This window comes from Pyxicephalus adspersus, chromosome 3 (assembly GCF_032062135.1).
Source record: "Pyxicephalus adspersus chromosome 3, UCB_Pads_2.0, whole genome shotgun sequence".
In the NCBI taxonomy this organism is placed as follows: domain Eukaryota; kingdom Metazoa; phylum Chordata; class Amphibia; order Anura; family Pyxicephalidae; genus Pyxicephalus; species Pyxicephalus adspersus.
The window spans coordinates 73430484-73574662 of NC_092860.1; the positions used below are offsets into that span (position 1 = coordinate 73430484).

Sequence of the window (144179 nt, forward strand, 5' to 3'; positions counted from 1 at the left end):
ACCACCTGACATGTGCAGAATATCAGACTGCATGAGCTTTCACGGAAACTGTGAAAATGACACAGGGCATGCTACATAAGACTACAGGAATGCTATAGGTGTAGTTGTAGGCTCAAACAGGAGACCACAGTAGAGACATGATACATTGTACTGCACCACTGAATCTTCTTTATAAACCAGTGTTTTTCCAAGACCCCTTTAGATTGGTGTACGGAGTAAAGCCCATGCAGAAAAATCACTAAGTACTGTCTGCTTAGAACCAGGGGCATTGCAATTGCTACCAATCCTATTGTTTTCTACTTTGCCCACCTTATTGATTGTAAGCTCCATTGTCTCCTCCTTCTGTGTCATTGGTATATCTGTCATTTGCAACCCCTATTTAATGTACAGTGCTTTAAAAATACTGATATTATTAGTTATAATAATACAAAAAAAAAACATGTAAACGTAAAACTTTATTTTGGCACCAAGAGATTACAACTTTTTTTTTATTAAAGGTGGTAATGGTAAATGAGAATTGAAAAGTTGCATTTAACATTTGTTAGGAGCACTTAGTCATACAACAGTTCAATTCAAAGTTTTGTGATTGAAGGTTTACAGGATCTACTTTACATCAGTGTCAATATTTGTTATGCTGATCCTGATCACGCCCTGATCTTCTGTCTCAATTTCCTTCAACAACTATGAGACAGCTATGCGTGATGTGATAAATCTGGTAAAGAGCCTATTTTTTTTTTAATCACTCCTTCTTAGCTACATCAATGGTCTATAAATGGCCCCTTATCCACAAGAGTTGAAATAGTGATTTTTGAAATCTGTCACCTATTACAACAGTTGATCAAAATTTACTTGTCACCTCTCACCGCTTGTCCCCTTTTCAGAAATGTTCTATTTGTTAATTGAAAATCTCTTACCACATTTTGGGTTTTGAGAAATTAAAAAAATGCTTTTATCATTTTTTCTCATCCAAATGCCAAGCTCCTCCAGTTTGTCTTCTTGTCATATTTCAATCATCTGGCTCCTACTTTAAACAGTTTCACCTGAATTATGTTTCCTTGTCTTTGCTGGTTTCAGACTTTGCTCTTATGAATGGTCACTGGTGTGGTAGGCACAGAGTGGCAGCCAGGCACTTTAAAATGCCTACTGTTATAGCATAAAACCCACAAAAAAATGCTACATTTTTATTGTCTTTTGTGTTAGTAAGTAACTGATATTTGGTAAATTGTCAACTTTAAACATTTAGTTTTGCTGAATGAAACCATTTGCACAAATGTCCTGGAGGATATGATTATTGTTACACAATGTGCCCTTGTGTTTACAATTTCCTGTGATCACTTTTTTTTATTACATTCCTAGATAGACTTTGTTTTATAACAGTAGCAATTATGTGTTCTAAGAGAGGTCTTCAGTTTCACTAACTCTGAAAATTACTGTCTAGAATGATCAGTAATTTAATGTATTACATATAGATGGTGAATAGATCCTCTTTTTTTACTTTCTATGTTACGTAGGAAAAGAGAACATACAGTCAAGAATCAAAAATAGAATTGAATGTGCACATAGATTTATAATAAAACAATCAAGGTGTTTGTTGTCCAGTACGTTGAGAAAAGGGGCTATAAAGTTGGGCACAGTAGAATAAATACGAATAAAACAAAGTAGTAGGAATATTAAAAAGGAAAATGTTCATTTTGATTATCCCTGGTTAATGAGCGTAGCCTTTCTTGCCAATCTGGCCCCAGTAGCCCTGATGTTGGACATCAGGTTGGGTGCAGGATGCCAGGAGGGCACAAGCGTGGGTAAACGAGGTAAATAGGTGCTATGAAGAGCCAGGTCAAGTAACAGGGAATTGCAACATCCTGGCAGGGGTAGGACAGAAGGATAGGCAAAGCAGATGCATGAATAAGCCACAGTCATCAAGAATTATATGATTACCTCTGCTACAAAATTTAACTTTTTTAACAGGTTTAAAAAAAAGATGATCTGCTTGGAAATTTGCTACCAATATATTGTCTAGGTAAACAAGCTATTTAATCTACAATGTGTACACCCTGCTACACTGATGACCCTGCAAATGTATTGGAAATACCAAAAATGGTAGTCTTCCACTGATAAATGTTCTAATTAAAAAAAAAATAGCAGAGTGTTTTATGTGGTGGTTAAACAGGAACAGAATGAAATGTAAGCATTAGGAATTTGTGAATAATTATATAAACATGTTATTCATTCATACTTATTATCATATTATTTTGTTATTTATTTGGTCTCTATATGAAAATTTCTTCTCTTAGTATATACCGCAGTCCACCCTTTTCTAACCCTACAAACCCATAAAATTCTGAATTCTAAGATTTAGATGAGGCTAAATTCTCTTTTCCCTTGATTGTATACCTCACAACATAGCAGTGGGGGGCACTAGAAACCATCTCTAAAGGTTAAAAAAGTACTTTTCACTACAAAAGATGTTTTACTACAGTGATTATATCAGTAAATTAATAAAAATAATCCCTTTTTGTTAAAATATTTATTTACATTTATTAATTAGTTACAATTCTTTTTAATGCCCAAACTGCTGACAAAAATAGTGAAACTAAATAGAAATGATAACTAAGCTATCTAAAAATGAACTTTACTGTACCAAGTTCTGGTATGGTCTATTTATAGGAATTATGAGAATCAATTAAAACACATAGACCTGGGAGATTCCCACCAGGGAATGTTTAAAAGAATGGCAGATTACTTGTTCTATAAATAGAGCCCTTAAAACAACAATACCAAAATGCAAGCAAATAGATGCAACACAAAAAAATAAGAAGAAAAAATTTGCTTATACATAGGTTCATTGGTCATTGCTAGATGGATAGACGAAAGTATGCCCTGCATACTTTGCAGTGGCATTCTGTCAATGAGGGTTAGAAAAGAAATACGGGAAATGTAAGTTTGTAGGACAGTGGAGGTATTAGCTGTAATACGTCAATGTTGACAACATTGTTTTTATTTAAGTAATGTGTGCTAAGGTATAAGCCAGCTACATACTCAACTGGCTTTTCAACAATTTCATCAAATGGTTTGCAGAACCTGTCCTATTGGTTTCTTTTCATGGTATGCCAAGACAGTATTTGCAGGATCAATCCAATAAAAACATCTTACTCTAAGGATAACATGTTTATTTAATTTAGTTATTAAGTACTTTTTGGGCTTCATTTAGACTGGGGGCGGCTATACACTTGTATTATATCTACTCTGTTTAACCTTAATATATTACATTCAATTATAATTTTTACCTTTTAACTGCTAAACTTTTTTTTACTGCATGTTTATTATTTTAGGTCACAAATCTGTTCATTTCACTTAAATAAATATGGTTAAATTAGTAAAATAAGATTTAAACAAAAAAATTCTGTGGATTTAAACTATTGTGACTAAAAAAATAAAATGCATCCAGTTTTTACACATGCAGACTTCTGAATAAAAATTAGACAGACAATAATATACTACATCCTTCAGTATGCAGAAGATATTTAAACTCACTTTCAAACTTTATTTAATTTTACTCTAAGTCTTTGCAACACATTTAGTGGCTGATTTGAACTTGTCTGTATTGCATAATTACAGATACCGAGTTTGTCTATAAAAGGTGACATGATCTTAGGGTGTGAGTATGCTTTTGTTATGGGTCCAATCATGGTAGATCAGTCTTTCTCAACCTTTTTTTTTACAGAAATGGAAGCCTTGCAATAATATTAATGTCTTGGGGAATCCTTGATAAAACCAAATCATTGGAAATTAATTGGGAGAATGCTCCGTGCATTGGTAATCAGTGGGATGAATGCACCTCTTTACAATGGTCATCAAAATGTCACCCTTACAGATAGCTAAAGCAGTCATTGGTGTCCTGCAGCTGGCATTGGCCCTGGAACATGGCAAACACCATTAAACGGGAGGTTTATCAACCACAGCACAATGGAACCTCTTGCAACTACTGAAGAAACCATAGGGTTCAGCATAACATAGGTCGCGAATGGCTGCTTTAGATAGAACTAAACTAGACTCTATAAAATCCAGGACTGGGCACAACCTACAATACAGCCCAGCTGGTATTAAGGACTGGTATCTTATTCTGTCTGACTTACAGTGCTGCTCCCCACAGGCTTTTAATAATGTAATTCAGTTTTAACTTAAATTAGAGGTTACTTGTAGTTTGTTGGCTAGTTTTACTCCCAGACTTATCCCTCTGTAAACTGGGCTAACCTGTAGAGGCCCTGGAAGCTAAGAGATGGAGTAGACTGTTACTGCCGGCATCAGAGAGTTTACAAGAGTTGCATTGAGAATCTAAGATGGGGACCTTTACAGGACAGTTACTACTCCTATTAAATTCATAAAGGTACCTAGTAAACAGATCACGTAATCCAACAATTTTTTATTTGGTTAGGGTCAGGTTCTTTTTAAAGTTTTCCTATATGTATCAGGGAACTTGATCAGTAAATCAAAGATTGTAATGGGTCCTGGGATTGTAATGGGTATTATTTAGTACTATTGGAGACCATTTGTGCTTAGGTTATGTGGAAAGGCAATAGAAATATCTCTATCTACTAAAACCAAGACAAAAACTTTAAACTAAGACACTGACAGGATATAATTTAGATAATCCACTTATAAACACTGTATCCTTTTTTGTATCTGATCTCAAACCATTTCACACCTATTGTTTTGATTCTTTGATACATCATTGATCACTTCAGTTACTGTATTTTTAAACTAAACTAATTAAAGTTAGATCTTCCAATACACAACACTACAAAAGGTGTAGTTACAAGGAAAACATTCAATATGAAGTTGTGAGCTTTCTGATCTTTGTGTTGACTAGTTACATATAAACAGTCTGGGAGGAAGGTGTGATTTTTCCTGATCTAATAAAAGTTAGCAGGGTGTGAAAATGTGTAAACATTACAAGCTCAAATACACAACAGGACAATCACAGATAAAAAGATTTTTAGGCATTGAACCAATATTAAAAGAGAGATGTCTGCTGTATCTAATATACACATTTGATGTGAGCACAATCTAAACTCAGATTTGTAAATATTTTAGTACTATTGGAGACCATTTGTGCTTAGGAAAAGCTATAGAGACACAGTACAGGTCTCTTGGTTGGCAATTATTTGGGGGTAAAAGTGTATTAATTGAAAAAGTTCTTTATACCATCTTACCATGTTAGGTTTCTCAGGGACAGATGATCATCACCTGATCACCCAACTTTGGATATATTAAGGGATTACCCTTCTATGTGCTGCAGCATAGACAGACAGATACCATTATCTAACTAAACACAAGTAAAGTAACAATTGGGCTTTTTAGACATTATTGCTATTGTCTGACTTGCCTATGTTTTGGTTCCCTTCAATGTTTTTGCAAAGTTTTGAGATAGCAATAAACAAGTTAAAGTTTTATCAAGGGTCACAAGTTAAACACATCTGTTCACACTATATCACAGGAGAAATACTGGGCCTCACTCTAATAGGTGGATGTGAAGTAAGTATGATTACCACTTTGTCTTCTTTCACTTTCAATCACAATTGCATTGCTTTAGTTGCCATATGTGTGTTTAGCACATTTTGTACCAATGGGGGGCAGATTCTTTTTTTGTGGACCCTAGACCTTTCTCTCCAATGGGGCCCTCTATGATCCTCTGTGCAGCCAGATGCCATTATGTAATGGTACATTGGTGGTCATGCTATTGGCAAAGTATCATTTACAGGAAATTTGTAACTCTTGCTTACTTGTTACTTTGCAAGATCCAAGGCGCCTATTTGAATCTTTCCACCAGCTCCTGGCCCTAAACAAACATAAGCATATTAGGCATTACAACACTAAATGGTCAGTGCATTAGAATGGCAGCTCACCTTCAATAAAAGTATAATTTACAGGAAATTTGTAACTCTTGCTTACTTGTTACTTTGCAAGATCCAAGGCGCCTATTTGAATCTTTCCACCAGCTCCTGGCCCTAAACAAACATAAGCATATTAGGCATTACAACACTAAATGGTCAGTGCATTAGAATGGCAGCTCACCTTCAATAAAAGTATAATTTACAGGAAATTTGTAACTCTTGCTTACTTGTTACTTTGCAAGATCCAAGGCGCCTATTTGAATCTTTCCACCAGCTCCTGGCCCTAAACAAACATAAGCATATTAGGCATTACAACACTAAATGGTCAGTGCATTAGAATGGCAGCTCACCTTCAATAAAAGGTCAGCAATCGAGACTTTGATATCTGTTTTGGGGATTAGGGACAAAAAGTTCAAAAAGAGAATGGAAAGGTTGGGGAAGCTATAACTGAAAAAAAAGTTTATTCTCACTCTCCTATTGTTGGCCCTAAAACCTTTAAGGGCCCCAACCTGATTTACATATTACATAATAGACATGTATGACTGAGGCACTGAATATTTAGACCTAATGAATAGTTAATTGCATTGTGTTTCTTGTTTTACATACCTAAACAGTCATGGACCATTTGCAAATTGCATATGTAACTAATTACCACAAGAAAAGGGAAACACAAAACATAAAAGAGATCTACCTAATATGGTAATTAAACTGATAGCAAAAGGTTTGTTCAACTGAGGTTTTCAGTTTAGGCCAATTATGCTCTTTAGATGTTGGCATCATCTTTTCTTGTTCACATATTACTTACACAGTATGATGTACTACAATATTTTTATAATTATAGCCTAATAGTGACTTTATTAATATTAAAAAGTCCAAGAAGCACTGCATTACTGTATGCTGTGGGGCGAGAAGCATTGCTTTAGTGCAAAGTGCATTATAGTGTTTTGCATTACAGCAGTGATTCTCAACATTTTTTACACTGGGAGCCCTTTGTAATAAAGGTCTTTAGGGAACCCCAGCTATAATTACTTATATGGTGTTGGAATATTTGTACAATGGGATTGATTTATTAAAGCTTTACAAGAATGGATAAGATAGGCCATCATAGGTGAAACCTGGAAATGATCTGGTCTAGAATCGAAAACATTTGCCAAATAATAGGAATAAGAAATCCAATTCAGTTTTCCTGGATCACCCAGGTTCTCCCATAATAGTCTATATTCTCTGTCCTGAAGAAATGATCAGGCCCATTGTTGGAAAGGGAATATATCCCTTATACTTTTGGACTTCCCTCACTCTCTGTCACGGTGGACAAACAAAGCAAGCAGATCTCCTGAGCAAGTGATCCCCTCAACCATCTCATATTTTAAATCAAACAACTTGCTGTGAAGAATGAAGTGAATATTCATCTCTTTGCTGAAATTACAGATTGGTTTCTTCTACAAGTGGCCAGGCCTTTTCCTCATCCAGTGGTCTCGTGTCCTCCCAATGCTCACCTGGTGACCTCCATATTTTATTGTGTGAGGTTTTACTCTTTTATCTGCATGCTGTGGGTCTGTGATTTCTTGCAAGTGGCCAAAAATACCTTTTCCATGCTTCTCTCAGGACAGCTTTATTTTACAATGCATATTTTTGTGCAATAGAAGTGAACACGATTCTGTAGACATCTCTCTGGATTTGCATAGGACAATATTTCCTGTTGTCTGTGCTCCGATCACTCAGCATAACTGCTGTAATGTCTGAGCACTCAGAAGCCCCTCCCCTAACCCGGAGGCCCCGCCCATTCTCAGCGCACAGTTTCTGTCGAGCCTGTTGGAGTGGTTTCGCTGCTTTTAAAGGAACATTCACACTCACGGTAACCGAGGCTCCAACGGCAGCGGTGCAAAACGAAAGGAACGAATCTTCGAGAGATTCTTTCAAGATTAAAGCTGGCACCGGCTGCATTCTAATACTCATCTCTGACAGCTGTGTGCCAGGCTCATCAGCAGCGAATCTTGGTTTAACTTTCGCAGTTGTGTATTATCTGCTATTGCCGGATTCCAGAAAAGTGCGATATTTCCCGGATTGATGTGAAGCAGCAGAATGAGGACCCCTGCAGCAATGATAGTTGGCATGGTGCTGGCACCCTGTGGCTTGGTGCTGATCCTCACCGCTACTGTGGCCCCCAATTGGCGCACCCTGGCCGGCCTGCCCTTTAAACCCACCAACGTGGAGTCCAGCCAGGGCATCTGGGACATCTGCGAACAGACGACCACTAACCAGAACAAACAGTGTGGGCAGACCAACGATGCCTACTTCAATCTACAGGTGGTGCAGGTGGCCAGGGCATTGATGATCACCTCCCTGGTTGTCAATGGGCTTGGCATTGCCTTGGCATCCTGGGGAGTGCGCTGTTGGGAAGATGTACCAAACTTCATTATAGCAGCTTGTGGGGGTATTTTCATTTTCATAGCAGGGGTGCTCTGCCTGATCCCCATTTCTTGGTACAACAATAAAATGTACAACTTGCTGAGCTCAGATACAGATCCAACAATTGCACCAAACATCTATGTAGGCTACTGCTTGGTGCTGGGCTATCTGGGCAGCATCATGGAGATCATAGCTGGATTTTCACTTATGCTTTGCTTTGTGCCACCTTGCAAGAAATGCTTCCAAAGCAAGAAAAAAAGCACAGCTTCCCTGTACTATAGCAAAAAACAAATGCCTAGCAAAAATGAGAAGCCCAGCCAGGTCTACAGCATCCAGAGCAGATACAGCCATGAGGACCATTACCCCAACAAAATTGGGTACAGCATACATAATGACAATTACCAACCTGCACCTGGAAGTAGGAAAGTGAACTCTGTCATTTCCAGCCCTAGATCCTACACTAACCCTATGGATGTGACTTCTGGGGAGTATCCTAGGAATTCCAGCAGACCTGTCAGCCAGCTGAGTTCTTTACCATGTGACTCAGATCTTCTGTAGACTACTTGCACCCCATCTGTTTGGGGGGCCTCTGTACACTTGCACTATGGATTTATTTTACCAGTTGCCATAATCCTGGAAAAGGGATAAAAATGAAGGAAAAAAAAGATTCTCAATGCGCACTGTTATTTTTTATTAACATTGTTTAAGACTCCGCATATGAAGGTTTACAGAGTTATGTTCTATATATAATCATTTGTAAAATTAACCAATTTAATGAAATCAAAATAAATATTTTGTATTAATGCTTAATTATATTTTGTGGGCTACATTATGATTTTAACTATTGGTCTACATAGAGTGCCATATACTAAATGGAATTGATGCTACAGATATGTGTAGTCATGCAGGAGGGCGGACTAAAGAAGTCAAAAAATTGTTTGCAAAGTAAATCAAATTATTTCTCATTTTCTCCTGATTAATGTACAGTATATGCTATTATTATGTCAATGTGTCAAAAGTGATGACTCTTGTACTAAAGACTTAATAGGCAGTCATATTATGATAGGGAGTTATGTATTTAACTCCACATATTGTATTGTGCCTGGTGTTGATTTTTTGCTTTGGCGGTACATGGTAGTCTGTAAAGTTGGTTGGCATGTGCCCCATCTACAGAACTAAAAGTAAAACCTTCCTTTTCGAAATAAAGAGGTACCTTTTCTGAAACTCCTAAAAATAGTAATATTCCAGGCTGTTGTGCCCATTTACTAGTTGTAAAACGGTCCCAGAACAATCATACAGGTCATTGATTTAGGGAAACAGAACAAAGTTATTAGCAATACAGCCAGGAAGCTAAAGCTCAGCAATTGCAGCTAATTGTGGCAGGTTCACTTGTGCGAAGAACTCTTCATAAATGTTCCTGCAGCTTTTAATGGTCATTTAGATATTTACATCATTATTGTGAATGCGAAAGGGCTTTCTGTATGCAAATGTAATCCTATATTTTTCATGTGATGTTTTGGAAAAACTTTATATCAGGCATGCTATGTCTGCTCACATCAATGACATATTTATGCTTACAGTATCAAGGGGGGTTGATATACTGAAGGAATTTAGACTATTCACTTAAAGTGAATTATCACATTTTGATGAATAATACACTAGGTAAATGTAATAAACATTACCCAATTATGTGCTAATAAATGTAATAGAACACAGTCATTTGCTGGATGAATGGATTGCCTTTAACAAATTCACTAAGCTAAGAGAATTATCCGTTGTAGATCGATCATTTACATTGCTAAGTGAACAACCTGTATTCTGCTTTAGTAAAATACCAATCTATGTTCCTGCTAAAAAAAAATTTTTCTCCACCAATCAGATTCAATTGCAGTATACTTTGAATCTGATTTGTGGCCAGGAGCAAAAAATCCAGTTCTTGTGAAAACACTGTGGCACTTTTAATTTTTTTTAACTCAAGAGTTGTTATGCAGGCAGATTAAATGCAAGTTGTGCTTAATAGAGTTCTTCATGGAAGGGCTCCTAAATATCAGATGCTGATCAGCTTCAATATCATTAGACATGCAGACACTTCTTTGTAAAAGTCTATTGGTTGATTAAGAATATTTCAATTAGGAAGCTATTGTTTTCCCATCTCCAAGACTGGCACTGGAGGTGTCTGTATATTGACTTGACTGTATGCCTGCATAGTTCTTTGGGATAAGAAAGATTTTATATGTGTATAGTTCTTGGAGTAGATAAAGATTTTGTGGTGCTAATATTATTTCCATGTTCAATCACTAATATATATCTATTTATTGTATATATGGTAATGCAATCTTTTTAAAGCAGGTCTAAGGTACCCTTGCTATAATTACTATATTCACAGCCCACAGTACATTAGTGCCATGGTCAGTGGGAAGAATGACTTTTAAATTGCTGTAGTGTAGAAGATGAAAAATAGCCTTTTTCTAGTATCAGGTATAACAATCACAGCATTTTCACTGTTTTCACAGCATTTTCAATTCACTCACATTTTCCTGGGTGTGTGGTTGTACAGTTTATAAACAATGTCAATGCAATATCACTTCTGTTTGCAGTATGAGTATATATTGTCATTTTGATTTATTTTTACTTTACATACAATGAAAAACATATATTTTTTTCTAATAAAAACTATATTTATTTAGACTTCAACTCTTGCTGTTTCTTTATTGTAAAATGTATGAATAGTTTTCTGATGCACCCATTATAAAAGCGTAGTACAGTTTCAGAGATTAATTCATACATTTTTTACAGATATTTATTTGTTACATTGTAAAACTAAAAGTTAAATTTAATTCCACACAGGCCAGTTCTGTTTTTACCTTCCAGATTGTAATTATGTAACTAAAGAGAACTAAAGGGTTCTCTAACATGAAGAGAAAGCATACATACTTTACATGCCAGATAGCAACATATAAGCCATTTTATATTCTTCAAAGATAAGGAAGACCATGATGCTACAGTGTTATAATTAGATGGAAAGTAACCAAGGCTCTCAGAAATTATCTGCTCATCTATGTTGCTTTTTTATTACTTTAAAAAGTAAAAAATATCTTAAATCATGACATACTTTTCTGCTAACATCAGTTTTGGAAAGTCACTTGCACAAACATTTGTATAGGCTGATATTCTTATCGGAAGATAAGATTGTGCTCATTATAGTGCACATAGCTTTATTTGACTCACCAACCTTTGTTGAGTTTAGTTTTTAAAGGCCAACATCAGACAAAATTAGTGCATATACATGCTTTGTACATGTTGGAAAGACATATTGGCTTTTCATTACTGTAGGAAATCCTATGGTTTATATGCCACCTGACACCGGGATTTTAATTTGTTTTGGGGTTGGATTCGTAAAACAGTCTTTTTTTTTTTTTTACCTAAAACATTCTAGTAATGCATGCACAGTGCAATCTTTACTTCTAAGTGTCACCCTTGAAAATGCAAACATTGTGCATAAGCAAATAGGAGTGAAAAAAGGATAAGAATAACTTTGTGTGGCAACTTTATTTTTTTTTTTGTTTACTGAAGAAACAGTTTTAGCAGCCTAAGCTATACAAAACTCTAACAATCAGCATATGAATGAGTAAAGAATGAATCACAAATTAGTGCGGTACAATTAGATCCCAGAATACATAGTTCAAAACGTTAGGTCGGCCTAACCAGATGCGTTTCACCGAGTTGCTTCCTCAGGGGCAGGTAGAGACTGAATTGAAAAAGTTCTGAGTGATGTGGGTTTACTTAGAGATCTTAACAGGTTGAAATCATAGAGTCATAGGGTATCCCAGTTGTTGGCTCAGGGGAGCAACCTTAATTAAAGGGTCCTGATAATGGAGTTATTCTAGTAAAAATAATTTAGATAAGAAGCAGAAATGCTGAAGATGTAGAGAATGGCACATCTATTGGAGCTGTGCATACACAATTTGCAAGTTCACAACCACAGGCACAAGTAATACTCAAAGCCAACGAACAAGTCATTCATGTCCCCAAATCTTTGGAAAATCAAATGAAGGTGTGCAAAGCTTTATATATTTTTTTTTGTTTAGGTCATTTGTTTTAACAATCCAATCATTAGCATATATGCACCTTTACAATATTCACCTCCCTTGTGTAAATATTTAAAAACCCTGAAACAGTTTTAGGCACCACCACCTTGGATAGCCTAGGAGACTCTGAGCCTTTCTCAACCTTATTACCCTTGAAATAAATTCCAGGTCCCAGGCAACCTTTTATTAAAATTAATTGCAGTCAAGGTAAGCGGAAACAATTCCGCAATTAGCAAGATAATCAGGGAAGGATACCCTTTTTACAGTTTTATTCAAAGTGTCACCTTCCAGACAACTAAGTATGTCACTAGTGCCAACTTACTGGCTTTGCTAAATGTTAAACTCAGAACTAAGAAGGCCTTATCAGATGGGAGGGCAAAACTCAAGGAACCTTGGGCTTCCACAGGACCTTGGTTGAGAACAGAACCTTGAAACAGTTCGGATTTGCTAATATATGGCGACATGAGGTGAGGAATGGAGAAACTTGGCCAATAAAGGCAATTAGACACACTAATAGGAGAAAATGGCTACTTAGAGCCAAGAGGAAGGGTGCTGTGCCAAGATTTTAGACATTTCTATAGTCAAGTCAATAAAAACCAAACACTTGAATAAAATTTAGTCCCCATGCGTTTACAAGCATTTTACTAAAGGTAATGTTTGAGCAGCCTAAATTTTGCCTCCATCAGTTCCACCCTGCCTCCCTTCATCTCTTTCACATCAAAAGACTTAATTAAAATAAAACCTTTTCATTTTACATTACATACTTTTTTGTACCCAGTGGATTCATCAATAGATCTTTGTGCATCTCCTTACAAGGCAAGCAGATCATAGCTCATTGAAAGGGCACAGAAGGGAGAGCATAAAAAAATAGCTTCAAAAACTTGTCACAGCGCCAAACCAGAGTAATATTCTCAAGATCTTTTGGCCTCAAGGTAAGCATTGGGCTGCTGCTTAAGAAAAGTTAGTCAGGAAGCTAATGCTTAGTTACCACCCACACAGTCGCCCTCTGACCCTGTATCATTAGAATAGGTTTGAACCTTATGCATGACAGTATCTGCATTCATTTGTGTTCTTCCCATATTAGAGTGGATTTACTCCGACGTCACAAAACCATATAGTTAGGTTAGTTGGCTCCTGCTAAATTACATTAGATCACAAACTTGATTCGACTCTGTAAATTGCTGGAGGTGTCAGTGCTATACAAATTTTGAAAAAGCCAAGCTGATAATGAACAAATATTTTACTCACACACATATGTAGAATAGTGGTTAGCAAGAAGTGGTGGATGTTATATCTCCATCCACAACCACAGCTTTATTTGCCCTTCTCTGTGTTTGGTGGTATTTAATCTCTAATAGTCATAGTTACTTTTTTATTGTCCATTATAAAGTAAATCAATATAAAAGGTCAATGCACAGAGATTACAGCACAGGTTATCACTTTCCTAATACCAGCATCAGACTGGTGATAACTAGAAGTTTCAGCCCATTGAAAACAGGAAAAGGAGCTGTCTGAGGAGGTGATAAAAACCACACGAGATATTTTGTGAAAATAAGACTAGCTAATAAAATGTTGAAAAGGATTTCCCTGAATTGATATTTGAAAGCTGAACATTTTTAGAAAAAAAACTTGTGTTATTTTAACTCTTAAATTGTAGTTAATCAAGCCTATTGTAAACACATGTTGGATGTTAAAAGACCCCATATTCTTGAAGGATTACCATTAACAAAATGATTAAATTCATATGTAGCAGGTAAATGGCACAGTAGAAGGAGCAAGAACAGAGTAGCACAACTGAAACCATGTTTTGGTGAAAATTGTGTGGAATATGATTTGCACCCATTGATTTCTGATGTATGTACATCTTTTCAGTGGTTATAATACATTGGTCCACATATAGTGGATTTTTAAAGAATTATGCTAATAGAATCGAAACAGTACTATTATAGGCAGAACCAAGACCTAATAGAGAGTTAGATGCCATGTCTGGTCACTTTCGGGTAATTTTAACAACTAAGCAACCTATAGCAACCTTTTTGTGGCCCCTGAAAATTACCACTAAAATAACATTTCAGAAGTTTTTTTTTTGGTTTTGTTTTTTACTTTTTGGGTTGTTAGCCTTGCTGACCCCCTGAAGCATTTTTTCACCAACCTTAGGTCTATATCTAGTTGATACATTTGTGCTGCATGTTATAGGCATGCTTCCCAATAGTAATAACTATTTGGGATAATATATTAGTGATAACTATTTGCAGAGCGTACATAGGAAAATGCATTCACTCAGTAGGTCCTGGCAGTAGTAGAAGTAATAGTTGATCCTGCTACAACAGCAACACCCACATTTCACGTGAAAAAGACCTCTTTATATACATGTACTAGTTATATGTAACAATAGATTTAATTACTTAACTTACAAAATGATTTCAATATATGGTGTTTTATATCAGAAAGTTTTCGTTACATATAAACCAATCAATACTAAAATGTTTTTATCCTTTTATACTATACAATAGTAATTTTTTTTAGTTTATTCAATTTAACACAAAACACAAGGACAAGGTTTGCAAGAGCACAAATAACTTCCTTTTATTACTTCCTACCCAAATGCCTTTTTTGAACTTTGAGCTGAAAAGTGAAGGAATGAAAAGCTAGAAATTATTAACTTGGTAATTTGTAGCATAACTATTTTGATTATATTTATTTTCAATTCAAATACAGTATTAAAGGCTTATGCGTGGAAGGGTTGAAGGTCAAGTAGTCCAAGAAATCAGCTTAGCCATAAATTCAGACTCTTAATGCCCTGAAAGGGAGAAGGAAAAAAAAAAATGAAAAAAGCTCATACTATTTTGCATTTGTCATGTGCTGCTTTCAAATTATTTGGGGTGATTCTTCTTCTGATGAAATGTTATGAATTTTCAAAAAATTCACTAACCAATTCAATTTGTTGTATTGTCTTGTTACAAAGCAGCAATAATAATATTCCATGGCACTACCAGACCAGTACACTTCTTACTCTACAAGAGTTTGTACATCCTGCAACACTGCTGAGAAACTCTATTCTAAACATTAACAAAACCTTACATATCAGAAGTTTTATTTAGGCTACATGCCAGGAGTTACTTAGCAATATTAAGCAGTGCTCTACTTTTACAGTAGACAGGGGGACCAAGCCAAGCTACTGGGAAGCTCAGGGATCAGGCCAATATTGTTACGGTTATATCATTCTCAATATACATGCAGGAAATACCCTAAAATTTAAAAAGAAAGCTGTCTATTGTGTACACCACACATTACTAAATGCATTCCCTAGAAAGTTTATTAAAGCTTTCAATATAAAAAAACATTCATAAAAAAAAAACATTACATAAATCTCAGTAGCTCCACAATTTTATATATATATATATATATATATATATATATATATATATATATATATATATATATATATATATATATATATTATATATATATATATATATATATATATATATATACACACACACACATACATATACACACATATACACACACATATACACACACATATATATATATTTTTGTTCGACACGTTTCACGGAGCAAGTCCGCTTCATCTAGAACATAACAGTCTAAAACATAAGCTACAGTTTTATACTCCTTTCAGTTCATAAAGTTCAACAGATACAGGAAATGTAAATATATACTTACATATAACATTTAATATTTTGATTCTTATCGCTTGGATCAGATGGAATAATCCTTACAGGAATGATACAGTCAGCACATTGCCATCACAGGGAGAACTTAAATCGCATATAGTTATAATTAATATTTTACATGGGTTATACAATCATAATTGTAATAAACCCAAAACTCAAATGTGACCTTTACCTTTCACACCAACAAACATCATGCTCAATGTATTGCCATTTAGTTAGTAGTTTTCTCCTTATCCCGACAGGATTAAAATAACCATTTACATAGTGGACCAAGTATTTCAGCCTCCATTTGCCCTATTAGAAGGTAAACCAGACTACCCAGTGCCATAGTTGTTTATCGCCATCTAATTAGATATTGCTTGAAAGCTTTTGTGCCTTATACCTAGGCTCTAATCTAACTATCCGCAAATCCAATCATCATTTCACCAGGACCACATAGGTAATACTCACATAAGTAGTCAACCTGTCAATGAATAATTAGTTACTTGAGCTATATAAGAAACAAGTTTAGATATCCCCAAAACATGTTGTCTTTTCCCTCCCTTTTCTTTATTTCACTTCTCATTCTAAATGGGAACAAAAACTTTATAGATATATGCTTTAATGTTACTAGGTCACCATTTGTATTTTGGGGATTATCACAATTATGATTGTATAACTATGAAATATTCATATTATCCCTATATACTGTTTAGGTTCTCCTCCCTATCCATGCTGACACAGCAATGTGCTGACTATCACTACTGTAAAAAGGATTATTCCATCTAATTAATGAAATACCAGGGAGTCAAAATATAAAATGTTAAAGTACATATTGACATTGTGTATGAAACTGTAAATTACGTAGTTTTAGGCAGTTATGTTTCTGATTAAGTGGACTTGCTTCGTGAAATAGATCTATCTAGTTTTATATTGAAAGCTTTAAAAACTTTGAATTTTAATATACATTGGATTCAAAAAGTCCTATTAAAACACTTGCCTAATTGTATATGCATTATGATACCATGCTTTACATGCATCCTCTGAATATGCTACCACACATTGCTAAACAACTTTTTGGTTCTTTAGGTAGCCCATATAAATGAATGAAATGCCTTAATACATGCCATCATGAACAGCAATACTTACACATTCTGCAAACAGCATTCCAGCAATAGTGTGAACTCAGCCTAGTGTTCCTAAAATTAAACTATATTACCAGGTATATTAAATATGCTGAGAAATTAAAATGTCTTCATAAAAACCGCTGTACAGAACTTTTTCAAATCAGTTACCCACTTATATAAACCATAAAGAACGGGCCCTCTTGTTGCAGAGGTATTCAAATACAGCCACTATGACCCCATTACATATTGATGTTGCCACTTGAATCCCTCTTCCCATGCAGAGGGGTACAGTGAGCAGTCAAATGTAAATGAGCTCTACTAGTTTAAGGTTCCCTTCTGTACATACATCTACCCACTTTCACTTCTCATTCCATCTCCTCAAAATTCCTGTATGCAATGTATTACACAACATGCAAAGACTCAACACAACAATTGAGGCAAGCGACAGCAGGCAGCTATATGGAAAATGAGAACCTGACAGGGGTTAATGTATATTTATTACACTGCTGCACATTTAATACACTGCAGGAGAGGACTAGAGGAACAGCACCTACCAGAGCAATCTTCATTTGGATGAAAAGACAGCTACCCATGCAGGGCTGCTTCCATATTAGTTTGGCCTGTGAGGTTGTATATACAAACATGCAAATTTCATGTGTAATCTTAAGCCTATTTCCACATATTTACTTGAAAATTAGCACATCATATTTCCTGTGTATTAGTCTGACATCACCTTGCCAAAAATTAGCAAAGCACATTACCAGAAATAAAGTTCTTTGTAGAGGAACAAACTTACATCCTGTAAATTTGCTGATTCAATGTATTCTTTACAAACTCAACAGCATTTCTTCAACAGCATTTCTTCAGCAGCATAAAGTAACAAACCATAAAACTCCACAGTGATAATACAGATCTGAAGTGTCCTTTTAATTCAATTATCCGGGTTTTAACAAAATATGTATATTACCTTGATCAGACTTTGTACTGCCCAGTGAACTAAAGAACAGTCAACACAAATTCTGTAAAGCCAAACTAGACATTGCTCTGAATCTAAGGCTACATACATACGATAGTTTTCAATGATGAACAGTCTAACATGAAAGATTTTTGGTACTTGAAATGAATGAGCATGTACATACTATAGAGTATGAAAAAGCAGAACCCAGCTGTGCGCTTCTCCCTGGACTTGCACAGCAGTTCAAAGGTTCACCATGGTTATGACCACTGTACACATGCCAGATTCTCTGCCGAGACTAGCATCACTGTTGTGGGCAATGATTATCCGATGTGTGAACATAGCCTAACAAAATGACCCAATTGGAGGACACAGTACACAAATGTCTATGCTCACCTGTGTGCATGAATTGCATTTGCATGGTATAATAGCTTAAAAAAACAAGCAGAAATTTGACCACATTGTGTTGACATTGCTTTTTAAAATTAGACAATGATCACTGATCAACTAAAAAAAAAAAAAAAAAAAAATATTTGAACATTTGTAATAAATGCAGCAGGTGAACTTTATACAAAAGAATCTGTTGGACTGCCACACAACATATTTAAAGGGCAACTTGAATGTTTGATGTCGATTGTAAAAACACTGAATCATTTAACACGGATTAGTCATCAATAAAGTGCTTGTTTTATGGGAACATATTTCTAAACTCTGAACTTCATTGAGTTATTGTTCATACCCCTTAGTCTTTAATATATTTACACATAAAGAAGTTAGTTTATCTAGGTCAATGTAAACATTAAATTTGACTTGTTCTGTTTATACTCCCAAGTAGCCAGAATAACTTGAAAAAAACAGTCAAAGGCTCTAATAGAGAGAAAAAAAAATCTCTTTAGTAGTTCTATCTGGTGGCAGCATAAGGGGACCAAACAGCAGCTTTAGCTTTCATTTTGAACAGGTCAAGATAGTATGCAGGGACATTGGACTAATGATTTTAAGCAATGAAGAAAGCTACTTCAGTCACTTCACCCAACTAGCATTAGAAGTTGCAGCATATCTTGAGTCAACCCATTTCCTGTCTGGCAGACCAAAGATCATCCAGCCAGCTCCTCCTCACCAATTTTGGAGTGGTGCTCAGGACCCAAGGAGTGCCAAGTTTTCGAAAATGCTGTAATTTTGAAAGTTATACTTACCTCCACACACAGACAAGCCTTGCTCTCACAGCACCTGGGGACATCTGGTTACTTTCAGAGAACAGGCAGCAGGGACGTCTCAACGTGTATTCAGTGTAGTGAGCAAGACCTAACAGCTGTTTCTGCAGAACAGCGCCATCACCAGTGGCCAAACAGTGTACTACAGTCCCTGTATTGAAAATGCAATCTGTAATTCATGCCTGAATACTGAAGGAAACATATTATCAATGGTCAGATTTTCGATTGTCAAATGTACTTCCTTTGTTAGTCATTTAGTCTGACCTTCATGAGTGGGCATTTTCTTGTGTTCTGCATGCCTAAAAAGGTTTTTGTGCCCAATGTTTTTGTATAGTTTGGAGGGCAGAGCTTGATGTATGATAACTAGATACGACTACCTTCTAGCTATTTTCATTACTTTTCAGCACATTCACTTTTGGCTCTATCCCCCCCCCCCCTCCCCATTACCTGAAGCACTCTTGGAAGAGTTGCAAACTACCTGTAAATGCATGGCTAGATACTTCTCACCTCACATTGAGGCTGCATGGGAACAAAAAGCACAATTTTCACAAGTCTTTCTAAATAAAGACTAGGAAGTGAGTCAGCTTCCTCATGTGTCTATGTATTGTGCAGATAGAAAACTTGTAGTTTATCATATACAAGTATAGCACCATTCCATCTTCCTTTCATTTGGTTTTCCACAATTAAGTTTGGTTCTACAACAGCACAAACCCACAAACTAGAAATTGCATAATATATACAAAAAAAAATATATATACACACACAGTACTTACATTATATACTATGGGCATATTGCCAAAACTTTTAAGTTTAGATAAAGAAAAAAAACTTTACAATTTTTCACTTTTCAAAATTACAATATTGAATTTGCTGATCTTAACAGCTAAGAAGTATTTACAACTGTTACATCACATACTCCTTCTAGGAATCTTGCAAGTACAGGGAAAAAAAAAATGTTCATCATAAAATCCCATTACTGCCAAGGTTTCTCAAGGCTTTTGAAAACCCATTGTCTCCCTTCACACCATGTACACATCTTTACCCATGTACTTCATTGGGAGAGACATACAACACAAACAAAGTCTAGCTGAACAGAATGGAGCATTTTTTTTTTTTTATTTATTTTTTTTTTTTTTTTTTTTTTTTTTAATATCACTTTAGCCATCAAGTAAGGCACCCAAGTACACATGTAATAGACCGTTCCTGCTGTTACATGTATAAGAAATTCATTCGATTCAGAATCAATTACTGTAATATATTCTTCATGGAACATTTCCAGTGTCCTCGACATCCAACCGTCAAGTGTTTTAAGATGTGGCTAAAACATGTTCAAGCTTATTAATAAGTTTACCGTTATTACATAGAAATACTACCTCTGTATACAAAGCGAGAACAATCAGCTCCTGTAAAAGAAAAAGTTTAGAATGTTAGAAGTCCAATTTGTTTCAAGTACAAAATCAAAAACTTAAAGAATTCAGCTGTGAAACATCTGGTACCTATAATTCTTTATGATACTGTAGTGCTGTCTGGATATGTATTTTGAAAATACAGAATGCCTAGCAATTCTGATGTATAGCTGCTGTACTTTAAGTCACTATGCAGCATGGTGGTTGAGGTTAGGGCTCTGGTCTTTGCAGCACTGGGTCCCAGGTTTGAATGTCAGCCAGGGATCTATCTGCATAAGGTTTGCATGTTTTTGGAATGTGGGAGGAAACCGGAGTACCCATACAAACAGAGGGAGAACCTGCAGTTAGGTTATTTGTCTTTGCCCCAAAATTGACCTTAGACTTAGCTAGTGACACGACTATGGGCTTTGTAAAGCACTGCGTAATATGTTGGCGCTATATAATTGTGTAATATAAAATTAAGTCAAACCATCTGAATCAAGTCTTATTTCTACTTTCTGCTTGTTATTGGACATTTGCAATAGTCTAGAAGCGGTTTAAAAGAAAGAAGCTTCAAATTTGTATATTGCAATAGTCTAGATGCTGTTAAATAGAATAAAAACTTCAAATTGGTATATTTAAAATTATTAAAATAATAACTACTATCCCAGCATAAAACCAGTACAACAGATTTTGGTGGAATGTGTAGTTACACTCGTGGTGAGGGTCAGTAGAGACATTTACAGAGGTGTGGTGGTAGTAAGAACATGTTAGTATAAATGGCCAGTGTTAAATGTACCTGCCGATACCCTAACACTGGGTTCACTGGAATGACAAACTTTAAAAGCCAGTGTGTCAGAACAATTTGTGCTGCAAAGCATTGATATCTCCCAGTTTTCAACTGTCAACTATTCAAGCCAACTCCTTGAGAAAAAACAAAAAACAAAAACTTAAACCTCATCAGATTCAAATACCGTGCATAAATTCTATTAGCCTACATCCTACCTGTAGCAACACTTACTGCTAGTCAGCAACAGGAAGCCATTGCCATGCAAGCTCCAGTTGCTCATTGGGCTGCCCAATACCCATAAAAAATACTAAGGGAGCCATCTCATACCTACTGCATCACCCATACTCAATACATTGAGTTTTACAATTTACTATCGGTTATATTTAATGAATGACCGTGAGAAATGACAAGAAGAGATGCTACATACCTAAAAACATTTCATTGCTTAAGCACATTCCTAGAGAAAAAAAAAAATCAAATTAGTGCCTATTTACTGCAAGTTGTACCACATTAAATAGTTCTCATGGCAGATTCTAGTGATTCTAGGGAACGCATTCACTACAGGTAAATAAATTTACGAGACTTGTTGTGGTTTCCCAATGTTTAATGAAAGTCACATTCCGGGTTTTATAAACCTACTCCCTGGGCATAGGTCCCAAGCTTTAAATCTGTGGCATCAAGTTTTTATTTCATGAGAATTTGCTGAAAAAGTGCACATTCACTAGCTAAATAACTTTTTAACTAGCTAAAAAAGGTAGGCTCTTATGGGCTGCAAATTGTTTCAATATAAACTTGTAAAAGTAGCTAAAACACATTTGGTAGAAACAGTTTAAAGCATTAGGTACTCCCCATGGAAATTGTAATCTTTGAATGAACATGCAAATATTCATTCAAACAGTGCCTTTAGATAAAAAGGAGATGTACATAAAAAAATGGCAAATAATATATTTACATTGTGGAAAAACTATACTGTTTTTAAGTTACTTGTGAAAGTTTTGCATAACTACACACTAATTGGAGATGCACAAGTTTCTTGACCACTCCATGCAAAAATTTATTTTCTTTCCTTGGTGTATTATAACCTTGTGTGCTTTTTCAAACTGCCTTTTCTGTTTCAGCTTTTAGAGCACATCTTTCCATGATTGCAGGGATTTGTGCCAGCTATGATTTCCCAAACTGCTCAGGTCCTGAAGCAACAAAGCAACCCTGACCACAACTTTCCCATCACCATGCTTCACATTTCATATATTTTTTTCCCTGAAATGTTTATGCCAAACATGTGTATCGTAACAGTGGCTAAACTTTTTATATTGATCAGTCCATTGCATATTTACGGGTGTAATAAACTGTAGTCCTGTGCCTTTTTTTTAAGCATTTTCCTGGTACATGCTCATGCAATTTTAGCACAAACTGGTGAGCTCTTGGGCAAAATATTAAAGCCTATAAGTCTTATAGACATTTTCCTTGTAGTGGAAAGACTGACTTCAAATAATTGTACAATCTTTTAAAAACCCTTTCCAAGCATACCTGCTGCATTTTCTGAGGGCCTTTTAGAGCTCTGTGGTATTGAAAATGTGTGATATTGACAGAAGGAAGGAGCTAGATTCTAAAAGACTGGGTTTTTTTTTTAATGCATATCCTTTCTTGTCTTTTGTACCTTGCACATGATTGGATATTGTTTGCAATGATGAATTCCCACCACATTTGTCAAGTGAAAATTCCCTTGCAGAAGTTCACTTTGCTGAACAAACTGCCTAAACTTCTTTGGGCGATTCATGTCCAATATGTTATCAAAACAAAAACAATGAGAAAGTGATTGCAATGCTTGTGAGTCTCCAGTGTGTAAAGATGCACTTTTGGAAGAAAGGAGGAATTTTCTATGGCACGACAATTTTTTTTATTTAAAGTAACCCCTCAAATGAAACAGTAGGCATTTTAATATGGTCATGTAAAATAGGGGTTTAAATTTGGTATGTGTAAAGTGGGGGTTTAGTATATTTTTCCTCCACAATTTGTAGAGGCCAGTGTTGCCTCTACAGTGGTAACTATTCATGTGAACTTTTACAGTATATTGAATTTTGCTTTCTAAAAACTCGACATTGAAAATATTGTACAAAGGTATAAAAATTAAAACGATATCGATGTCAAAATTGTCTTAGTTCTCTGCATTAGTAAAGCACTGGTTTACCTAGGAATCAGCATATACCAAGGTATAGGAAAAGATTTTGAAATTGTTTTACGCAGTTGTTAGTGTTTCCTGAATTATCCTTCATGCAGTTTAAACTCTGCTTACTAGTATTTCAGATCTAAACTATATTGAGCTTCTACCTATTTTTTGTAATAGGCCTATAGTTGACAAGGAAAAACATTGGAAAGCATCCAATTTGCTGAAGATTCCAGGAACCATTGGGAAGGTTACCCAGGTTTTTCTCAGAATGCTTACAACCCCAGTATTTACACAAGCATGGGTAGCCTGTCCGCATTCCCTGTGAGGCAAGATGATGTTCTTTTAAAGCTCACATTTCTTGTCTAGGTCACAAGAGCAGCACACATTATTCACAGAGCTCTTTGTTTTATCAAAATATCCAAAACTCGTTTCTGATTGCACATCACTTAAGAGAAACCAGCGTATACATTGAGCAACACAAAATACTATCCACAGGATCCACCCTTAATAGTCCCCCATAGTGTATACAGAAAAACATGGCATGTTTAGATTGTCATAAATGACTGGGACTCTTGGACATATCACCTTTTTCAAAAGAAATGTAGTAATAGACAAGTTACCTGTTCATTTGCATTTCCTTCAGCATCAAAAGCATCATTAAGGAATGTTTCAGTGGATTCCATCGTTTTAGTGTTCAATGGATCCAATTCTTTAGAAAGCCGAGTCAGAGTTCTTGAGGAGGCTGAACTAGAGGTTCTGTTCGGTGGAGGACATTAAGAGGAGGTGATAAAATATGTATTACAACAGCAGATTTACTAGAAAAGCACCAGTTCACATTTAACCAACTTTAGCCTTCTACATGAAAATACATTTTAGATAGTAGTTTGTAAGAAGCCCAAAGCAGATACTAAATTCCTATACCCCATGTGAGCATCATGCAGGCTCTGTCTCTGGCATCTCTTTTGCAGTTTAAGTCTCCGCTTTAATTAGGATTCAGTTTTGGTATTACTGAGGTATTAAAATAAGTGGAGTATAATGCAACTGTATATACCTAGGTATTTACATACAAAACAGGAAGTCTTGTACAGCGTGACTATAGAAAGGATATAAAAATAGATGCAAAAGTAGATCTACTTTTAAAAGCAACAAAATATAGGGTTAATTGGTATGTCACAAAACCATCTACCATACTTTTATATGCCATTTGTAGTCATGATTATAGGAACCTTCACACCTACAAAGCCATTTAATCCAGAGTCTTAATAAAACAGCATGTAGAAAGGAAAGTGCCAAAAGTAGAGTATAAATTACAGATTGTCTTTTTGTGAAAAAAAAAAAAAAAAAAACAATCTGTTACAGACATTTCTGTAGGTAAAAGGCCAACTCTTTACCAAAAAGAAGCTTATGTCCAAAAAGCACCAATCTGCCCATTTAGTACAAAACCAGCTTAATCCTGAACATGGCTGAGCTTGCTTTCTTTTCCTTGACCGGAGGAGGGAGTGCCAAGGTGCAGAATGAAGCTCTGATTAGCAACATTACAAGAGTCTTCCTAATCAGTCTTGTTTACAATAAGTAGAACAAAGGGTACCATAGGAAGCAGAAGTACAGGGAAGACAGGATATTTGTTGTACTAGCTCAAATTGTGCAGTACAATTGAACTAGGTAAACAGCAAGCTACCATGTACATGTTCCAATATTTTGTAGGCAATTTTTTTTTTAATAGAGAAGTAAATTTACTAACCTTTGCAAAGCTTTTCTTTTGGACACATAAACAAAGATTCCAGCGGCTATGGCAAACACAAGAAAGACAGCAATAGTTCCAACAGTCAAGGGAACAGCAAACTGAAATCCAACCTCACAAAAATTCCCACTATATCCAGGGTCACATTGACATTTAACAATGTCATTCTCAAGGATACATTCTCCTTTCATGGTGCAGATCTCCCTGGAGCAAGGCACAGACTTTGCCAAGTTTTTGCCAAATTCTTCTGGTGTCAGGTCATTGTCAGATTCATACTCTGTGGTTGTGGAAATTCCAGTTGTGGTTTTGATTTTCTGTCTGGTTGTGGGTGGATCAGAAACCAGATGTGAAGCAATGTGTTTAATATTCTTCTCGAAAATATATGCACCTGAAATCACAAAGTGTCATTCGTAAACACTCTTCACCATTTAATGGCTGTCAAGCAAGTTTTACTAGATATAGTGGAGACAAAACTTTAGTATTTAAAAATTGTATCAAAAATATTTGCCTCTGGCTAACAAAAAGCAATTTAAAGGCATCTTTTGTGAACCTAAAACCTAAGTTGTTTAGTAACAATTTGTAGTTTTACAATGGCAATGTAGCACCAACTGCTGATGATCTGCAAAAGGTATAACATTTTTAATGCATAACTGCCTCCATCCCATTTGGTGCTGGGATACAAATTCAATCTAGTACCAACCCAAAAACTTGACTGCTCAGTGAATTATTTATTGCCCAGAACAAACATGCACACGTGCCCGAGACTCTGCCTACCCAATTGTTTTCATTCAAGTAGAAAATATGGGAATTACAATCAGATTTGCTTGATTACCCATATTCATGAGATTTGAACTATATCATGCAAGCACCCAGATTGATTTATACGGTCACTGAAATGTGTTTGTGGGCATTTACACTAAAAAGTAGGTAGTCCCCAAAGGTCCACTGATTAAAGTGGTTGATGTGTACCGACATCCCATGGATTACTTTAAACTCACACGTGCAATATTGTCGTTAGGAAATGAATGACCGAAGTCAGATCAAGGAATAATCATTATTTTGAAAGATTGTATAGTATAGTGCAGTGGTTATCAACCATTTTGGTCCCGTGGACCACCAAAAATCACCGGCTCCCGACTGCAGATACATGGGGATCCGGGTGTCACTCAAAGGGGGAGAAAGCTCCTCCGGAGTGACGCCATTATGACAAATCCCCAACCACTCCCCCATCACGGATCTGAGCCCTACAATGGGAGAGTGGGCAGGTTGTGTCCAGGGACACAGGCCACCCACTTCCCCCAAGCCTGTGAACTGTACTGGGGGCGTGCTCCGTGGCTCCGGCCGCTGCATCACCCCAGCTCACCAGACCCCACTCGGGAATACACCGGCCAGAGCCTCAGACCACTGGTTGGTGACCCCTGGTATAGTGCATGATTCTGTACACCAACAATACGATTGTATCTAGTGTGTACACTATTGGTGGATTACATTTGAACAATTCAGGAAGTGACATATACCAGAGAAAAGTGTACCACAGAACAATTCACATTCACTGAATGACCATACAAATGATAGCGAACAATTGTCCCCCAAACTGATCCGCCAGGACAGTCATCTGCTTCCAGCGACATTCCTCATTCATGAGCGTCATTGTGCACTTTTTTGTTAACGATTGTTGAAAGGTCAGTCATTAATTGTTTGTTTCCAATGACAATTATTGCATGTGTGTACATAGTCCAAGTAAACTCATGGCACTTTAAAGGATGTGAGAAATTAGTTGGTAAACACTTTATTTAGTAATTGCTGATTAATTTAATGCATAGATGGTTTTTAAATGCCTTCATCAAGTAATAAAAAGCACTTTGGTTACAATTTAATATTCAAAAACGGTTGCCTGCACTGCAGGTTGGGTACAAAAAGTACCAAAAAATGCAAAGGGCTAGTATTTGCCAAACACTTTAAAACCAGCAAATGTTAGTAGTAGTTTTTCCCTAGTCAGGTCCATACAGCAAGGAAGCCCTAGTCAATTTTGACAGATAAACCCCAAACCCCATGCTAAGCATCCACACACTTCTAGAGAAACTGCTTCAAAATTGGTGCTTGATGTGAATTCCCAAACTGCACAGCACAAAAAAAGGATTTAAAGTCCAGTTATGTGATGTTGATACACAATTCTCAGCTAGGAATGCAGAAAATCGACTATGTAGCAGTCTGCAATTAGGTACAGGCATAAAATAGTATGGTTTGCCAAGCAAACCCACTTTTTTTTTTTTTTTTTTTTTTTTTTAATACTCATTAGCAAAGTGTTTATACAAAAAAATTACTAAACACATTCCTTAATTTCCTAATTTTAAAAAGCCAAAAAAAGGTTCAGTTTTTAGAGGGAACGGATAAAGATATTCTATGTGTAGGTGGGGAAATAAAAATAGGTCAGAAAAAAGTTTGCCAGCATGCAAGTGAAAAATCAACAAAACCATGCATAGTCATATGATAAACTTTTTGTGGTCCTCACAAACACAAATTTACATGAAACAAGTTACTTACAGTTCTCTTCATCAGAAGCATCCAAGCAATCTGGCTTGCGGTCACATATTTTGTTGTTCAAGACACACCTAAAACCATCTTTGCAAGGCCGAGAACCTTGGGGGCACTTCAGCTCTTCAACGCAATTTGTATCATTCACTAGGTAATGAGTGAATGAACAGTGACAGGTATGGCCTGTGAGGTTTGGCAAACAAATCTGGCTACACCCACCATTATTTTCAGAACAGCCATTACTTCCTGTAATGCAATTAAATTAAAAAATTAAATGAAAAGTTTAGACTAAACAGTACTCCAAATGTATAATTACAAGTATCTGCATACACTGTCCATGTGTACAGAAAGTGCCACAGTTACCAATATTTCATAGCCAATTAAGGCAAAGTACTAGCCTTAAGGCCATATAATCCAGAGCTCGTAGTGGCAATATTCTGATAACCAAGTAATCCTCCGGTTTTTGAGACAACCTTTCACACTTGTCTTAACCCAGCAGAGAATATAATGACATGTAAATAAATTTACATTTTAGCACCTTTTCTATTGAAGGAAAATAATTTGGTCCTCGATTCCTCATCTTTTGCCTAAAAAGTCAGGGCATGCCTAGTTAGGCTCAGTAAACACATTTGGAAAATCATGAATATTTTACCACCTAAGGTTGTCTCCAGACTAGTACTCTGTGCCACTCTCACAACATATATGCAGGAGAACTATCCTCTAGGTGAAGCCCCAGGGACTTTTCCAGGAAAGAATATAAATACTATGCTCTTTAGACATTAGTTTCAAGCACCGGGCAGAAAAGCAAATTCTGAGGATAATTGTTATACAAACTCACCTTGTTGAAACAGTCTGCTATAAACTTTTAAGTCGACCACTTTTTGCTCCACTTGAATATATTTTATTTCCTTTGCTTCTACATTAGTTAATGAAATTTTTGTTGTACCTAAAAGTAAAAAAATAAGTATGGGTATTTTTCATAGCAAACAGATCCAAGCTTTCAATTTTAGGTCTGCCATGGATGAGTTTAAAAATCCCAAGGGATAGTTTTGCACAATAGAAGTGTGTTGAATATGTTGAAGTGATAAAAAGTTAAATACAATAAAGCTAAAGATAGCTATGCAATTGATCACATCAGTTTGACAAGAGTGCAATTTTGGAAGAAGGCAGTGTGAGAAGTGGCAAGCCCATTTTGAATTTACCATTGCATTGAATTCTGGACTACTTTGTTTCCATCATTTCCAATATAGAGACCATAACAAAATTGCTTCATGTCTTACAAACTAAGCTACGTACACACTTCCAATTATTATCGTTGGAAAACGAACGACCCTGCACGATATCTACGAACGATCGTATAGCACCGTTCCTGCACATAGAGATAACGACACGATCGTTCGTAGATATTGTACACACAATAGATACGATCGTTTGAGCGATAGAGGAACTATGTGCACGACAGGAAAGTGAACAAACGTTCGTTCATTACGCATGCTCAGACCATGGACGATCAACGAACGATCGTACACACGAACGATGTTCAACGATCGTCGTCCAATCCGATCCGCCGGTCCGGTCGTTCGTTTCCAACGACTTTCCTCGTTCGTCGGCGTCGGTTACTTTTTTTACGAACGATTTTTGCCCAAATCGATCGTTCATTCGTCGTTAGTTTTGAACGATAAAAATTGGAAGTGTGTACGCACCTTAAGCAAGGCACTATATGAAAACTTAAGTGCCCATTAAAAAGAGATTTTAAGTAGATTTAAGTGTATATTAGCCCCTATCTTCCAACTTGGCTCACCATCTGAAAATTTATCAACTTAAACCAATCTTATGCTTATCAGGTGTTGAGAGTAAAGCTGCGTACACACTTGCAATAATTATCGTTGGAAACAAACGACTAACCAACGACACAGACGACTGTCCCAGTAGATCTGATTGAGCAACGAGCGTTCACTATCTATTGTGTGTACGGTCGTTCAGTGATGGTGGAAGTTTCTGGAGTACACTTTTTACATGGCACTTCCTGCATCATTTAAACGATTGTTTCTAGCATGTGTACACTATTGGTGGATTATATTTGAACAATTGTATTGTTACAACATGTTGTGTACAATACGATCGTTCAAAATAATGATGCATAATCATTAGTCATTCGTTTTCTAATGATAATTATTACAAGTGTGTACCTAGCCTTACAATATAAGCATTCATGTTTAAAGTTATTCAGAAGCCATGTACACAACCTAGATATTCATTAGAGACTGTCAATAGAGAATGTCTTGAGTGGAAAGGTGAAAATCCAATGTGTGAGGTATGAAAGTGTGCCAAGGCCACGACCAGTCATTTCCAGGGGGTGAGGATAATTTTTACTTGTCATCCCTCATTCACAGAACTTACTGTGTGTACCAAGCCCATTAATTTTATCACTAGGAACAAAACCATTGTTTTCAGCAACAGAAACATGGACTTAAACTGCATATGGATGTTACAACAAAATGTTTGACATTATGCCTAAAGTAATTTTAGAGCTACAGTCCCTAATTGATGGCAATCGATTGTGTATTCTATATACTAAATATGGTACTTACCATTGGCAATTACAGACCAGAACAAAAAGCCCTGTCCAGCAGCAAATAGATATAGGCCATGTAAACCACTTTTTAGCACCTTGTAGTTTGATCCATCCACATCAATTGATTCAATGGTGTCATAGACTGGAAAAACATTAAACACTTTATATAAGGAATGGATCAAAATTGAATGTTTGCCACATCCACTAGTGGTTTGATTGCAACAAATTTTGCCACACATACATAACATTTCCGGCACACTCAAGCTACCATTCATATGCTCACAAGTATGTAGAAAGAAACCATAAAAACCAAGAACTAGGGAACTTGTAAACAGTTACTAGTTTCATTCGTGCTAGTATGCCTTGATTATATTTAAAAGGCTGGAATAAAATTTCAGTGGAGCACTGCTTTTATGTAACAAGAAAGTCTTTGTGCCATTTTATACTTAAGCCTACATTTAAAAAAAATTATTGGATATTTTCTCTTTGGTATGTAACTTTGTCTTTGTATGTTCTTTTATATAATAAAGGTTATAAAAAAAAAAAATTACTGGAGCACAATAACTATGCTGGACCTGGGCTCCACTTCATAGGTGCAGAAGACCTTGACCGTGGATTTAGCAAATACCCATTGGTTGTTCTGGGTCTAGCTGGTAAAGTGCCGATTCTTGATACAGGGAAGATAAACTAGGGACGTGTGGACAGAAGGATTTAAACCCTATATTTGGACCTAGACAGCTGAGGACAGAATTGTAGCAAGGAAAAAAAAAAAAAAAAAAAAAGCCAATCATAAAAATAAGCAAAACTTTACCTCTATCAGCCCAATAAAGTTTAGTCCCCGAGTCCATGAAGGTTAGTCCTACTACTAGTTTACTTTTCCTCCACAAAACCCTTCTGTGTGTTCCATCCATGTCAGCACATTCAATCTTTGAACTTTTGCTTTGTATTTCTGATCCAGCATCAAAATAGCACATGATACCAAGGGTCGGGTAGATGGCAATACAGAACGGCTGATACAGATCATCTTTTACCACCACCGTTTTATGCAAACCGTTGGACGTGGCAACATGAATGTATGGCTTAAAAGTGCTAATCCAGAAAATGTTCCCAGTTATCCAGTCCACAGCAACAGAAGTCACAATGTCTTCAACTTGTAATACTTTTTTCCAATCTTTAGATTCATGATCTCTAATTTTTGTTGATGCTATGTAGCCCCCATTTTTTACAGCAAATACAAGTGTCCGATCTTGTAAAATGTAATCAATGGATGAGAGCGGATTAGCATTGGACAAAGACACAATTTCATTTAATGTTACACTTTTTCCTTCTTGGTAAAATGTCTGCAAATAGACCTAATAAAATATATAAAGGAAGAAAAGTAAGATTTTTTTTTTTTTTTTTTTTAAATGCACATTTTCATTTGTCAAACAATTTTCTATTAAACATGTACAAAAATGTTTTAATATCAAGACTCGCCCTTACCCCCAAATGCAGACCATTTGAAAACTAACTCCTACTTGTGGCAGTCTTGAGGAGTATGGCTTCCCCTCAGGAATGCATAAGTATGGCTTCCCCAAAGAAAAGAATGGAGCTGTACAGGACAAAACACTTTAAAAAAAAGGTACAGATGCCCTTTAAAGCAGCATTCACCAACTAGTGGTCCACAAGAACCAAAAAAGGGGGGGAGGCACACCAGCCAGAGCCATGGACCATGTCCCCCACACGAATCGCAGGCTCATGGTGGACACAACCCGCCCACTCTCCTATTGCAGGCTCAGACCTGTGATGGGAGAGTGGGTGGGTTCTGGCATCATGACGTCACTCAGGGGAAGTTTTCTCCCATTTGAGTATGCACGGTCTGGAGCCCAAAGGTTTAGTAGTCTGTAGGTCTGAAAAGGTTGGCGACTACTGCTTTAAATTAGAGCAATACAAATATGCCTTTCATTGAGGTTTCCTGAAATATATCTTTTAGAGTCATTACTTTTTTCTTAAAGTTTGTAGCTGACAGATTAGTTCAGAAAAAAAAAAAAAAAAAAAAAAAAAAAAAAAAAAAAAAAGCAAACCACCAAGTCACGTTTGGCAGTTAGCATTTTAATAAGGTCAACTATATCTTGAGAGAGTAATCTTTTGCACATGGAATCGAAAATCGAATTTATCACTAAATAAAAAAAAAAAAAAAAAAAAAATTGAATTTATGTATTTAAAGTGGTATAGAAGACATTTCTGTATTCACATCCATTGATTTAAAATTTATTTTGGATTTTCAATCTCAAGTAGGTTGCTAAATCTGTATGAGCACAGAGGTTGAATCTAATGTTTTCTAGATTAACACATACCCAAAACGATATATGCACACATACCAGCTTCCCACCATTTATGGTGAATACATCTAAAGAAACCATTTTTTCTTGATGTTACCTTTTAAATGTCGTGTATAGAGGTGTAACTTTAACAAATCAAACAATTCTGCAGTAGCATATCTGTTTAAAAAGGCTTATAAATGCACCTGGGAAACAGATCCTGGCATGGCCATTACCAAAAATGGCAAATCTTTTAAAGGAACACAATCTTGCATATTGCCTGAAAGCAGAAGTCCTGTGGGACACCAACAACTTCCTTTTAATGAAGGTCCAATAAGGCACACATGTGAGCACTTTAGCTTTTGGCAGGGATTTTCCATTCTTGGCTGCATCACCTCATGTATAACCTATATCCATGAAATAAAGACATTAAAAATACTATTTTCCTGGTATGTTTCAGCAGCCTGAATATCAATTTACATTTGGCATGTTCTCCCATACTACCTTTCATTTCTGTATTAGGCCAGCCCCTAGTTTGTCACACCAAGCTGCTCTGTTGTCAGTTAAAATCTAAGCTAACTTAATCATACAGGTGTAGTTCTGAGTCAAGAAGCTTTGTAAAAGAAATCCTCTAATAATGGCCGAGTCAGAACGTGCTATACTATGCACGTTAGAGCTTAGAAGGTATGTTTTTTGCATGGAAGTAACATCTTGGTAAGGGTAGTAATTAGCTTAAACCTTCTTGTTCTACTATAGCGATTTCACAAAGTACCTACTGATTGTAAGTGCACCTTTCATGTGTTAGATCTGAAAAGATTAGATTTGCATTATAAGTATTTTACCAGCACTTCTCATACCTTAAGTCCATATGGCTGACCATGTCCTTTTATTAAAACAGTTCTGTTCTTGCCAGTTTTCTTATTTATCTTTTGCACTGTTCTTGACTTAATTTCAGACCAGTAAACCTCATCCTCAAACACCATCAAAGCAAAAGGACTGTGAATGATTTTCATTTGTATCACCTATGAGAAAAAATTCTACAAGTAAATGCTTTATCCCCCCCACTTTTGACGCAAATACCAAAACATATTTAAAATTAAATACTTGTATATCTGTGCCATCCAGACTGGCTGAACCGATGGAATGAAATTTATCATCAGACCAGTAAATTCTCCAGCTCAGAAGGTCGAGAGCTAATCCCGTTGGCCAACCAAGTTTTTCAGCAATAAGAATTTTTCTTTGGCTGCCATCCATACCAGCTTGTGCAATTTGGGGCTCAACACCAATTTCAGACCAATACATTAATCTGCAGATAAAGAAACCAGTAGAACCTGTAAGTAATTGGAAGATTTATTCTAGCTAAAAAGTTTAATTGCATAAAGCAATCTAAACTACCAATGACAACCCAAGCAAGCATCTGAAGGTTTTAGGTTTTAAATCTCTGAGCACCTTTAGTTTAGCAATATGACGCCAAAAGCAAACATGCTTTGCCTGTGCATGGTCATTTTTGAAATGTCCCCTACTCCCGAGGGGCCTTTAGGGGATTGCAAAGAACAAATCTATTACTTATAGTATGATCATGTGATGCAACAGTGCTGGTCTGTGGAGGTTGATCTAGACACTGTCCAACCAGGGTAAGTTCTCAGACCCTCCAAGGCTTTCTTTGGGAAACGGAGCTTGTACGGAGTGGTCTTTCAGAAGTTTGTTACTGAACAGTTGCAGGGGAAGACATTTGCTGGTGGGGAAGGGACAATTAGGTAAACAAAATAAAGTTTCATATTTCAAATAGTGATTTTACTAATGAAATCTGTTTCATCCCACAAAAGTTCTTGTCAATAAGGTGCATTATTTGGAAACCATTTCTCCCCACTCACCCATTAAGTGGCTGCAACACTAAAGAATGTGGTTGATCTAAATTATCAACAATCGTTACATATTCTGGTAATCCTTTCCAAGTTCCATTCAGTGCAGTAGCAAAAATTTGCCCTGCTATGCCATCTGTCCAGTACATATTCCGTCCAACCCAGTCAACAGCTAAACAATCTGATTTAATGCCTGTAGCATAAAAAAAAAAAAAAAAAAAAAAAAAAAAAAAACACACCACACAGATTAAAAAGGACTGCTCATCTCTAATAAAAAGTAAGACTACACAGGATATTCAAACCTTTAACAAGAGTCCCTTTGGTTTTGGTCCTCATGTTTATCCATTTGAGACTTTCTGCATTGAGGTCCATCCAGAAGACCCTCTGCTCTAATACATCATAGTCCAGTGAAAAAATTGTGGAACTCTTATCTGTAGAAGTCAAAATGTCTTCTTCTAACGTTCGCAGCTTGTATAACATTAGATTAAATCGAACTGATACAAGCAAGATAGGTTCTGGCCCTAGAAAACAGGCAAATAAACAAAGTATGTAGTTTAGATACCTTATAATACAGCCATATTTACCATAGGTATGCTGCCTCAGTTCAATGTTTGCCCATTTCAAAACACATTGAACTTTGAAATTGAAAGGCTTCCAGTTTGTTTTGAGTTGGAAAAGAAAGCATCTCTGCTAGACTATGCCAACAAGCCATGGATTAACACACACAATCCTAAAATAATTTAGTTATAGATTGAAGTGCGGTGATCCAAGTCAAAACTGTATCTATTACTGGACTGGGGATACAAATAAATCCGGCCGTGTATTAGGAACTTTGAGCACCTGGAATATACATTTTTTGGTGCGTGTACATTCTCTTGTTGATTCAGGAGGGGTAAATTTATAGAGCCATTTGTTAATTTGTTTCTTCACAAGTGCATCGGACTACAACTGGGGTTTGTTATTTTTCTGGGTGTCAACCAAGCTAGTGAAATCTGAAGCTTGTGGCTGGGATGATCGTCATATTCATACAGACAGAACTGTATAAATATACATAAAATTCATGTAATTGCAAAAAAACCTATTATGTTTTACAGTTTTCATTCGGATTTTCATGCTGCTCATATATGTAGAGGAGTCAATCACACTGATTAGGACAAATTTACCATTAGATAATATTTAGCGTGTATGAATGGCACAAAGAAAACATGAAGTCACATCAAGGAGTTTGCCCAATAACAAAAAATTACAAGCATCAAGAAATGTTTACCATAAACAGTCTTCATATTAAGCTTACAACACAAATTTTTTCACTTAAAAAGGTATTTTACCTGCTGCTTTACACTTGTGGCCATCATTCTGTAGAAAATAGCCAGCATGACAAGCACAATTATATGTCCCATTTTGGTTAGTACAAGACTGGCTGCATGGTGGGGGATTAAGTTCTTTGCATTCATTTATATCCACGCAGAGACTGTCATCATTACTTAGTCTGAAGCCTCTACCACACATGCATTTCTGCAAAGAAATTTAGATTACCTTTGTTTTCAACAAGTCAATAAATGTTACACTACACATTTATCAGGGTACATGAACATTAGGAAACATTTGAATAAAGGAAATGTTTTCCCAAAAAAATAAATAAAAAAAATAAATAAAAACTCTGTCAGTTAGCCTTAGGAAAAGTTGCTAGCTAGCAGGAGAATTGTGACTTTATGACACCACCTAAATGGTGTAAACCAAATGAGAAAGTAGAATCTCTCATCTAGCTTTGGACAATGCATGGAAGGGTTAGAACACCTGCCAGGTTATTTTTTTGACAGTCTGCTAGAAAGCCATTATTTAGAATTGTCCTAGCGACCACTTTCACTGAAAGTGAAATGCAAGAAAAGCAATTGATTGAGTTAGCAGTACAAATATTTAATGGGAAATCTTTCAAAGATGACACTTGTAAAAAAGTATCTAAACGAAGGGATATTTAAAAATAAATAAATAAATACCCACACACCACACACACAATTCATTGTAAATTAAGTAACTGGATATGGTGGCTGATTTATCTCCCTCCACCCCCTTATTTATATTTTGCAAATGAGGAGAGTCATTACACAACATTGTTCCAAATCTAAGGAATGCACGAGACCAGTTTATTATGAAAACATCTCAATATTTTTTCCAAATATACTACTAAATATGCTTTGGAATACTTTACTTACTGGACCAGATGGAGACTTGTAACAACCAAATTTACATTTTCCTTCGCATGGCATATCACATTTGCCACCTTCATCAGAGCCATCCAGACAGTTCGCTTGACCATTACAAACAACATCAATTGCAACACAGTCTAAGTTTTTACATTGATACTGCTCGCTTTTGCATTTTTGAGGTGCACCTTAAAATACAAAAACACAAGGATTTAAACATCACAGTTTAGAATTAGTGAAGAGTAAAGTTGGCAAAAAAGCAAAAAGATGTTTGCCTATGTATATTTATACACCATTTGTCCAATCTAAAAATCAAATTGAAAGGGCAACTAAACAAAATTAGGAGGCAAATTCTTGAATCAGTTGTGGTAATTAGCATAGATTGTGTTACCTTTGAATGGAACTCTACAAATTCAAAAACCCATTGTGTTGATGTACAATCTATATACACATCCTTGACCTATTATAACTTTTTAGTTAACAAATTGAGGTCCAACAATTGCTTACGACCTACTTCCTGTGACTACAAATCCTGCCCTAACTCATGTTGACCTTGTTTCCACTGTATTCAAGAAAACTGAGAAATTACATTTGGCATATTTTTCCTTGTTTGGATGTCACATGATCACATCTGAAAAACTCTTCCCATTGGCTTGAGGCGAGGAAAGGAGATGTGCCTGTATACCGCACTATATTTGGCTTGAAAATGAAATGAAACTGATAATCTCCTTCCATTTACCCATTACAATTGCCTTAATTTTGGCCTTAAGTGGTGTTTTAACACAATCTCTTTAAAAGAATATAAAAATCCTTACAGCCAACTTCATCACTGCCATCTTGACAGTCCTTTTCCCCATCACACTGCCAAAAGGATGGAATACACTGATCTTCACTAGCACAAGCCCACTGCCTCTTTTCACACATGATCTTCTCCAATTTACAGTCCTAAAGTTAAGGGGAAAAAAAAATAAGCTGGTGTGATGACAGAATTGGATGTTCTATTGTTTTGGCAAAGCAGAAGACCTTTGCAGATGATAGTTCCAATCAATTAAAAAATTTAAAAAGCCACAACATATTGAGTGACATTACCTACAATCTTCAGTCTGGATACTGCCAAACGTAACTAGTCAAGACTGAAGTGTCAACTACAACGGGTTCTGAAAATTCTAGTTTCTTGACTAAGACCATAGATAACCAAGCCGCATTTGTTTTTGCTTTGCGTTAGATGGCTACTACAAGGACAACATTTGGACCATCTTATAGCTCTGGTTACAGTAGTATGCTCCAAGCAAATGTTATGGTCCAACTCCTCCAGACTGAAGGCTAGACTTGTGTACTACTGCACAAGGTTAGCACCTGAAAAACTATGCTCAGGTGCTGCATAGTACACCCAGAAAATGAGACTGCTGAATCCGACACCTCAGCCTCCTTCCCTTCTACTTGGAGCCATCATCCTCCAATAGCCATCACAGTTAGAATAAGACAGGAATGTTTGAGTCCTAAATATTTCAATACAAAAGACAACATGCTTTCTGTAAAAAGGAGCAGCATTGTGGAGACCACTATATTCCTAGTTGTTATACAGTGTTATAGGTCTTGCAGAAAATGTTTTAGTAATTAGTGTGGAATGACTTTTCCTTGTCCATTGACATGTAGATTCCTGGGTCCAGTTTAGTTTGAGATTAGAAACCATCCACTCATTAACCACATGTTTAACTATACCTTTTCATCACTTCCATCTTTACAGTCTTTGTCCCCATCACATTTCCATTCTTTTAACATGCATTCACCACTTTGGCATTTGAATTCTCCACTTGGACAATGGGCACGTTTAGCGATTGTACAGTTTTGTTCATCTGAGTGATCACCACAATCATTGTCCCCATCACAGTGCATGGTAAAGGGAATACACTGTCCATTAGTACACTGGAACTTGTTACTGCTGCATTGCTTAGGTTCTGTAAGTGCAAAACATCCATAGTATTTGGTAAATAGAGTGTCAAGTCAAACAACCCCATGTTTATATAAACAAAAAAGATCCTGGTAATAAAACCTTTCAAAGTATACGTAAAAGGGTACTGCCAGCTAATATTGTATACATCTTTAAAGTGCGAACACAGGAAAATTTTGTTTTTGTCGTTTTGGAGTAGAGAAAGGTTAGAAGCCACCAGTGTAACACTTGCTGTGTGCCATTGGTGAAATTTCCCTCAGCCTAAATTTGACCTGAAAGTCTGTCAGTCAATTAGCTTGAAACTAATAAGGCATGCATCGCCAATGTTTAACGCTCAGATTCATTACAGAGGTCTACGCTATATTCAATGACTGCGATAGCATACAGCACCAAGGGCTGTACGCTATACATAAAGGACGGATATAGTACAGCTCTGTCACGCGAGCTGGACGATGACTTATCTTTTTTCACAAGTCTGATTGGCAGAGCAGTGGAGAGCTGAAAAGGTCCTAAACATAATACAAACCCTGTCGCTTGTCCTTTAAAAGACTGTCTAAAACTTCAATTAGAATATACTGATGTTGCAGTGACACTGCATCACTGCTTCATCGGGCCAGGGCTGCTGCGAACTCAGGCAAATTCTTCCAACTGTATCAAAAATTGATGTCAGAACCAGACTGTTCTACAATATTTCCCATCCAACAGCTGCTGCCCATTAAAGCTTGTTAAGTGACCAACATGGTTTTATGTACTTCCTCAAATTGTATTGTAGCCTCATAGCTTCATAAAGATTCTGCAGTATTTTGCAAGAGTAAGCTTATTTTTAAGGATATACATTTACATGAAATCTACATAAACCGTTATAAAAACTCCATATACACAAATTTCTCTATAAAAAGGTACCCAGAATCAAGAATAAATTGATATCTATCTATCTATCTAATAAATAAACACACTAAACCACCTCCCAATATTAAAAATCTGCTAAACTACAAGCAAGAAAAAAAAAAAAAAAGAAAAAAAAAAAAAAAAAAAAAAAAAAAAAAAAAAAAAAAAAAGTTACCACATCTTAGTTCATCCTCTTCATCAAAACAATCTGGTTTACCATCACAGATCCAACTCTGAGGAATGCAGCAATCTTTTGTAACACACTGAACAGAAGCATCTGTTGGTGCCCAGCAGTTTTTTTCATCGGATCCATCAGGACACTGTTGAACACCATCACAGCGGAATTTCTTCTCAATACATTTTGTGGCATTTACACACTGAAAAAAATCTTACAGATAGTTTTGTTGTAAGAATGTAATAGTGAAAAACATAGTTTAAAAAAAGAAGAAAAAAAAAATTCCCTTCTACCCAAGATTTTTGTGGGAGTTTACATTGTACCAAGTGAAAGGATTTATACAAGATGTATTCCTGCAGAAGTATGCAACCCTAAAAACTAGCATGCACAAATAAATCAGTCTTCTCCGTCTTTATACTATACAAACCGTGGTAAATACATTACCTTCATTACTACAATAAGACGTGCAGTCTTCCTCGTCGGAGCCATCAAAACAGTCCTTTTCGCCATCACACACATACTCCAAAGATACACATTCTTTTCCATCTCGGCATAGAATAAATGCCCGCCGACAGGTCAATGTTTCTGGTATAACTGGGCTCTCAGATGGTACAGCCTCATCTATCATGAATTTTAAAATAGACCATATCATTTTAGCAGACCGCAATTACCTCAAAATCATTTCCTTAACACAGCCCAAGTCCCCCCCCACCACCACCATTATTTACAGAAACACTGTTGTGAACAACTCCTATTTAAATACAGCTCAACAGAATGTGCAGTCCACACATAGAAGTTTGTTATGTGCCTTGCATTGGACTGGAATACAGTAAATTCAAGCTATCATTTCAAATTACTTAAACAGTGTTTAGCACCAATTTTAAAGTAGTGGTATCACAAATTTCTTGGGCAGAGGTTTGTTCTGCCCCTGACTGTCAACTCTATTTTACTTTGACATTTTTTAGATTTTTGTGGGATTTCCCCCTTCCCCACAATCTGTATAGGGCTGGAGGGGCAGGAGGAAGCTTAAGATGAGCTACTTTGATACACAAACCAGCATAGTATAGCTACAAGGTAAACTTGCCATCAGAGCAGCCATCCTGATCATCTGGGCAGAGGCAGCTAGTTATGGTCATAGGACCAGATATACAAATTTCCTCAGCCTTGCATCCACCATTGTTCAGCTCACATGCCGAATTCATTCCTTAAAAGACACAAAGAATTATGTGGAATTGTTAACAGAACCAGTGAAAATTAAAATTAAATATTTGCTTACCTTTGACATGATTGGATGTTACAATTAAAAGGTGGGTCAAATTTGCTTCAGTAATTAATGAAGTCAACATCATTTTTCTTCTATTCCATATTTCAATTGTTGGATTATTATAAGATAAAATGTAGGGTTCAAAAGCATCCATTAGCGAGTTTGTGAAATGATCCTTTAATTTTGACAGCTTTCCTAAAAGGCTAAATGAGTAAAAACCTAAAACAGAACAAAGAAACTTTAAAAAATCATGTCCAACCAAACTTTTCCCTTCATTCCCAATTAGGTGTGGGGGAAGTCTAGAATAGTTGCGTTTCTCTTCAACAGGTTTCACTATATAGATTCCCTCAAAATCCTGAGCTTGAATGGTTTTACCAGACAGAAGGGAAGGCAAATCTGCATCTAAAGAGGTTTTTTTTTTTATTAGAGCAGAGGGAAGACTTATCATGGTCATTGTTTTTATTTTGTGTTCCCCTCCTGCTCAATACTGCCACAGATAAAAAAAAAATTTAACCTAGTTAAAGTTTTTTTTTCTAAATTTCATGGACATCAAGAATTCATTTTATTTTTTTCTTAACCATAAACCAGCTTTTATTCCCGCTTTGGCTTACAAAGCAACCACAACAGTGGCTGTAATACAATCAAGTACAAAGTTTAAATACAAGATTAAATATAGAATAGAGACCTAATGGCATAATGTGCCTCTAACACGTTAAAATGAACAAACACCAAGTAAACACAGTATAATAAAAAGATGCTGAAAACAGATATCATGCAACCCTTATGCCAACATGACTACACACTAAAATACTAAGATGCAAGTTGCAGGGTAAATTATACGATTTCTTTTCTAGTTGTAAACTAGTACTTACCAAAATCTTGTGATTGCCACACAATGCTGTTTGATTTTAGATCCAGGTTTATGTGCATGATGTCACTTGCATTTAACACAGTCAGCACATCATCACCATCTAGATTCATCTGCCGTATCATTTTACCATCTTCCACAATATATAGCAACGTGGTCTCCCAATTTATAATTAAATGTTGTATGGAAAAGGTGGACTCATAGATGGCCCTTGTTCCCAAACCAGTATGTTTTGTAACACAAATCTTGTTTCTTTCACAGGGAAGCCAGTAAATGTTTCCAGTAGCAATGTCAACCTTTGCCGAGCAAACTAAGATAGAAAATTATGGTTAGCATTCTGAAGGTCAAATAAAATAGGATTTTAAAATATTTTGTATAATAAAAGGCTTAACTCAAAGCGTAAAACCCATCAGGATTTGCAGAGGTAGATTCTAGTTCAGATTTACTGTGTGCAGGTAAAAGTGACAGTTTCCATCTTTTACAGAGGACTGCAGCCTTGCTTAATTGGCAAAGTCATATGTCCTGACGGATGCCCAACCTTTATTCAAAGCCAGTACTGAAAAGAAGTACTTAGGCCTTTTTTCATAATATACTAGGCTTTTTAACTGGCTGTGCTGATTTTAATATCCTCTGTATTTATTTACCAACGTGAACATTGCAGTTTATTTGCAAATGCAGAACTGGCCCCAGTCAATTTATCAGTTAATTGTGGGTGGTTTGCCTTAGCACCCACTTCTAACAATTGTCATGTTATACACAACTCAAACATTTAATTTACAATACAGAATATTAGTCAAAATACTTTGAACATTGAAGAATATTGCAATATTCTTCAATCATAAATTTTATTTTTTTTGCAGAGGCAAAGTTGAAGCAGCAGAAGAGATCACCCAAGAACCCAAAATGGCCTGTAATTGTCACCACCATATACAATTTTTTTTTTTTTTTTTTAGAGATGAAAACAATAAGATTTACCTGCACCACCTGTCTGAATAACTTTAACATTTCCCAAATTTTCATTAGAACGCATGAGAAGACCATGTTCATCTGTCCAATACACAAGGTTTCTCTTCCAGTCAAAATCCATCAAAATAATGTTTGTTGCTTGCCTGACAAGGTTCCTTTTCACAAAGGCACCTTGAACACCAAGTTCTGCCATATAGATTCCATTAGAATCACTATACATGATCTTTAGATCTAGGAACAAAGAGTTAAGATCGTTTATCATTAGACTGCAAAAGGTGTATAAACACATTAATTAGAAAATTATTCAGTTCTCTTAGTGAACAAAAGCCATAAGGACAGTCTGCGGTCCTAGGTGCCATATAGAAGGCACAGAGATTTTGGGTATGCAAACAAGGGGACATCTGTACACAAGAGGCATATTAATGTGAGGTTACAGAGAAGGTCACTACACGTGCTGTGGGTTTGATGCCTAAAGCCAAAAAAGTATTCTTGGCACACCCAGTGGTAAAAAAGCCAAATTGCCCTTTACCGAAAAAAAAAGAGTATGAGATTTAAAATGAATAATTAACTAAAAACTTTATTGATCGTCTTTGGTCTACACAGAGAAAGGGCATCATATGAAAAAGTAAGAAAGTAGTAAAATAGGAACCATACAAGATATAGTGGATGTCATCACACCAAAGGGGAATATACTCACTTTCACATTTTCCAGAAGGCAGGAGAAAGAGCCCTGCAGGGCAGGCACATTTGTAAGATCTCTCCAACACTGGGGATAACAAACAAATATGACTACAGGTACCTGGAGAACATGGAGCAATTTCATCTAAAAAAAAAAAAAAAAAAAAAAAAAGTTAAAAACCATGTATAGCTCTATTGTATATTGCCTTTTCCACTTCCATTATGAACACTTACCGGTGGGTTGCTGAAGTTCATGAAGAACTGTAAATGCAGAAATGCTTGAAGTATTTAGCAAAACCTGCTGTTCTGTTGGCTGCTCTCTTGACATGGAGAATATTTGTTTATCATCCGCCAAAAAGAACCATCCTTCAAACACCGCAAGGCCCAAAGGATTTGGCACTTTTAAGACATCAGGGAATGTGTATCTACCACTTCCATCAACTCGAACCGTTTCTATAGACTATAGAAAAATTCCATAAATGAAAATAAAAAAAGCTTGATTATATGATGGGCACATTTCAGAAATTCAGAACAGACTTGTTAGCACACACCTTTTTGTAGTTGCTGATCCAATAGAGACGGGAAGTAATATGGTCAAGAGTAAGACCTACTGGCTGTTCCATTGGTACAACAGTAACCACATGACGATCGGATCCATCCATCCCAGCAGTCTCAAGAGTAGCATTATCTTTTTTACCATAGTTTATCCAGTACATGTATCTGAAAGCAAAAAGCTATTATGACTAATTTATTTATTTATTTAAAGTATTTTCAAAATTATGCATATTAAGAAAACAAGAAAGTGCAGTAAGCATGTGACAATTCTGGAACATCCACAAACAAATTACAAACACAATTATTTTTTTATATTGAGATCTGACTTGTTAAAGCTGAATTCCAGCCATACCTTTAGTTTTGCACAGTAGTTAAAGTGTCTCTCTTGTGCTAAAATTGCTAGGAGATAAATAGTCCACCTAATTTTCTGGCTGAAGGACATCCAGCATCATCTATCCCTTTCCTCCCCAGCCTGTGACTATCCCCTTTTCAGTTATTTGATTTAGAAACGTTACAGCATCTTATTGTCCCTTCCCAACAGACCTGAAGTGTCTGCATAGCACAGGGAATCAAAGTTAGGACACCATTTGTCCAAAAAGGTAATAACAAAAAGTTTTACCTGATAAGTAAAGTTTTACCTGATAAGTAAAGTTTTACCTGATTGTATTACCATGTTACAGAACAGGAAATAACCCTGTTGTGAATTTACAAGCCTCCTCTTCTAGAAGGCCTGTTCTATAGCCACCCTTCATATCCAAATCCTTTGATCATCAAACTCTCCTTTCCTATTGGCCCAATAACCCCTTTTGGTAACAGTTCTCCCTTTGGGTTTTCATCTTCCATAGGAGGTTATGAAATAGGAAACTGGCCTCAAACATGGCTCTTTGTTGACCCAGTGCCAGGCATTTTTGGCCCAACCTTCACCCCCTCCAGAGGCTAAAAGCACATTTTTTTCCAATTCCAACATGTAGTATTTTGGACTATCTATACAAGTGATTTTAATATGACATTTTAAAAGACAAATCAGGAGCAGCCCAAGAAAATAAATAAAAATTGTTTGAATTGGGCTGAAAAAGGTTTAAAGACCAAGTGAAATCTGCTAATATATTTATCAATAAAAACAGGTTTATAATCTGTTCAATTTATCAGACTGATCTCCACCTAGAAGGTTGGCTAGATAACACTTGATAGTGGTGAACACCTTGTTTGCTTGTGCTTTAAACTAAAGTACCTCTAAACCAGCAACCACCAACTGGTGGTCTATGGCTCTGGCTGGTGCGCCCCCCAGTGGAGTCAGCAAAAGGACCCCACGGGGGCACACCAGCCAAAGCTGGAGACCATGTTCCCCATATGGACGCACCCCCACTCTCCCATCACAGGCTCAGACCTGTGATGGGAGAGTGGATGGGTTCTGGTATCATGACACTACTATGGAGGAAGTTTCTTCCCCTTTGAGTGACACACGGCTCCCCACATGCACTATCCAGCTTCGGTGGTTCGTGAGGTACAAAAGGTTGGTGACCATTGCAAAAAACTATTCTTAACTGTCACTGTCTCATTTACTTGTATAGTTGAGACAAACGTTATACATTTTTCATGTACAAGTCAAAAGTCATGTTAAGCTTACCTTTTACTAGGAAATACCACAAGCTGGTCTGGTACAAGATTCTTTTCAAGAATGTTGATGTAACCCCGGTTGTCTATTAGGCCAACTGATATAGACTTTTGCTCTTTACTTGCCCAGTATAGCTGTCCTGTAAGCCAATCCACAGATATGCTACTAACATATCCAACTTCTGTAAAATAAAATGGAAAAATTATATGTTGTAAAGCAATAAAATGAAATGACAGTTTACTATCCCAAGACTCAAGTTCTGCTTATACAAACTGAGGACTATACTAATGAAAGATTAATGGAGGAGATTAGTACTTCACATGTAAGAATTGGCATAACAGTGGTAAAAATATGGTCTTACATCTAAAAATAGCAACTTTCCTGTGCTAAATATTAGGATGCAGTCACAACCAGACACTGGACATTTGCCAAATAAAGTGCTACAGTTTACAGGACAAACTCATTTTAAAAAGGCAACGTTAAAGAGTTTAGTAAAAAAATAAAAAAAAGTCTAAATGTTACAATAATTCCAAGATATATGGAACCCAATATTTTCCAACAAGCAAGTTTTTCTTTACCTGGGTAAAGAGAAGTGATGTTTTTTCCTCCAATTACAAACATTTTTAAAGTGTTGTCATCTATCCAGAAATATGCTTCTTTGGACAAGTAATAGGAGACCGCAGATGGTTGGTGAGGAGTGGAAAAAAGCCTCTGGTAGTCTCCAGCTCTGACATCTACTATTCCAATTTCACCCATTTTTGCATATAAAATTGCTGTAGCATTGTCTGAAATAAGAAAACACTGTACTGTAAAAAAAATAGTATACTTTTTTAGTATGTTAAAAACCTTTATATTTATGTTTTCACATAAACATATGCATGGAATTTTATCTGGAAAAATAACTGAAGCTTAGGCCATGGCAAACCTAGCAGGCTTTGAGAAATCGATTTATTCTTGATATCCAAAGGGCGAAGTGCAAATTGATCACCTATTGTGAGAACTTATGGGTTCATTGCTAACTACTTGCTGAAAACACTAGTGAAAAGTTTTTGTTTTAGGTTATTGAAACAAATTGAAATTAAAACATTTGACAACCTATAAGTAGCATTTTCATTGTATCTGTTATAAACCTGTGTTTCAGGATATACAGCTGCCACAAGTCTTATTACAAAATTGCATCAACAAAATAAAAGCTGGAGCCATTTCACTTCAAGGGCCCCATTGTATTTAGACACTGTTCTCTTCATTTATATGGTAACATTTCACAGCATTGTCCAGAGTACAGATTATACCACCACTTGTTTTTATAAGTAATCATTTCACAGCCATTAACTACAGCTTTTAATGTGATTTTAAAATTTTTCTTCTTTATCAATAAATGAAGTGAAACTAGATTAGCAAGATCAGAACTCTGTACACTGCCTGCTGAGATAAGTCACTATAGGTCAGCAGTGATATGGTTTTGAACCATTTGGAAATACATGAGTGTTAATAACTACAAGGCATCCCCTTGTTGCCCTGGGCCTATAACTGCTTTACTGGAAACAGATCTAATAAAAACTGCCTTTTACAAAAAGACATACACAACCAGCAACAATAAAGAAGGGATTTTCTTCGTTGGACATACCAAAAACCTCACATACGTTTTTCCCCTCAAGTTCAAAACCTTTAACACAGTCACATATGAACGATCCATCGGTGTTATTGCACAGCTGAAGGCATGGACTGAAGTCCAAAGAACATTCATCAATGTCTGGCAAAAAGAGAAAAAAAAACGATTTAATACTGACTTTGCAGCATACTTGGCAATACTTATATTATAAAGCAAATGCATAGGAATAAATATTTCTGTAAGCATGCATTTTGCTGCATCAGAACAAACAGTGTTTAGTTGGTCCTCAGTCTTACCAACACAACTCTGACCATCTGAATGAAGTTTCCAACCTTCATTGCAAGAACAGTTGACTCCCCATGCTACATCACTACATTTCTGCATACACCCTCCATTCTCATCCGAACAGCGTTGACCTGCAAATAATATTCTATTAGCCATATTTATTCATAGGCAGAGCTTAATAGGCTTATTATGGAACTAGAATATGATTAGCCTTCCAAAAAACACCAAGGGAAAAATAAACACTTTATTAGTAAAGGAAATTTCTAAATTTTTATTGTTTATTAATTTGTTTATAAATTTATTGTTTATTTCCAAACAGGTCAGCATATCAAAGGGTTTCTCTGCGGTGGGCAGCAAAATGTTTACCCATGAAGGACAAGGTCTTCTTCCTCCAAGTGATGTATGTCTGTACCATTCTCCCCGTGTCCAGGAAAGTATTGAAAAATAAACACCCGGGGAAAAAAAGAAAAATTAAACAGCCGATCTTGCGGCAAATCGGGCCGTTCCAGCTTCCTGAACATGTAAGCAAGAACGGCCAGTGTAAGTTTGGCCGTCGAGATCAAATTTTTTGGAACCGGCAGGAGCAATCAGGAGAGTGGACCTGACAGCTCCACTTCCCCGATTGCCCTTGCAGCCCTGTGGTATGTGTTCTTGGATAGAGATTCTCTATCCAAGAACACATACTACAGATGGATGAATTTAGATTCATGAATGCAGCCGTGAGAATCCTCCTGTGCATGATGTTGGGCACTAGAGGTTAAATGAGGGCTTGCCACGGTACTCCCCCCATAATGATTTCCTCAATTTTCTGATGGGTCTGAAAAAAGGTTCGCCGAAATTTTATGGACCCATTGGAAGTTCGAGGAAATTTTCTTGGTAAAAAAAAAAAAAAAAAAAAAAAAAAAAGAAAAAAAATGAACAACTCTATAAACTTTTCCAGGCAACATATTTAGCTCAACTAATTCACATAACCCAAAAAATAATGTATATTTGTGTCAATCATATATACATATAAGTGTCAATCATGGTTTAAAGAACATTTGTCTGGAAGCTTTATGAAAGGAAATCTATTGATTTCACAGCTGTCTTAGTGTACTGACCAGTTTAAAAAGATGTAGCTTCAATTGACAATATTGCCCACCCTGGCTGGGAAGCACTTCTGTTTTTACCTTTTAGTTAATTTTTAAACCTCAAATGAAGTGTATATTTGATAACCTGCATTTTAAGTAAATTCAATATAATTTTTTCCCCAAAGTTAAGATATTGAGCCAAATTTAAGATGAAATCCCTTTCTAAACAGAGTCTTTCTTTTTAAGGGGCGCACATCAAGGGCTAGGCATCTTGCCTACCAGGTGTATGATGCAAATTTAGATATGAGTGTGCTCCCCCCCCCCCCAATGCCATGCTCCGCAAAGTATAAAGAGATGAAAGTCTTACTTGTTGGCACTCACCCTTGCAAAGCACATATTCCCAGTATTTCAGTACACATACCACAAAAATGCATCTCATCAGAGCCATCCAAGCAGTCTAGCTCCTTGTTGCAGACTAGAGTATTATTTATACATTCGCCATCTATACATCTGAAGGAATCTTCATTGCAATAATCTAAAAAAAAGGTTTTCATTAATAAAGTTGAACAGATACAAGATCTATTGGGGCTTAAGTAACAACTAAAATTATGAGACCTCAAGGAATTGCCAACCATTAGACTTAAAATCAGGAACAAAGTTTTCTATATACCGGGGTATTTGTATAGTGTCTTCAAAACCAGACAGACAATCTTGCTAACACACAACAGTCTTAAAAGATTTTGCTTTAAAGCAGTTGTGCTTATGGTAAAGCACTGAGGTCCATGTAATAAATGTTGAAGAATCTAGTTGTCAACCAAGTACAAAAAGTGACTATGGATGCCTGCATTTGCCTGTTGTCTATAGAGTTCCAGGATGATGATGTGTAGGGACCATAAATCCTAAAATAGAAGACGTTTCAGCTAGTTTCAAGTGGTAACCCTAGTCAACATTTTTATTTTAAATAAATGTTTGATTTGAAGTACCGTAAATGCTGAACTTATGATAAGCTGTTAAAAACTAGGGTATGCTATTGTATTTTGATCTCACTTTAGAATTCTGTATCATTATGATTATTCACCACCAGAAACTCCCTAAACACAAGCCAATAAAGCACTCCCTGCTGGTTTTAAAACAGTAATTGTTAGAAAGATTTGACTCACCAAATTTGAAAACAAATTTCACATTAAAGCAGGGTTTCATATTAATCTTTTGCCTGGCTTTCATACAACAAAAGATTAGTTTGAAACATGTAAACAATTCTTTTCTCTTATTACAAACATGCATTTTTACTCTGTAACCTAGTTCCGATCAGCTGTATATAGATTCATAGACTGTCACCTGCTTGCTAGAAACCTAAAAAAATGTATAGAAGGTCTTATTGGTTATCGTTGAAAAATATCTTCAGTGTAAGTCAAGAACATAATTACAAAACAGTATTTTGTATTTTTATATTTTAAAAAAAATTACGTTGCAAGATAAGCAAACCATTACATAAAAGGTGAACTTCTCAGATATGACAGATTGACACATACAGCCTCAAGTACCTGAATTTAAGTTGCATCAGCCTATTGCAAATTCAACTAATTTAGCACTCATAATGGTACAGAATAACACGTTTTAGAGCAGGCATAAAAGCTGTCTGCAAATGTGGGAGCAAGAACATGCTGGTAGAATGAGAAGAAAGCTCTGCAGCCATTTCTTCAATGTCCAATAAACAGGCTTCCTCATGCCATCAGCAAAACATTTTCTGTTAACAGTACTAGAAGCAGCAACTTGGTTACATTGGCCAAATTACAGAGCACCTTGTATTTTGTGATTGATTGATAGAACAGAGGTATAAAGGACATGGCTGTTTTAGTCAATGAAAACTTCTGTGTTGCAGAGATGTAAGCAGGGCTGCTATTTATTAGTGGGGGGGACAAGAGGTACTTAACCCAATCATATGAGCTTTTGCAAAGCTAGATTTTTAGACAATTAGACATGGGAAGGGGGTCCCAGATTGGTCCCTATTCTAGGTAAACTAAGTTTACCTATTATAGGCACCAAACATTTCTGATAGCAGCCCTGGATTGAAGTGTAGCTAAACTGTACCGTCACTGGGGAACAAACTATGCATAACAGGGGAGCTGAGGGATACAAGGAAAATTTTTGTCTGCACCAACAAATACTTTGCTGGTAGCTGCATTTTACTTTAAGTGTAACATCCACCTGGCTGCAGTCAGACTCTAGACATGATGAACAGAAATACAAACTGGAAGGTAGAACAGTTGCCTTATATATTTCAACCTTGTATTTAGCCATTTCAAACTTAGCTTTAATCCAACAAGATAATAATACAAACCACAGTCCTCTTCATCAGATCCATCTCCGCAGTCGTTAACACCATTACATTGCCAGGATCTCATGATGCACACTTTGTTCTTGCACTGCATCTGATGTGGCTTACAGCCGCTTGTCTGACAATTCAGCTCATCTGAGCCATCTTGACAGTCTTTGTGGCCATCACAAACGTTCCACTGATCAATGCAGTTGTCATTGTTAGGGCACTTGATTTTATTACCTGAACAAGCTAAAAATGAAAATAATGATCAAAACGATAGAACACCTTTACCCATGTCACTAGCATGATAGCAGCTATGGCAATATGGGTTATTTTTTAATGTAGCTAGACAAGCCTAAGATATACCTTACCTAAGATACCAATACCAAATGACATTTAGGTAGAAGCTTTCTTATATTAGAGCATTTTTTGAAGTTTTATTTTAGAGATGTTTAAATAAAGTTTTTTAAATAAGATTGTAAAATTCTTTATTATTGTCATGTACTGCAAAAAGCAAGTATTTTTCCTATTGGTAAGAAAAGCATTATTTCCAGCTTTGGTCGAAATGGCAGCAAAAGGCCACTCAGTACAGGTAAAATGATAGATACTAACAAACCATAGATAATTATTGGCAGAGTTCAAGCTGTTAGGCCACAAAATATACTTTCTTCTCACCAAGAAAGGAAGTTTTCTATTTCTACTTTGTACAGTAATTATCTGTAGCATAACAGTTACTGGTGCCATCTAATATGACTGGTCATGGTTTAGGCTATACGTTTTTAGTTTGGATAACTTTAGCTTTGATTAAAGCTATTTAGAATTTTGTAGCATTTATGCGCAAAATTTTGAAAATCTTTTTAAGCCAATTATTTTTTTGTTCTTCATATAAGCCCTGTCTTACCTACTAAAACCACCATATGACCAGGGTAAGAATATTCAGGACAGAGGAAGTGTTTATTTACCATCAGTTCGTACAATTATGCAAATGTCTGAAAACCAGGACCACCTGAAAAGTAGCACTAACCCTAACATTAGATTAACTGAAATTTACCCAAAAAAATTCTCATGCCCATTACACCATATATGAACACTATGAATAAAAATAATTATATACATTACATAAAATGTAATTTGTGTTATGGATTACCTTACTGTGCACAGACTCTTAACATAAATTCTGCCTCTTAATGATGGGAAGGAGAGGATTGCAGCTTTCCAATTTCAGGGATAGTGACAGGAGAACAATACACTACCACCCCCTTCCTCACAGGTACCTCTTCGGTCTCAAGACAAAAACTAATAGTTTGGAATACTATTAGAGGTATTAGACTGCTTGGTGTAGGTAAAGACAGGGTGAAAGACCATTATCCTACATTTCCACTTAAAATGTGCAGTTATACCAAATAAATTACATCTATTATAAAAAATTTTTTAGCAGATATCTACCAGAGTTTGTCAATGATAAGTTTGAAAATGCTTGAATGTCCCTGAAGCAGAAGCATGATTACCATTTTTTTCCCTTTCAGTGATAGGAAGATATCACACATGTGAGTCAAACTTGTGACAGTTTAGGGATAAGCACAACTATTTAACATAGATTTTAATACCCGCATTAAAGCAAGATACCAATTATACTGCCCTCATCATCCGGTCATCTTTTCCACCATTAACTCAAAGATAAAAAAAAGCACAATCAACAGATTTAATATTCTGATATCTGTTAGCATTAACGTCTGCATTGGATAATTGATTAAACAAGCAGTAATATTTTGGTGAAATATAAAAATGTGGAAATTCTCTTGCAAACTTTTAGCCAATAAGGAGTTTTGGCTTCAGAAACTTTCTACCCAACCCCCAAGAGATGCTCTCAAGAAAATAAGGCTTACCACAATCTACTTCATCAGAGCCATCTAGACAGTCAGGAGCGCCATCACATTTCCAGCTTTTAGGAATACACCTTCCATTGTCACATTGCCATGCATTTTTATCACCACGACATGCTACATCTGTAAGTGAGTAAAAAAAGCACACATTTAGAATTTATCATTGTTAATGTTATCTGTCCAGTGTAGTTGGGAACACACACCCTTCCCCACAGAGAAATGTCACCAATAGTATCACACAGGAAGAGGATTATCAGCATATCCTCTAATTTAGACCCTAATGTGCTTCTAACCTGCAGTGCAACTGGATTTTTAACTATCTATGACCAGTTAGATGCCTAACCTGACTACCCTATACAAACCGTTTAATGATCCATGAATCAAAACCAACTAGGTGCTCAGTGCAAAATGGGACTACAGTTTACAGTTAGGAGTTGTATACAAACAAATGGGTTCACCTATTGAAGATACACGGTATGCCACAAGTCTAATTGATTTTCACAAATTTACAGAGTTCTTCAAACATCAATCAGATTAATTCACAAGTTAGCTTAGTCTTTTGGCTCATATAGGCAGGTCACTGGTTTCCATTCTGTCTAATTTCCCGAACACTTTCACAATAGAACTATTCAGTATGGAGTTGTGAATCAGTTTACAGGATTAGAAATGACTTGCCTGTAGCTGATTATAATCAGGCATTAGCCATTTCCATAAAGTACATGACAGGAGCGACTGACTACAGTGTGCCATCTAGTGGTATTTTCCTAGATTGCACTGGGTTACAACATACCAACCCATTTCAGAATTTTTGGTTAATTGCTGCATTATACCACATTCAACTGCAATGCACTCAGAAGAAGCAAACCGCACTACAGTAACACATGGCCATAACCTTTATGACACTTCAGGAACTGCGCTGCAATCAAAATGTGCACAGAACCATATGTGCCAAGTGGCCCTAAATCGCTGGGAGAAGTTGGTTTAGTGGCACTGCAACCAGGAATGAACTACCAAATTCAGAATACCAGTTTGCCTTTAAAGCTCAAATGCACCAAATTTTTGTCAGGATATCATGAAAAATTGCTTTGTGTCCAATTGGATAGATTTACACATTTTAATGTGCCAGTGGATAACAGACAAAAAAATGTTTTCATTTGGGGCAGAGATAGCATATTTTCATGGCAAATGTTTAAACCCCTAAAATGCAATTTATCACATGCCTTGGTGAAATATTTCCCTCATTTACATGTTCTGGGACATAAACAGGTGGCAATATATATATTAAAAAAACACCTAAACCTTTAAATAGGGCAGATTTTTATTATGATGTTAAAGCTGGCCTAGTATCAGAGGTATTTTTATATAATTCACAAGCATACTAAGTATTTGTGTCATGCTTAGGACATTTAACACATAGGTATTTATCACAGAATTTGCCATCCATCTGCTTCTCTCCAGGACAGTGACATCTTTGTTAGGACATCAAAACCCATCTACAGCTTGGACTGAGATGCCATGTCAATTTACAATCATGCAGTTACTGGCACCCATTACTCAGTCACTAAATATGCAAAAAACTCTGAAAATATATTTTGGTGGACACAAAGTGTTAAACATGTACCATATATACTGAGCAGGCTTAAACCCCACCAAAAAGGCCAAATACAGTAGCACTCCCCTTTCTGCACCATCACATTCCAGGCAAAGTAGTGAGACAACATTTACAGACTTCTTAGGTCACTACTACCCATAGTCGTGTTCTTGTCTCCTCTACCAAGACACCCAATGGTCAGGGATGCCAGGATGAGCCATGACCCATAATCATATATTAGAAGCAACCACACATGGAAAAGTGTCAGCAGGATTTTGGTGATAAGTAAGAAGGCAAGACAGGAGCAGAAGCATAGTTTGTTTTGGACCTTGAAAAGGCCTGATGAGTATGCTGCAAGCTGTGCACATTGGTGCATTCATAGCCTATAGGTATCCTTACCTAGTAGTTCTTTTAACATATCATAAGGAAAACACGTAAGCATTACGACCTACATGTGACTAAACACTCCCTCATCCATTCTAGAACCCTATTCTCTAAACACCTGGCAATCATACTTGTTTAAGATCAAAAAGGGGATGCAGAATCCAATAGCATGGCAAATGTGAAGTTATCCCACCCCCACCACATCTATTTTTGATAAACTAGGGAAGCATAAACCCACTTTTTTGACACGTTTTATGTTAAGGACACTGTGCAGTGTCCCTCAGCTGTGAAAAGAACCAATCAGTCCGGAGTTCACACAGCAAGAAACATTGGTCAAAAATGCTTTGCCAAAAAGTATAGGAAAAAAAAAACCAATGTCTACAAACAAATTTGACAACACTAGCACCAAAAGAAAAACACAAATAGTTTTGTATAGCACACATAGCTTAGCACTATATTTTATTACATATAACGAAATCATACCACACTTTTCATCTGTTTTATCAGGGCAGTCGTTTTCTTCATTGCACAGCCAGGTAATAGGAATGCATTTATCCTTACATGTAGACTGAAGTGTCAAACCACAAATTGAATGATCTAAAAGGAAACAATTTTACGTAATTTAATATTCTATAAAATCAGTGATTAGAAAGCAATTAACTACAGTAAGCCAAAGAATTACAGTGCTTCCTCTTTTCTAAATCATACACATGATATATTAGGGTCTAACGAATTCCAAACATGTATTTTACACACACACACACACAGATTTATGAACCAAACAAATGTCAACTGTTTGCTTTCCTGGGGTAAAGGGGGAGCTACAAAATTCACCAATATAAACAATACACTTGTTTTGAGCAAGACTTCTAATCAATATAACAGATTTTCTATTTTCAGACAGAAAAACGGGAAATGACATTAGTGGGGGAGTTATACTAAGTGCTTGTTAACAGACTCTTAAGGAGGTCAGAGCACTATGCCTGTTCCATATTTATTTAATCACATGATACCATGGTTGCATGCATTATGTTTTTCTTAGGCTGGTATATTAGGACACAATCCTATTCATGTTTTTGTACTGCATTTAGCAAAAATGCTAATGTTCCATTACTTGCAGGACATAAAAAAAAACAAAAAACACACACACACACACACACACACACACACACACAACAAGCAGCAGGTGAGTGGCTTTTTAAAATGATAACAATGGTTCAGGTTATCTTTCAAACTTTATTTCTGTTTATGTAATAAAATGGTGCATTTTTATATGCATCTGTATGAGATTGAAATTTTTAGGCCCTGGGTTTACAGGGTTTTAACTTGCAATATTCCATAATAAAGCACAGTAGACTATGCTGTACATGTTGTTTCTATAACGCAATTATAAGAGTCAAATTAAATCACACTGCCAATATGGGGATTTCAATACATAATTCACATGTACTCTTCATGACTCTGGAAAAGCATAGCACAGTATGCAGTCATCAATACACTGTGGATACAATATGTTCAGTCATAACTATGGTTGAATAGCACTTTTGAAAAGCATCTGTTTCCAGTACCATACCAATCATTGTTATTGGAAAAAGACCAAACAGCAACCAAAAGTCTGGGATGGTTGTATTATACACGTGACTAAAAGGGCAAAAAACACACAAACAACACAACACCAATTTATGTAAACACTTATTTCTAAATCTCAAAACTATTACAACAGGAACATGTGACAAGCAGCTTAGTACTAATCAGTTCCACAAACTACCATATAAATGTACTAATAATAAAAAAAAAAAAAAAAACTTCATTGATCCTTACCTGCCAACAAAGTTCCCAGGAGACTAGAGAACAACAAGACAAACAGCAACCTCCCACCATTCCACCTCATTGTTACACAGGCAGTGTTCTGAAGAACACTGCAGGAAGATGAGTAGGACATTGATGGAAAAGGTGCATTAAACCAAGGCACATTTTACTCTTATTTATCTAATTGTCTGGTGCTAAAGGTTCCCCCATTACATCATGTTATTCATCACCTGGTGCAAACTAATCAAAGCTAATGCTCTACATACTGCAACAATGCAGCCACATACAAATAGGCATGCAGATAACATATACACCTAATTTAGTGACTACCTGAACTTTAATCACCAAAATGTATTTATTAGATGTAAATGTTAATATGCTTGTCATTTTTTTCTTTTCTTTGATGCAGAACAATCGTTTTTTTAAACTTTAAAGGGACTGAATATGACTAAGTAGTCTGGAAATGTAAATAAACTTCTTGTATAGCATTTATAACTGTGTGAAATTCATGATTAGTCCTGTGTGCTTTCCCTAGAAGAAATAAAAATAAAACCTTGTAGGCTTATGCACATGGGTATAAATAAATGTTTATGCATAATTGATATAGATTTTTCTCTTACTTCGTGGTACATGAAGTCATATGCATGCTTTGCATTATATGTGTAACACCGTTGGCTCAGTGTTCTTCCCTGTTTGTGTAGGGTTGATTCATGAAAAAATGGGCAACGCACCGGCAAGAGCCGCAGACCACCAACATTTTCTCACGGACCACCTGTTGGTGAGTGCTGCCCTAGAGCTCCCAGGATTGGATGTACTCTTGCATGCGTAAACAAGGGTTCTGTCATCCTGACCTGTTCAATAAAGTTGGCTGAAGATATGACACCCAGAAGAGAAGAAGATAAGGATGGCAGTGCCTGCAACAAAGTAGGGACAAATGAATGTAAATAAAAAACTGTAATTAAGTACAGGTAATGACACCACTTTCATTTACTGCCTCTGTACTTTGCTGTTGGCTTTTGCTGGAAGGTGTTCCTATCTGTGGCTTCTTTTCCTGCTGATCTGCCATCAGGGTTTGTACCTGCCCTGTGGTTCTGACCACGCTACACCTTTTAATACATGTGCCCCTCTGGTGTCCACATGTCAACTATCACCACTTTCACATTCACCTGGACTAGAGAAGCAAGAGAGACTATAAACACTACTAGTGACCAAGTCAAATTCAGGTATACATACTGTTTGCATTTAAAAATACATTTTAGGATTTAGCATTATTTATACAGCTGTGTTGTTGTGTCTTTTAAGTCATATGTCAAATGCAATAAACAAAACATATTTAATAAATATTTGGAATAGGCCCACATTTGCCCATACTTTATCACCTAAAACAATCTGTAAGCACAGGAAGATGAATAAAACTATGCTAGAAATGTAGTCTGCTCCCCCACCTTTCTTTCTTGACATGATAACACAGTCACTGCTTGAAAAAAAATCACCTGCAGCTGCTAAGCTACCTAAAAAACAAAGCTTTAAAAATGATTAAATTGGATTGATGCTATATGTAAGCCAAGCCAATTTTAAAAGAAAAAAATATGTAAGTTTCATAGTCAAATATGTGCTTTTGGAGAAAGCTGAGGCTATCCAGGAAAACTGTACTATTAAATACCACCATATTTAGTATTAAACTTGTCATTAAAACTACTATACATTATCCCTGAAGCAGCATTTCAAGGTGTCTCTAGCTGTTGTATAGCATTTCTTATTCATTTTTATTATCTTGGTTTATGTTACCTAAAAAAGTGACCAGTTTCTATTTTTTGACACTAGGGCTAAAAAACCCTAAAAATCACCAGGATTTACCGACTAGATTACCTATCCACCACCTTCTATAGACTTTAGTGTGATTTCTTACATTCCTAGTAGTATTTGGTGAAGCCTGACGGACTAGCTTATCATTAGTTATCAAGTATGAAGTGAAGACACTTAGAACTGTCTGTACTCAACTTAACAGCCTGTGGATTCTCAATACGAAACCTAGGCCTGCAATGCTGCTACAATTCTAGGTAGTGTCAAAGCTTGCTCATTTGCACATATTGGATCAATCCCGTGATGGTCTACTTACATGCCAAGAGAAATATGTAGGAGGCATGATGAAGGAAGCAAGCTCGGGTAGAATTTATATTAATACAGATTAGGATTTGGAAGTACCAGTAGAGTAGAAGGTACATTGTTTTTGTACTTCCTTAAAAATACATTTTTTAAGATACACCCAATAGTTGACATTTGCCGAACTGCGGTCCAATCAATGAATAATGGGCACCTAGAATAAACCAGTCTTACTTACCTTTGAGCCTTTCTAATATAAATTGTGCTAGCAATGTCTGTCATTATGTATACTTCTATCATATGTTAATATGTTAATTAGCAATACAGATAATCTACATCATACAAGTAAAAAAAAATAAAAAACAATACAAAATGCATATTTTTTTTATATTCCTGAATGTTATAACCAATCAAGTAATAAATTTATCTGATTATATAACACTGAATTTATGTTTCTGAGAATGTTTGAACAAACATTTGATCACATAGCAACAAACTAAACATACTGCCGTGGGCTACATCCAGCAGAAATTATTAGTGAGAAATGATTTTGTTTCATTTTAACAAGTGGCATTTTAATGTTCCAAATAATTGTACTGAAGCTGAAGGGTAAGAATTACGGAAGAGCTGAGGTATGTTCCATCATGCAGTGTCATAGGAAAAGAACCCTGTTGGTGCCTGTAATGAAAAATCTCAAGCCAAACAAATTCCACACAAAGGTATTCCTTACATGGAAATTTGGCAACACACAAAGACCTTTTTTTTTCTTTCTGCAGAATGGACTGGCAGGGTGATGTAATCAGTCTAGGAAAATTGTGAGACTTTATTATGGAAAGGCACCAGTGTAGAATAAAGTTAGCAGTCTTAATGACTTAGTGCATTATATATAAATATATATAGAGAGAGAGAGCGGGAGAGAAGAAAAGAAAAAGAGAGGAAGAGAGAAAGAGTTGTTTTTGAAAGTTTATTTTTAATATTGAACAGTTCAAACTTTTTTAAACATTTTGGATAGAGTAGGAAATGCCTAAAATGTCTCTTCTGTAGGTGTTTCTTTCACTTCCTGTTCTCTTGCCACAATGGAAAATGGGAGGAAATTCCTCTTGGCTGAGGGAAATAGTAAATTTTCATTCAATTTAAATCTCATTTATAATAGTCACCAGACAAAAAAGACACACCAACAACAAAAATTCCCTGACATGGTTTCTTTTATTTTCCTATACTATCTAAAGCAAAAATAATTTTAGCTTTTTTATTTTTGTATGTAAAATCCATGTTTTCATTTCATTGGATAGTAGACATCAATATTATATACTTCCTTTTAAAAGCGGAACAAAACCCTGCTATACTCACCTTTTGCCATTCCATTAAAGGGCAACACAATCTTCTTCCTTCTTCACTCCCCCTTTGCGAATTTCAGCCATCTTGATTGGCTAGGCTGAGTTCATTCAGTCCTGGCAAGCGCTGGGGAAGTTGGGATCGCTGAACAGCTTGGCTTTTTTGATAGTTCCACTAAGGATCAGGCAGGTAGGATGGATTATTGCATTACCTGTCCCTTTTGCAAAAATGACCTGCCTGATTGAGCATTTTTAAATTTTAGCTCTATTCTAATTAGAATGATAATTAGGTGTCTGCAATTTTGAGAGGCTTCCACTAAACTGGGAGGTCCACATACAGTGGCAGTGTTTGCTCCAAAGATGGTGTCTGTTAAAAAAATATATGAAAATCTTAAAGCAGCTTTATTCAGCTAAACTAAGGTGATTCTGTAACTAAAAATGAATAAACATAGTCAGTCTGTACAGGAACAGTAGGAACACCTACTAGCCAGTGACTCCAAAATGTACTCCCTTGCAGAGCTACACCAGCAACTGAAATCTTCAGCATCTGACATTTCAGGTGTGATTTGGACTTGTATCTTCCAACTGTGCCCAAGGCAAACACTGAAAATCTGATATGTGTACAGCGGTTCCCAATGTCATTAATAAATGTCTGATCAGGGACAGCCGCTGTTCACGTCTATGAAGGAGAGCACAGTGAAGTGGTGCTCAAGCTAAGTACACACCTAATAAGCATTGATAACAATAATTGTCATTGGAAACGAATGATTAACGACCGATAGTTTGATAATTGTTAACAAAAAAAGTGCAGAACGGCAGGCCAGCGACGCCGATGAAGGACCAATATCGTTGGAAACTAACAACCATCCTGGCGGATCCGTTTGGGCAACCATCGTTCGTTATCTTTTGTGTGCGTGAAGTGATCGTGGATGATTCTGCAGTACACTTTCTCAGGTACACGTCATTTCCTGCATCGATCAAATGATTGTATCTAGTGTGTGTACATTATTGGTGGATTATATTTGAGCGATCAAACCATTACAGCATGTACAGAATCATGCAGAATCATGATTGTTCAAAAGAATTGTTAATATTCGTTGATCTGTCGTTAGTCGTTGGTTTTCTAATGACAATTATTGCACGTGTGTACCTAGCCTTACTCCTAAACCCTCTCTTCATACAACTGAATTGTGATCTAAAAGCTGCATACCCGAGAAAGCTTTTAAAGGCTGATCCAGTCAAAGATATTTAGATCAGATTCATGTTATCTTTGGTCTGTAGACACCTTAAAGAGGAACTAAACTCACAAACTAGTCTTCCAATTATAAATCTATTCTTACTTGCACTAAAATGTCAGTCTTCCCTGGTGGCACTGGCTGGGTCAGCTTGTATCCATTAAAAATATATTGATTTATGTGTGGTTAGAAGTGGCCAGTTTGTGACTGGCAAGTTTACGTTTTCTTCCTCCTCTGACCTTCTTCTCCACCCACTCACCCTCCCTCACTAGCTGGAGCCCAATAAATATCTGCACAGAGAGCTCACAAGCTGTAAAGAAGCTGGAATCAGCTGCAGACTGAGCAGTCACACTTAAGTGACATGAGAGTTCCAGGCGGGGAAAGAGAAAACAATCTGCATAATTAGGGCAGCAGGAGTGGATTAGAAACACTCCCACCACGGATGGCATTTCCCTGAATGACCTTCACCGCCTAGGCGATGGAGAGACCTAGGGGTGTGGCTAGAACTCATTTTTTCATGTTTAAAGGTCAAAGCATGCTGAAAAAAACTATTCAGATGAATATAACTTGGGCTTATGTTATCCATAAGCCAAAGTTGATTTTGTGAGTTTAGGTACGCTTTAAGGTCACTCAACAGGGAACAATGATGGTAAATTTGATTGTTAAGCCTTTGGTGCTAGGTCAGTGCTTTTGGGGTTAAAATATCAAATCTCTATTATCACTTCATTAATCAGGTTACATTTAAAAATATGCCCTCTTATTTAGCAGTACAATTTACTTATAGCAGTAGCCTACTTGATGTGTTTATCCAACTGGACATCAAATGGTTGTTCTCTTCATAATCATCTATCTGGACTGAGGACCATCATTGAGTACAGAAGCAGCTCTTTACACTTCTTATACTGTCCTTATATGTCAGAAATTTACAACTAACCTAATCAACAAATACTTAAAATACAATATATGTGATACTGTCGACCACACTGTGCATTTAGATAGAGGCACCAACTCTGTTATGTTTGTGTAATGCAGATTAAATAAATAAAGGGATAAGCTTAAATCTCACAGAAACCCAATGTGCAATTCTATCATAAATCTATGTGATTTGTTAATTCTAGGGATAAAAACATGGAATACAAATGTGGGGGAACTAACTTTAGACAAAGTTATTTATTAGTAGGAGTGGATAGGCATGGTTTGAAAAATATCAAATCATTGGGGAAAGGGGGTAGCTTTTAATTAATGAAACGTTATTTTGTTTAATGTGTTTTCCTAATTAATTTAAACAGGTACATTATCACCCTTGTGTGAGGTCAATATAGAAGCACTAATTCCTCAACTCTGGCACCTTCTCAGAACCTTCTCAGAATAGTGCTCATGATCCATAGGCTGGTGCTTGAAGAAGAGTCCCCTTTGAAATGCAAATGTTTGCTAGAAAATGAGTCTGGTATCATTTTGGGGATGAAGTTCAAATGTATTATTCCTAGGGCAGCATGGCTGACTCAGTGGCTAGCACTCTTGCCTTTGCAGCCCTAGGTCACAAACTGCATGAAGTAAGTTCTTCCCATGTTTGGTTGGGTTTTGTAAAGCACTGCGTAATACAGTTAGGTCCATAAATATTTGGACAGAGACAATTTTTTTTCTAATTTTGGTTCTTTACATTACAATTAATTTTAAATGAAACAACTGAGATGCAGTTGAATTGCAGACTTTTAGCTTTAATTCAGTGTGTTGAACAAAAAGATTGCATAAAAATGTGAGGAACTAAAGCCTTGTTTTAACAATCACTTAATTTCAGGGACCCAAAAGTAATTGGACAAGTTAAAAAGCTGAAAAGACAATGTTAATTTCTAATACTTAGTTAAAAACCCTTTGCTGACAATGACAGCCTGTAGTGTTGAACTCATGGACATCACCAGATGCTGGGTTTCCTCCTTTTTAATGCTCTGTCAGGCCTTTACTGCAGAGGCTTTCAGTTGCTGTTTGTGGGCCTTTCTGTCCAAAGTTTGGCCTTCAACAAGTAAAATGCATGCTCAATTGAATCAGATCAGGTGACTGACTTGGCCATTCAAGAAAACTCCACTTCTTTGCTTTAATAAACTTCTGGGTTGCTTTGGCTGTATGTTTTGGATCATTGTCCATCTGTATTATGAAATGCCTCCCAATCAATGTGACTGCATTTAGCTGGATTTGAGCCAACAGTATGTCTCTGAACACCTCAGAATTCATTCGGCTGCTTCTGTCCTGTGTCACATCATGGATAAACACTAGTGTCCCAGTGCCACTGGCAGCCATGCACGCCCAAGCCATCACACTGCCTCTGCCATGTTTTACAGATGATGTGCTATGCTTTGCATCATGAGCTGTTCCACGCCTTCTCCATACTTTTTTCTTGCCATCATTCTGGAAATGATTCTGCAATCATCCACCACTGTTGTCCATGGACATCCAGGTCTTTTAGCATTGCTGAGTTCACCAGTGCTTTGTTTGTTTCTTTCTTTCTCATGATGTACCAAACTGTAGATTTTGCTGCTCCTAATATTGTAGCAATTTCTAGGATGGGTTTTTCCTGTTTTTGCAGCTTAAAGCTGCGTACACGTGCAATTTTTGTCGTTGGAAAGGATCTTTTACGATCCTGTTGTTTTACCTGCATGGAGAGCTCCTTTGACGCCCCTCAAATCAACTCCAGGCCTTTTATCTGCCTAATTGATAATGACATAAAAAAAGAATTACCCACACCAGCCCATGAAATAGCCTTTGAGGTGATTGTCCAATTACTTTTGAGCCCCTGAAATGAAGTGATTGTGTAAATAAAGGCTTTAGTTCCTCACATTTTTATGCAATCATTTTGTTTAACCCATTGAATTAAAGCTGAAAATCTGCAGTTCAACTGCATCTGAGTTGTTTCATCTAAATTAAATTGTTGTAATGTACAGATCCAAAATTAGAAAAAAAAAGCTGTCTGTCCAAATATTTATGGACCTAACTGTATGTCGGCACCATAAAATATAAGTAAATAATAAAAAGTGAAGTATTGGCAGCAATTATTTAGAATCACTGACTTTTTTGTCGAACCTTTGGAAAACACATCCAAGGTGTGAATACCCTGTAATGAAAGCTAAAAATGCTGGTTTAGCTATGCGGGTAAATATTTAGTAAATCTGATATTTAGCAAATATGTATGGTGGTGAATCGGTCACTGCTGTTTCAAACACGGACAACAGGCATCACTGATCGTTGAATGTCAGATTGACTACTTTTAGAAAAGTTCACCCAAGTGCCTTTATACAGAAGTCTTAAAGAGCCTCAAGTTGATTTTGTTGTGCATGCTGGGGCACTGGGGGGGATTTTTTGCTGTGCATGTTCAGCGTCAGGCTGCAGGAGAAAAGTCAGGATCGATATCACCCAAAACAATAAATACATTATACTAGCAAGTTATAATATATACACATTATTAACATCTTACTAGCAGTATAAAATGAATACACACTAGTGCTAGTATAAAATGCAGCCGAGTGACAGTGCAGTAGTGATATGAGATCTGTATAAGGTATACGCCTATCAGACAGATTATCCATACACAGTATTATTGAGATGGTACTCTTCACCAGGAAAGTTGCTCTTCCAATAATCCAGCAATCGGAGTGTCTGCAACAAAGCAGTACAAATGCCGCCTCTAGTGTCCATGGTGCCCCAGGCAATGACTTAGGTGGTCTTGTGGGAAGTCAGGCCCTGCAATAACACTGTAAATTGTTGATATTTATATTTACATTTGTTTTAGCTGGTTGAACATGATGGAACTTTACTGCCAAATGCAGGAATACTGAGGTTTGAACAAGCTCAATGCCAAATGTGGGCAGCACTTCTATGGCTTTTGGAAAATTCTTCAAAGTTACTTCACAGGTGCAATTGACTTTCTTCTGACTGATATTTGACCGCCTTCTAAGTTGCACCACCCTGCTTCAATTTGCTTCAAAAGTGTGTTTCAAAGTCACTTTTATAGATAGAGAAGCATTTCTGATCCAACTGAATGCCAATGAACACGGCTAAGCCTTGGTTAGCAGGATACCCAGCATTGCCAGGTATGAATGAACCCCTGTGTTATGTCATCGCAGCCAATCACAGTGTCTGAAGATTGTATCAGGAAGAAGATGGCGATGCCCTGCCAAGGAACAGGTGAATGTTAAAAGCTTCATTTCTTGTACCCTAGCATAATGTTGGCTCACATTTTAACCCTTTATTTCTTATTTAGGATGGAGGCCTCATGAAAGGTTCTCTTTAAGCGAAATCTGTTCTGAGAGAAAACCTAGACTGCCAATAATGACTTCTCTGCCTCCTCTAGTAATAATATCAGAAAGAGACTTCTGAACTGCTGTTTCTTGTTCTGGGTCAGAATAAAGCCACCGAAGTGATATGGCGGTCAGGTAATCAGTATTTTGAGCAGCAGAAGTATTGGCGCTTCTGTCAGCACAGGTTTCTGTCACACTGTCTGGCCTGTCCCAGACGCGGCCACTAGGGGGCGGCTATTCCTAATAACAATAAGAGCCATTGCTTTGACTAGCGGGCTACTTCCCAGTCCCCACCCTGTGATGTGAGAAGGAGGGGAGGGAAAGCAGGTTAGGAGTCATGGTGAGAGGCACATCTGACAACATACACGTTAACAGGCTCGCAGACAACGCCACTCCTCCTTTACAAGGACATCAACTCATTCATTAGGAAAACAGACATATCCACAGACAATAGCTGGATCCCCTCCCTGTGTACCGAGGCTGCTGGGAAAGATTTGCCGAGGAAGTGCCATTGCTTTATTATTATATCTGCGGGCTCATCATCCGGCTGGTGACAGCCTCCTCCTCCTGCTCCTATGGAGGGGGGCAGACGAGCATGGAAGCTGGCTGGTGCAGCGATCGGAGCTGTGCTGTGCGCTCCATCCTCCTGCCTGCCGCAGCTATAAGGCGGTGTCACCGCTGTGCGAACATTGGCAGCTCCCAGGAAGCGTTGTCATCATGCGGACACCCTGACTCGCAGGCACTGATCTAGGCGGTGATGATAGCCCTTCCTATAAGCAGGATGTCTCAGCACTGACATCTCCTCGCTGTGATAATGATGATGGCAGCAGTAGGGGCTGGGAAGGATGGCTACAACAACAGCTGTGACCTGAAGACTGCCCGGCTATGGAGGGATGCCGCCCTGAGATCTAGGAAGCTGAGGAGCAGCCTTCGCCAGCTTACCCTGAGCTGCGGGGAGAAGGACAAGCTGACCCTTCCCGAGGACCTGGGAGATGTGGAGGTGCTTAACCTTGGCAACAACTCCTTGGAGGAGGTACCCGATGGCCTGCGGAGCCTGTCCGCGGGGAACCTGCATGTGCTTATCTTACGCAGGAACAAGTTCCTCAATGTGCCCTCAGCTGTGTATGAACTGGGTAGGCTGACTGAGCTGGACATGAGTCACAACCGACTGGGCTGTCTGACCGAAGCTGTGGGCTTGTTGAGCCAGCTGAAGAAGCTGTGTCTAAGCCACAACAAGTTGCAGACCCTGCCCAGGCAGATAGGTGTCTTGTTGCACCTGGAGGAGCTAGATGTGAGCTTTAACCGCATCAATCAGTTACCTGACACTATGCAGGGGCTTCCCCGCCTGAGAGTCCTGGATCTGGACCACAATGAGCTGTGTAGTTTCCCTCAGCAGATCCTGCATCTCCGTGCCCTGGAGGAGCTGGACTTCTCTGGTAATAAAATGCTTGGCAGTGACTGTGGGGGTTCCTTGCCTGATGGCATTAAGGCCATGAAGCTATTGAAGGTCTTGTGGTTGAGCAGCACAGGTCTCAGCTTCTTACCAGACTCCTTCTGTTGTTTGGGCAGCTTGGAAAGCCTCATGCTAGACAACAATAACCTCTGCTCCTTGCCCGAGGGCTTTGGGGATCTGCAAAGGCTGAGGATGATCAACCTGTCTTCAAACGCCTTTCAGGAATTACCTAAGGCCCTGCTACAACTGCAGGATATGGAGGAACTGTACATGAGTCGCAACAAGCTGATGGTGGTACCAGAGGGCATCTCTAGCTTGTACAGGCTTGTTACCTTGTGGTTGGATAACAATAGAATCAGGTACCTGCCTGACACCATAGTGGAACTGGGCTTGCTGGAGGAGCTTGTGTTGCAAGGTAACCAAATAGCAATTCTTCCAGACAACTTTGGGAAACTTTCCAAAGTCAACATCTGGAAGATCAAAGACAACCCTTTGATTCAGCCGCCTTATGAGGTTTGTATGAAAGGGATCCCTTACATTGCTGCATATCAGAAAGAACTAGCCAACTCCCAGCCCGCTGTAAAGCCAAGGTTAAAATTAGTGCTCTCCGGCCAAAAGGAAGCTGGCAAAACTCTGCTTAGACATTGCCTCACTGATGGTGAGCAAAGCAGCTGTATACTGGGAAATACAGGGATTGAGGTCACTAACTGGACAGCTGATGTAGAACGAGGGCTGACTTTTATTGTGTATGAATTAGCAGGGGACCAGAGCTATGACATAATCAACCCTTTCTTCCTCTCCCCCGGTGCTCTGTATATCCTCGTTGTTAACTTAAAGTCCTATGTTTCTAAGAATTTTTATACATCAGTAGGTTATTTTCTACATTTTATCGGTGCCAAGGTACCACATGCAGTTGTATGCATAGTAGGGACTCATGCGGACCTATGCGAGGAAATGGAGATTGAGGAAAAATGCCTTGATATTCATCACCAGATTTCCCTACAGGAAAAGAAGGACATGGAGTCCCTACAAAATATGGCACAGACTGTTGACGAAGCCCTTAGCCAAAACTATGACATGCGTGTGTCGAACCCCCACGCAGCTTTTTATGGCGTTAGTGATAAGAATCTGAGGAGGAAGAAAGCCCAGTTGCAATATATAATGAACAATCGTCTTCAGATTCTGTCACCTGTCCTCTGTGTCAGTTGCCACAATTACTCAAACATTATGCGCTTACGAGATAAACTGCTTTCTGTGGCTGAGCACAGAGAGATTTTCCCCAACCTGCATAGAGTTCTTCCCAAATCCTGGCAAATGCTGGAAGAGTTGCACTTTAAACCTCAGGAGCTCTGGTTGACTTGGTGGGACTCGGCAAGGCTAGGTCTACAAGCGGGGCTGACCGAGGACCGGCTGCAGAGCGCCCTATCTTACTTACACGAAAGTGGCAAATTGCTCTATTTTGAAGACAATGTTACTCTTAAAGAGTACGTTTTTCATAATTTAACAAAACTGATTGACATTTTGAATGTCTTTTTCCAGAGAGATGCATCTGTCTTACTACAAAAGTTAATGTGTGACACTAAGGTGGACGAGTTGAGGGCCACGCAGCTACATCACTATGTGGAAGGTTTTCTTCTTCATGGACTGTTGCCAACTCATATCATTAAACTGCTACTTAAACCACATATCAAAACACAACAAGACTTACAACTAATTCTTGAACTTTTGGAAAAGATGGGCTTGTGTTACTGTATCAATAAATCCAAATCCAAACCATTAAATGGAGCCATGGCTTGGTACAAATTCCCTTGCTATGTGAAGAATGAAGTACCCCATGCAGAGGCCTGGATCAATGGTACCAACATATCGGGACAATCCCTTGCAGTAGAACAACTACAGATAGAGTACAGTTTCCCATTTATTTTTCCTCCTGGCTTGTTTTCCCGCTTTAGTGTTCACATAAATAATCATGTTGTGCATCGCTCAGACGGTAAATTTCAGATCTTTGCCTATAGGGGTAAAGTGCCAGTTGTAGTGAGCTTTCGACCTTCCAGAGGAGCCTTACAGTCAGACGTTTTATCTATCGCCAGCCATGCTTCGTTGCCTAACATATGGACTGCATGGCAAGCTATCACACCCTTGGTTGAAGAACTGAATGCACTATTACAAGAATGGTCTGGCCTTTACTACACAGTACATGTTCTATGTTCAAAGTGCCTTAAAAGAGGGTCACCCAATCCACACACCTTCCCAGGTAAGATTAAGGACCGGTATAAGCCTTTGTTTAATTACTGTCTTTGCATTTTTGGATATATCTGTTTTTTATGACATTTTATTATTTTCAGGGTTTTTAATGAAGCTGCATGTTTGTACAAGCATTTAAAAAATGTGGGTGTTCATTTTTATTGATAAGTAATATGAATGTCAGAGAATATGCAGTGCTCCAATGTGAAACACCTGTGCAGTTACCAAAGATGAATGCAGCCCTTTGTTTAGGGACATTTGAACTGTGTTACACTTCATTGAATGGCTGCCGATTCCAATTGATCTCTTACATTGTACTACCACATATCTAGAGAGGCAAAGCAAGGCCAAAATTCTGGTCTATTGGATAAGGCAGATCATAACATTGGCTTTCATCATACAATAGGAATTCATTTTCACTTATCTGGCCATGCTGCATGGACATCATTACTCATCCTAGTATAGCTTAATGAGCGCTATGTTAAATGTACAGCCCTGCGTATATGTTGGCGCTATATAAATCCTATTTATTATTATTAATAATAATAATAATAATAATAATAATGTGGTGAGTTTTTGTTGTGTTTTAAAAGCTGCATAGGTTTGTTCATACATGGTAAAAATAAATTCAATGTTTAGAAATTTCTGATTTCAAAGCATCAAATCATTGCTGTTTTTTTTTTAATGGTAGTTGCTTGGCTGTCATGCTGATCCATTGGCTTCTGTACTTGGTCAACTAACATTTGCTTTGTGCCTATTGTGGCAAAATGCTAGAAACAGATCAGGGGAGTTCCTATGTTTGTTGAGTAGTTGAATCGCTGTGAGCACAGCCTTGAGCTAAGCTATCTCTAATAGCTAGCACTTACCCAACCCTAACTTACCTCTGAATAAATCATTCTTTTGTTTATTAAGAGGGTAATAGCTTACCCTTAGAGAAAGCTAGAGTTATTGAGTGCTTGCTGCTATGTCAAGGCAAGTCCTTTATAGAGGTTCAACCACTTACCCAGCTCCCTGTGTGATCTCCACATTAGGACTCTAGGAAATAGCAGCCACCATATTGTTGCATAATAGCTGATGGTACTTTTTTTTTTTTTTTTCAACTAAAAGCGGTCTTTTTCTAAAGCAGTAATTCTGCCATTTCCTGGAGGAGATATAAATATTGCAATTAAAACACATGGACCTGGAAGGTTCTCTACCAGGGATTGTTCCAGTGAATGTCAGATACGCTCCTTTTTTTCTCTAGACCCCAAAAGGAATCTATTTCTAAAGCCCCATTTAGAATTGTGGCACATCACACGTCATAACATGTGGTAATGCACACAACATGCATTTCAATGCCACGCCATTCATTTGAAATTCCACCCCCAACACATGAAAACAAAGCACCTGCCTTGCAGTGTGCAGCACAGTAGTGCATTGCGTTGTGTTTTGTTAGGGGAAAAAGGGTTAAAAAGGGTACATAGCCATTCAATTTATTTTCTGTAGGCTGTCTTATTGCAAATGACATTAATGCACAATATTTTTAAAGGCTTTTTTTTGCAAGGTAGGATTTTTTTTTATTTTCAACCACATACCTGTCTTTTTCAAAATAAGGAACCTTTAGCTTTGTCCTAGCTTTTGTGTTCTTAGCTTTGTGAATTGAACCTAATTTTATATTTCTGTTTAAAATAAAGAAACCAGAGTATAATATTTCAATAAACTAATTTAGTGGTTAACAATAATCACAGTAATTCTAAAACAAAGGCCAAATGCAACATGTATGTTGCATTTGTAGCATAAAAGGCACAATCAGTGGTAATGTACGGTATGTTTAACCCTTTTTAGAGAGGCTTTAATAGTAAACACACATGTATTCCTTTTTTGGGTAATGCACTCCACATAGGAACAGCTGCATGTCTTCTTAATAGCATCTCTTCAATGTGTTCCTTCTCTTTAGGTCAGTGACACAAGTGACATTTTTCTCTGACACATAGTAGTTTCTTTTGTATATGTTACAGACAATACATTGTTGCATTTCCACAAATAATATTTTTGTTTGCTATAAAATAACCAGTAATTCTAATACAATATAATACCAAAAAAAACCTATAGGTATCTTTTGAATCAGAAGCAAACTGTAGCTAGGAATATAAAACTCCTGACAAATATAGAAATCCACGTGATTTTGTTGTACTAGACATCATGTCGCTAAGCATAATAAACTCTGAATCACAACAGATTAGTGTATGTAAGTTATGTATAAATATTTAAGCAGTCCACATTTCGCCATGTGGTTGGTGGGAAGTTAAGTGTATAGTACTGCTGATAATATTTTGTGATAATATTGTGTTTATGGCTTCGGCTGCCCTGTGTGTTCTTCCTCCCTGATCTCCGCATCCTGTATTAACGCAACTGTCTAATCAGTTTAATGGTATTTATTAGGTGTTCAGAAAATCAAAGCAACAAAGTTAACCTTTTGTTTGTTCATTACATTACGTAAACAAATAGGTATTTCCATCGTTTACCCATTGGGAATGTTTTGGCTTTTGCATGCTAGAATATGTTGTGATGGCAGAGTCGGGGCTTAGCCAGGGTCCTGTGGAACTCTAGGGTTCTTCCAGAGGTTGCTAAAAAAAAAAGGAGCAATCTGTGGCTCTCTGGTCAGTTTGACTAACGCCTATGGTCATTTTTTATCTATAAAGGTGATATTCTTGACAGAGGCATTCTTCCTACTGACCACCACTCTATTGTACTCTATGGATATAGTAATCATAGCGGGAGTTACTTTTAACCTAAAAAGTTATGTGAAGGGTTCCCCCATTTTTATAAGTTTGGAAAAAGCTGTATGCTTGTATCCGTCTCGTATGATATATTTTTTTTAATAATCCTATTTAAGTTATGTCCCAGTTCATCATCAGCTGAAGGAGGTCTGTGTGTAGAAATGAAGTCTGAAGAAACCAGAAAAAATGTAATGTCATTGGATTGAGTTCAACAAGATGAAATTAAAATGATCCCGCTATATCCTTGTATCCCTGATTGTCATGGTGACATATTGTTTTGCTCTTGTTCTCAGTAAACCTTTATCAAACTGAGCAAATAACTGAAAACACATAAGGTTACTTTTAGTGACCTGACTACCACTCTGCCATCACTGTGCTGCTTTTAAAAGCATCTGTTGACAGATTTATGTTTATGCGTTAGAATTGATTCTACCCTCAAACAAGTCTATGGGAGGGCAAAAATAGCTTAAAGTATACAGGTATGAAGTAGGTCAAATGTAGGTCATATACAGCTTCAATGAACTCTTCAATGATGATCATTGAAAAGTATCAGACCCATATCAAAAGCATGCCACAGTGCAGCTCAAAGTAAGTTGACATTTCCAAAAATTGTTTTTATTCAAATCCTTGAGCTCAGACAAGTTTTTTTTCTGAATCCAGCATTTGTTAAGGTCTTGCTTGCAAGTTGATATCCTGTTAGTCTTAAAATGGTGTACGTAGTCTTGGAAGGATGATACTGACCCCGGACCATGAGCTAAGACATTTTCAGGTGATTTCTATGCACCTTTTATTACATTCAGAGCCAAACCACACTGATGTGTGCCAGTGCATGTTAACATAAATGTTAACATGTTACAATAGATGGTATCATAGGGGGAATGGTGAAAGTTTTCTCCCATCATTCAAGAACAAACCCTCACCCCTGGATTAACTGGGGTTGGAGTTGTGCTTGCAGGAAGTGCCACATAGCCAATCCTTAAAATGTAAATATATGGTAGCTGTGCCGGTTTACTTCGGTTTTTATTCCGATGCTGGTGCCCTGCTTTAAACCTTTTCTGAACATTTTCAATTCCAAATTAAAATATTTTTAAGGCCTGGGTTGCACAATTTCACATCCTGTTTAGAATCCCCCTTGACTAGAGATTGTGTAGTCTATAGATATGTGATTCTGTATAGCTGTATTACTGAGTTAGTCATGAACCTCATTTTTAGCATGGATGATTTACTGCATAGCTTAAGACTAAACATTTTCTCGCTCTGGCAGCAGGCCTTGGAGATTCTTCGAATAACTTAGTGCTGGATTAAAGTCAGCTCCAGTATAATTGCCATAGATCAACTTAAGATGTATAAGTTGTTGCTTCCTCAATTACCAGTACATCTTATCAGGGATTTGGTTCAAAAACTGTGGTGTGCCAAAACAGACACTTAGGTTACTTATAAATATGTATATTCTTTATTTTTCTATAGGACAGACTGTTGGTATGCGTAATGAGCCTGGTCTGCCACTTGTGACCTTGGCCAGTTACTTTAGCTCATGAGACTTGTGCACATGCAAAACTCACATTCCAGTCTCTTCAGGCGGCTCTGCTTTGTCCTGTGTATTACAAAGAAGCATACAGAGCATGCAATAAATAAATTACTTTTATTGAAATTGTCTTTAGAATAAGGTCTTTAGGCATGTGCAAACATCACGGGATGTTTCTGTAGCACTGTTGATCTTCTGATGATACTGAAAAGCTCTCTTATGAATAGGGTTTTTAGTTTGACAAGTAGAGCACAAAGGAATTACCGCTGTTGATTCTCTTGAACCTTTGAAAATGCTTTCAGGAGAAAGTAAAAAGTGGACCCGTCACTCTGAATTAATGTCAGCTCATCATGCTATAGGGCACTGTTTTATCTGTGGCTGGTACTTGTATATATGTGACCAATGGGTTTGTTTACTAAAGGAGTTTAGGATGGTCACTCTGCATAGGATAATTCAATTAACTTGAATGACCTGAAGCTATGCTGACTTCCAACTATTCAACCATGTGCAAATAAAAAATCATATAAATGGGTATTTTTTCCAGGTGAATTTTCATCAGGGTATTTTTCCAGGTAAATTTTCCTCAGGGTATCGGTATTCCTCCAATTAAGGCATCTTTGGTAATTATTTTGTGTTAGTTTGTTTCTTATATGCTTGTTCCTAACACTATAAATAAAACATTCTACTTTCCCAATGATATGAATTAGAAATTCCACCCAATAGGCTGTCATGGTTGCTGTAGTATATGAGAGGGGCTTCCATCTGGTAACACAAATATGATTTACATCAAGCTTCTCACAGGTGCCCACTAGCCAATAAACATTTAAATGTTTATCCATTGTGAATATGACTCATAAAATAGAGCTTTAGACCTATCCAGTTGCAGGGGCAAACAGAGGCAGTTATATATTAGAGAATTGGAGGGTCAGTGGACAAAAGCAGTGTTACGTTATGATATTGATATTTTCTGCAGAAGAGCAGAACGGGTTCCAGTTTAACCAGGATCATCCAAGGTATTCAGGTTTGACATATATCTAATGATTTTTAGTCTGGTGTAGAGTTGGGGGGTATGCAGGTTGCTTCCACACTGCTGCAATACAGGCTTTGGCAGCATTTAAGGGATGTGGTATAAGTGAGTGTCTAACTCTTTTTGGATATACCTGAAATATGTAAAAGAACAATTTCTGGTTTGTCCTGGATAGAAATGTCTGTGAGTTTAAGTGAATGTCAGAAACTTCTGTCCAGAAGGTGCTACCGGTAGTAGGGGTAGTTGGCAATTCCAGAAAAATGAAGAAGGGGCACATAATCCAATTTGAGTTTTGATCTTTTGTTTCTTTAGGTGGGTGAGAAGTCCAGTAAATAGAAAGCTCACAGATTAAGCTCACCTCCTAAACTATGTTTCTTGTACACTATATTTCTAGGACTGGACATTGCTCCATGTGTACAGTTGTAATGTGGTTAACACAACAAGGACTGTACTTTTGCCATTTCTTATCAGGTACAGAAAACACAATTTATCTATAAAGGATAGTGGAGTTTAGAATTAGTTTCTTCTGGGGAAAATGGAAACCATTTCAAGAGTTACAAGGACACACATAAAACATTTACCTGTCTCTGGAAAACATAGAACGGACTGGTGCAGAGTAATAGAAACATAGAGTATATAAAGGTTCTTTTTCAGGTTTAGGTTGGGGATTTTGGTGCTGAAGGTATAGAACCTGTCAAGATTTTATTGTTGTCTGTGTCACCTATAGAGATATTCTCCATCTTTATTGTCTTGGTGGCCATTGTTATCAAGACAAATTTGTAGGTGATCCAACATTTCACTAGTTCATTTAATATTCCCAAGTACATCCAGTCTGTAGAAAGCAGTTAGTGGGTGAAACCTTGCAAATCATTCCTTTATTTCCCTAAACTAGCTACACTTGAAGAACTAATAATATTAGGCTGTATCTGTGCCTTGCACTACTCGATATATTAAAACTTCCACTGCTAGCTTGATGTAGTACAAAGCTATGCAGATGTTCTATCCTTTTTTGTCAGTTTTAAATATATTTTCATTTGGTTTAATGTATTCATTGAAATGAACATCCAATATCTAAAACGTTTCATAGTGTATGCCTAGCATAAGTGAGATTTAGACTTCTGATATAACGAGATCATCCAATTTTTTTACATCTTTGCACATTATTGAAACAATGGAAAAAAAAGAGAAGTGAGGGCAAACACAATAACTGTATTGTAGTACTTAATGTATAAAGGATACATAAACAAAAACTAAATTATATATACGTTTTGTCCCACATTGCTTCATGGGGATGAGTAACAGGTAAAATTCAGCTGAATATCATCATTAGTAAGTAACGGTGAAGAAAGTATACATATTCATTGGGTCCTAAATTTGCATTATCATGGGATTTAAGAGACTGAATACTAAATAGAGTTTTACTAACAGTAGATAATAGTGAATGAAGGTCTTTAGAACCAAAATTCATCTTTGCACAGCGTTATAAACCTTGTCTTTGTATTATGCATATGTATTTGCTGTACTCTTACTGCATTAATAAAATGCTGCAGTATATAAAATGTATGGCAAATTCAAATTGTGCATTGATTTAGATAATAATGGCATGGGAAAAGGGCAGCTATTCAAGGCTATTCAGATAAAAGGCAGAAACCTTTTTAAAATTACCAATAAAATATTTTCAGATTCTTGGTTAATATCTTGTCTGCATTATTCATTCAAGTCTGGTCTTTTCTAGACCACCTCTAAAGATCAGATTAATAACATACCCTTCTATTTCTGACCTCACTTGGTGTCATGTTAGACAATCAGTCTGAGCATTTAGCTGAACACAAAATGAACAAATGCATTAGGAGGGCTTTTACTGTGTGCAGTATGAACTCCCCTTGATTACAGTAATAGAGGCTGGAATAAAATGACTCATGCTGATGTGCACCACCCTGGATTTTCCCTGTCTCAGTTCCTCTACAGACTCTTTTATTCTTGTACTCATTCAGTTCCTTTTGACAAACTAAGGTTACATCATGACTAAAATAAATTATTGGGCTTATGTAGACGTCTATAGTGCCACACGTTTAGCTTAGAAACCATAGCTTTATCTTCGTACAAAACAGAACTTAGCTACTCCATACTAATATTTGCTGCAATCAAATGATTAGCTCTCCTAATAATTGCTGCTGTTAGACTATCATTTTAAAGGCAGACTTTTGGGATTTTTAAATGTATATAAATTTATGCTTAACACTACTAAATTCTAACATTCACTTGTGGACAAATGGGTCCCTCATGATAATTATAATTATCATGATAAGTGTAATTATCCCTGAAGCATTCTTTGTTTCACTACCTTGTCAACTACTGACAAGCAAGCAGGAAAGGAGCTAAGACTTCATCTTTGTTCTGAACCATTGACCCATTAGGTAGTGAAGGCTTCTTTACATTTTAACTATGTACAGACACTAGATATGTCAATACAAACAATCATTAATGATTCCAGTGACAGAAGGAACAAATGTGTACTGTATAGATTGTGCTGTTTGTGCTATGTAGAAGGTAGACCGGAGGCGTCCCGCTGCGTCCTTCCCATAGGAAGCAGTATTGGCCGTTCAGTGATCCAGCAGGACAGAACACAACAGATTGATAGGTGACAGCTGCACAGACACTAGATCTGCTCACAAAGCAAACATGAATGGTATACTCAGATGATAAAAATCTAGCATGTGTACATGGCCTAACTCTATGGTCACCAAGACAAGTGTCACTAGTCTGCAGGGTGGGATGGTGGACCCTCTGTGTCACCAGTCCATTTGGCAGAGACCTGTGCAAGGTGCAGAGTCTTAGCAGCTTCCTTGTCTTCACCAGAGCCTCTAGAGGTAAGGATGTTACGCTGCAGGCAACTGCCAGGTTGTGGCCCCGAGGCACGCAAAGGCAGGTGATTGCTGACAGACAGGAATCAGGTTGGGTACTGGAATGTGAGACAGAAGCATGGTCAAACAAGCCAGAGGTCAGGGCAGGCAGCAAGCAGAAGTAGTCGAAGCCAGAGTCAGTATATAGGAAATCAGCAACTGGAGACGTAGGCAGGATTAGCTGGAAACAGAGCCTAAGGGAATCCTTGTTCAGGCAACTTCCTTTTGCCAGTCATTTCCTTTTAAGGGGAAGGTCATGTGATGGATGGGGTCATGTGACCTGCAGACAACCTATCCCACAACCAGAGGGAGTGCTGGAGAAGAGGCAGTTCAGGTGTTGTTCACATGATTTCCAGCAAGTGGAATGTGTCTGCAGAACACTCTAGTCCTCTGAGGCAAAGGGGCAGCTGACAGAGAATCACATGACCTGGACCAGGAAGTGAGCAGGGACTGGGATCCCTGAGCAAAGCTGGTGCTGGCAGCAGAGCAATGTAAGGTGTCTGACACAGACAGCAGCACCGATCCTCTCGTCCTCTGGTGATCTGTAAAAACAAGAAAGGGAAGTGACGGTGATTTCCTACACAGAAGCCCTCTCACCTCACTATTAATATTGGCAAATGTTGGGATTTAGAGTAAAAGAATTGTATTTAGGAGTGTCACCTATTGCCCATAGGCATATTAAATTCTGATGTACTCTTGTATCTGTTTTGGAGTTTCATGCTTGTGTTTGTGGAAGTATATTACACTGAAATGTCACTTATATTTGGTAAATCATTTACCAAACTTCTAGTGAATTTTAGAAAAGGTCACACTGCTCTTAAGTGGTCAGAGAACTCACATTGGTTTTTCCCTATTTGCTTAGTCAATAACGACATTAATATTTACTGTATTTCTTCTGTACAATATTTTGTTCTGGGAAAGTCCATGGTTTGCTGCCAAATGGTAACTAATGTTTAATGTTCTATTTTTACAAATTCTACGTATATGAAAATTTGCTGGTTAATTTTTGGACCTTTTAGTGTATCCTTATTTTTTTATTGAAAACATCTGTGAAGTACAGGGAAAAGAATAAAGTATTGTATTTAGGTTTTTAATTTGATTAAAGCAGCAATTGAGTTGCTTGCTATATAGACAACTATTCCTGACTCCCATTTGCTGTAGGATTTATCATGATTTTGTAGCTTTCACAAATAAAAGCCATTGCATTAAAAAAAAAAAAAATGAGAAAGTTTTAGACTCAAACACAAGCTTATAGCTCCCAGGGATTCTTTGATCCATTGACTGTTCTTGAAACACCTATTTATCATCACCCTAAAGCTTGTGTTATTTTAAGGATTAATAACTTGTACGATTATCTTTTGTGATACTTTTTTTACTTTATATAATAACTTTTTACAGGCCTATTAGATACCACTAACAAAAAACCACTAGCGGTAGTAAAATAACACTACTTAAAGAGATGACTTGGTGTGCTGCATGGATGGTGGGTAGTTTATATGTACTTTTCCAAAATGAGTAAAAGTGGGAAGAATGTTACCTTTACAGCTAGCCTTAAAGATCATTGGCATTAGTGATACCTGACCTGAGAGACACAAAATGCTTATTGCTCATGGAACCCCTGGCAACCTTTGTAGTAAATCTGGGGTTACACAGAGCCCTGGTATATGACACATGTATATGTATGTAAACATTTCAGTAGTGCACCTAAGCCAGATTTTTTCAGGCATTGTGATACTTAAGTATCATGATTCTGGGTCAAGTTTAGAAGCCTGCCGTTCTGCAAAGTAATCCTAGATGCATGTTTGGCTCTAGTTTAAAATATAAAATAGTAACATTTGTACAAAACAAACAGTTTATTAGCTTATTACTCATACCCATCAGGTTCAATTAACTCAGTTAGAGAGAGTTGAGAGAGTCATTGTTTATTATATTTTGTTTTTGTTTAAAAATAGTTTGAACTTCTCAGCAGTAAATTTAGTAAGTAGCCGAGACTTTTCATTGACACGGCAAATTACATTTTTTGTATTAGCCTAAAAGAAGCCATACCAAAATTCTTAAGTCATTTACTATTATCTGTTGATTGATCACATGCTGGAGGCTATTTCACCTATTTAAAAAATGTGAGCCTTCAAGTAAAGCTTTTCCAATTTTTATTAAAAAAAAACTACCTATAGACAGGCAATGTGTTGGTCTGTCAGTTTAGTTTAGTTTGCAAGTATGCTAACAGTTAGCCTGTCTGTGAAGGAGCAAATATTTTACTACTTGGTTCCATTAGAGCAACAACAAATTTTTCTGTAGGCTATGTTGTTTAAACAAAACCTAGTTGTTTACCCTATCACTTCCAACACAATCTACTATCTGGCTTTCCATACAACCCCCCAATGTCCAAACCCCCCCCCCCCTTTTAAATACCGTGTTTCCCCGAAAATAAGACACCCCCTCGAAAGTAAGCCCTAGCAGGATTGTATCTGTTTTCGAGCAAGCTTGAAATATAAGCCCTCCCCCGAAAGTAAGCCCTATTGGCTTCTTCGGAGGGTGTGGTCACGTGGTACACGGAGGGATACCAAGAGGAAGGAGGGAGCAGAGAGAGAGAGAGAGCAGGAGATTTCAAAAGCACTGGAGCAAGGGGTGAATAAATCGCAGGGTTAATTAACCTACAGTACTCTGGTGTGACACTAGCACTAAGAGGTTGGTGGATTCTCTTTTCAAAAGGTCCTTGCTGGTATTTTATTCATTAGCAGCAATACATATTTATTAATTGATTTTTTTTTTTTTTTGCTTTTACTCAGATTTAACATGAGTCACATGTTAACTCTGAGTCACATGTTAATTGTCAGCACATTTTCTTGTTATGTTGCACTTGTTTGCTTATGAAGCTGTGTTTTTTTTTTTTTTTTCATTACTCATTTATGTCAATTCTTATTCATGACTTCTTGTATATAACAGAAGAAATCTGTGATTTTGACAGGTCACAGGTAACAGAGGTATCTTTCTATAGTAATATTGGTTGCAGGTTTTGGTAAATACAGATTTTTGTACATGAATAAATATAGATTTTTTTGTGAGAAAAATAAGACATCCCCTGAAAATAAGCCCTAATGAGATTTTCAGAGGTAAAATAAATATAAGACACTGTCTTATTTTCGGGGAAACACGGTAAATAACCAGATAAAAGCACGCATTCCTTGTCCCCCTGCAGTCATTGGGACTTGCGGGGAACGGTATGCCGCCCCTCTGGGCACACACGGGGCATAGTTTTACATTCATGTGGACATTCTAAACCAGTCCCCCGTTCGATCCACTTAATGGATCAAGGTGACTGTGGGAGGATGGAACAATCTGAGCTGGAGCCCCAATGATGTCATGGGGACTCCCTCACCTCGTGTGTGAGGTGTGCGCATATCTCCTTGGCTGCGCATGCCCTGCACACAGAATGCCTTTATTAGACGAGACTGGATGAGCAGGAACTCCTTTTGCTTTCCAGCATACCCACAGCAGAAATTCCTTTTGCTTCTCAGCTGAACTACAGCACTCTCTTTACAAGCTCTCCAATTGGCTTGGTAAGAAGATTTACTTCTGCATGGTTATTTGCCATGCACTATGTATTTACTTATATATTCTTATGCACATCTGCAACAATTTACATGTAGACCCCTTCTTAATCACCCTTAATCACCCCTATATATAGGAAACTCCTCATTTGGAGCACCTCTTTTTTTGACAGCATTGAATTATGAAGAACTATTTTAAAGAGTAAGAACTTATCTACACCAACACACTTTGCCATTTCATCTCCTTATCTGCGCTTGGCTACATAAAAGTAAGTAACTTTAATTTTTAGCACCATAAATATACTATTTATATTTTAACCATTCTATTTGGTTCCCTACAAACAATTACTCTCTCTCTAAAAAATAAACTTCTACTTCTCTCTATAGTCAACTTACCAGTATAACCTGCTCCTATCTAAATACTCCATTGCTAGACACACTCGATTTGCTTACTTGGGCATTCAGTACAAGTAAAAAGTTCTAAAAAGTGGTGAAACGCGTCGAGTTAAAAAGAAAGACTTAACGGTTCAACAAAAAATCAAAAAAAATCAAAAAATCGCTAGCTGACTGTATGTATAGTGTGTAAAACCCCATCCCATGATGTAATGGGCTGGGGGTTATGTTTGATGGTTGTTTAATTATGTATGAATCTGAGTATGAATACATAATTATTGACTTCTAGAACTATGGCCTTAAACACCGTCTCTTTTTCTTTCTTATTTATTTTCTTGTTAACTTAAACCACAAGGGTGGCCACCCTTTATGTTTCTATAAGCAATAGATGATAGGGATAACCTGCTTAGGTAGCTTTCCTACCCTAAAAACAAGTCCCTGTTTGCATATTGGAAGGCTTCAGTATTTAGGGTTACTAGAACATCCTGCAGGAAAAAAACTTGGTGTTCAAAAGCCTGGAGTTTCCTGCTGTTAGGAGCGCGATTTATTAATGTTGTGTGTTCTTAATTTCCAGATATGCCATATTAAGTGCTAATTTTACAATTATGATGATGTATGCATTTACAATACCATTACTGAACATTAAATATCAACAAAGTTAAAACCAAAGCTTAAAAGTATGAAAGTTGCAGCTTTTACACATGGAAGACCCCACCCTGTCTTACATGAAATCTCAGCCTTATTTTTTTCCTATAAGGGCACACCCATATCAGACATTCTGGGAGGATTGTTTCTTGTATACTTATGTTTGTAGTTTATTCTTCCCACTAATAATTACTGTACATTTACCAAATCCTATCCCATTATTATAAACCCATAATGCCCTGTTTTTGAAGTGACATATGTCTAAGCCCAAGGCCAAACTGAGGATCTTAATGCTGCTTTGACCCTATCCCCTTACAAAACAAATAAATTCTGTATTACGTTGTTGTTTTAAACTGATAATGGAAAATATAGAAAAAAAAGAAATATGTTACTTAGTTCAATTATTATCCATTCGCTAAAACTTCAGACATTCTTTTATTTTGTACTAAATTTCAGTTCAATAAAGTGACGTTTTCATTATTATTATTATTACTAATAAAACAATTAAGACAGATAGATAATACAATTAAGACAGTTAAGACAGATGCCCCATCAGAGGGCATTTTCCATCTGTTGCAAATAGGATATAAAGAATTGACATTTTGGAGACACAAACAGAAGTGGGGAGGGGGTTGGATTACAGTAGAGAGTAAAACAGCCAGCGAAATTAGCTTGGTGGAGCAGGGCTAGGGACAACATCACTTTAATGAATTCACAGGATGAGCATAGGAAGCATGGATCTAGCAACATCTAAAAGACAGCAATGGTAACCTTTATATTTTTACAATAGCATGTTAAATTTATAACTGTGATGACTTAAAATGGTGATGGTTCCTAAAATGTTAAAATAAGTTTAAGGTATTGGAAGAACTAAAAATCTGGGTTTGTTAACATTTAAACACAGAATTGATGATGGCTGAAATGGAACATACTTGCTAGCGTGTTACCAGAGAAAGTGGAACACTTTCTTTGTCTTGATTTTGAACGTAATGAGAGTCTCACCAACGGATGTAAAATCAATAGTTTCCTTTTTAAGAACACTGTACTCATAAATATTCTATTTTCTCCTAAGGAAATGTCTCCTGATGAGTAGTCTGCAGGCTTCTATAGAATGGTATTGGTTTAACTCCATCTGTCTTCATCTTCCATGTTATGGGTTATATGTCCTGTACTAGATTTTTGTTAAAGATGGTTAACCAGAACAGACATTCTTTGGGCCATGTATAAATATAAATTGTCGATAGAATGTAAAACTCCAGTGTGCTGAGAACTCAGCAGTAGGGTCATAGCTGGTAATGGGGCCAAATAGTCATTCCTTCACCCTAGGTAGTTGTAGTTTTACAAATAAGGATGCTTGAGAGGGCTGGATTACTCTTTAAAGTACAGATAGACCCTGGGTTACATACAAGATAGGGACTGTAGGTTTGTTCTTAAGTTGAATTTGTATGTAAGTCGGAACAGGTACATTATTTTAATAAATGCAATTAAGACAGATGTCTGTGTCAACATAATATTTATTTTACCTTTCTGTGCATGCACAGTAAATGAGAGAGATGGGGTGACACCAAGAGGAGTAGTATAGGGATACTATTGTTTCTAAAGAGAGTTAACGTGCAAAAGCCCAGCCTGTGAATACACTTGGAAACAATTTGAGGAAGAGAAAGTGCCTCTTCATTCCCTGAATACTGACTTAATCTGAGCAACTTTTTCCTTCCCAACACCAGCTATCTTTAAGTTCCTTCGATTGCACCCGGTATCCTAGCTGATCCAGAGAAAATACTGTTTTTATTCTTTTGATCTACTTGAGGAATGACAGGCACGATGTGGTCTACTCCCAAGTCCAAAGTTTCAGCAAATAAATTATGATCTAACCCCCTGAGGAAGCCCCACAGGGCGAAACGCGTCGGGCAGGGATATCACACCCTGGCATTCATTGAAACTGCTGAACTTGTTTACCCAATATTGTTTTTATACTAGAAAAGTATCCCTATGTTGAGCTAGGACTAGCATAGAAGGTCTTTGTTTAGCATTTAGGTTACTCGAATAATAATAAAGTTGACATTTTATTATATAGCTTACCCTCTCCCACAAAAGCCTGTCTTTTCTCTCTCTTCTCAATTTTTTTCCCATGCACAGTAAATACTTAAACATTTTCAAATACAGTACAGCCTTAAACAATGTTGGTAGAACTTGATGAAGAGGGTGAAGATAAGCTCTTCTGAACAGCATGGTACAGTACACACTATCACAGCAGGATTCACCACTCGTCAACACATCTGGTGTACTGTACTGACGAGACAACTGTACATACAGTACAAGCAGGTTTGCTATTAAGATAGAATGAGGGCGGTTTAGCACCTGCCCACCCCACAGTCACCTCCACTGCAAAGCTATATGGTGGGCAGACAGGGAAACGCCTCCATCTGCCCCATCCAGCCTCCATTCATTCAGGAGCAGTAGCTGCGGTTGGCAGGCAGCGAACCACCCTATCAAGCCTCCGTCCTGCACACAAGCGAGCAGCAAGGCCCTGTTCATATCCAGGAGGAGACTGTATGTCAGATGTTGTTAACTTGGGGACTACCTGTATAACAAAATGGTTAGGAAATATATATGTATATTTATCTTGTGTTCTAATTAAAAGCCTACTTAAGCCAAAATTTGACAGTGCACATTCCTAAACATTCCTACACCATGTTTATTGGTGTATTTTGCAAATGTTACCTTTTGGAAGTGGACTTTTCGAAGTTAAGTATTTATAGCTGCACAGCTTCAGAACCTCTCATGCCTTTTAGTTTAATTGATAACAGATTGATGTCTTACTATTGCTCATCACTAAATTCCTGTGAGTACAAGTATTCCTTCAGCTTCATGCAGATACTCGTTTCTACTTTAATGTACAGCGCTGCGTAATATGTTGGCGCTATATAAATCCTGTTTATTAATAATAATAATAATACTGTAAAGCAGGGGTACTGGGAGATGTAGTCATGTATTGTTCTCCTTTCTTAAATGGCTGATCTGAGGTAGTGCAGAGTGCAAGCACATTTGGCTTGTAAAACATGACCACTGACTAGTGATAGGTTCTCCTTTTCATACAGGATGGATTCAACCATTAGGTTCTTTACAAGCATACTCTGACAGGAACAAGAATTCTGAGGGCAATCTGATATTGCTCCATGTCCATCTTCCCTCTTTTGTCTATGGAAAATCTATACTATTCTTCCCATATATCTATTACACCTTATAATTGCATTCAACAGGAAAAAAGGAGGCCTAAGAACTCTACTGAGGTAAAATAGAATTTCTTTTAAAGTCAATTTTTCAATGTCTATTTTTATTGATTTAATACATAAAGATATTTTAGCTCTCCAAAGAGAGAAACACAGCTCTACAGAATATACAGGAAATTCAGTGCTAATAGAATGTGGGGTCTCTGTTTTTAATCAAGTATTCCTATATACACTTACTGTGCATCATCGTGGTGTTAATTGCCAAAATTGCATAGTGTAGAGGATAATGTGAAATTTATCCTAAGCTCAACATCTAAGAGAATCCTGTGTTTCCTTAAAAATCTCTATCGACTAATTGGCTTAAAAAGCATGCAGTGCTTTCACTGTCAGGAGAGGTTGGTGAAGGTTAATGCTGCCTAATGACTGCTTTGCCAGTGAGATGTGCTTGTTTTCTGTAGGCCTTGAAGAATAAGTTCCATTTTAATACTGGGTTTATTAGAGAAAGTAGAAGCAGATGATTGCATTGCTTATGAAAACTTTGCAATTTACCCGTAAGCAAAAGACCGGAAAAAAAAAACGTTTCCAAACATGGGATAACATTCAAAAATGTATTAACTCGTCAAACTCTGAAGTTTTTCTCTACAGAAAACTGGTAAACAGTGGAAACTTACTCTATATAGCTTATAAAGAAGTGCCCACTATGTAATTATTAAATACTTTTTATAGTCCCATATTGGATGCACACAACACCTGCTAAATCAAAGATCAAGTTAAGCCTGAAATAGCATTGGGCCATATTTTGTTTTAGATGGTATTGATAATTAGTTTATTGTAAATCTTTTTATCAAAATATGTTTTCTTGTTTCTAATTGTGTATAGTGAGCTAAATAAATATGTAGTCTTCTAACTGTCTAGCTGTGCTGCATTATAGAGGTTATTTGCCGATCTTATTTCACTGCAAGTCTACAAGACAGGATTTGCCACGTTGCAAACTTAGTAGACTTTGTGCTTGAAACGCCTACAATGTTCATGGTTTTCTTGTTCTCCTTCCAATCCAGGGATCTTCCTTGCTACATTGTAAGACTTCTTATATTGTAAAAGGCACAAGGAGGTTCCTATATTTTATATGGGTATGGTGTACTCCATCAGGGTGGTGGAAGCTACGTCATACGCAAAGGAGTGAATTGGGCTCCAGTGTGCATGAGATTGCTGGATCAGGAATGAAATAAAAGTGTTATCCCAGGTTAAGTGCACTCCGGGATAACAGCTGTTAGAGAGAGGTTGTGTAAAGGTAATATTTGCAAACTTTCTTTATTTGTCTGGATACATTAAAAGAGACATTTTGTTGACCGCACTTTGTTAGTCAGATATTCTTAATTTTATATGGAGATGTACAGAGCCCTCATATGTCCCTATACCAACCTATTCTTAGAAATAAAATAAGAATGGCTAAAAATATTCAAACAGCTAGCAATTGTTTGTGGTCCATTGGAGCACAAAGTTGAAATCCAGTTCTGCCAATGATCAATTGGCTTAAAAAGAATTTGCATCTACACAGACCTGTCTGTAAAAAGAGTCTGCACACTGAATTGGGTGTGCATGTCTCAATAAACTGTCTGGAAAAACAAATTTACAATATTATGTGATCTTTTACATATTGCACTAAAAAGTAATATAACACCGGAACTAGTTTGAAATCACACAATTACTATTCATCTATGTAGCAGTATGTTTGCACAAAATCATTACTGTTTGTACTTTAACCTTTGTTAGCACTGTAAAGGAACAAGTAAACATGTTCTTGTATTGTTCTGCATTGGCAAAGGGAGAATAGGTAGATCTCATAGAATAGGTAGATTTTACATGGCATGTAAGATACTCTTTAAAAAAAACACTTTGGTGTGGTATTAGTGGAATGATAAATAACTAGAAAATTACTGTACAGTTACATCATGCATTTCATTATCTTTCACCACCACCAATCATTCCAATTGAACTTTACCTTACCTGTGGATGTGTACTTCTGCACGTTTTAGATTGTACAAACATGAACTGCGACCTAAATGTAATCTACATGTCTGGTCATACCATGTAACAGTCAGTCAATGACCTACATTGATATGAAATATTTTAAACTAAATAGCTTTAGTTTAATGGCTTTCAAGTAGACAGAGTAAAAGGGCAGAATGAATTGAAGGGATTGTGAGGGTTTAAGTTCACGTATGAGAATCATAGTGAGAGAGTCAATGAGATCTATATAAATAAATAAATATATATGTGTGTGTGTTTTTTTTTATATACCAGATTTCACCTGTAGATGGCATTGCAAGTGAAATATTATAATTATCATTAGTATTATATTATTAATATTAATGATTCGTATTCTTATAGGGCCAAGGGTTCGATCACAAACCTTCCCTCAAAGGGTCTTACAATCAAATGTCCCAGTCTAAGGCCAATTTTGGGGGAAGCCATTTAACCTAATGTAGTCTAGGTGCAACTTGGAAATTTGGTAGTTGCACATCTAATGCAAAAATAGTAGATTAAAATATTTAGTATACATAATACATGGATAAACATGTTATTTTCAAGCCCCTGAAAACACCACCATATTTACCTTTCATACATGTATTTCATATTTTATTTGTTATATACTGGTGTATGTGTATATATATATATATATATATATATATATATATATATAACAAGCACGTGTGTGTGTCTGGGAGGGGATATGGCTCTGTTACATTTATTTATTAAATTATTACCTGTATTTGTGTTTATGTAATATGTGCACACATAATAAATTACTACTACCTTTATTTGGCCTCACCAACAGAAACACATTGTGAATTTTGAAGCCATGGGACTTCACATACTACAAACCCAGAGGAAATTAGAAACCCCTCGAACAAAAATAAACTGAGAGCTGGCGACCCCTTCACCTTCCCTTTAACCTTTGCATGTTCCAGATCTACAAACATAGAGGTGCTAAAATTGCTGATTGGGCTCCACAAACTAGGCAACTAATCCTGTTGCAAATTAAATGCCACTTAAATTTGGCACATGCTAAAGCTTTCACTCTACTGTATGAGACTTCTGATCCTCTTTGCTGAGTTACAAGGTTTCAGAATAGTGTACAGATTTACTTTACACTTTGTGTGTCCCTGATAACTGCAATAGTTATGCTTTTTCAGCTCGTATCTAACAATATTCTTATCTAAAAAGCAGGTGGTTGCATCTCTGCTATTATATTGTAAAAATAACTGTAAATCTGCTGTATTCATTGTTGTTTTTATATAAATCTAAAAGCCTTATAATTTTCTGTTCTGTTTCTAACTATCCATATGTAAAGTAAAAGCAAGCTTATTCTGACAGTTAATCAAAGATGGCATGGGTAGATACTGGCAAAAAAGGGTTAAGAGCCCTATGTTAAGTAATTAAGTATCTCTGCACCACTCACCCAGAAAGTCCCAAGCAGATTATTTTTACAGATAGACCAGCACATGCATGTACCTAATGCCTCCTTTTTGTTATAGGTGGACATGGAGTGTTGCATAAAAAAAAGTGAATAGGCTTTCATTTAGAATACTTAACAAAAAAATGCATGTTGATGAGCATATGAAACAATCTAGGCAGATTATTTAACCTTGGTGCCACCTCCAACCTCCCATTCTTCCTTATTGATCATTTTAATGATGTACACAACCTCAACCTTGGCTATAAAATAGTGACGCCTGGAAAGTAAGTGGTGGCAAGGCCATTATGGGGTTTTCTAGAAATGCAAACTTCTGGATTCAAAATTCTGGATCTGCTGATCATTTCGACCTAATACAATACTACCATTGTCCTTAAGACGTTTTTCACAGAAGGTGACCCCTACTTACAAACTAATTATTTTATCATATGTTTAGATGAATTGTTAAGATTCATAACTAGTTCAGCACCTTTAGATTTTTAGGCAAGCTGTGAAATACAGTGACAACTCCTGATTTAGCAGGCATACTAAGTCAAAGTAATACTGTAATAGGAGATTGGTGCCTAAGTATCCGTATACAGATCACTGCACTAGCACGGTTTGCAGAAGCTCGCCATAAGCTCCCTGTCATGAACTACAGAAAGCAAAGCTTCAGTGTGATGACTTAGCTGCTTGAGGAAATGTTTCTTGGCAACTGCTGCTCCACAACTGATTAAACAAAACACACAATAACCCATGCCTATAAATGTGTTGTAGAAGAAAACTTTGAGATATGCATGACTTCCATATATTGTGCATATGATCTATAAACGGCATAAACAGTTCACGGTTACAAAACAGTTTTTTTTCCTTACAAAGTAAAATCCGCATTGCTTTGCTAAAAATGGGCATGGCATTTATACCATGGTCTAAAACAGAATACAACTTCTAGGTGTTAATACAGGGCGGTTGGTATACATGCACTGAGGGCCTCCTATAGGTGTCTGAAATCTGAATTTCCTATATAAACGTCTGTATAACACCAAGCAACGTCAAACATTTTCAAGTCAAAATATTGTTTAGCTTAGTAAAATTATTTCTGTCAACCACAAATCTGACTCGTTTTACTCAATGGATTCCTTTCTGCCTTTTCCAAAGACTGGAGACCTATTTGGTTTTGGCCACAGTACCTTATCTGGGTCAAGCTAAAGTATAGTCATGGGGCAGGGCCAGATAGAATTGGGATTCCCAATAAATTGGTAATTACAACTATACAGCATGTCTTATGCAGTTTTCGTTACATTTTATCTACTCATGACCTCTTAAAAACATAAACGAATGCAGCTTACCAATTTTTAGATCTGGTTTAAAAAAACAAAACAAGCATTCAACGACTTTTTTTTTGTTTTCAACATTTTTACCTGGGAATTCTGTCAGTAACCCACTTCCCTTCCAGGAGTACATAAAGACAATAGGATTGGGGAACACTGACCCTTTCCTATTCCTTGAAACATGAAGCACAATTGTTTCTGTAGTCCTCAGGTATATTTAAAAGCCCAAAGAGGACCAAATAAGAGTAGCCCATTGTTTGGTTAAATATACTTTAATATGAACCTTGTACTTTAAAAAAGTTTAAAAAGTTATATATTCTATGTTAGCTGTTCCTTGGCTTATGTGGTGTAGGAGAAAAAGGGGAACTTTGGCTGCAATGTCTGCTTTAAGTAGTCCATAAATCATACTGGTAATCAAAATGACATGCAAGCTTTAGTACATATGGTTTTGTTGTGTAACTAAAACCATATAAAGGTGCAGACATTTCATCACTATCCATCAAGTCCAGCTAAGTAGTAAGCATTTGTCCTAGCCATAAATAGCCTAATGCGACCTTTCAGGGTACCCTCTACTTGCATAGATACATAGCCAATGTCATAGCCAAAGGCCTGCATCTTGCTTTTATGCTTAGATGCTATATACAACACAGAAGTGTTTTCTTGGTGATTGGAAAGTTCAGAACTAAAAAGTAGAAGTAGGGCTATATGCATTTAATTTAAACACATTGTTAAAAGATTTCAGCATGACATTATGTGTGTGAAATTCTGGACATTTAGATGAATATTCATGAGGCTTAAACTGCTTATAAATTAGCATAAACAGAAAATATGATGCAATTTAGATATGTTTTTATATTTAATTATTAATACAATAATTATCATTAGGCGTGTAGAATTTGAGTAGGAATATGCAGTGGTACCTCAGTATAAGTCCGCTTTGGAATAAGTCCAACTTGGTATAAGTCCTGTTTGGACACGAAAAATTGTGCTTGGTATACAACCTTTTTGCTAGAACTTGTACGGTTCAAAATGAGTCATAACACCGCGTTCTACCCTTATTTACCTCTCGAGAGACAAAGCCACGACTGCCCATGAGCGTCCGTACAACAGTTGCTACCATTCAGTGAACAACCTGCACGGGTATAACTCTGTGAATTACATAACATCTCCTCCTCCTCCCTTCTCAGCACCATTCTAATAGGCACTCGACTCTCTGCAAAGTTAAGTGAGATTAAATGTTCATTTATTTCATCTAATTGCTTTGGTATTTATGTATTTTAGTATTAAGCAGCGTTTAAATTGTTTCATACAGCCCCATCAATGTATAACATGCCAAAAAAATTTTTTTCATGGGAACGGATTAATCATTTTCCTTTTATTTCTTAAGGGAAAAATTTGTTTGATATAAGTCCTGTTTGGACTGGAACGGATTAAGGACTTATACTAAGGTACCACTGTATATCAAAATTGTTTTATATTAAATACGGATATGTTACCTGTTTATTCACATTAGGGAGGGTAAACCTATACTTTACTGCATTTTCCTGGCTTAAAACCTAATTACAAGATGAATTTAGAAAAAATACCCTTGCAGAGGGGCTACCCCACACACTGTAGGGATATATGCTATTTTAGATCTAACAGGTATAGGAGTTCCTCCTCCTTGTGACTGGTCTTCCACAGCCTCTTCCATAGGCTATTCATTCTCTCCAGTTCCAGTAAGATTGACATCATACCCTACTAATTCCAAGAGCCTGTCCTCAACCCTTAACCCCTAACATCAGAGGGAATTTAACCCTTGTATTGCAAAGATAGCCCTACTGCAGGGGAATTTTGTTTTCTTGATCTTGTCACTCAGCTGTGAAACACTTTTTAAATGCTTAATATACCTTTACTTTTGGTTCTTTTCTACTTATATCTGCTTCCAAGCTTTAACTGGAACACCAGACTGAGCACAACAAGGAGTTTTAATTGTCAGAAAATGATGATTTTCATGCTGCACTGCAATCACGTAATTATAGTAGATCACGGACTGCTAGGAGCAAGCTGATTCTTAGACCAGCCAAGTCTACACCCCTCTACCTACACCCCCACATGATTCAGCATATCCAGTTGTGGAAAAAAATGCACATCTGGTTGTGTTATTTACATTGCAGGTGAATGTATCCTGGGGCTTCTTATGGCTCATTATGATCTCACCCGAATAGATGATTACAAAGCATATAAATCCTCCTTTATGCACCATTATCATTCCTACTTTTTGTGTGGTGTTTAAAAACAAATCTGCTACATTTTTGGTGTGGTTTCCATCATAATTTTTTTCTATAGAAATAAATATTATTAAATGCAAGTAAATCATACGTTCACTACAACAAATAAAACCAGCAGAGGTATGGGTGGACCTATTTGGCTCCTGGCATTGAAGCCATTTATGTTGGCAAGCTTTCCACACATAGACTGTAAGCAATACACTGGTCTGACATTGTGATAATAACTGTAAAAAGACTGAGAAATAGGAGGCAGAGGGCAGATGTTACATTACCAAAGTTGCTTGGCATCTCTTATCATATTAAAATGGCTAATGTGTTTTAAAAGCACAGTTGGTCTTCAAAGACCAACCGCAGCCTGGGCAAAAGATAAAATAGACCGTCTCCAGTGCAAACATAAAAACACAAAATTAATCTCTGTCTGCTTTACTTCTAAATGATTCTCAGCAGATCAGAGAGTTCTCTGTTTAAATATGTAGGCAAATCACTGCTTCAGTCAAGTTGATCATCAATACCTAGGTATGTCACCACATGCGTTTATTTGATCTAAGGAAATTGTGTTGACAATGGTGGTATTGTAATATCATCTAATGGATCAGACACAAAAGTTGTGTATGTGTTAATTTAATGTTCTCCCGTGTATCTAGAACCATTCACTGCTGTTTTCTAAACAATTAAACATTTAGCTCATTAGAGAAGATCTAAATATAACTTAATTAGGACATGCCAGCTAGATGGGGTATGCAAGATGGTAGCTTATTTAAAAAATGTTTTCTTCATACCATGATATCCAGTTTGTATTAGATTACATTTAGATCTGTAGTTCTTTATTATTCAATAGTGGAACAAAGATTTTCATGTCTTATCTGCAGCTATGTGCTAAACTGGTTTTTGAAATCTTGCCAGTTGTGACATGTTAGAACTAAGCTATGCGGATGCTTTCCAGGCACAATGTGGGCATTCAGCCACTTTATTTTCACAGTAGACCTTCTTCTTCTTCCACCAGTATATGTATGTATATTATGTGTGTTTGTATGTGCATATATATATGTTCAGCAATATATATAAGGTCAGCAATGCTACAGTTTGCCCACATCTTGGAAACTGGTATGCCATTGTCTTTGTTGACAAAAAAATCCATATACCTTCAGTCCCACAGCACAGTCGATCGATCCAGAGGTGTCTTCCATCAGTTCCCACGTCGTCCCAGCATCCGTCTCCGAGCTGGCGTGCGGGGTCCGCCATCCACACCTCTTCTTCCTGGTTCTTCTTCCAGACGTGAGATCCGGTGACGTAGGTTGGAAAAAAACATGCCAATCTCACTGCACATGCGTGACATCGTTAATTTTTTTTCCCTTTTCATGAAAAGGCTTCTTCTGCTCATGCCTGAGATGCTGCACTCTTTTTTTATAGAAGAAAAACAAACAGAATTTTTACCTTACATAAAAGGGTTGTCTACCTGTTTATGGAAAGTGAATTTTCTGAGTTAAGGTACGCTTTATGTAACAAATTGTATTTCCAAATTGCAATCAATCAAATTTTACTTTTATTTCAGTGTGAAGAATTTCATTTTAGCTTGCAGAATTGGCAGAATCATTCTAGTAAATGGAAGTATTGTTGGATACATCTTCCAATGACAAGTCACTTAGCAGAAGTGCAGTCCTAACAACTTGGACAAACTTTAAAGAACCTTTAAACCACGAAAGGAAACAAATCTCAGTGATGGGAAATCATTTATCTTATGTCACAGGAAATAATGCACTAGAACAACTCGGCTTCCTGCACAGAGGACTGTTCCAGGTGACTGGGGAAGTTAGAAGGAAAAAATACTGTAATTCCTCCACATCCTTATTGTCTTTCATACAGACTTGTATGGCACGATATGACATCAGTGTAATGTCACTGGATTTTTATAAGTTCATGTTTGATTTAGATAAGTAATTGGTTCAATTGTATACCTAGGACTAGTCTGTTTTCAGTTAAATAGCCTCTTAAAAGAGCCTATTTTAGCCTCTACATCTCCAAAGACTTCCCACAATGTAAGTATGCTTGCTTCCTACAATCAAGTAGAGGACAGAAGAGTAATGACTTCTGTGTGAACTAGCTGAGAAAGGTAAATCTGTCATACTCACCTGTCCTGCACTGCTGAGATTTACTGTTGAAAACCCTTACCTACTTGGTCTTCTCCCATCCATTTGTTCAAGTTACTCTTAATGTTATTGTCACTAATATTGGCACTGCTGTCATTCCTATTACTATGACTTTTAGCATTGACGTTTCTGTATTTTGTGATGGAAGCCAGTTTGTTGCCCGTGTTTTATCATATTTGCCCATTTGTTGCCAGCTCATTGTAATGATGGAACACTTGTCTCCCGTGTTTGGTCAGAATTACCCATTAGCTGCTTTCCTTTTGTCCATTTTTTTTTTTCAAAAATGTTTTGTAGACTAGGCACCCTTACTGTTGTTAGGTTCTAACATTTGTTAGTAAGTAAGTATTTGTTTTGGCCCAAAAACGTTTAAAAAATTGTAAAGCACTAAGGGTGGATTAAAATGAAAACGTTTGTAATTCACATATATTTTTTTCTGTTATTTTCCTGAAGGAAGTGAGCTGTCACTACAGGGTTATGTAAAAAAAAAATGGTCAGGATTTTGGATATGATTGCAGATTTCCTGGGGCCAAAACAAATCATTTAGTTCCTGAGGCTTTACTGCTCTGTTAAAATATAAGATGAAACATATAGATTGAAAAAGACTGTCCACAATTTGAATGTGTATGGCCAGATGCCCAAATATAAATTTACAATTTCAAATCTTTGCTCGTTGATACAGCTTGTTGGCATGTTTTCATGAATTATATATATTATGTTTGTAGATATTTTTGCCAGGGTGCCCTGGGGTCTTCCACTGACATTTCCTCTTGGCTTTCATTGGTTAGGTTGTTTTGTAAATAGGCTAGAACAGTGTTTCCCAACCTTTTTAACATAGGGGGACCCTTTTAAATAATGAAATTAGGTCTTCAGGGAACCCCCCACTATATTTATTATATCCACAGCTCACAGTACAATAATGTGGTGGTCATTAGGAAGAATGCCTCTTACATTGTTGGCCAGTACGAAGAATGTCACCATAAATAGCCAAAGAGATCATTGGTGTCAGTTAAAGTGAGAGGCACAGATTTCCTATTGCTAAAGGAATCCCTAACAGCCTCTGGAGGAACCCTAGTTGAGAAACACTGGCCTAGAAGAAGATGTCTGCCACATTTTACAAGCAGGGACTGGTGATCACAGGCACTGTTGCACTGGTTGATTAGTTGATTCAGCTTTACTATCCACAAGTGAAAACGGCTTATTCCACCAAAGCGCTAGCCTTTCACACAAGAGTTTTGCCAACTCCTTAAAAAAACACCTATTCATAAATGCTTGATGTAAATAATAGAAGGCCAATATTATATTATTTAGTTAGGAATTTCAGAGAAGTAGGTAGAAGTAACCTGAAAAGTTGATATCATCAATGAGATAAATAAAGCATACTGTCCTTCAGATTTTTAAAAAATACCACAGTCAAGTGACTGAAGTAGTCCTGCTAAATGCTAAGAGCACACAAGAGGTTTTCATTATTTTGATCCTTCCCAATAAGAATATCTTGAATATCCTGAAAGAACACTGTGTGCGTGAAAAAAATCAGATGTGTCTAAACATTTACAGGGATTGTAAAGATCAGTAAATCTAAATCAGATTTGAACATTGCTATAGAACAAAGAGGGATCATTTAGAACTTTATATTACATATATCCATCTTTGTTAGACTAAAGAAATACACATTTGTAAATTCCGAGCAGAGACTATATTAAGAAAGCATCATTATGACTGGTTTGTAAGACTGGAAAATATCTTGAACAATAGCAAATTACTGAAAACTATGTGTATGAATCTCTGTCTGCCTTTCATCAAGTTTGAAGATAATGGAGTGCATTTTGAAGTCTCCTTTTGTCTCTGTCCACAATCATGGTTTCCATTATACTGTTATCTTAAATGGGATTTATGCCAGACTTCGCACTATTTTAACCCAGATCCTGCAAGCATGCATACAGAATTTTTCATTTTAGCCGTACAAATCCTAGCCTCCAGGATACTAAGCGGACATTGTAAAGAGACAATTATATCTGTACTGTAAGGGCCTGTGTGCAGTTTAGAACATTCATTCTTTACAGTTTTCAAAAGATTTTTTTATACATAATACAGTTCTGTCTTCGTCCTCCATCCACATTGGACATTTCAAAGCATTAAAAGTGATTTGTCCTAAACTATGTAAAAACGTAAAAGCAATCACTAAAATGTCATATATGCTTTAAACATGTTAATCAAATTTCAAAAGTAATTTTCTATATTTTATTGCGTTTTCAAAATAACACCTGGTGATCTTGCTATCGGGCTTCTGATGGCAACCACATCTGGCCATTCCTACACTCATTATGCAGGCATTGTCCATCAAGAAACCTGCCTGAGAAATGCCATTCAACCATTGTTGTATGCTGTGCTTTGTGAAATGTCATTCAGTTACGGTTTACATCCACTTTTAATTATTAATTGGCATTATTTCCAAAGCCAGTCTAATGATTACATGGATTTGAGCTATGCACCTAGCGTTTTAACACATAAATAATCAACTGTTTGAACAATAACTCACAGGTATGTGCTAGAACAGTACTTCTCTGTGTAAATAGATTAAAGATTTCAACATAAGAGGATATCCGCATACCTGTAATGTTAGACATTGCTTAATTTCTTAAAGGTACATGTAAACTGAAAATGTAATCACCTGACCACTCTACTCTTTTGTTTGCTATCTGGTAATGTAAAACATGAACAACCCTCATCGTTGCCTTTCTCACATATGAAGCTTGTTAAAACGATTGACACAATTTGACAGAGAGAAAACAATTAAACAGATTTCTGTTTATTGTACTGCAGAAATTCAATAACACTTTTTAAATTAATCAGTTTACATTGTAGTCTATGGCCTCTAAAAGTTCAAGGTAATTGCAAAGCCCCTGAACAAATGATTGAAACCAAAATTTCAGTGGAACACCCCATTAGTAAAGTTCATTAGTGAAGTAATTAATTTTATAGCCTTCTGGCACCTCTACATTCTTTAAAAGCACCCCAGGATTCAAAGCTACTATTGTTGTGTGGTTTAGCTTGCTTTGGTTTACATCTCAAAACATTACCCTCCTTGTATTTGTTACCTACTCTGATCAATGGTAAAGTATAGGAATTGGGCAGGCAAAAATGTATGGTCGTAGTAGCTTGATTATCACCTTTAAAAGTGGAGGTTCTATGAAACTATGAAAATCAAGTATAGTTTTACTGTTGATGTACCAACAGTTTTGTTTAAATTTAAATACTAAAATGTTTACCAGCAGGATATAATTTCAAATATTGTTGTGCTGTACATACCATTTTTATTTTTTCAGGTCCACCACTAAAACATAATGCTGAATAAAATTTTCACATCTGACAAAGCATTCATCGGTGGCTGAGCCAGTCCTCAAACTATTTTCAATGTAGGAAAGGCTGGGATCAAGTTGGCCTCCAGTACACCTGTCCAGTATTAACTGGCTGCAACCCAGGAATTAGTTCCCTTGAAACCAACAAAGCTCTTTCTTGGATAATAGCTTTGCTTTTATAATACCCTGATCCTGAATTGGAATTACCAGCTTAAGGCTGAAATATATCTATCTCATTGAGATAATGCTTGAGTTAAGAGAATGATTGACCACAGTGAGCTCTGTATGTCAAAACGTCTTGAAGTACAGGTTGTCTACAAATAGATCAAAATATTTCAATTATGAAAAGCGCAAATACGCAAACATAGCTTGCTGCCAAATGGCACAGTATGTGTCCATTATGTACCAATGTTTTGTTAATACTTTCCACCACAAGTGACCACAATTAACTAACACCAAAAGTGAATTTAAATGTAACATAATTTTAGCTGTTTCTACCAATAATAAGTTTATTGTTGAACATTCGAGAGCAAAAATGCTGCACCCAGAAAATGACCCCCTCTCCTTCCAGGGCAATAGTGAAAATAGCTATTCAGACCTCAGGACTTGACTTTACTTGGTTATGGCTGCAACTACCTACCACTGGGCTGTAATTATATTTATGGCTCCTGGGCTATTTTTTGTGCTGCCCCCTTCTACTCCAGTTGCGTGGGGAGGGGGAGTCGGAGTGTCCTTTGCCAATAATTTGGTTAAAAGTACATTTATATATATATATATATATATATATATATATATATATATATATATATCAACAAAACTTGCTATAAAACAAAAACAAACCCTTATTTAGGGGTAGGGACTATGTGAGTGCTGTTAACGTCTGCTGGCTGAACCTTGCGTGGCTGTTAGGCTACATACACAATAATGGTCGTTGGAAAGGATCTTTCACGATCCTTTCCAATGACTGCTTGATGCATGAACGAGTGCTGTACATACAGCACTGTTCTGCTCTTTGGAGAGAGAAAGGGGAGAACGACGGAGCGGAACCCCACTGTGCTCTCTCCCCTTCACTTGCCAGGATGGTCATTCAGACGATGGACCATGAGCACTGTAAACACCCTGAGCTGATTATTGGATGAGACCTTTGCACGTGTGTATGTAGCCTTAGGTAAGTGAGGAGGTATAAAAGATGACTAGTTTCCTGTTGTAGACTGGCAACCGACAATAGGACTGATTTATTAAAGTTCTCCAAAGCTGCAAAGGATACACTTTCACCAGTGAAGTTGAGTGACTCAGCGAAACTTGCATAGATCTGCTCTGGAATGTAAAACATTAGCTAACAAATAGCAAATGAGTTTTAAGGATCCATGCCAGGTTTGTTAGATCACCCAACTTCACATGAAAGTGTATGAGGCTGGAGAATAAATCGGGCCCAATGTTTTTTTTAACTAAAGGTTTAAGTCCTGCCCAGTTTTCTTTTGCCTAAATTAAATATTTTATTAGTATAATAAATTGTCTAACATTATGTTAGGGTAAAAGTTAAGGTTTACATACACTTTAAGGCTTGCATTCGATACACCATATGTGCAGTAATAGGATGTTAATAAAAGTTGAAAAAAGCTGATTTAATCTGCTGTGTAATCATTTGGATTTATATGCATAGTCTTGATAGTATGAGGTTTGTTTTGTGAACAGGTAGTTAAATGATCTGTATCATGTATTGTGTAACATAGTTTGTGTCATGCACACATGGGCACTAGGGTTTAATGCACAAAATTTTTTATCATAAGTAAAACTTGTTTGAGCATGTAGAAACGGTTCTTGACCGATTGAACAACTAGTGTCTGATCATTTTTTTTTAAATTCTAGATCTAATCTCTGCCTTGTGCCTTCACACCAAATATCATGTGGTTTTAAGAATTAACTATGTTTTGCTTTTTTAAAATAAAGCAAAATAAGCAGAAGAAGAAAAGAAAAGACAGGCTATCACATGTCTACATTGATCATTTGATGGCAGATTTAGCTGAAAATACTTATATTTCAAAAGACCTATTTTTCACAGTGCATGAAGTTTTGGTATTGTCTGTTTTGCCGACAGCTTTTCCTGTAAATGTATCCACTCCCCCTTGATAATTCTGGAGCATCATGATTTTGCTGGTAAATACTTTGAGCCGGAGGGAATTAGACTTTAAATGTTCTGCAGCCAATAGTCCTGTCAGTCCTGTCAAGTGTTTCATATCCCAGTCATTAGTTGGCTCTTGAAATGTGAGGACATGACAGATGTCCAGCCCCCTTTTAGCGGCTATACCTCAATATTCACTGTACACTTCACCTATAGTAGCACCTCCAGACTGCTACGGGAGACAATAGTTGCCATGCCAACAACTGGGTATACCCTGGGACTTGGTTAAGCAGAGAATATCGGCTAAGGCCTAAAAGACTAGTAAACTACCAAAGGGCACACAGGAGCAGGATAGGAACACAAAACGGGGTCAGACAGTCCAAGGTCAGTAGCCAAAAGATCCACATTTATAATGCAGTACAGGGGTGTCCGGCAGAAGTGGTCATGGGCAAACCTCAATCCAGGTATTCAACAATCATTAGACTGGTAACAAGCAGGGTCAGCAACAGGTTCTTATATAGAAAGTCCCACCACAAGCAGGAATAGGCAAGCTTAACGCTACAATGAGCAACTAGTGACTGGAGCATGAAATGCAGCACATTATACATAATGTAAAGTGATTTATTTATTATAACCTAAAACAACTCACACAACCACTACAACTATCTATAATTAAAATCTATATATCCTCTCCAAATGTGTTAGTTTGGTACATTGTCATCTCAAAGTAAATAATTTGTTTTTCTGGGGTGTGCAGATCTGTTCTAAAATATATTGTGTTGTTTTTTTGTGTTTATCTTACTGATGCTTTAGTTCAATAAACAAGTTCTGCCAAAAACACAATGCTGGTTACAGTTTGTCTTCTCTGTAAACATCCATCTAAAAACTGTCCTAACATGGTGTTGAATTCAAACTTTAGTCGGAAGTATCTGCCTCTCTGTAAACAAACCAAATAGTATGCTAAGATTTATTCTGTCTGTTTTCATCCTTATGTATTACAGTTTTTTAAATTGTGTATTTGTTGTCATCATGGAAGAGCAAGAATGGGTTAAGACCTGAAGAATTAATTTTATTTCATTTTGGTTTTGAGTGAACCTCACTAACTTTTTGACTAGTGAAGGACTTGCAATAACATTTCCTGATGGGGTTCCCAGTGTTTCACCCCTCTGTTGAGTCTGATTGTGGCTGCTTACTGTTGATTACTAGTAATGACAAGAAAAATAAAATTCAACTAGAAGAGCAATTGTCACAGCAGATGTGTGCACACAGGGATACAGCTACATGGGGCCTGATTTATTTCTCCAAGACTCAAGAAGATACAGTTTCATTGGTGAATCTGAAAATTAAATTGGGCCTAAATAAATATAATTTAACTCACTTGTGCATTCCTATTAAAACAATTAATTTTTACTTACCACTAGCGTAAGTAAGGAATTTGACATTATCCTCTATCATTTCCTGCACAACAGTACCCAGACTAGCAGAGAAGATCAGGAAGATAATCCCACCGTATTTAGTTGCTTGCCTGTTAAAAGTGAACTGAACAAAAGTGCCCAGGCTATGTGCATAATAATATGCAATAGCACAACAAAGACAATCTTGTGTACTTGACCTCTTTGGACAGCAGGATATTTTTTCCCACTCCTGTCTAAGCACTGTTTTGGTCCAGTAGCGCCATTAGGCACTGGAGCCGGGGAACTTGTCCTAATCTTGAAAAACTGTTATTGCATCTGCTAAAGCAGCTCACATTTATCACTATTAAATATAGTGGTGGAAACTGCTTCAAAGATGCACAATGTAAAGTTTTTATTAAAATAATTCAGTACACTAAAATGTATTCACCCTATAAAACTCAAAAACAGAATCCAGAAACTGTTAAAGTATTTTTTGATAGCATTCAGTTTCTTTAAATAAAGGCTTCCAGGAGTGTTCTTCTATGTGTTTCTTGGCCTTCACACAGCAATTGTGTTGGGTAGTGATATGAGTTTTCTGGAAGACAATACTGTTGCAGACTTTTTTTTTTTATTTTAATAAAATTAGATCAGTCATTACCCTTTCACCTCTTCAAATAGTTTGGGGAGTCTGCACAAAAAGTATTTCATTGTTAAAGCTAATAAATACCCCATAAGGGACAGGTGCCAACTAAAACCTTAACCTACCCAAATGGACCAAGTTTGTTATGTATACAATTATATACAGGTTGTATGTTTGTATAATTACAGTATACCCTATGATGTCTATAATGCATTGATGTATTTATATGACTGTTTAGGCTGCCAGGATAAAGTCAAGAGACTTTCCATGACCAGTTACTTTACATTGATCCAACAACACTCAACTGGAAATTGTGCTTGATATCTTTGCATTGTTATTGACATTTGTTTTTCCTTTCCTTTACAGGAGAGTTACTCACCCAGCCAAGACCGGAAGGGATAAATGACATTATATGTCCCAAAAACGGCACTGAGAGAGTGAATGTAGCTCTGGTTTTCCCCCCTACTCCAACAGTGCTCAGCCCTTGCTCCAAGTGATGCCCCTGTATCCGACTTCTGCTTCGCAGTATTTGGAAACAGAGCCAAGGAATGAGATTTTGGAACTGAGACAATCGAAGGGTACCCAAAACATTTTTCAAGGACTGTGACCATGTGGTATATTAAAATGCAGCAAAGGCACAATTCTAATTATCTGGGAGGCACTGTGTCATTTTAGAGCTTTAAGGTATGTGTGGAAAACACAGTTAATGAATATGTCTTTCTTAAAAGAAATGTACGATTGTTTTGTACACATTTAATTATTATTCTGCTTTAAGCTAAATTATAAAGGTTTACATTTTTTATTATTATTATTGTGTTTTCTTTTGACTTAATGGATGAAACTTTAGGCATTTTTTTCTTGTTTTTACATTTCTTGACAAAGCCTACTGTGTAGACAACTGCATAACATAAATAAATATGTAATGTACATGCACAAAGCAGGGAATTATCACATGAATGGATATGTGTAATGTTTTAATAAATGCCAGTGTCCAAAAGAAGATGATTACAGCTTTGGTGTTTTTTTTTTAATTTATTTTTTTATCTAACCTATTCAGCTTTGTGAATTAGGTTAGATAATTATTTATTACATTTTGCTGAAAAAAATGATATGCATGATGGAAAAAGAAAAAACAGGTGTATAATGCATGACATTAAAAATAAAACTAGAAACAGATTCCAAGAAACGTTTTAATTTCTCTTGGTTTGTGGTTCATTTCAATACATTATTTTTACTACTCTTTATTTACTACTCTTTGCTGGACTTTATTTAATGAATAAACATTAAAATGGTATACAGCACACCTATGTGTCACAGAGAATCATTAAAACTCATTTAAACTCTCTCCCCTTCCTTTTTTTTGTACCCATTACCCTCTGATCTTTCTCGACTACCCTCCTCCCTCTATCCCCTCTTACCAGCAAAAAGGGACAAGGAGCAAATTAATTCTGTCTGCTTGCTTAACGTGAAAGTGCAAAATATACATTTTAAAAATTAACCTCCATCATTTTTTATTATTTTTGTAGTTCGTGTTCTAATAAAGAACCTAATAGACAGAGTATCTATCTCTTATTCCATCGATCTGTCTATCCTCAGGTAGGCTGTACTTTGACTAAGCTACTCATTTTGTCAGCCTTCTGCTCATGAGAGTGGAAATCATTTAAAAGTGGTTTTGCTAGGCAGCTCACACAGCAAAGAAATAAACATATGAGTGATACAACAAGCCAAAACACAGCAACTATGAAGTATATTAAATCAGGAGGCCATATGAGCTTTTAGAGGTATAAATGATTTGCAAAAAGCTTAGATGTTTGAAAACATTAAGGCTGACATTAAAAAGCTTTCTTTAAAAAAAATGGTAAATGCCTGGTCATTATGATGATCCCAGTCCAGATCCAAATCAGGACTTATCTGATGTGTTGAAGCCAGTGGAATAGCATGGCAACCAGGCAGCTAGCTGCTTTGTTTGGGAAATGGCTACTTACTGTAGTTTTCTGAGAGATACATGGGTTTGTGTTATTTTATTTGTCTAAAATGTTTTTCTTTTCTCTAGGAAACATGTACTTGTTGAAGAAAATATAACATGGAGAAAATGGGTGCTTTGCATCTATGGACAAGTTAACAGTGACCTTTATGCGCCTTTTTATTTTGTTTTTTTTCTATTGACTGAAATCGAGAATTCAATGGACAATAAAGTGTGTTGTTGGAATGGGATCATATGCTATCTCCACTGTAAAGTAATGTTGCACCTGTTATGTATCACAAAGGATTGTGGGAATTAAATGAGTATTCTGGATTTCTCAGGGATTTTGCTTGCCATGAAAATACAAGCCATACTGTGTAAAAAAAAAATGGTTGTATTGTGGAAAATATGCTCTTTAAATGTAAAACAAAAAATGAAGTATACTTCAACAATTTTCATTTCTATTTAATGTCAGCAAAATTACACATATGTTTTGTTTTATAAATCTTCAGAGCAAAAAAAAAAAGCACATTAAATGTTATGCATTTCACTGTATTTAGTCCTCATGGATCTGATGTTCCTAATTTATTCAAAAAACTTTTTCAAAGTAAATATGTACTGTTAGAGACTTCTATTAAAATGAAATTATGGGAAAAAATTACATATGAACTGCAGTTTTTCACTAGCATTAACATAGCAGTTGTTGTTTTTCTGTTTCCTCCATAACTTGATTTTATTACCTGTCTGAAGATCAGTTGTTTTTCCAGGATGACGACTAAAGGAAGAGTTTGTGGTGGGCAGATGAATCGAGCCCCCAAGTTTCTGAGAACCATTCTCAGTCCATTCTCTTCTTGCATGTTTTTCTGTAGACAGCGCTGTGCAGAATAAGTGGTAAGGGGGCAGGATGGCATTTTCATCTGCAATTAAATTGGCCTACTGGACTCATCCAGACCTTTCAGCCCAGGATCCATTTCTTAAAAAGCCACTTGCTATTTACAGCGACAAATACAGAGCAGGCAGAAGTCTTCCACCATCCACTTCATTGGTGGCTCTGACAGATGGCATGAACTAATGCAGAGCATGGCAGAGGAAATGAGTAGTCAAAGACTTAATCTACCAGTTCTTTGTCTACCAGGGACAGTAACAATTAAAGTGGAACTAAACTTGTTGGTGGGTGGTGAGCTTCCTCCATAATCAGCAAGTATGCACAGCATTATGGCACATACTTACTCTGGAAGGCGTCATCCAGTCAGTCAGCTCCACGGCAGACTTCTGTGAAGATGGCGATGATGTAACCCCCATGGAGTTAGTTAGTTTTTTTAGATAAGACTGCATTCTTCTCTTGTCATAGTACTACCTTCTGGTGGTTTTTGTTTTTTTCAGTTTAGGTACTCTTTAACCTCCCAGGCAGTAATCCTAAGTGTGGCTCCGGGTTAACTTTCAGTACCAAAAGCAGTAACCCCCAGCCACACTCGGGGTGGAACTGTAAGGGAGTTTTAAAGCTTACCTGGTCCCGCCTTCCGGTGATGCCCAGCATCTGTGTCCCCTGGCAATGCCCGTCTGGCATTTGCGTCCTTTGGGGATGCCCGTCCAGCATCTGCGTCTCAAGCGTGTGAATGTTGGGGAGGCAGATGGCAGGGGGGATCTGATGTGTGAGTGTACTGCTGGGAGGCAAGAATGCGAGGAAATTTAAAATAATAAGTATTTTTAAATGTCAAATGTATCGCTTTGACATTTAAAAGTACTGATATATTTAGACCACCAGGGACGTTAAATGAGCTGTGGCAGCACACACCCTACCCACTCTGTTTTGGATGGGGTCAATCACTTCCTACCAGGCTACTGCATCATTTTTTGGAGCCCCTTAGTTTTGGTGCTATTCTGTACATTCTCTTTTCATCATCAGCTCATTTCTTGTGCCTTTCTGTATGTTCTCTATTCTGCAGCTCCTTATACTGTATGATGCAGTACCTTCCCTATTCTTTATTGCCACATTCCATCAACAATGTTGTACATTTCATATACCACACTGTCTTATTATGCTGTGCTTTACATACCAAATTTTACACTGCCTCTGACTGCATTTCTGTGTGCTGTGCTATACATTTGCTATTTCATTATCTCTTGTACTTTGTGTACTGTGTTTTCCATTCAGTATTCAACAGCATTTGTAATAACTGGTATATAAAGGTTGCTTTGGCATGTTTGCACATGCACATTTTGTGAGCGGGACAGTTTATTGTGTCTATCCCAAGGTTAAAGTTTCCCAGTCCTCCCCTGCTTTATATTTATATAAATAGTTAGAATATATATTAAAATGTAATAAAAAAAATCTGTTTTCATTTTCTCATACATATGCTTTGAACGCAATATATCACTGTAGGTGGCTCTACCTAAATATTTTTGCTGGGTCTTTGTGATAATCAGGTTTATTCTTCATTGGCATCAAACTATTGATTTGTCACTTGTAGACGGGGTCACCTTAAATGGACATGTAGTTTTAGGTGAACTTTAATTAAAGATAAAATGTAAAGTCTAACTCCAGCTAACACCTTGATAGCACTACAGAAACAGTTTTAAACCATATTAAAAAATGATCATTGTGTGCACCCATCAGTGTTGTATGGTTTATCTCAAAACTATAACTGTTAAGGTGCGTACACACTTCCAATTTTTATCGTTCCAATCGAACGACGAACGATCGATTGGGCAAAAAATCGTTCGTAAAAAAGTAACCAACGACGCCGACGAACGAGGAAAGTCGCTGGAAACGAACGACCGGACCGGCGGATCGGATTGGACGACGATCGTTGAACATCGTTCGTGTGTACGGTCGTTCGTTGATCGTCCATGTTCAGAGCATGCGTGATGAACGAACGTCCGTTCACTTTCCTGTCGTGCACATAGTTCCTCTATCGCTTAAACGATCGTATCTATTGTGTGTACAATATCTACGAACGATCGTGTCGTTACCTCTATGTGCAGTATCGGTGCTATACGATCGTTCATATATATCGTGCAGGAACGTTCGTCGTTCGTTTTCCGACGATAATAATTGGAAGTGTGTACGTAGCTTTACTTTGGCTGGACATCTTGGCTTGTTTAAGTAAGTGGAAATGTCTATTGGCAGGATTGTCAGATAAAAAACAAACAAACATTACAGCGGGAAATCTGCTATTGTGTTATTGGTATTCTTGTTAGTTTTTTTTTCGCAGTAAATATGATACCGGTAATTTAAAATACTGAAATTTATTATACCATCAAGCTATGCATTTAATTGAATACTTTAAAAAAAGTACATTCTCAATTAGTATAGGAATCTTTGTAACTATAATATAATTCTGATAAGTTTTCATTTGCAATTACTATTGTAAAGATAATGTTAATGGCAAAATGCGTCATTGTAAATACATCTGCAGATCAGGCCACTCAAAGGGTAGAATCTGGGAAGTCCCAGCTAATGTCAGCCACTTTACTATAGAAACTTAATATAGAACTATGCCTAAAAAAGATTACGAGCATGCAGGTTTCTTCTGTGCATGGAGTTCATTAATTCCCGACTGCCAGTTATGACAGAATTGTACACTGCATAATAAAAATTTGAGCAGGCATAGAGACATTGCCTCTCCTTTCTCCAATAAAGAATTTGCTTGCTCACAATTTATTAAAAATCAGGTTTAGTTTCACTTGAATGCTCCACAGACTCTGGGAATGTAATGGTGAAGGGCCAATCCATACTAAGTGTTACTATGTTTTTATTTGTTGGTGCTAAGGATTAAAATATGTAAATCAAACAAAAATCTTCTGGATTTGAGCAGCAAGAGCTCTTCACTTCGGTTTCTGGGTCTAACCACCTGCTGCAGCCATTGTGAGAATGTTTTACTCTTGCAGGTAGATTTTCTTCATGTTGCATAATTTAAAATTTGTGAGTAAGATTGCAGAAGCAGCAAAGCTTGAAACTTAGGCATAGATATATTGCTATGAGAGTGCCTAACAAATACATATGAGACCAACATGAAATGTAGTCCACCTCTAACCACAATATATGCATTATGGGTGAATTGGGAGGTAATTGTAGGCAATGTTCAATAGTTAATTGAAACATTCAGTTAATAATATTTTTAAAAAATCCTTAAGATTCAGTCAGGTGATTTTGTCTAGGCTAAGGTGATGGTATTAGTCTCCTTTAGGTAGAAGTGATTATTCACTTAGCCCGCTCCACCACTAATGGGACTGCAATGTTATAATATTGCAGCAAGTCAAAGGGTGAAATACAGCTTTTTTTTGGTATATTTATCATAAAATTTTCATAGCCCCTAAAATGGAAAAGTGTTGGGCTGATTGGTTGGAAATGATGCAAAGAAGGTATATACCTGTTGTCAAAGAGAGCAATCATCAATACATTTTAATCAAATATTATATACCTGATTTAGGAAAACAAAGGTTCATTAGAGGTTCATAACACCTCAGTTGGTTCTCAGTTTGTTAAGTTTACTTCCATTGCAATATGAATGGTCCTGGCACTCCTCCTAGTGGTGAGATAGTTTAGTACACATTACTGTGTTTGCAATAAGTTGGACAGATGTTTACAGCACTTAAACTACCCTCATTAAAACTATAAAGACCAGTGGTGCCCAACCTTTTTTCATCTAGGGGCCATTGTTAACATTGAGATTAAACTTGCGGGCCACAATGCAAACAAACATTGAAGATGTCTGTTTAAAACTAGAAAAGTTTTAATTTAAAATGAAATTAAATTGAAATGGTTCCAGTTACCGTAATGTACAAATAAATGACATGACAAATAAAGAACCTCTGGAATGGATTCTTCCAGAGAAATGCAATTCATGTGACAGATAGCCAAGGTGTAACATGTTCTTACTACTGCATCTTCAGGGCCTTACATTTGCCCATCCCTGAGAAATTAGGGTTCACAGAAGGTAAGTGGCCAGATATGTGTGACAGGATGGCACGGTATGATAGGTATAGTTTTTCATACCCTGTGATGGTGCTGCAGCAAAAAAATTTTAGGGGGAGTTAGCCACAAGAGCTCTCCACTTATCCTACATTTTAATATACATTATACATTTACAGCTCCCATTTCAGGAGAAATTGGGGTTCAAAAAACATAAGCATTTCCCTTTCTCTACTGTTAAAGAGAAATTTAGGGTAAGTGGCCAGCTGTGTGTGACAGGGTAGCATGGTATGACAGGTATAGTTTTTTATATCGTGATAGCGCTGTAATGATGTAATGTAAGGGGGAGTTATCCATAAGAGTCCTGTACTTGCAGTTACATTTCCCTTTTCTTACAGAGTGTGTGACAGGGTAGCATGATATGATGGGTATAACATTTTAAAAGTTAAGAGGGGGGTAAAGGGCATTTCCTACTGGCTCCCACATTTCCAGTTGCCAACATCCCTCTGTTTCAGGGAAATTGGGGTCCACAGAATGTAAGTGTACAGCTATGGGTAACAGGCACCTCGTCAGCTGCTCAGTCCTTCACACCGTAGCGTCTGCAGATTTGACTCCAGGCAGCAGTGAGCAGTACTGAGCGTCTCCCCCTAGGTAGGGTTCCATGGCATGAGAAAGGGTTAACCTCACCGCAACCTCACCGCCAACCTAATTGTAGCCTTGACGTTTTGGGGGAACTTGAAGGGGCAACACAGCGCACAGGCAATTGTCAGTATTCTAATATTCATTTCCCTGAGAGTGGCCCCCAGGGGGTCCCCAACATGCAAACTCAATTTGGGGACCCTGGTCTTGAAATCACCCAACTTTATGTGAAAAAATCCCTGATTTTTATTAGGATTTTATGCTTGTGACCCCATATCTGGCAACTTGTTTAATGTAGAGGGCTTAAATTTGGTTTAGTAGCAGCTATTAGGGTCCCCTGTGTACCCTGAAAATTTCACATTTCTCGATAATCAGTGAAGGAGATATGAGGTTTCACTTTATGAAGGTTTCACTTTAATTATAATGAGCCTGTCTGAATGCCATGCCAGAATGTCACCTTTATTTACAAAGAATAATCAGCCTCCTGTTCAATCTGCTTGGACTTTTACCCTTTCTCTAATAAAGTAAATTTTGGGTAGCACGGGTTACTCAGTGGCTATCATTCTCATCTTTGCAGTACTAGGGTTCCCCAGATTCTTGACTAGGACACTATCTGCATAGAATTTGTTTTCATGGGTTTCCTCCAGGAACTCTCACACCTCTCACATCCTGAAAACACGCATGTAGGGTAATTGCCTTTTTTTAAATCATCCTTAGACTTAGTGTAACTGACATATAATTATAGTGAGGACATTAGATTGTGAGCCCCTTAAAGGGGCAGTTAGTGATATGGCAATGAACTATATATTATGTCAGTGCTAAAAAAAATACAAGATTATATTAGTATGTCCCAGGGAGATCCCAGGGTGAGTGGTTGAGCAGAACTCACCTATCTACAAGTTATCACCTCCCTTGGTATGTTTGATCTGATATTTCAAGGACTTTTTTAAAAGCCTAAAGCTACGTACACACTTCCAATTATTATCGTTGGAAAACGAACGACGAACGATCCTGCAAGATATCTACGAACGATCGTATAGCACCGATCCTGCACATAGAGATAACGACACGATCGTTCGTAGATATTGTACACACAATAGATACGATCGTTTGAGCGATAGAGGAACTATGTGCACGACAGGAAAGTGAACGAACGTTCGTTCATTACGCATGCTCAGCCCATGGACGATCAACGAACGACCGTACACACGAACGATGTTCAACGATCGTCGTCCAATCCGATCCGCCGGTCCGGTCGTTCGTTTCCAACGACTTTCCTCGTTCGTCGGCGTCGTTGGTTACTTTTTTACGAACGATTTTTTGCCCAATCGATCGTCGTTCGATTGGAACGATAAAAATTGGAAGTGTGTACGCACCTTTATACTCTCCCCCTGCCACTTACTGTGTTTTTCACAGTGACAGATACTACTTCTATTATATTATTACTACACAATATTTATATATCACCCACATATTACACAGTGCTGTACTAGGTCCATAGTCATGTCACTAGCTGTCCCTCAAAGGGGCTTGCAATCTTACAATGCCCCTACCATAATCATATGTCATTACCACAAATTAAGGTCAATTTAGGGGGAAGCCAATTAACCTACTGCATGTTTTTTGGAATGTTAGAGGAGACTGGAGTACCCGGAGGAAACCCACGCAAACACAGGGATAACCTGCAAATTCCATGCAGATAGTGTCCTGGTTGAGATTCGAACCTGAGACCTAGTGCTGCAAAGGCCAAAGTGCTAACCACTGCGCCACCATGCTGTATGTATATAGTAAAATAGGCCTTGGTACAGGTGCATAAGGTTGCACATCCACACAAATGTGCATTATACTATGTTTCGCTGTGCCGTGGAGACAGGCATTTGGCACTACAACCTGTCTAATTGAATGCACTTTGGAAGTATTTTTTACATTTGTAAATACTATATTATTCGAAAAATAAACACATTTTCATTATAAGCACTGGATAATATATACTCTTATATACGCTGCAGTGATTTTTTGATATTTTTGCATTTGCATTTTTCTTAGCTCTCTTGGACCATATGCCTTTATAACAAATTTTGTACTGAGAAACAAATTATAGTACTGATCTACTACTACTAGTTTAGCATGGCAAAAGTATTTTTTCCAGCAAACTTCACTTTTAATGACTATATTACAAACCAGTGGGTCACGAGTATACATTTTCTTAACTGCACCTTTAAAAAGCTTGGAAAACTCAAGGTCAAGCCTACAGACAATTTGTTTCATATAGCCAATTAGCCTAATTGAAGTCAACATGTATGGATGTATATTAAAGCCTTCCACTCACTGGTACTTACTTGAAATAATGGGAGAAAAGCCAGTCCACCAAAATAAAGTGTAGACCCCTGTAAATCTGGTTCATCAAGTTTTCAAACTAGGGAATTACAGTAGCATTAGGAGCCCACTAGAGGTGCTATACTCATGAGTTCTCATTGGATGAATCTGAAAGCTGCTATAAAGTGGTTTTAGTGAATAGTATCATCTTATGGTTCTAATATTTTTTGTCACATTTTTTTTTCGTATAATAGCTATATTCTTATTCAGTACATGGACCTAAGTTGCCAAAACAGAAACAATTAGTGCAATAGATTTGGTAATAATAAAAACAGTATCCCCAATTTACATTAGGACCATGAATTTCCATCTTATTGAATATAGAGACATGCAAATTGACAAATGTTTATTTTATAGAATTCAAGTGCTTTTGAGCAGTTTCACCACTTAAAAAAAACAAAAAACAGTTAACATTGGACCAAATAGGTCCGTTCAGTAGCCTTCGTTTGACTGGTAGCAGAAGGCAGCATATGATTCCGTCTGTTATCTCTGCTGCCTCTATGGACTTAAATGGGAATTGTTGATAAACAACAAAAAAGGCTTGTAAAGAAATTTTTAGCTGATTTTAATGTTTTGGTTTTTTTTTTTTTCCATGTGGCTTTGGAAAAAACTCCTAAAAACACCTATACAGACAATTGTAAATGCCTGTATTAGAGTATGCAAAATGCCTGCAAAAACAGTCATTTGTGCCTGAAAATGAGCCTGGATGCCTAGCTGTTGCATAGAAGGCATTCAGGAGCGGTAATATGTGCAATTTTCTACTGCAGGTCTGAACAAATAAATAGCTCCAATGGTTTTATTTTTAACAAATCAATTAATCGATTTACACTAAATTTATTCTATGTTCTTAAATTAAAACAAAGTTGCAATTTTTTTTTTCCAGAATGATTTTAGAAGAATTAAAGATGTGCATACAGAGCACGATATTGATATCTAAACAATACTACACATGATCACTTTGGCTCCATTTTTTTTCTCAATGCAGCAGTGGCTGGGTGCTTCTATACTACAACACATGAACAATACATTGAATTCACTCTTCTCACCACATTGTTATTAATACTCTGAAGCATACAAGACGAGAAAAAATGTCTAAAAGCGTGTGGAACATGAAACACCAAACAAAGCTAAGGGCCATCTTGTCACCACCAAGGGATAAAAGAAATCATTGGATGAATGAACCTATAATACCTACAACTGAAGAATAATTTTTGACTGGAATGGTCTTCAAATGCAGCAACCTACAGCACCAATTACATTTTATCCTAGGCTTCGTTCACACGTGCAATAATTGTCATTGGAAAGGATCTTTAACGATAAACAACTGCAAGATGCTTGAACAAGTGCTGTACATACAGCACTGTTCTGCTCTATGGAGAGGGGATGTGGGAGAAGGACGGAGCGACACCCTGCTGTGCTCTCCCCCCTTCACCTGCATTTTCTCATCTATCCCCTGTGGATCCGCCAGGACGGTCGTTTAGACGATGGGTGACGAGCACTGTACACATTCAAGATTCTTGTCTGATACTGGCCCTAAGCCAATTGTTGGACGAGAACCATTGCACGTGTGTATGTAGCCTAACATATGGAACTAAACAATTGGAATCCAGATTACACTGGGGAACATATTTTTTGTTGAGTTAGATCTTACACTTGTTTTTTACTAATTATGGGTGGTGAATCCAGAAATGACCCCAGTTTTTTGCTAACACACCCAGTTTTTACGATACAGGGTACCCTACAAATACAAATTTTACATACAATGACGTGATAGAACAAAACTAACTGCACTTTCAGAATCAGCATACCTATTTTAGTGTAAATAAGCTCAAAAATTTAAATCAACAAAAAATTGGTTTAGTGTGAAAGGTTCATTGTTACAAATTCAGGAAGGTATTTTTTTTATGTCTGTTTTCCATGTCAGCTACAGCTTTGCTGTAAAACCATAACAAAAATATAGTTATGTGATTTTCAGAAGACATAAAAAAGATTTACATATCTTAAAACAAAGTGTATTAAACAAAGATAGCTTCAGAGGAGATTTAAAAAAGAATTCTAAGGACTCTTTCACACTTTCAGCTTCAAACTGCATGGTAGTCCTCTCCTATGCACATTGCAAACTGCTGCTATGTGTCCAGGAGCCGCACAGTACAGCACAGGGTAATGCATTTGTACATGTTGCCCTTTTGTTTGCAGCACAGTTCTTTCTGAAGGGCAGGGAAAGAGTCCACACAACCAGAAGCAATATGTCACTTCCAGGAATCTCACCACAATGAAACAGGTGCTCAAAATGGCTCCCAACCATTCCCGTTGAGTTAAATGGGAATGTTTGGGAATGTGGTTGAGCCTGCACTACAATGCTATTGTTAACGCAAGTCTGAAATGGGCCTAAAAGTTCTATTGGAGTAATCTTACTGGCTTTGCAGTGTGATAGCAGTATGTAAATCCTAAAACTGTCTAGAAGATTTTAAGAAGTTCTAAGGCCATCTGTGAATGTGTATTTAGCTGTACCTCTGCAAACGTAAATAGTAATAGTAAGCAACACCCAACAATGATGCATACTAATACTTAGGGAGGATTCAAGATGCTCATGACATATGGAAACAAAAACAATTATTGTGTTAACATAAAACTCTAATTATTGTCTTTCATCTCCACCTGGTACCCTGAGGCACATTCCTAGTTTACAACATATATAAAACCATTCTAACCTAACTCCAGTTGTAACCAAACTACCCAGCTATTTAGCAAAGATTAATATTGTCACTGAGGCAACATGGACATTTTTATGGCCAAGGGTAAACTTTTAAGGTGTCTATCCACTTTTAAGGTACAAAAAGACATTACATGATCATTAGCAGAAAGTAGTTATGAAGCTGTCAGATGCTGCAAACAGATAAGGGCTTCTGTCTGCACTATGTTATTATAAAGCTGAACTCCAGTCCTACTTTATTCTTGCACAGTTATACAAACTTCTATGCTGTACTAAAACTGCATACTCTGAATTTACTGCAGACAGTCAGGTTCTCACAAAGTGCCTTAGAAGCTGCAACAAGGCAAATCAGCCTGCCTTATGTACTGGCTGGAGGACATATAGCACCATCCCAGCTGGATTGGTCCTACTTGCATCTGTCATTCTTTGGAATTCAGTTATATTGGTTTAGCATAATATTTCAAAGATAGGGCAATCTGTATAAAAATCAGTTTGCCTCCCCCACATTGGCATTGACCCATGTCCTGATGAAAGTCCTGATGTAAGAAGCAATCACCCTCCTATTATAATCTGTCTGAGATGCATAAAATAACAGGAAGACTCAGTGATGTCACTATGTCTAAAATATTGTATGCAATGAAAAAATAATGTTATCCCTTTATTGTAAGCTAATCCCATCAACCACGTTATGTATTAAAGGTAAATAAAGTGATGGGTAACTTTAAAAAAGAAAAGAAATGCAGCCACAACATTTCTATTAGATTTTGGGGGAAATATAGTTTAAATTCACCATCAAGAGCTGTTCAGATGCCCACAACATTCTACCCTTTAAGTCAGTGGTCGCCAACCTTTTCAGTTCCGTGGACCACTAAAATTACTGACTCCTGACCGTGCATGGGCGGGGAGCGGGGTGTCAATCAAAGGGGGAGAAACCTCCCCCGTAGTGACATCATCGTGACATAAACCCGCCCACTCTCCCATCGCGGAACTGAGCCCAGGGACATAACCGGCCCACTTCCCTGAGCCTGGCATTTGTACGGGAGATCGGTTGGCGACCGCTGCTTTAAATATCTTTTCTTTGTGCACAGGCACATTGGCATGTATGTGTTTAATCTGTACATTAGATTGCATTACTACATTTAAAACCATGAAGTATGGTCTTCAGTTGGATTGGATTTCCTAAAAACCAATTTAGTTGGCAAATATTTTCAGTCCTGGACCAGATCCATTCCAGGTTTGCTGGATCACCCAGGTTCTTCCAAGATACTCTATCTTGTATCTTGGAGGGCTTTCAAAAATCAGGACTATTGTGCCAAAAAAGGATGCAACTGCATCCACAGGGGTTGTTCTGCCTGTATTTTACCTTCTATGGTTTCTCTATTCTCCCTCCCCCCAAATCTGTCTATTTTGCTTTGTAGTTGCTTAAATTGGGTGATGAAGACACAGCATTCCTGGAAAGATAAATATTCCCGTACTTGTTGGAAATGAGCTTCACCTGAAAAGTGAAAACCAATTCAGCAACCACATCTAAGAACTGGTGAGGTACAATATATTACATTTTTGTCCCTATGTTTAGCAGTTTCTGCAAGAGTTATCAAGGAGAGTGACTGAACCGCCTGACTATGAAGCAGCTAAACAGTTATTTTCATACCATTTTTGTAAACATGATCATCACATGAATAACTACATTGTCATTGTTTGTCTCAAACTATTGAATTCGGAAATTGTTTTTTCAAATCATATTGACATTTGATATTTTCATTGGTCATAAACAGTTGTTATGCTTCATGCATTAATTTATTGTCATTCATGTTTGATCAACATTCTAATTGTGTTACTAAGTCAGTAAATAAATCAAAGCATCATACTAAAATTATAGTTTAGTAGAGAAAATAAAAATGAAGACCTTTTTAAAATGAGTTGTAGAATAGTCAATGTGATGTTGTATGCTGCAGTACATCACAACAATCACACAGTACACATGGACTGCAAAAGAAAAGAGCCCTAATAATACTGGGAAAAAATGTAGGAACATGGGCAGGTAAAAGTCTCAAGTTTTTCAGGGAGATTTCTGCCCATCCTGCTGGTCATGTCATATTGATCATAGGTTTGGAATTTGGAACATCCATTTGATACATTAAATGGAAGAATTATTTAGTCAATTACACTGTAGTGCAAAAAAACAGAATGAACATAGTTGTCAGGACCGCTTGATCTTTCCATCAAAGATCTAAGATCTTTCTATCATATATATATATATATATATATATATATATACACTGTGTGTGTGTATATATATATATATATATATATATATATATATATGAAGGAACAAGCTGTATGGACAGCATAGGACACTTCTATTCATGCTGATTATATTTCATACACAAAAGTCATTTTTCTTCTTTTATTGCCCTTGGTATCACTAACGATTGTTATAGCATTCATTTAACAACAGTTCGGATTCCAGTGTGGCTTATGAGCTTAATTTACTTTCTTGGTGGATTAAGTATGAAAGTTTAGCTGGTTCAGCTTTGGAACTTCTGTCATGTATGTAGAACAGATCCTTGTGACTATGATCTATTGTGGTAACTAAAACCTGCTGTAGTCAAAGTAACACTAACAAACAGATTCTGTCCAATGGAATGTCTGCGAGGTGTCTTAGACTGGTCAACAATACACACGTTCCTGTCACTGTATATCATTCACACAGAGCAAGCAGAAGTGTGACAATGCGTAAAAAAATACTTCTTTTGTACATGTCGCCTAAGGATATAAGCTTTTCATTTACAGTTCAATGCTATTGAAGGGTTTATTTACCATAGGATAGAGACACATTATTTTTCTTACAAATGGATTTTTTCACTGTTGTCCCTTGACAGCTCAATATTAACCTACACAAACAAACTTTTTGTAAATTCATTTTTAAAATCAGTTTTATTTCAATATTTATTTGGTATATCTTCACTTTTTTTAATTAATGATCTTAGCAGCATTGTACTGGTTAAAGGATTGCCACAAGAGTGAAAATGCCAATATCCTCAGGTGCTGAAGGACATGTTGGAGTTGGCGTTGACACATCCATAAAATGGATACCCGAAGGTAGCAAGGACTATGAAAGATTGAGAAATAGAAATTCATATCTCCAGAGGTAAGTTGTTCATTCAAACCTTATATCAAGTAGGAAAATTCTGACCCAAATATATATTTTTGAACAGATGTTTTGAACAGAGATGTTCTGCACAGACAGTGTTAGCAGAATATATTTGTTAAATGGTTGACCTTTGCTTTCGTTATGTTTAGTATTTTAGTCTTTTGTTATTTGTAAACATTGTTTTGGTTTTCTGAGTATGGATATGTTTTTTTTTGTAACAAACAACTAAGTAGTTAGTATGAAAATGTTATTTTTCTAAATATGGAAATATTACTAAAAAATGGAGACCCAAAAATGTTTTCAGTTAGATTACCTTGGTACAGAAATGCCAAAATATGTCCTATTAAAATGTATATTTTTTCTAGTACTGTAACACACAGATTTATTCATGTCCATCATTTTATACTTTATTTGAAAAAGCAAAGCATAGTTAGGAGTGGTGAACCAAATTTAAAGCAAAGTGGCAGAAAGCATTCTTTAAAGCAGGGTTAACAGCCAAAAGCTACTGAAATCAATGTATTCATTTATTTAAGCTCCAATTGTTTTTTGCTATTATTCTTTTACAAGAACTTTTATGTTAAGAAATGTTCTTAATGTGTTGAGGTCACAGCAATTTTTAAAAGGAGTTAAAAATGCAGCAGCAATATTTTTGCAGCCATACAAAATGCAATGGAAATGTGGTCTGAGAATGTCTCCACTTTAGCTTGTTTCGGGAGATCCTTTAAAAACCTATAGACGTTACCCACTTTAAACAAATATGTTCACCATGGCAATACAGACGTTTTTGCAGCTTCTACAGTAAAGTTTTAAAATAGCATCATATGTAGAATGGTGAAGGTGATGCATGATCCATCCACTATTGGGAACAACTGGATTAAGCACTGATCTCTGTAGATAAATTAAAAACATCCTAGGCTTTAAGTTTTATGGCACAAGTGTGGTTACATAAAGAATCAATAAAGCCCTTCTATCCCCCATCACAGCAGAGTACAGCAATACATAGGTACAGTATAGCCTGCTACAAGTACCAGCCAGCACTATTGTAAATGATCTGTTGTCACAAAGCTGCACGTTGCCCTCCTCCCCAAATTGATCCACCCCCCCACCCCAAAAAAAAAAAAATAATAAGTTAAAATTAAAAGATAAATAAATATGAAGGGAAATAAATAACAACAAAAAACAAGAAGGAAACTTTACAGAATCAGGTGGATGGAAATACAAGGCATGATGGGGGTCTGGAAGCACACAATCTTTAGCACACACAGCAATACTCCATGTTGAGATCATCCTTTTGAAAATAATATTTTCTTGTCTGTAGTTAGGAACTGTAAGATTATAAGAGATTACTTTATTATTACTGAAGACAGGAAAAAAGTGTGTCAATGGATAAAATGCCTTTGTGTCTATAAGCAAGCGGAGACTGTGATATATATTTGGAACCTGCAGCCAGCTTACTTCATATCAAGGACTTCTTCACAGACATAGTAAAGGTACTTAGGCAAATGTTGGTCCTAAAAAGATAATCAGACACTAGAACATAGAAGTAATTACTTGTGTACCTTATTTCAACACACTCCCCAATTTTATTCTTTGGACTTTTTTAGAACAAAACATCAAGGTCTTCATTGTATGTGTAGTAAATTCTCTGTGGTCATTGAGATAATACCTGTTTTGTACTTGTGACAGATATCTACTTCAACATGCCATGGATGGGAACGAAAACCAAGGAAGAACAGAAGTATGTAGAAGATCATTTTTGCTATTTTATTTACAAATAGATTTTTATTATTACCCATAAGAATAATCCAAATATTGAATACTCAGTAAGCATACAGGTGTCTGTGGCTTAACATTGCTTGACCAACTTGACTAGGATCGCAACTTTCTACTGGTAAAAGTTAGTGTATGTTTTTGTGATAGCTCAACTTTAAGTAACAAAGGTGTTATTAATGTTATCGTTGTTATCGTTTATATATTTATGGAGTGTACCTTCTCCAAGTTTGAAAAAGGAAAAGACTAATCAATGTGAACCTGTGTTTGGTTCACACTGCAAAATAAATGGTTCACCTAAAACCTGCCTTGTCATATACCTATTTCTCCATTTACTGTCTCTCTACTTGGGCTGCCTTGAAGAGAAATGCTTGGTACTTCTGAGTATGGGAAGCTTGCAAGAGCTGGCCTGCAACACAGGAATTTTCACCTCCTATAGACAAACAGAGTGCTTGAGGAGCAAAGGGAAGGTGAAAAGCACAGGTTAGGGAAGCCTGATACATGCCAGCATATGCTATGGTTTTTTTTTTTCAAAGGGATTGCCTCAAGGCTGTTAAACTCCAGGTCCGCCAGGGAAAACTCTGGACTGTATTTGTCTTTTAAGGACAATGGTTAATAGTGTTTATGCCATTAAAGTGAGTTTATAAATGCCTTTTTCCAAGATATAGTGCACACCTAGACTCACAAACATTCCAAGACAACACTTTCACTAGTCTTTTAAGCTGTTTTGTACTTTTTGCACAAATCACAACTTCTGATATATATTTCCTCCAAAAGGTAACGCTTCCCTCTGACAGCTGGCCACCTCTCCAATGCCACAGCATTGATTATGTGTTTCTACTAAAAGAAATTTGAGTACTACTGTTAAGACATTGGTCAGGTATATGATCTCCAATGGGAACCTGTAGTGCAAAACAAAAAAGACAAGATGTATAACTGCAACCATTTCTGGTTGCATTTCATTATCATATGCTATTACAGTATTGATTCCTAAATTTACCCTTTAATATTTTATCTATCTTTGGCATATTATTATCATTATGAAAAAATTGTGGTAACCCTGTAATGCTAGATATAGCACCGAAAATCTGAAGAGGAAAGTACATTTTAGGAGGCCACTTGCTTATGTGCAAGAATGTAGTTGTATCAGTCACCCCTGACCCTTGTTTTGGCAGGTCAGTCATTAGACAGATCTGAGTATTATGATTTTGTGCTTTTCTATCATTTCTGTCAAACACAGGTTTAAAAACAATATATTTTTCTTTACAAGAGGCAAAGCAGCACTGAAAGGTTCCATAACACACAGGATAAACACGAATCCACAAAACAAAGCTCAACTATTAGTAAGTATTAAGTATTTTTTTTTTTATATGCAGTTGTTTATAAATTCTTACGTTCTGAATCAACCTTTCTTACCTATTGAACAGAAAGGAACCATTAGAAAAAATTTCAGATTTTGGGGAACCCCAGTTAATAATTACGATTACCCTCACAGTGGTGGTGAGTGAAAAAACATCCGCTTATATTGATGATCATTTGAGATGTACCCCCCTATACTGGTGGTCATAATCATATACTTAGATGGTCAGTAGAGACAGGCTCCCTTAGGTTTGTGGTTATTGGTAGGACCCCTTACACTGAGGGTCATTTGAAGAAGGACCTCCTTATACTAGTGGTCAGTGGGAGAAGGACCCTGTTTTTCCAGTGGTAAGAGGGAAAAAGCTACCTTACTGGTATCCAATGAAGTCACTGGGATTCATAAATACTTAAAGTTAATACATCCTGCATTGCACTCTCCATGTTTCCATGTTTGGTTTTCCTGGAACTTAGGCTCTGCATAATACATCTTCTGGCTAAATCTGTTATTACAGCCATTTAAATATTACTGTCAATTAGTGGAACCAATTTTCTACCACTGAAAACCAGTGCATATTCTAGAGTTCCATCAATGCCACTACATGCATGCTTTCTATTCAATGTATTTATTAATTGCCTTTAGTGCATATAATTATAATAATTTCCTGAAGAATAAAAAACAAAATCAAACCATAAAGACAGATTGCCCATGGACATTAGACTGTTTTCTGTTTTTCACTTATGCTTTTGATTTTGATGCCAGAAAGACAGGTTTTTAAGAAGAAATGGGAGTTGAATGATTTTTTTACAGTGTATGTATGTGGAAATCCTTCACTTAGCAGTTATCAATAATCAATGTGCCTTAACAGAGTTGAATTGGGCAGTGCAAACTGCAGTATACCAGCCATTCAATACTCACCCCTAAAGTTCGTGTGAAGGCAACAATAAATAGTGTAAGGTAACTAAATATGTATTAGAGTGAGAAAACCTCTATTAGGTTTTCATATTTCTCCGTGTCCCCACGGATAAGTTACCTTCTAGTTGTCCCGATGACCATTTTCACAACGACGGATAGTGTTGGGAAGACCACCAGCTGCGACACCTGTTCATATGACAACTGTCTAGGATAGAAATTCTATTCACTCTAGATTGATCCCTTTTGTTTTCTGTTGCATCTTCAAGATAGAAAGTGAATAAACATGTAAGAGCACACACGTGGTGCATTTGAAACTGCATACAGTGCCTGTGGCTGCATTTGGTTGCTAAAATTAATATTTGAGTTTCAACACTATTTTTTAGTGCTAAAATGGCATGTTGTCGTCCCCATTAAGTGAGCATGTAACAAGGTAGGAGACAATAAGGAGACTAGGGACCTGATTTATTAAAGCTCTCCATCAGTGAAGTTGGTCCAGCAAGCCTGGAATTGATTTCTTCAAATGATTTACTATTAGCTAGCAAATGTTTTGAATCCTGGACTAGATCCATTCTAGCGCTGCCATTCTAAAACAAAAATTGCTCACACAAATTACTTTTTTTTATGCTTATATAAGAAGTGACTATGTACATGTACTCTTTTCATAATAATGTTTCTTATTTCCACTTAATACAGAGAAAACTGGGCAGAGCAGAAATAATCAAAGCAATGCGCACGATATTGTACATAAAACTTCAAAGACATTTCCAACTACAACTGAACATAAGAAGAACACTTCAATAAATGGATCTGCTAAGAAGTCTTCCACATGTGCCATTTTATAAGAATTGTTTCCCACATAACAACTTATTCTGAAGATGGAGTCATTTTAACAAGATGTTATATTTATACACACAAGATAATCCAATGTAGAAAAAAATAAAAAAATAACTGAGCAGGTAAAAAACATAATAATAGGATGTTTTATAGTTTTTATATATGTATATAAATATTTGGGTGAGGTCAGAAAATAATAGGAGCATATTTTAAAAGGTGGCAGTATAGTGGGGAGAATTTTTTTCAGGTGCACAGGTAAAATCCAATCCATTGCTTACCCATAAATTAACCAATTTTCCATTGCTACCTTTTACAAAAAAAATTAGATAAAACAGAGCAGTAACTCAAAGACAAAAAGATCTTCCAGGCAGGATTCCTAGCTCTGATCCAGTCCAGCTGAGAGTTTTAGGTGTTTCTGCAGCAGCCTCAGCATCAGTCATGGCTTGTCTGGAGGGATGATCAAAGCTTAGACAAAGCTGATTAGGCTGAAATAAACATTTATTTGTGTACAATAAAGCGTAAGGCAAGGAAGGTTCACATCTGTGTGGTACAACACAACAGATATTACCAGGTGTGGTACAACATTAAATGTTAATGCATGTAAAATGCATGCGACTGTTATTGCACAATTATTGCACATGTGTACCCAGCCTTAGGATCCTTTATATTCCTCAAACATGATGGTAATCACAGCATGCTGGAAATATTTATGTATTTAGGAGAAAAACTTGTATGTTTGTATGCAGTATCAGACCTTTATATGTGTCTTTGTAAGAATTCCAGAATTTTTCAGTATCATTTCAGGCCGCAGTACCAACAGCACTCCCATCGGTTGTGAACCATTTTATGCACACATGCATGTTCCTGTGGTGGATTACAACACAGTTCCTGGACGAAAAAAAGTCCCTTTGACTGCATTGTTGTTTTCCCTGTTCTGGAAGAAAAACTGCATTCATCTGCAGGACAAAGCCATTGCCAAACAATTGCAATTCACTGCACCTGGGAGCAGCTAACTATGTAGTTTTTGACCACAAGTCTAATAGAAATCTAAGTGTTTTTTTCACACAGGGACCCAAATTTAAAACATTATTAACTAGTTACATGTTTTATACAGTATGTTCATTATTTATTTTTATATAATAAATTGTACTTTCAGTGAGTTGTATAATTTGTAAGTCATTTACAGGATTGATAAATTAATGTAACGTGTTTTGACACAACTACTTACGCAACTATTTAATTCTAACAAATACCTTTGCATAAACATAGTTGTACATTGTTTCTTTATAGATTTTCGATGCAAGGCAGCTTCAGTAATTACACTTTAACAGAAAATAGCTGTAAATCCATTGTAAAATGCAAAAATACTGTCAAAGTTTCCTACACAGTTGCTTTGGGGCAATGAACGCATAGGATCAGTGAGGAGGTGCCGTTCTCCCTACTGGCACAACCATCTGCATGAAGGCATTTTCAAGCAAAGACACTATAGTACATCGTGTATGGCTTTGACAGTTATTGGTTTGTAAAATATAACTGTTACTGATTGCTATTGTGTTTGTGTATGTTCATTCAATGCATTTCTTCATTTAAAGTGTACATGTGCTCAGACTATGGACCTTCCTTACACATTCTTAACAAGCAGTAAAATAGATATTAACTGAGTCATTCCTGACCAATTTAGGTGCTTTTAATGTGAATTAGTTCCTTCTCAAAGGAACAATAATTATAGAGCAGTCTTTCCAGCCCTTTTTAACATAAGGGAAATCTTAAAATAATTTCCAGGTCTTCAGGGAATTCCTGCTATAATTACTATATCCACAGCTCACAGTTTATTGGTGTGGTGGTCAGTGGGACGAATGTCTTTTTGCATTGCTGGCCAGTCGGAAAATTTACACCTTTACTGATAGGCAAAAAGATAATTGGTGTCACTAAAACTCACATGGGAGTCACAAATTGCTCATTGCCCAAAAACCCCATAGCAACCTCTGGAGGAACCCTGGTTGAGAAACATTGATATAGAGTAAGGTTTCAATCGGTTTCTAACAATTTAGAAACATCTCTTGGTTGTTTATGTTAAAGGGTGGCAGTTAGCCAAGGTTGTTTTCTTATAAAATATAGCTGCTACAATTCTAGTAAACTTTGAAAATTAATTTCTCCACAATAATAAATGTAAATAAATAGTATCCATGATCTGCACACAGGTTTAGTTTTAGCAAAAATCCCATACTTAGTAGTAAGCATTAACCTTAATGGCCATATATAGGCAAAATGCCAGGCTGTAGGTGTTGGCAGTAATATCAAGAGTTCCTTTTCAGAGTAAATATTAGTTTAAAGTAAAATATTAATCAGTTTTCTTTTTGTTTATTTACATTTTTATTAACTATTCCTGAGAATGGGTAAGAGATAAAATATACCTCTGTTCTCAATCTTCAGTGTCAAGGCATTCTTGGGCACCCTGATTCTATTTTCCAAATTACCCACCCCCCTGCAGACCTTCACAACCATTTGTTGGACAACTTGTAGGTATGTGTTCCTCAACATGCCAACCCACCATGTATGAACAGGAAAGGGGACCCCCCCGTCTTACCAACTAGTCTCCCATTTGCCTGGCATGGACAGGAGGGGCATGCTTCCTGCTCAGGTTTCATGTCTGGACAAATACATTATATATATATGTTTTCTTTTCTATACTTTAACATTACTTATGAATAAATCTATTATTTTTTACCCTTTTTCATTTGGGACATGTTTTAACTTGCAAAGTCCTGAGTGTTTTTGTCCCCGCTACACTTTAACTTTGATTTATGAAAAAAAGAACATATTTTTTAAAATGGTTTTTTACAGGCCACCCTGACCCCCCTAGCAATTTTGGGGACAATACCATGTCAATGAGCTTTGTAATTAACTTGAAATGTGATAGTTACTGACACAATGAATTTCATTTTCACCCACTGATACTCTAAGACTAAATGGGTTCTTTACCCCTTATGGGAGGCAGGTGGGTTGTATATTACCCCCTCCTCTCTGGCTCTAGGAATTGGCACTGCGGGGCATGGTGTCAATAAGTTTTGGAGAATTCCTTTAAAAGAAGCTAAAAGGCAAGCTGGCTAGTATTATATTAGAGTAATTTTCTGGGAGCCAGAAGACAAATTTTCTTCTAGAAATGAAAATATGTGAAAACATTTTCTTTACCATGGTTAGTTCCTGTGGGCAGATTCACCTATACGTATCTCTGATTACATTAGCGCTAGGTTCAGACCTGCCTCACACTGCAGCACTAGTTTCTTCTGCGGGCAGTCAGTGCTATGGTACTGCTCATTCCAGCCCCCACTCATTATCTATGGGGCTGCTACAGGAAGTAGTTATTTGTAGTGTCCCCCCCAAAGGTAGCATTTTACTGGCAAAGAGAAGCGGTAACCACACAGCAACCTTACCTCCAGTCTGAATAAAGCCTTATTGTACAAGCATGGCCTGATTTCTCACCAGTCTATCTAGGCCATGACCTAGGGTGCCATGACCTAGGGTGTCATGGCCACTAGAGGCAGCATTGCGCCCATCAAAATGATAGATGTCTTATCAACCCAAGCACAACACAATAACGTCACATCCTGTGCCCAGGCTGCAGTTATAATATTGGCCACTAGATGTCACCAGAACACACATCAGGATGCAGTCAGTAGCCCAGGTGGCTTTCTAAGACTGTGCAGAGATAGTATGCAATGCAGTCTATAGAAGAGAATTAGAAGAGGCAGCGTGCCAACTTTCCTGCACTGTAGTCCTGCTGTGGGCACCCCTGTGCCCACAGCCTCAATTAATCCCAAGCACATCTATAGATGATGACACTCTGGCTGTCCTGCAGATTTTTGCTCCTCTAGTGTCTCCCAACAGCCTGTCATTCAAGGTAGCTATCAACACTTGCTCTTGCTCTTTTTTGGCCATAGTGCATGCATCAGCATCAAAAGCTGGTATTAACCAGAGAAAGGGGGGGGGGGGGGGGCAGCACAGAAATCTGTAAGATTCAACAGATATTCAATGGCTTCTTCATACATTCTACATTCTAGTACATGCTTTTACATGCTTCATACATTCTACATTCTAGTACATGCTTTTTATTGTTGATAAAGGTCATTTTGAGGTACATGTCACTATTTAGGTAAAAATTGTTAAATCTCCCTTATAAATAGTAAATCCCCCTTATAATTAGCCAGCAAATTCTTTAAAATGAACTACATGGTCTACATTAATTACACTTAGAGGCTGTGCTAAAAGCATTATTGATTACAACACTTTCTGTATGTGTGTGCTTCATAAATTGGCAACCAGGACACAATAATAAAAGATAAGACTCCACAAAGGATTAGGGCATGCTTCTTTTGCTGCTAGCAATAGGTGAGGGGCATGGGCTCTAAATAAATCGTTAATGTTTTATCAACCGCTAATTTATTTTTCCCCCTGGCTGTTTCAAAGGGTAAGGATAAGCCAAAAATACTGTATATGCTCACTCATAGTCAGTGGAATATTACCCACAGAAAATTGGATAATGTTTATGTTTTTCATTTGGCTTGTTACTACCGTACTGTCACCAACTTAATGCGGAACTAAACTGAAAAACGAATTCCAGATCTTGATCATGCTGGAGAAGTCCACAATCAGGTCCCGCGCTGTCCTAGAATGTCCCAGCATGGAGGAAGTGCCCGGCTCCACCATCTTCAGCCTTCTTCTGGCTATGTCACCCTATCTCACACTGCCCAGGTGCGAGATCGGGTGACTTAACCTGCTGTAAAGGGGAAAAAAGAGTGCCGATCTCCCTGAGCATGCATGAGATCGGCATCGCTTTACCCTCAGTGTATTAAAACGCCCCTTCTGCTCATGCCTGATCTCTGGCATGTGCAGATGGAACAGCCAGGAGCCACCCAGGATGCGTGTCGTAGGCCATGGCAATCAAGACAGAAAGGAGAGATGCTTCACCCCTCTTTTTTTTAAAAAAAGAAAAACAATATTTTTACTTTATATAAAAGGTTGTCTACCCTTTTATGCAAAGTAAAAACTTAAGTTTAGGTCTGCTTTAACTGACTATGCAGATCACTTCTGTACTGCACTCCCTGTAAGTATTATAAAAACATGTTCATACTTGAGGTTGTACAGTTTTAGAACCTATTGTTCTTTGAAGAGCAATTCTGGTAATGTTAAAACAAAGTGTAGGTTTAGAAAAGCACTCGTGTTATTAATTACACACAAAACAAACCAAGTGAGTAGTCAAATTATATGCTTGTTTTATTGCACAACAGTTTCTGTATAAACAGCTAGTTTAATTCCTCACAACCACACATAAATATGTGCAACACCTACAGCAAATACTATGGTAAATGAATCATCAGCCAAGAAACGTAGATAGTATAAAATCAGGTTAGGGATGGTAAAAAAAAATGTCTTTAGTCATATGACTGCCAATTCTGTTTGTTTAGGTCAATAGGGAAAACTGAAGAGCTTTGCAGTTCCTCAATACTAGACACTTGTTTCTAACTCAACATACTTTTTTCTAACTAGTCCATTGAATTATAAAAGTTGAAGTGCTGAGAAGAACTATGTGTGAACAGCTCTACCTAATGTCCCTTTCCCAAGTACCTTTGTTCCAGAATATATAAAGCCCTTCCCTCTTGATACATTGCAGGCTTACACCGAGAGCCTTGGATCACAAGGAATAGTATGTGTTTACCTTGTGGAGTTTTCACCTGGGCTACAAAGTAAAGACCACAAAAATTGCAGACTGGTGGCTTGCTGGAAGGATTGCTACTGTACACCTAGTAATTTCATGAGCAGCGTCAATGTGCAGGCTCTAAAGAAAAGCAGTGGCACGGGGATCCCCTTTGTGCATACAAGTGTTGAATTTTGAGTGGTCCTCTTTAGAAATATCCAGCTACAGAAAACATCAATAGAAAAAAGCTTTCCAAAGAGGTGAATAGGACTTTTGTTTCTCCCAAATGTTTCTGGTCAAATATGCACTTTTTTGACATTTTGAACACCATTTTACACCCTCTCCCGCATCATTCCTTCTCAATATTTATTCCCAAGGTTTGCAAGATTGCTAGCTTTCATAACAATACCTGAATTTTTCACCAGAGTAAAGAAAGGAGGAGAGCAGGAAGACTAATCACTAAATCTACTTTTTTAGAAAAAGTTTCTGTTTTTAATGTCCCATCTGCTGTTTCAGACCTGCTAAAATTGACACTTTGGGTAAAATGTGTAACTGTTGTGGAACCCCTCTTACACCCACCTCGTTACAGAGCTGCAATCTCCGAGCACAAAATGCTAAGGTTCTCTGCTTTATGGAACATTTAACAGCAGTGATCTGTGCAGACTGTTCTTTTCAGTGGACGACAGCTTTTAAACACTTTCCATTTTTGCTGTCTGCACATTTTGATAATACTACATAACCAGCCAAGAACTTTATTTCATTGGCATCTGCCTACAAAGGCAAGATTCCAGGGCTGTACACTTTGTAAAGAATCATGCTAAGTGACATTATGGCAGTATCCAATAACTAAATCCAAAGGATGTTACTAGTGGCTGTCTTGACAAATGGTAAATAAAAGATTTGTTAACTAGTTCTAAAAAATTGTTTTATTCTATTCACTAAGTTCTGTAGAACTTAAAATATACTTTAACTGAGTACTTAATATTAGTGAATGAAAAAGTAGTCTAATTACTAGGGATGAGCGAGAAGGCCTCTGCCAGTCTCGCAAACATTTCCTCAAACTTCCCATGGGTCTGCGAAATTTCGGCGAACCATTTTCAAGGAACCATCGGAAGTTCGAAGAAATTACAGGATGATTCCCACAGCTGCATTCTTTCATGAGCACAGCCGTGGGAATCCTTCTCTCAGTGTGGGATCCCCGGGCACCAAAGGGTAAATGAGGACAAGTCTCCCCATTCATCACCTCTAGTGCTTTGTGATTGGCGGAGAAAAGGAAAATCCTGATGACGCTTGAGCTGTCATCAGGGTTTACCTTCATCACAGGATGATTGCCACGGCTGCATTCATTGATGGGCAGAGCCGCGGTACTCCTCCTGTCAGTGTGAATCTCGCGGCTGTGCTCATCAATGAATGCAGCCGTGGGAAACTTCACAGGATGATTCCCATGACTGCATTCATTGATGAGCACAGCTGCGGGACTCCTGTGTTCTTGGATAGGGAATCTCTATCCAAGAACACATACTACAGTTCTGGTAGGGCTGCAAGAGCAATCAGGGGATTGATTGCTTTTGCAGATCCCGAAAAATTCGAATTTGACAGCCGAATTCACAAGACCGCTCTTGCTTACATGTTCGGTAAGCGAGAAAGGCCCGATTCGCCTTGAGATCAAATTTACAAATCTCGCTCGCCCATCCCCACTAATTACTATAACTGAAACTATAACAGACTAAAAGAACTAAAATTATGGAAGACGAATCTTAAAATTCTTTAGCCAACTACTTGTGGTGTCATTGTGGTACATATATTTAGGTAAACAGTGACATGCATTTAGGCAAATTACTAAAACAATCACTTGATCAGTAAGAAAAAGAAAACATTACAATTTTAGTAAAGCTGAACTCCAGGTAAACATAAAAGATGCAAGTTATGTGTCCTGTAATTATTTTTACATATTTACATTTTTAAATGCAAGAAGTGTGAACACCTAAATCTTATATAGTATCCATTTTTGAGGTCTCTGTACAGTAGGTGCGGAGTGTGAGAAAAACATGCCGTAAATTGATCCAATAATAGGTTAATTTTTTTTTTTTTAATAAATGAAACTATTACCAAGCAAACAATTGGCAGGCAACACAAGACCTCATTCTGTTCATAGATGTGACCTGGATATAAGTGGGCAAGTCATGGTTTATTTATTAGAGGTCCCAAGCCAGGAAGCTGGAAAGCCAGGATTTCATGATACACAACATGTTGGCGATGACTAAGGCTATGTACACACTTCACATGATTCTTGCCCGATACGAATGGTCAGGCCCATCTCAGGGAAGAATCTGACATTCTCAGAGTAGAGAGGTGTACAGAGGTTGCCCAACATTGTTCATGGATCTGTCCTGATGAAGGAATGACCAATGGAAAACTACCAGAATACAAGTCAAGGAAGAAGAGCACAATGGGATGTCGCTCGCTCATTCCCCCCTCCCCTCCATAGAATATAATGGAGCTGTGTGCACCGTGCTCATTTGTTCATCTATCATTCTAGAAACCAATTTCTGTTATTTTTTTTTAGTGACAAAAATGTAATCTCTGTACTCTACCCAAGACCTGACCTGGCCGAAATATGTAGGTGGGTTCTGCTTTCTGTGTGACTGGGATTTCAATAAAGGCTCTTTTGGCAGTGATTACTAAATGGTGGCTTTCACATTGTATCTCCTTTTGTTAGAAATGCTACCCCTGCCCTCCTTAGGAAGATTCTTAGAGGGTGGGGGGGGGGTTTAAAGCAAGTGATGGTACTGAGCTAAACTTTCTACAATTGGCTATGGAGTGGGGGTATGACCAGGTCAAAGGGATGGTGTCCAGACATCCAGTTTTCTAATTTGTCTGACGAGGAGCCTTGCATTTTGGAGGAGCATGTCACAACAGAAGTTCAATACATATTATGAAAAATCTGGGTAGACTTGGCTTTAGAGGCAAGTTTCGTGACCTTGTTTAGTTTAAAACTAATCAATAATGGGCATATCTTTCAGAACCAGTATTAACTATGGGAGGTATGAGACAGGGATTCCCACTGTTTAATTTACATTCAAATTATAGAATCCCTGGTTGTGTACTGCCTTGGAAATGTTATCCAGGCATTACAATGGTTATTCTACAGTAAATGTTTAATTTAACGTGTGTGATTTGCTGCTATAAGTTTCTGACCCAAGGCAACACACAAATTTCTCACCCATCAATTTGGCTGTCAGATGCTGTCAGCTGTTTGAATACCTGTGCCTTGCTTGTTTCCAACTGGTGACCAATAACTAACAGTTATTCTGCCACCTAGTGACCAATAACTAACAGTATTCTGCCACCTAGTGACCAATAACTAACAGTTATTCTGCCACCTAGTGACCAATTGTCAAAAGAGCCCAGCAGTCACAATAGAAAATGCTGTATTATCTAACCAATAAACTGTTAAATCCTGGACAAATTGACAAGGAAATTATTTATAAATACACCCCTTAGAGTTAGAGTTAATTGATGAATTCCTTTAATTTGCTGCATATTCACTAGGCAAATGTATATACTCATGCAAATGAGTAGGAGGAGAGACAGCTTCTCTCTTTACATGGGTTAGCTTATTAAAACACAGGAAATCTCTTTGATCATTTTTTTTTTATAAACCCAAATAGAAGTGAATGCCAAGAAGACATAAATAATTTTTTTATTATTATTTTTATTTTGGGACATCCTAAAAGCATGCCATTCTCTTCAATTGTTGCACAGGTGAATCAGAAAGTCTCTTGGTATTTTACCAGTGAATTTATGGTGGCCAAGTACCACGACTCCATAGTGGTATTTAGGAAAATATAGTTGCCTTGGATTATGCATTACTTCAAAGTTGACTTGCTTTCCGTTTCATACCTTCCCCTGCGCCCTTTGTTGGAGACGGGGGGGAAGTCTTGATGTTGTGGGCATGATCTGGATCCTATACCTTTCCCCCCTTTTCCCTGTTTTTCTCAACTTTTCCTCCTTTGTTCCTCATTATTCTTACTTTTTTTCTTCCTCTTATTTGTCAGTCTTTGGTCATGCATTTTATTTTTCGTCCTGAAGATAGAATGTACCGGTACTTAGCCTTGTATCTTTGTACTTGTTTTGTCATATATGTAAACTATTTGAATTCTATTGTTTAAAAAAAAAAACTCAATAGAAATAATGAAACAGAAACAAGAGAGACAATTTTACCTTGATCAGCAATACTAGAGCATTTTTAGCACTGATTAGTGACACGTATCTACCTCTCTGTGACCTCCGAATTTAGGGCATTTTTCCTTTTGTTGGCCAAGAAACCTGGGGAAATTTGTGGTGGCCCTTAGCATGTCTAGAGCGGTGGTTGCCAACCTTTTCAGACCCATGGACCACTAAATTTATCAGCTCTGTACCGCAAATGCGCGGGGAGCCGTGTGTCACTCAAAGGGGAAGAAACTTGCCCCATAGTGACGTCATGATGCCATAACCCACCTACTCTCCCATCACAGGTCTGAGCCTGCATCCAGAGACACAAGCCACCCACCGCCCCGAGTCTGCCATCCATACGGGAGACATGGTCTGCGGCTCTTAATGAGCTTCCTCGTGACTCCGCCCGGGGGTGCACCAGCCAGAGCCGGAGACCACTGGTGGTTGGCAACCGCTGGTCTAGAGTGTCTCTCTTTTTCAATTTCTAATGTTAGGACGTGTGAGCTTCACAAAAAATGAAAGAGGGTCTGTTATTGGCCAAGGGAAGAAAGGAGTGAACAATGACAGTGAATGACAATGGCAGTAAATGCTGCCACACAGGAGGTACAAAAGACGCTCTGTAAACTGCTATGGCAGTACAATGGGGACATTGGTATGAACTTCCAAGGAAAGGATGGTTTAGGGTTGACTTAGAACCCCACTTTCCCCAGGGCCCTAATTGACATAATAGAAGGGGTTACAGAGAGGAGAAATACTATACATTTGGGGTCCCGCTGTATTCACCCATTTTGTGTAAAACCATACTGATAAGAGGTAACTTTTCATTACAGTTTTTAACAATTGGAGCCTCTACAGGTTTCCTGGAGAGCAGCAATGACGATAGAGGGCACTATACACAACTTTTAATACTCTTAGAGCCTATAGTAATCGCATCACCACATCAAATATGGCGATTTCAGGCTTCTGAGTGTTCCAGCCAATCAGCATGGTTTCCGGTGTCCTGTGGACAGGAAGTGACGTCGCCGAGCGGCCAAAAGCGGGCTAGACAAGCAGAGGGCTTGGAGTGAGGTGACTACCTATAGGGTGTTGTGGTAATATTGCAGCCCCGTGTCACTCCGGGTGTAATGCACAGACTGTAACCGCCAGAGCTCCGATTCACCTCGTATATGTGGATCTTCTGGTGATGAGCGAAGCCCTGTAAAGAACAGGTTAAGTTACTCCATATATATCTGATGGAGGATCAGAAGGAAAACAGACCGCTAGAAGCTGAACATCCAGATGTGGAGGAGCTGGCACGGAAGCTATCTACAAATGTGAAGCTGTGTGAAGGGGTATGATGTGTTTATATGTCAGATGTTCTATCAGTACCACAGCAATATAAAACTCTGCACTCAGGTTTTTCCTTGATCTGGTACAATAATCATGTATTAGTGTAATGTGATATATATATATATATATGTTTATCAAAGTATATTCCTTTTCCCAGTTCCATTTGTGTCTTTGCAATATTTATATTTGTGGTACAACAGTCAGCTGATCTCTGGTTATGCAAAACCCCAGTACAGCATAGATTGTGCATCACTACCAGGCCTGTCAAGTGTAAACATGTCCGCTATCAGATAAAATGTATGGGGACCTAAACTCAGAATTTTTACTTTACAGAGAAGAGTAGACAACCCTTTTATTTAACCCACCTATATTCCTGCTATTCCCAAGTGTGACTTGGGGTGATTTTCCATGCAAAAAGCAATAATCCCAAGTCACACTTGGGGTCACCAAAAAAAAAAAAAAAAAAAAAACACTTACCTTGATCTGTTGTCATCCCCGACGTCCTGCTGGGCTCCGCAGGTCCTGGGGACACGTCTTGTCCCTCCGATCTGACTGCAGAGACGATCTCTGGGGTTTCCCGGTGATAATAATTACAGAATAGCTGTATTGAGTCCAATACAAAGAAATCTTGATTTAAGATATATATATATATATATATATATATATATATGTACACAACTGTACAGTTATTACATGTATCACTTATTTTTTTTTTACCAGATTTTTTTTTTATTTTATTAAAGTTTATTATTAAATATTGGACATATTTTGATGAGTTATGCCTAAGAATTATAGGCCTACAATGTAAAATAAATTTCCATGCAAAAAAAGTAATGTTTTTTGCGTGGAAATATGGACAGAATTATAACGTGGGGGGCAAAGTAAAAAGTTTGTGCTTTTTTTTTTAAGTGCAACACCCTGCAGCACCACCCTCTTTATTCTCGATCACCTAAGGGAGCCTCCCACGATACCTGAGTCACACATCCAGGAAGGCTCTTGGCTGCTCCTTCTGGGCATGCCCAAGCATTTCATCACTTTCATGAATAGGGAACAAATTGCCGATCTCACGCATGCACTGTGGTATCGGCACTCTTTTTCCCAATCTACGTCACCCGATCTTGTGCCTGCGCAATGCGACATCGGGTGACGTAGGAAGAAGATAGCGGCACCTGAAAATCCCTCTTCGCCGAGCCGAAAACGGATACCAGGATGATGCAGAACCTGATGGACAGACTGATCTGTGAGATTGAAGGTAAGTTTGTAGAGTATATGTGTACCTTTTAATTTGTCTCTTGATAGTCCCTTACATGAGACTTTATTATTACACAGTATTTATATAGCGCTATCATATTACACAGCGCTGTACAAAGTCCATAGTCATGTCTAGCTGTCCCCCAAATGGGCTCACAATTTAATGTCCCTACCATAGTTAAATGTCTTTAATACAGTTTAAGGTCAATTTTGGAGGGAAGCCAATTAACCTAACTGCATGGGTGGTGGTATGGGCAAGCTTCCTGCCAGGATTGATTATGAACCTCATCCACTGGCAGAAGAAGAAGATAACAATGTCCACTTCAGGGATTCATGCTGATTTTTTTTTTTTTTTCAGAAGACAGACACTTTCTGCCAAAGCAAAGCCAAGTGCCTCTCTGTTTGTTGCTGAGGTTCATTTGTCATTTGTGCTAAAATATGCATACTGAAGGCACTTTTACTTGGAATTTGTTTGGCTTTGACAAGTGAAAAATCAAACTCCAAGCACTTTGTCTGGTTTTTGTAACGCTGTAGATATTTTGCATCCTATCCAAATAGATGAAGTTGCTGGCATAAGCTGCAAAACATCTTCAACCTTACAAAAACAAATCCAGTTGAATGTGACTACCTACCACTGGATATCCAGTGAAAGTAGTTCTCGGGCCCTGATGGTGTCTGTTAGACATGATGGTTGGCTTGATGGACTTACACCAACATTTGTTCTTTTTAAATGTTTTTCTGACCGGGCACCGAGTGCAGTTTTCTGGAAACATCTGGTGTTTTATGAGCGTTTTTGCATAATCAGGCCCTATGGCCCTATGGAGTTTGCAGTGGACAGCACTTTTTGTTGTTGAGCGCACATTAGTAATTAAAAAGGTCAGAGGAAATTGACCAGATTTGTTCTTGCTGCCCACATTCTACTTCTCATTTCAGCAGTGTTGTGCATGTATAACACTTTAACCCTGGAAGAAGATAGACCACGCCAGGTTCCCCTCTGTTCTACAAAAATGTTCTAGTAAGCAATCATTTATACAGTGTTATGACTGAAGGCTGTAAATATTACAGCAAAGTCTAAATTTTTTGGGCTAGTAAACATGTAAAGTGAGAATTTGCTTAATTCAAAATAAGTCTTTGAGATTTTCATAGCAATAATATGTGGTGAAATTCAGCTGTAATCTTGATGCAGTCAAGTCAGTATGGAACAAAAATCCAGAGGTTGCTGTCTGCTTTGCTTTCTTTATAAATCTATACTATGAAGAAATCTGCTTTGAAGGCAAAAGGGGACCTGCCCCAGACTAAACTGGTGTATTTTTATTAAAGTATCTCTGTGATTGTATATGTGTGTCTGTCTCTTCCCATCAGTTATTACCTTTATTTTTATATTCTACAGAACAGCAAACAAGATGGGCAAGAGAGTGGAGCAAATAAACCAGCTATGTCTGACTTCAGTGACCCAGTTTACAAAGAAATTGCAATTGCAAATGGATATGTTAACAGAATGACTAAAGATGAGCTAAAGGCGAAGCTCACAGAATTAAAATTGGACACTAGGTAAAGTGATTACATAAAATAGTTACATTACTAACTGATTGTAGTAACTTTTAGGACCTGCAGCAGCCTTCTACCTTCCTAAAACCATTGTGTTCAACTGCCAGGCTGTTTTGACCAGAAAAACTCTTGACACTTCTAGGTAGTGTCAGTTCTAGCTTTCAAGTTCAAACCCATTTTTTTCCAATGACGCAACTATACACACTGTTTTTGGCAGCCCTACTGCCTAACAGGAGGCAGGAAGGAGTAGGTATGCTTCAGCACAATCGTTAACTGCTTAAGTATGTCCTGTCATAACTGTTCATAATTCTGTTGTGATCGAGTTTGGGAGACCACTGCATAAAAGGCCGCACCCCTAAATGTCTTTGCTTTTTTTTTTTTCCCAGTGGGTTTTCTGAAATATTGGATCAGTGGATCAGAATATGTAACTTTCTTTTAAGCTATGTACTGTTTTTTTTTTTTAATAAATAATCAATATTGGGTATGTCAACAATTTGCATATTAAATGGCATGTATTAGTCCAGATCTCCTTGGACAGTAAAGGATTTTACAGACATATGATACAATGCATGATTAAACAAGAATTAAATCAAGCACTATCTGTGTAGGCAGAAACCAGGTGAGCAAAAGCCATAACTTTCTCACAAGGCTGAGTGCAGCAACAAGACACAGTGTGGTTTTGCTGCATCCACAAGTTTCTCACAGGCAGACATTACCAAGCCTTTTCTGTTTTTGAGGTACAATATAATTACAAGTTTTGTCTTCTCTTCATTACAGGGGAGTGAAGGATGTTCTCAGAAAACGTTTAAAGAATTATTATAAGAAACAGAAACTTACTCGTATTTTGCCAAAGGACTCCAGTGAGGTTGACACATATTATGACTATATCTGTGTAATTGATTTTGAAGCCACCTGTGAAGACAGTAATGCACCAGATTACATCCATGAAATTATAGAGTTCCCCATTGTCTTGCTGAACACAAGGACTTTAGAAATTGTGAGTTTAATCAGTTTCTAATTGTTATGCAAATCTAGATTGCAATAGTAACTATTTCCTACTCTCTTCATACTGCTGTTTGTTTTTCCTTTGTCCTGGTATACAAAAACTATTTCTTATACATGGCTGTTAAAATTTAAAAGGTTTTGTCATTATGTTTGCAAAGGACACTTCTCTGTTGGCAGAACAAATGTTCATGTATACCATGTAAATGTTAGTGTCGCTCTCTCTTTAATCATTAAATGAACACGCACACAATTTTTTTTTTTATTTTATTTATTTTTTATATATATACATTTTATCATGCTGTGTTTCCTTTAGCATCTCACCTTTACACCAGACCCTAGTGTCTCCTCCTTTGATGCATCATTCCCTGTAAGAGACCTAAACATAGAAGTTGCAGTGGTCAACCCAGAAAATATTTTAAGCAGGGTGGGAGGAAATTGTAGGTGGGTGGCAGCCCCTGTATTGTGACAACTAACTCAGTAACCACCCAAAAAACAGCCGGGTGGTTACTGAACCACCACTGGGCGGCGTGCCCAGCTAAAAGGGGCTGGGGAGAACACTGACTTGGAAATCAATGGTGTATGTACGTCCATCTTTGGACAAATATCAAAGAGAACCTTTACTGAGAGATTATGTAAGCTGTCATTTCTGATCTAGTGCTAACAGATACAGCTTGCCTGGTGGTGTTCTGATTCTCTGCCAGTATTGCCTTCTGACCCAGAATGAGTATACAGCTCGGTTCAGCTAATTGTCACTCCATGTCTTTCTTATTTGTGACTGAAACTGATACCAAAAGGTCAACTTCATATTCAGACAATTTGCATGCTTTATAAAAAGGTGAGCAATGACTGCTTACACAATCTCGCAGTATAGGTCCACTTCAACCTCCTATCTGCATCTACTTGTCTAAATTTGTATAAACTATGTATTTTTTTTAAATGGATTTAAACCAATATAAAGCTATAATGACACTTTTTTTTTCTAAATACATGATCATACTTATTTTTCCATTTCTAGGAAGATACTTTTCAGCGGTATGTGAGGCCAGAAATCAAGCCACAACTTTCACAGTTTTGCATTAATCTTACTGGAATTACTCAGGTAAATTAAGCAAATAAACTAGACATCTTTGTTACAATATTTGAATGTTTTGATGGCATTGTTTCCTTGTGGTAAAGCAAAGAAATTACACGTCCTAGTCCAAGCTGAACTCAAATAGTCGTTTGTAACCTTGCTTTTCACACCCCCCACTGCAAGGGTGCATTACTCATATTTTGTTAGGGAATGAGGAGTAAAATTTACTTTAATCTTTACTCCTGCCACCATCACTCTTTTTCACAGCCTGATACTTCAATTTGTGAGCAGTGCTTTGGCACCATTCTATGCTCAGAGATTTGGGGATGACTCCAGCTAGGCTATTTGGTTAAGGAAGAAGCTGCAGGGGAGAAGAGAGCCAGCTGAGGGGGTCCCCTTCTGCATTGCAAAGGTTATTTGCTCAGTTATTGGGATAAAATGAGTAAAACTAACCTTCTATAAAAAATATTTTTGCTTGCATTTTAGGTTTGAGAATGCATTAAGCAGTAGTATATGGATGTGAATAACCAAAAAGTAATAAATGTGATTCCTGCCTAAAATACATAAATCTCTGGTAATTACTTACATTTTACTGCAAGAAAACAGATGAGTGGAAACTGGTTCTAATTTGAATGTGTTGGGGGGAATACTTCATGCAAGTAACAATTTATGTAAATGATGAAACATGTTAGTGTTGTGCTTCACCATATGTATGTACTCTCCTTTTGTCTGGCACCCCCATCTTTTTGAACTTTCAATTCATTATTGATGTTGCAGGATATTATAGACCAGGCAGATACATTTCCTGTAGTTCTTCAAAGTGTTGTCGATTGGATGAGGGAAAAAGAGCTGGGCACGAAGCATAAATATGCTATACTGACTGATGGGTAAGTTTTTAAGCTTTTTGTAGTTAAAAAATGACAAGGTAGTGTGATGGTCATTGTTTTCTATTTATTTTTCGAGGATAATGTTTTGCAGTATTTTACGTTTATCAATCTATATTTTTGCATTCCAATACACTGTCTTGTGTTTAAAAATATATTTTTACCTCCAAGTGAAGAAACAGTAATATGTTCTTCTTACAGTAATATGTAACTATTGTTTTCATACATCTGCAGGTCCTGGGATATGAGTAAGTTCTTAAATATGCAGTGCCGCATTAGTAGGATTAAATACCCTCGCTTTGCAAAGAAGTGGATCAATATTCGCAAGTGCTATGGAAATTTCTATAAGGTTAGTGCATTGTAGATTCCGATAAGGAAAGCACTGGTATCCCTTTGTCTCTTATTTTTGCTCACCAAGCTGCAAGGGGTTTAAACAAATGTATGACTGAATGACAGAGCTCCCATGTAATTTCATTATAGATATAGAAATATATCTGCTTGCTACACACATGGGATTAAGATACACAATTTATGCAGATAGTTTACTCCAGCATAGACTTTTATCTTGAATCTCATATTTTAGCTCTGTGGCAGTCTTCCAAAAAGGCATCTTGGAGACACAGAATCACCATTGTCTGTGGAAGAGGTGAAAGTGAGAAACTTTTCTAATCCTAGGGTTTTAAAAGTACACATGCATTTAAAGGTAAGGGTCTGAGGTTATATTAGCACTTAAACTTTATGTATGATGGCCTGTGCAGTTACATAAAGGAATACTCTTATCAGACCAATTTTGAGGCTGTTATTGCTGACCTCCTTCTGAAAATGTTAGTTGCCTGGCTGCAGTTGTCCTCCTTTTTCTTCACTATTCATGAACACCCACTCATCTCTGTGCAGAAACATATACACTGATTTCTGATATTTGATTTCTAATGTTATGATTCTGTTGTGTACATTTTACTTATATTGGCAATTTAATCTGTTTGTTGTTTTAACTAGTTGCTCTGAGATAGATAGATAGATAGATAATTTTTATGAGCATGGAGACAACAATTAAGTTCAGGTTGTTTATTTTAAAACAGGTTCCAAGGAATCAGACGAAGCTAACGACAATGCTGGAGAAGCTAGGTATGAATTATATTGGACGTCTTCACAGTGGTCTGGATGATTCAAAGAACATTGCCCGAATAGTTATTCGTATGCTTCAAGATGGCTGTGAACCTCGAGTGAATGAAAGAATGCACACAGGACAGCTAATGACAGTGCCCAGTTCTCTGCCCTTTGAAGGAGCTGCTATTCCCCAGAATCCACAGTTCAAAAATTAGTTTGGTTTTCTGTTCATGTTTTAGGAGCACTTTAAAATATTTTAAACTGTTCATTTGCTTTCATTATATAGACTTGCAAACTGTGCCATGGTAAATTTTTAATATTCTGGTAATTGTGGATAAAGCATATTGGTTTTGGAAATAAAAATGTTAATATTTCTGGTCTTTATACTTCAGAAAAAATTGGACAAACTGCACTGTTCACTTATTCTTTTGGCCCATTTTCCCCCCCTCCACCACCCCCACCACAGATAAAATGAGTGCAGTTTCTCAGTTTAGTTTTACATCTGGGGCTGCAAGTCTTCCCTGTTCTGGCCACAACTTTACCTAATATTAGTGTGGTTCAGTGCCAACCGAAGAAAAAAAAAAAATAGTGGATTTCCCAGGACTTTTTATAAGGCTGGGTCTACACGTACGTTTTAAAAAATGCATGTTAACGTTCCTACTGCTTTTATATGCGTTTTATGCACTTTTATTAGCATTTTAAATCTTGCCTTTAAAATGCTGGAAAACGTCCATGTGTGGTGTCTACCTGTGTTTTTAACGCGTTTACATTTCAAGTGCTTATATAAACGCAGGAAAACACTCCATTGAAATTAATCCTGGTGTAGATTAGCTCATTGGAATGCATGGGAATTAAAAGTTACATAGAGCTCAACATAAATGGCAATGTTACACTTGAGGGATTAGAACTAATTTGTTAGTAGACAAGATGGGCCTATGGTTCTTGCATAGGATTGACTAAAACAAAAAATCTAAGCCAAACCATGTTCTTTTTCATGGTGCTTCTGTTTTATGACAACTTTCTATGGCATATCAACAGTCACCTGCCCTTTATTATACAAGATTAATAATTAGTATGTATATAGCACCAACAATAAGCAGTGCTATACATTAAACAGTACATCAGTTATCAGACAAGACGGTGTTACATATTAGAAAATCTTTTTACCTGTCAAACTACAAGCATTACTCATCATGTATGTTTAATTTCCACGAAAAAAGGTGTTGAATTGCTCCACACCCTCAAGAAATAGGTCATGTGGAAAAATAACCCAGACACAACAGCTGTTCTGAAGCTATTGCAATATTTTATATTATCTCTAGATGTCACTGCTGTTTTATATTCAGCATGAAACTAAGACTGTAACATATATAAACCCAGACCTCTTTTTTTGCACCCTGCTTTATATCTCTTCCAATGTTTTTGTTATTTTGATTATTTGCAAAACATCTATTGATTTTTTTTTTTTTTTTTTTTTTATAAAAATTGTGAGATATGTTTCTGTGCTCTCTGCCTGTGCATAAGGAGTGCTTATGAAGGTAAAGAAGAGGGTGGAGGAGTTCTGTATTATTCATATTTCATCAGAATTTATATAGGAAGCGGTGACGTTACATTTTCAAGAATTCGGATCTAAAAATATACCCTACTATAATGTCAACGAAGTGTAGGAGCACATTTTATTTTTGGCACATCAACAGTTAATTGTTATAATTACAATGTGTTATATACATGTATTGCAGAGAAGTACAAATATTTTTTTTGTTTTCTTTAACGTACTTGAATACTCCAGAAAGATGTATTTTGATATCCTTAAAGAAAAATGCTTCATAAAAAATTGTATACAAAGTGTTTTATTATTGTGAAATGAGCATATGTTGCCTTTGTATACCATGTTTCTATTATAATCTAGTAGGAAGCTTAATTTTTATAATTATCCAACTACTAGATAAGATGTGAACATGCTATGAGCCTCATGCCAGGAAAAGGTTAAATACTGCTGATTCTGCAGTTTGGTAAACTTTACAATGAAAAGCCATCACATTTAATTATTGTGCTACCACATAACTAGAAATATCTCATGCGTACATAGAAGAATCATCATAGTGGTATATAGGGATAGTTTAGGTGAAGTCAGTTGCCAAAGAAATATTACACAATTACATTTCTGCATTTGCTTTTTTTATAAGAAGACAAGAAAATAGGACTGGTAATTAACTGAATAATTTTAGGAGTGAGTATAAATTCTGTTTAGTTATTTTGTTTGATCCTGTACATTTAGATTTAGCTGTATAGGAGCTATGCAACATGAATATAGCTGCATGTCCACACAGCAACTTAGTTATTACACTTTGCAAGCAGCTGGAACTTGAAAAGACCTCTACGTGTCAATATTTAAAAAAAAAAAGAATAAAAAAGGACACCGGTTGGCACATTGAACCTTTTTTTTAACAATAAGGAATTATATGGGCAGTGTAGATATGAGGTAGTAGTGCTAGGTATGGAGGTGGTGGGTGGAATTGACTGATCAGCTCCCATATAACGGGGCGGTATTAGGTTTTCACAGCCATGCCAGAGAAGCCGGATGTAACGTTAACACTAGTGTTGGTCGAATATTTCACTATTTGATTCGACAGCTATTCGATCGAATAGTGGGAAATTCTCTGGGTGATCAAATGCCGAATTCGAGCACCATTGAAGTCAATGGTGCGATTCGATTGCTCTTGCAGTCCTTTACTAGTATGTGTTCTTGGATAGAGTTTCTCTATCCAAGAACTATAGGTGATGAATGGGGACTATCCAAGAACACACAGTAGTAGCACAGCCCGGCTACAGGGATCACTATTGCAGCTCTGTACTTTGTGTTCTTGGATAGAGAAACTCTATTCAAGAACACAGGGCACTACAGGTGATGAATAAGGACTTGTTACACATAGTAGTAGCACATCACCGCAACATCGATCAGATGTTCAGCAATCTGTTTCTTTTCAATTAGATGCTAAAGTGGCTGACCCTGAAGGTGGTTTTCTCATCCTTGTTGGTATCTTGAATAACGCTAAAGTGACGTTGGTGTCTTTTTACACACCTTATGACAACCAGTTGTCCTTTTTCACAAAAATATGCAAATATTAAATAAACATGTACAGGGAACTTTAGTGTTATGTGGTGACACTAACGTCCCCTTGATGCCATGGCTGGTAA

General features: G+C 37.1%; 4 protein-coding genes across 5 annotated transcripts; 3 read left to right on the forward strand and 1 right to left on the reverse strand.

The window, feature by feature from the left end:
• Positions 1-7679: 7679 nt before the first annotated feature.
• CLDN23 (claudin 23) lies at positions 7680-10994 on the forward strand. The gene has a single exon (XM_072405235.1). The coding sequence runs from the start codon at positions 7974-7976 to the stop codon at positions 8856-8858; it is 885 nt and encodes a 294-aa protein (XP_072261336.1). The 5' UTR covers positions 7680-7973; the 3' UTR covers positions 8859-10994.
• Positions 10995-19843: 8849 nt separating this feature from the next.
• LOC140326549 (low-density lipoprotein receptor-related protein 2-like) lies at positions 19844-56947 on the reverse strand. The gene is made up of 35 exons (XM_072405236.1): positions 56844-56947; positions 55506-55619; positions 53051-53170; positions 51186-51413; positions 49266-49379; positions 47786-47905; positions 47505-47630; positions 46456-46662; positions 45890-46058; positions 44259-44427; positions 43942-44167; positions 43727-43852; positions 43039-43260; positions 42068-42373; positions 41208-41414; positions 41016-41135; positions 40376-40552; positions 39932-40144; positions 38640-38875; positions 37733-37862; positions 36927-37105; positions 36042-36228; positions 35016-35234; positions 34726-34906; positions 33956-34157; positions 33709-33873; positions 33058-33258; positions 31363-31903; positions 30568-30693; positions 28815-28922; positions 27986-28222; positions 25442-25829; positions 24321-24456; positions 21961-21990; positions 19844-20761 (listed from the first exon to the last, which is right to left on the reverse strand). Exons 1-34 carry the CDS (start codon positions 56911-56913, stop codon positions 21979-21981), a joined length of 6282 nt encoding a protein of 2093 aa, XP_072261337.1. The 5' UTR covers positions 56914-56947; the 3' UTR covers positions 19844-20761; positions 21961-21978.
• Positions 56948-66140: 9193 nt separating this feature from the next.
• On the forward strand, positions 66141-106418 carry MFHAS1 (multifunctional ROCO family signaling regulator 1). The gene is made up of 3 exons (XM_072405237.1): positions 66141-69499; positions 102606-102923; positions 104293-106418. Exons 1-2 carry the CDS (start codon positions 66607-66609, stop codon positions 102734-102736), a joined length of 3024 nt encoding a protein of 1007 aa, XP_072261338.1. The 5' UTR covers positions 66141-66606; the 3' UTR covers positions 102737-102923; positions 104293-106418.
• A 27380-nt stretch (positions 106419-133798) lies between these two features.
• On the forward strand, positions 133799-141355 carry ERI1 (exoribonuclease 1). 2 transcript variants are annotated; one of them, XM_072405238.1, is made up of 7 exons: positions 133799-134116; positions 136756-136916; positions 137691-137910; positions 138934-139017; positions 139768-139877; positions 140109-140223; positions 140954-141355. In XM_072405238.1, the coding sequence occupies exons 1-7, from the start codon at positions 134018-134020 to the stop codon at positions 141194-141196; spliced, it is 1032 nt and encodes a 343-aa protein (XP_072261339.1). In that variant the 5' UTR covers positions 133799-134017; the 3' UTR covers positions 141197-141355. The 2 variants fall into 2 exon arrangements, with proteins under 2 accessions (XP_072261339.1, XP_072261340.1); XM_072405239.1 differs by having other exon boundaries at positions 133833-133853.
• Positions 141356-144179: the final 2824 nt, after the last annotated feature.

Bases quoted from the DNA above. Each gene is read 5' to 3' on its own strand.
- CLDN23 (XM_072405235.1), top strand. From the start codon at position 7,974: ATGAGGACCCCTGCAGCAATGATAGTTGGCATGGTGCTGGCACCCTGT.
- LOC140326549 (XM_072405236.1), bottom strand. From the start codon at position 56,913: ATGAGGTGGAATGGTGGGAGGTTGCTGTTTGTCTTGTTGTTCTCTAGT. The intron at 43,853-43,941 runs GTAAGTGTTCAT...TTTTTTTTTTAG, and splicing joins TGAACTTCAGCAACCCACCG to ATGAAATTGCTCCATGTTCT. The intron at 43,261-43,726 runs GTGAGTATATTC...CTTTGTTCCTAG, and splicing joins GCCTTCTGGAAAATGTGAAA to ATCTAAAGATCATGTATAGT.
- MFHAS1 (XM_072405237.1), top strand. From the start codon at position 66,607: ATGATGATGGCAGCAGTAGGGGCTGGGAAGGATGGCTACAACAACAGC. The intron at 69,500-102,605 runs GTAAGATTAAGG...TTTCCTTTACAG, and splicing joins CAATCCACACACCTTCCCAG to GAGAGTTACTCACCCAGCCA.
- ERI1 (XM_072405238.1), top strand. From the start codon at position 134,018: ATGGAGGATCAGAAGGAAAACAGACCGCTAGAAGCTGAACATCCAGAT. The intron at 139,018-139,767 runs GTAAATTAAGCA...TTGATGTTGCAG, and splicing joins ATCTTACTGGAATTACTCAG to GATATTATAGACCAGGCAGA. The intron at 140,224-140,953 runs GTTAGTGCATTG...ATTTTAAAACAG, and splicing joins GCTATGGAAATTTCTATAAG to GTTCCAAGGAATCAGACGAA.